Below are 125,197 nucleotides of genomic sequence, written 5' to 3' on the forward strand. Positions count from 1 at the left end.
TTTTTCTTTTCCTTTTCCTTTTCTTTTTATTCCTCTCTTCCCTCCGCCAGCCATAGTCGGGGCCACGGAGGTCGTCAGCCTCAAGTGGAGGCTGCCCTCACCTGGGTTGGGCTGGCGAGGGTCAACCGTCACCCGCCCAGCTCAGGCGAGGGCGACCCTGGCCCGACGCTGGCGAGGGCGACCTAGGGTCGGGCGAGGGTTGCCCTCGCCGGCGTTGGGCCAGGGTCCCCTCACTCGCCCTCGCCCGCCCAGCCTAGGCGAGGTGACCCTTGCCCGACGCCGGCCAGGGCAACCCTCGCCCAAGCCTAGGTTGCCCTCGACGGCATTGGGCGAGGGCAGCCTCCGCCGGTCTCGACTATGGCCGGCGAAGGGAAGAGAGGAAAAAAAAAGAAAAGGAAAAGAAAAAAAAAAGAAAAGGGAAAAAAGAAACAAAAAAAATTAAAAGGTAAAAGACAAAACTGCCCTTGTTCCGATTGCCGGAACAGTCACGTGCTTGCCGGCCGATGAGCATTTGACCGGCTAGTGAAGCCAGGCCCTTACTTGAGACTAATTGGGCATTTCGAGTCTTTATTTGAGACTGATTGAGCACTTCAAGTTCTTATTTGACATTATGTCCACTTTGGACCCCTTTTTGAGAAAGTGACTCAACTTTGGGTACTGATTTGAAATTTTCCCTTCTTTTTATTTTGCTTACTTGCATTTTTACTTATTCGCGTTACTCGCAATGTATATTATTATATCATGTAAATAAATCGAATTAATTTAAGAGGTTACGCCATATTGTTTCATTTTTTTGTATGTAATTTTACGAAAGAGTTCAGACTATCAAATTGTATCTATTCAAGATAGACGACGGATCATTCATAGTAGAAATAATTTAGTATTTAAAAATGATTTCACAACCCTCGTAATTGTATATGAATTTTCTTCAAACCATACTACTGTTCTTACAACAAGTTTTCAAGTAGTATTCTACTTCTCTCTCTCTCTCTCTCTCTCTCTCTCTCTCTCTCTCTCTCTCTCTCTCTGGTTTAGAGGTCTAAAGAAACACCGAAACGTCATCAATGACGATATCATCTCATGGTAAGGAGATCGCTTCCAATTTCTACTGCTCATCTCCATAATTGAAGCGTACGGACAATTGCGTCATCAAATACGACAACCACCAGGTGGTCCTCGGGTGCGTGGGGGACTCTGACATGAATTTGCAATTCATAAAAGTTTATTCTAAAAATTGGCTTCACCTTAGTAAAATAATTTTACCATATGTTATTATATTTTGTTATTTGACTGTAAGACACGTCGCAACGTGATTCCATACGATCTATTTCTCAAATCATACAAGTGCCCACGGCTTCAAACGGCAACTTCCAGATGAATTTATGGATTATGATTGAGCATGACGTATTTTTTAACATCATTTGGAAATATAGAAGAAGGGCTAAAATTTACAAGCATCAATCGTAGCAAATGAACATAGACTACAAGCATTATCATCCCGCCCGTGGATTTGGATTATGGTTGAGCATGAAGTCAGCACCAAAACGTAATCAATGACGATTATCATCTCGTGGTAGTGAGATCGCTTTTCAATCTCTTCTGCTCATCTCTAGAATTGAGGCGCGCGGACAATTGCGTCATCAAACGCGTCAACCACCAGGTGGTCCTTGAGAGGGGGCTTCTGACTTGAATTTGCAATTGATGAGAGTTTATTTTAAATATGGCTTCATTTTGACCAAAAAAAAATATATACGGCTTCACAAAAATTTCTAAGTACATTGATGTATGGAAAAATTTCAGATAAGGACATGAAATGTCATCATTTTCTCAAAGAAGCATATATAGTGGACCTTATATCAAATGAGAGCACTTACTCAAATAAGAGCATGAAGTACCCTCATTTTCTCAAATAAGGAATCTAAAGCAGATTTTGTTTCAAATAAGCGCCTCAAGTAGCTAAGGGCTTGACTTTCCGGCTGATAATGGCATTTTTGTCCTTTAACGGTTTTTTTTATTTTTTTCTTTCTTTTTTCCTATTTTTTGGTTTTTTCTTTTTACTTTGTCGGTGGTTGGTTGCCAACCACCAGCGAAGCCTAGAAAGAGCAAGATGACGGTTGCCCTTGCCCGATCTAGTGGGGGCCACCCTCGCTGGCAACAGGCAAGGGACAGCCTCGCTTAGGCCAGGCAACCCTCGCTAGCCATGGGTGAGGCCGGCCCTCACCGAGCCCTTTTTGGGCTTCACCGGTGGCCAGTTGTAAAGAACAAAGAGAAAACCAGAAAAAGGAAAAAGGAAAAGAAAGGAAAAAAGAAAAAATAATTTAAAATAAAAATTGTTTTCAGATGAAAATGCCATTTCGCCAACCGATGAGGTTAGACCTTTATTTGAAACTTATATGGCCATTTCATGCCCTTATTTGAGACTGACATATCACTTCAAGCCTTTATATGATACAATGTCAACTTCAAACCTTAATTTAAGAAAGTGAGGGCACTTCAAACCCTTATTTGGAATTTTCCCTTGATATATGGCACCACCTCATTTTTTGCAATTCTTTTACCTTAATTAGGAGTTACGACGAATCATTAGTACCATGTGTTACTATATTTTTGTGAGTGAGGGGGCTGATGTTAAATCCCCGCGTAGAACAAAAGTGAGATAGAGTAGTGCTGACATATAACAAGATACAAAAAAACAAAGTTTAATTTCGCGTTTCCACCTTGTGGGCCGCTTATTTACCATTTATAATGATCCGACCTTTTTTTCATATGTGTCAAGTCGTTGAAGTTAATATTACACGCAAGTTACTCGACAAATGTCTCAAACCATATAGGGCACGAGGGATGAACCTGGTAAAGAGCATTGTACAAAATTGAAGTCAAAATTTTCGCGATCCAAAAATAATGAACATGTAATTGATGCGATTATAATGATTAATCTTCAATTTTAATACTGAATATATCCAAATACTCCAATAGATTACGCAGACCACTTTTCCTTCGAGGCTTCCAGGAACGAGGATTTGGCCTCTGGTCTCTATAAATACATACATACAACACCCACATGTTGTCAAGAGCCTCCATCAGCAATTCGCAGCACGAAGCAAAGAAAAAACCATGGAAAACACAGTTCTGTATGCGAGCCTCCTCCCTGTCCTCTCTCTAGTTATGCTCTACTTCTTCCTAACAAGAGAACCCAAGAACCTCCCTCCATCCCCTCCTTCTCTCCCCATCGTTGGCCACCTCCACCACTTGAAATTGCCCCTTCACCGGATCCTCCACCGCCTCTCCACTAAGTATGGCCCCATCATGACCCTCCGCTTCGGGGTCCGCCGGTTCATGGTCGTGTCGTCGCTGCCGCTGGCCGAGGAATGCTTCACCAAGAACGACATCGTGCTCGCCAACCGCCCCAAGCTGTTCATCGGCAAGCACCTCGGCTATGACTACACTGATGTAGCTAGCAAGGATCACCTAGAGGGGGGTGAATAGGTGATCTAAAACAATTTTTAGTAATTTATGCGGAAACAAAATAAATCACAGAAGAGTCTGAATAAAATTCGATTCAAGACGTGATTATATAGATCGTGCTCTTGATGTGCAGAATGTAAAGTAAGAGATAAGGGATAGAGAATCGCACACAAGTTTATAGTGGTTCGGCTTATAGCAAGCCTACGTCCACTCTCCCACGCTTCATGACTCTACCGGGCTGGATTTCACTATGTAATCAAGAGGAGTTACAACTTCTGAGTGTTTACACTCTTGTGTATGATAGGACTCTCTATCTCACACAATCACTCTTACAAAGTGTTCCTCAAGATCTTAATATTTGGCTCAGAATGACAAGAGAAAAATGATTGGATTAAGCTCAGACTTTGGACTTGTTGATTCTTGATTCTGTACTTCCGCTCGCTCGTTGATCTCCTTAAATACTCCTCCGCTTCCAAACTAGCCGTTGGACGCCTTTGAGAGGATCATCTTCCAATCTTTACCTTGGACAGATTTGTATAGTAAGGATTGAGTAGCCGTTGGTTGACAGTTTTCGATCCCGCCGATTCCGATCGCCCATACAATCGAATCTTGGTTTCCATAAGTAGAACTTTGTCCGTTGTAATGCATTCTTGTCATGATGTTTGATTGTCAATCAGTTTGATTCAGATTGAGACAATCAGAACATTCCTTCTGTGAAATCCATGCCGGATCACTAGCTGTTGTGTTACGTTCGTCTCGCCTCGAAGATATTCTGCGTCCGCATCGAAGAACTCCCGCGTCGCGTCCGAAGAATTTCTGCGTCTCGAATAATTTCTTCGCGTCGACGAATTTCTTCGTCCGAATAATTTCTTCGTCTCGCATCCGCATCCGAATAACTTCGCCGAATCTCGAAGCTGCGATTATGTGGGTCTTCGAAATATACTTGATGATTGTAAAGCTCGAATAACTTTCTTCTGAGCTTCCAGAATATACAGACCTGGAATAGTTCAGAATAAGTATCAGATTTACAATAACATAGAAGGTTTTGTCAACTTCAAAATTAATAGGAGTTTTCCTCAACATACACCACCCTCGTCACGGCACCCTATGGCGACAGGTGGCGTAACCTCCGGAAGATCGCCACCATCGAGGTTCTCTCGTCGCACCGCCTCAACGTGCTCTCCCACGTCCGGAGGGACGAGATCCGGAGGCTGATGCTCCGGCTGGCCCGGGGCGGGTTCGTGTCCCACCACCAGGTCGAGCTCAAGACTCTCTTGTCGGAGCTGACGTTCAACATCATGATGAGGATGATCGCGGGGAAGCGGTACTACGGGGAGGGCGTGAACGTCGACGAGGCCAAGGCGAGGGAGGCGAGAGAGGTGATCAAGCAGATCGTCGGGAATGGCGGGATAAGTTACGCGGGCGATTTCCTGCCCATACTAAAGTTGGTCGATTACAATGGGGTCAAGAAGAGGGTGGTGGAGCTGAAGGAGAAGATCGACGCGTTCATCCAGGGCTTGATCGACGAGCACCGGAAGAAGAAGGGCGACCCAGAGCTCGCGGACAGCATGATCAGTCATCTTCTGCATCTACAGGAGTCTCAGCCGGAAGACTACTCGGACTTCATGATCAAAGGGCTCGTCTTAGTAAGTGTTGTTTCTTATTCCTATCTCTACATATGTTTTTTTCTTCTGGGCAAATCCTACCCTCCCGTGAGAATACTCACGGCAAAGTTGCCGTGTCTTCTCAGTCGTCCATTCTCGTCAACTTGATATGAGTTGTCAGTCGTTGAATTGAGTCGGGCAATTTTGTCGTGCCCAGAGTCACGGCCGCGTAGATTTGACCGCTTTATGTTGCTTCTGTTTCGAAGATTTAGAATGCACCTCCACCACAAATCACAGCGATAATACTACTTACAATGAATGGTGAGAAATCTTAGGTTTCGTTTTTCAATAAACAGAAATATATCGCGCTCTCTCTCAAATAATCTAAAATCTTAGATAGTACTAATTTACTGAACAAATGTGTAGCCCGTAGTTGCAGTCACTGTCGTTGTTTTTTCGCACATGTATTGTCAATTTTCCTCGAGACTGACATTTTGACTAGGCTGATGTTTGTGGTGCTGGGCAATTCACTCTCACTCTACCACTTGGAGCAATCCCATTCAGTGTTCTTCGTAGAAGATAATGATGTCTCACATAGATTTAGATGAAAGGTCCAAATTTTTCTGATTTTGGGAGTTCATAAAAGGAGCAGATATGGATGTGGGTTTCTGGGAATTGGCTTACCCACGAATCTGCTCAACCAGACTTTGCCTGAATTTTATTGACCCTACAAATCAAAACTTTGCTATTTCGCCTTTGGATTTGTGACTATAAAGGGGTCATTATCAAGTGAAGCGAAAGAAAAAGGAGAGAGTCACTACCGACGGAAGGCAAAAAATTGGTAAGAACGAATGATCGGGTTGGGTTGGGTTGGTTTGATTGCAGATAATCAAATTGGATTCGATTTCACTTTTTCAAATGCTTAATTGTTGATTGCATATTGAGCACCACGTTTAGGACTATTGGTACAAATATCAATCTTAATATCAAGTTGGGACACGACAACGACTTATTAAGATTTATACTCTTTCCTTTGAGCTTTTCTCCGTAATCACGTATATATTTGTGCACTTACACGATCATATACCAATTATAGGTAGTGATTATTTCAATTCTTAGTCGCAATATCAAAAGATGCCTTTTAGAACTGCGTTGATCCAAAGTAGTGTCATCTTGGAAAGACCTTAAGTAAAGTAACCGATTCTTAGGAAAAAATATTTGCATTACTGGTGGGCCTGTGGTAAATGACATGTCGTGTTTCATTTTTCTTTTCCGACTTAATATTATAAGTACAATGCCCTTTTCTTTTCTTTTAGATAGTCTTATTGTGAGTATTGTTATTGTCATTTGAAGTCTTATTATCTCCGAATCCTAAAGTTGATTTACACAATAACTTCTTACACATATGTGCAGGTTTTGTTAGCCGCCGGAACAGACACATCATCGCTTACATTAGAATGGATAATGGCAAACTTACTAAACAACCCTGAAAAGTTAAAGAAGGCCCAAGAAGAGATTGATTCTGTTATCGGCCACGACCGTCTAGTAGAAGAATCGGATGTTTCGAATCTACCTTACCTTCAGTGCATCATCTTTGAGACCCTTCGACTAAACCCGACAGCGCCACTTCTGGTCCCACACACGTCATCGGCTGATTGCACAATAGGAGGATACTTCGTTCCGCGCGACACTATTGTGACGGTGAATGCATGGGCCATTCACAGAGATCCTGAGTTGTGGGAGGACCCATTGAGCTTCAAGCCTGAAAGGTTCGAGGGCAGTGGCGGCGAAAAGCAACGTAAGTTGATATTGCCATTCGGGCTGGGACGGAGGGCGTGCCCTGGTGCACCCTTGGCTCAGCGGGTCATAGGGTGGACGTTGGGGTTGCTGATTCAGTGTTTTGATTGGAAAAGAGTGAGCGAAGAAGAGATCGACATGAGGGAAGGCTCCGGAACCACCATGCCAAAAGTAGTACCATTAGAATTAATGTGTAAAGTACGTCCTTCTATGGAGAAACTCGTCCCTAGAGATTAAGTTGGTCGACTAGTTTGTCGCGAAATAATTGGTGGACATGCTTTCATATTATATGTAGTAAGAGTCCACATATAATTTATGAGTTTCAACTTTTGTATATTTTCATTTTCCTATTTGCTTTGGAACTTTATAGAGGAGGTTCCTAGAGTTCAGAAGATATATGGTGCTAATGGTGGCTCTATGGATTTTCTTATATAAACCTAGTAGTACTTTTCTTGAATAAATGTAGCCGTTCGGAAAGTATAGATTTAGAGTTTTTTTTTGTAGTTTAATTTTCTATTGCTAATGCAAGGTCACATGCTTTTTTAATCTGCCTTCTTTTCGCAATTTTCTTTCTTTTCTTTCCTCCACGTTTCTACTTTCGTGCAAGTTACTCTTCTTGCATTATGTTTCTACATGTATAATGCAAGATTATGCTTCTTCTCATCTTTTATTGGAGATTAGTTACAGAGAGATCATTGTTTGCTAAATTAGTTACAAGCTGATGTTTTCAAAATTGAATGCCGTGCCCTTATTCAGGTACCGCACAAAAATTTACTACAACATCGAGTAAATTCATCAATTTTCCGGTCCTGCTCACTAGCTTATATTATGTATTATGGCAAGTAGCAATACTATTTGTGCCCAAAGATTCTCATGGTTGGTGTAATTGATAGAATGTCACTTGTTCAGATCACACCTATGGCATACAAACTGCTGTAAGTCAGGTGTCGACGCCCAAAATTTTTGCCCCAAAGATCAATATTGTGTATATGTATGTAATTGGAATTTATTTCCTACCAAAACGATTTTCCACCACACGTTGCATTTCATGTTTGAACATTTTAGTGGCATTTCATGCACACACCTAAATTAAAAGTGCATATCGTTCAATTTCTGAGTCCAAGGTTACTTTGGTCACTTTTCAAGTCTAGGGGTTCTCTGGTAATTTTATTTAGAAATCACATCTTTAGGCATTTTCAAATTTGCATTGATAGAGAGATTCATATTTAGGCATGTTTATATTGCATAATAGAATAGGATTTGCGTCTTGTATCATAAAATTGTTCTTTGAGATAAGTACATTAAAAGTCTTAAAACTTGTTATGAAAGTGCAAACGAGTCCTAATATTTTGAAAAAGTGCAATCAAGTCCCGAAACTTGTTACGAAAATGCAATAGAATTCTCAAACTTTCAAAAAGTGCATTAAAATGCTAAAACTTGTCAAATTACTCTTTAGGAATGCATTTAGACTAAGCTTCCATAATTACATTGTTTAAGGTAGATTTAATTTCCTTTAATTTAGCACTTTAGGAGAAAATGTTTTATTATTGCATAATATATAGTTGCCATTGTCTGCATTAGACTTAGGATTGCAAGACATATTGAAAATCCTAGCTGTGTTTTCTTTCCATGTTTATAATCACATCTTAGGAAAATATGAAGGCAGTGCTTTTGCATCTCACGTCGCATTCGCATATTTATTTTCCCTTTACGCACTATTGCACGTTAGAATTTTTTTTTTTTTGTCTGTCCTATCTCTATCTCTCTTCTCTCTCTAACTTTTACTCTGCCTCTTGCAGAGCATGTCAATCATTTTTTAGATGTTTTCTATATTGTTCAAGGAGGTCCAATCCCGAGATAGGGGCGTAATAATAATACCTAGGGAAAATTTTAAATAAAGGCCTTAAGTAAGGTCATTTTTTCAAAAGAGGTCCGGAAATGGCTCTTGTCTTAAATAAGGGTCTGAATTGGCCACTTAAACTCATATAATGAGGCCATTTTCTCAAAAGAAAGTCTGAAGTGGTCACTTAGACTCATATAATAAAGCCATTTTCAAAAATAAGGGCTGGTCATTTGGCCAAATTTTCGCTAGCCACCGAGCACATGCTCATTCCGGCGAAGGCCAAAGATCTCTTGAACCAGAACTAGCTTCCACGCCACAACCCACCCTACAAAATTGAAGACCCATAAAAAAAAAAAAAAACCTCACTAGAATAGCACAATTCCAACAATCATCTCGAGTACATCAAAATACATATAAAACCCCACACAACATTAACGAAAAAGCACAAGAAAAAACAAGAATTCGAAGACTTTGAAGAAATCAAAATTGAATTCAGAACGGCAGCGATTAGCAAACCGAGAAGAATGAAAGAGAAGACGAAGAAGATATCGGCTAATGGGCGGATAATAAACATGTTGAGGCAATCCCAGTAGGAAAGAGGATGCAGTGCGGTCGTTCAAGAAGAAGATGCATGGAGTCGTCATAGTAGAGGATTGTCAGGTAAAATTGCTATTCCTATGCAAATTTTGCCATTCGAGCTATTGCCGTCAGAGGTTGAACGTTAGGGATTGAAGGTGAAGAGGACAGCCATGGCTTGGACAAAGAAGGAGATGAACAGAGAAAGAAAAATGAAAAGAAAAAAAAAAGAAATATTTTCAGACGAAAAAGCTCCTTGCAGTGCTGTTGGCTTGAGCATGTGCTCACCGGCCAGCGAAATTTTGGTTGGCAAGCAAGCTTAAGGCCTAAGTTGTCACTTCATATCCCTTCTCTGAGACAACGTTAGAAAAGTAAATACCTGAGCTAAGAATTGGACTCTATCTTCATTCTTTTCCAATTAACCAGTTCTTCAAAAGATCCATAATACCTACGAATAGGAAGAATCCTCCTATTTTGACTTTCCCGGAGCCTCCGGTAGCACAGCTGCTTCGGGGCTTTTTTTTTTTTTTTTTTAAATAGCTTCACTTTAAATCCTTATTTAAAACTATCCCTAATACCTTGTTTAATGTTGCTCCAAAAAATCAAGATATTGAAAGTCATTTGCTCACGGCTGGCCTCAACGACGATGTTGGGGAACATTTCACCAAGATCTTCGCTCGTCTGACGGAGACAACGAGCCGGAGTTGTCGATGGGCTCCTCGAGGCGACGGTGGAGGCCGCTGCTTATTTGGTTGCAAAGAGAGCCATCGGCACTTTGGTTCCTTGAAATTCCTGAGAAAGAGGGGTCGTGAAGAGAGACGGAGAGAGAGAGAGGAGAGCATTCGCTTCGAGAAAGAGGGGAAAAACCCTAACCTGAGTCGGACACAGACGACAAAAAGGGGGGTCGAGCTTCGAGCGAAGGAGGCGAGGTCACGAAGAGGGATGGAACCACACTAGTTTATCCCCAAATAGGAGTATGTCGACTATCCATATGGAACCACATTTTAAGAGAAGCCTCCATAAGCTCTTCAAGGCACGAGCAATGTTCCAAATTACTAACTTCCTAAGCCCTAGACCTCATTCACACATAGGCATGCAAACGTCAACCCAAGAGACCTTGGCACCTTTAACAACATTAGGCTCTCCTTTCCAAAAGAAAGCCCTACATTTTTGTCCAATCATCTTTATGTCCTTTTCAAGGAGAATGACCATTTGGCACTGAAAGTTGGTAATGCCAAAGATAACTGCTTAATGAACTGAAATCGTCCAGCATATGAAAGGTATCTACCTATCTATGCTTGCATTCTTGAAGTAACGACATCAACCCAAGGTTTACAATCCTTATCACTTAGTTTACCTGACATTAAAGGAAAATCAAGATGTTTGACAAGCAAAACACCTCTTTGAAATCCACTCGACCTAACAAATTCAACACCTTGCGCATCATTATATCATGCTAAGAAGATTTTAGTCTTTTGAGAATTTAGATTTAACCCTGAGAGACTATAGAATTTGGGCTCTGATACCATGTTGAAAAATGACTAAGCACGGAATCATTGTTTTAATATCGATGATAGTTTATTGTTTTGTGTTAGCAAGTGATGTGCAAGTGCATGTGTGTGGGATATATTTGTTAGAGGAAGACAAGGGAACAAGCTAAGATAGTTCAAGGAGATGGGATATAATTTATCTATTTGATGGAAATGGGTAGTATAAGAAGTGTTGGTAATGGAAGAGTATTTAATAATATAAAAACTATCTTAGTTCCACTCACCACACATTACATAAGTGAGTACAAGCTCTATTTATGGAGCAATTTCACCGACATTCTTCTTTGACATGCCCTACGTGTCTTTTTTTTTTTTTAACACATATAGTCTTTGACTAGTATCCAAGATATTTTTACACATACTCTAAAGAACTCCACACTTTTCCTCTATTGCCTAAAGACTAGATACTTTATAGGATTCTTTTAGTTGCTCTTTGTTTGTCTTCGGTGAGCTCTACTTGAACTCTTCAACTTGGTGCTTGGTTCATACTTTGCTTTCTCACGTTCAAGACTTCAAGATTCAATGAAAAAATATTGAGTACCACTGGGATTCCAGCGTGGATTAATTCGAGTCACTCACGTCGCGTCACGTGTCGTGAGGACCCCACCACGTCGGGAGAGCTGAGATTTTGGAAAAAAAGCAAGGGCCTCTCTCTCTCCTCTCTCTCTCTCTCTACTTCGCACTCCCACTCATGCTTTCCATATCGGCATTCTCTCTGTCTCTGCACTCATGCTCCCTCACATCGCCGCCTCCAACGAGTGGACTCCGTCGCCTTCGACAAACCACACCAACGCCTCGCCCTAGCCGACGCCTTCGCCCTAGCTTCCGCTTCCACCCTAGCCAACACCGTCACCCTAACCCTAGCCAACTCATGCTCCGTCGTCTCCGACGAACGATGCCAACGCCGATGTCGATGCCCTAACCCTAGCCAACGCCGACGACGAAGCCTCAATGAAGCTCTGTACCTCTCGGCGTCGACTCTTTCACCCTAGCCAACGCCTTCGCCCTAGCCCTAACCGACGCCTCGACTCGCTTTATACCTCTTGACGCCTCCGCCTCGACGCTCTGCAGTTCTCGCTGTCTGCGCCATCCGACGAACCAAGCCGCCACCTCCGATGAAGACTCATGAGGTAAATTTTTACTCCAGATTTAGTGTAATTTTTGAAGTTTTTGCCTTTTCATCTCTGTTTTTAGGTGATAAGCTGGTGGAATTTTTACTACACCTTGAATGACTTATGCCATGGCAAAATGCCGATAAGAATCTTGATTTATTCTAGAGATGAATAATATGCTTATTTCGCTAGGAAAAGTAAAGAATCTGCTAGTAAGAAATTGTGTGGTTATTGATTTAGTTGTCCGCTTGCGTAACTTGATACATCAAAATGAATAGGATGCTTTACTTTATCTGGTGGTACTGCATTACATTTCAGCTCCTTGCCTTAAATCAATGCCACCTGCAAATCTTGCTAAGTACACTTTAGGCCAATCTTCTTTTTCACACTTCGTGCTTATTTTATCATGATGGTAGTACTTTCGGATATTGTCATCTCCAACTCTCCATATAAGGCAGTGACTTGCTCATGTACAAATTTTTTTCATGGATGACAACCTCCATTTGAAAAAAATAAGCTCAGCTTCCTTACATAGATGTATCGTCACATGCTTGCTTACAGAGCAAGAGCTTAAGTGTGCGCGCACAAGCAAGCATGCCTTTATAGCTACATGCTTCAGAATTTTATTTCAGTCGGTTACATTGCACAAAGTGGTTGATCAGCACACGAATACTAGCTTAAACATGAAAGAGTTACATTGTACAGAAAGGTTACAAATGTTTCGGTTTGTTTTGGATGTCTTTTCTGATAATGAACTCCACATTATAGTTTTGTGAGCATATACATGAATATGGACATCCATAACAATTGATATACATCTAATTCTCGTCAAGTAAGGTCATTATTGAACTTAAACCTGATGGAATTTTCAAACTCGCTGGTCGGGACTGTTTTGATGTCATTTTAACCTCGATTTGGTATCAATTTGGGTGCAAATTTATCGAATGGCTGAATCAGAGGTAATTCTTTACTCATACTATGTGAAATATATTTTGCTTGTAAAAGCACTACGTTGATAACTTTTTGTTCTTTTAGTTGCAGCATGAAAGTTCTCATCTTGCACATGTAATCAATGATATGGAAAAAGATTATGAGTTTGCAGTAGGAATGGTTTTTCAAATGAACTTGAAGCATACCATAAGTTTGTGGCCTATGCAATCGGCAAAGGACTTGGAGTGAGGAAGGGTAAATGTTTAAAAATAGTAAAGGAGAATTAACCCGATGGACTTTTGTGTGCAATTGTAAGGAGCATTGTGTCAGCTCATCTGATCAAGAAAAGAAATATGAGGGGTATGAAGTTAGATGTGGCTGTCATGCTCGTATCAAATTTAAAGTTGACAATGGTGTCTATGAAGTCATGGAGTATATTTCCAAGCATAATCATGCATTTATTTCGGAAGATCAAAAGCACTTAATTAGATGTAGAAGAATCATATCTAACACTTGCAAGGGTGTTTTGGTTGACATGAGTAAAGCCAACATTAGTGGGATTACGACATATAAGTTCTTAGCAAATGAAGCAAGAGGAAGCAAAAACTTGGGTTTCAACTTGCGTGATTGTCAAAATTATTTGCAGACGAAAAGATCCGATGGTATAAGTGGGGGAGATTGTCAAAGTGTTCTAAATTATTTTCATTTCATGCAAATGCAAAATATAATGTTTTCATACGTTGTACAGGTAGATCAAGATGGTAGATGACAAATTTATTTTGGAAAGATAGCATATCGAAATTAGATTACGACTGTTTTGGTGATGTGCTAGTGTTTGATACCACGTATCATATCAACAAATATAACATGATATGTGCACCATTTGTCGGGATTAATCACCATTGGAAGAATGTTCTGTTCGGTTTTGTATTTTTGTTAGACAAGACTGCAAAATCATTTATTTGGTTATTTGAGGCTTTTGTGAAGTCTATGGGAAATAATGCTCCTAAAACCATATTCACTTATCAAGACAAAGCCATGGCAAAAGCCATTAGAACGATGTTCCCGAATACACAATACGGTTTATGCACTTGGCAGATCAGGAAAAATGCCAACCAAAACATTCCACATCTTTACCACTACCCGGGTTTTAAGGATACATATTTCTTAGCACTTATGTATAAATGTAGATCGGAGGAAGAATTTGAATCTACTTTGAGGGAAATGGAAAAGAAGTAGGGTACTATGAATAACAATTGGCTGTGGAGATTATAAGACATTATACACAAATAGAGTTCAACTTTTGGTTGTAACACTTTTACATGTGGTATAAGATCCAACAAAATGAGTGAGAGCACCAATAATGTCTTCCAACATATGTTACAGAGACATTGACTCTTGTAGAGTTTGTCCACCACCATGAAGAACAAGTGAAGCACATGAGAGAAATTGAAAGTCAAGATAATTAAAGTTATAGAGGGAATCCCAACTTGATGATTTCGAATAATGACATCTTGATGCATGTTGCTTCAGTGTATACCTGTTCCATTTTTAAAAGGTTCAATGATGAAATCTTGTAAAGTGTCTCTTAACGTATTTCAAGTGAAGCATTTGATGGATTGGTTTATTTATTTACTCTCAAGTTTAAGGAGAGTGAATATGTTGTCAAATTTAACCCTGTAGACTCTTTCGTTTCTTGTGAGTGCAAATTCTTTGAATTAAAAGGGTGATTGTGTCGACATGCCTTGAAAGTGTTAAATGAGAAATCATCGGTTACGGGTATTCCATCTCCTTATATTTTGAAAAGATGGAACAAGGGAATGTGAATGAGGAATCTCATGAAATGGCACCGGATTCATCTAAATTTAATCGATTTTCCATGTTAATGCATTAATCCTTTAAACTGATGAGTTTGGGAGCCGAAAATGTAAATACTGTGAGAATAGTGATGAAGAGCATGGAAAAAGCAAAGGCTAAAGTTTTATCATACAATTCAAGTGTGGTTGTGACTGATGATGCTAGTGATGATGATGATAATAAGGCTACTTTATGCGAGATTTCGGTATTGGACCCCCTTTAAAGGAAAGCAAAGGGAATAAGTTATGAAAGGCTTAAAAGCTCAAGTGAGAAAAAGAAGAAAAAATCTAGGAAAGAAACACCTCCAACGCGAATAGAAAATCGATGTGAGTGACATATTATTCTTTTTAATATGATTAGTTAAATTTTTTGCTTATGTTACATGATGCCAATTAACAAATATATTACTTTGTAATGTAGAGTTGGTTGTTCAAGCAACACATGATGAAACTCATTTCCTAAATTATTCGAATAATTCAAATCGGTTTCAAAGTGCCTTTTATCCTAGCAACATTGATGGTCCTATAGTAAATCTAAAATTTCATAATTAGGTATGTCGCTCTTAGTCTTCCATTTGTATTATATTTTACTAATTTGGTCAATTTTTAATATGGATGCAGTAGCCACCATACATCATGCCGCCGGGGATTATGAGTGGATTTTGCCTATTCCCTAGTCAAATTTTTAAAGCTTGGTGTATTACCATATAATTGACTGAACCTATCAGATACATGAATGAGAGTAATCTTGGAAAGCAAATTAGTAGTGACAAATTTATTATATGTAGATGCAATAACTATACATCATGCCACCAGGATTATGTATTGAATTTCCCCATTTAAAAGTCAAGTGCTTATTATGAAATTATTTTAGATCCTAGTGTTATTGCATCTTATCATTACCATTGTAATATTTATTGTTAATGATTTTTTTCTGAATAGATGTTTGAGTATCATAATAGATCTCATGGAACCATTTTGAGTCAGGTACAACTTGCTTTTTTTACTCATGAGATTATTTGAGACATATTTATCTTGGTATTTGTTTAGTATAATGTAAATAAATTGGTTATTCCTTTGTGCAGGGGTCATCAAATTCTTTCCAACATCCTAGGGTGAATGAGTTGAACGATTCTGAAGGAACACATACCAATTGACCGAAGTAACACATAATTCTTGAATGGGACTAATCCTCATCAATTGCCACCTTGTCCATATTCTTGGGATACTCTGAAATAGTGACCTTGTAATTGTCTAATGGTCACAGTTCACTCATTCTTGAAGAAGAAATTCTTGGAACTTTTTTGTTTGGTGTTGGAAGATTTATAAAGACTTTCAGATCAAGCATTTGGTGGGATATAAGTTTTATTTTGAGTTTTCATAGCAAATCGTATACTTACAGTTTAGAGTTTTTTGTGACTTGGAATTATGTGATAAATTAGCCTATTACCAATGGCATTGATATTACTGAGTGGGACACTTTTATGGATGAGCATATTGCTTCCCATTACTCTATCAGTGATCTTTCTAGAAATGTGATAGCCTCTCAATTTGTGAATTGGGAATTTTGTTATACTGTAATGTTAACCAGCTTTTTCATGAACTCCAGGTGCAATGCAAGATAGCTTTGTAGAAAGGACTTGGTCTTCTTCCTATTTTGCCAGATTGTCCATTGGTGATACGTGGTTCTACCCATTGGTTAATCAGCTTTTTCATGAACTCCAAGTACTGCTTATCGTAAATGTTTCATGAATTATTTGTCAAGTAAGATGATTCGAGATACAATGGAGGAGTGAGCTATTGACTCTGTTGTTGGTCCCATTAGATCATGACATGTTCTTTTTCTATAACACGTGAAGGTGTGCAATTACTTTTTGGAAGTAGTGGAAAAGAAATAGTATGGTTTGTTCTGGGTTTGCCACAATGGTCGATTTCTTGTTTTGTTGTCATTCTTTTCTTGTGTTGGCACTGTGTGCTCATGTGCATTAGCATGGGTATCTGTTTTGTGTCGAATTGAAGATTGATATATTTTGAATGCTAATTTCGTGGATTTTTTCTGTACGCTTCTCAGCGGCCGCGAGCTATTCCTGTCCAATTCAAACTTATTTGTCGATGATGTCGAGGCATGTGAAAAATACTTGAGAGAGGAACAATCTCGCGTCATCAAAAAGCAGGTGGGGATTTTCATTTGAACCCATTTGATTAATGGAGTTTCCTAGAAAAGAGCATTAGATTGCATTTTTTTTTTTATCTAACTAGATTGCATTTGCTCTGTGGAAAGTTTTGGGTTTCTTCTCTATAGTTCACAACATAATCCTTTTATTTTCCCTGCATAAGTATGGATTTATAAATGGGGGTGGACATGGATCTAAACTTGGAAACGAGTTGCATTGTGCGACATAGCCCAAAGACTGTTCTCAGATCTCATTGACACAGTTAAGCACTGAAACGAGGAAAGAAAACCTAAAATATGCTCGTAAAGACGATTTGCTTATCCTTAATGAAGATTTCCATGAATCAACCATTTACTGCCATTCCTATAGTGTTCTTAAATGCATCCATGCTAAAATAGCTTACTACCATTCCTATAGTCTCCACAATATATGATCGTACATACTCATGGCGGTTTTAGTAGCATGTGAATGTTTGTCGAGTATGAGAACTTCACTATTTTGTCACCCGAAATGTTTGATACTTTGACCCTATCTCAGGAGTTGTGAATCAATTGAAGTCAAGAGGTTGTGACTAGATATGTACATTCTAGGAACAGAAGGGGAAATGACCAGGTTGACCCATACTTTATTGCTTAAATTTAAGTGATTTTACGGAATGAGAGGGATTAAATTTATATTAAGACAAGATTGCCAAGTTTCAGCCATGGCAAATTACAGCAATGAGTCATTAATGCATTTTACGGGTAGATTTTCTTATTAATAGTCTGACATTATTTAACGACACTCAGATGCAGATGATAATGAAACTGCACGAGATAAACATGATAATGAGTATTTTCTTGTGGACAGTCACAGTTGCTCGGAGTTGAGGTTCTCCATCAGTAGAAAAGTGGTCTTTCATCCTTACGAGAACGGAAGTAAAAAAAAATGTGAAGTGCTTATAAGTTTTGGAACAATCTTTCATCGTGAAATCAGACACACAATTACATCATCAGAATTGTACTAAACCGTTTCTTGGACCGCCCCTGGCATAGAAACTAACCCTCGAGATATTCTACAGGAGAAAAGTGAATTCATAAACAACAGTTTCTTATTCGCGAGTATCATATCTTTGTATTTCCTTCCCTCTTCTTCGCTTCCCCTACTGATTTGGCTTGGGTTTATTCTGCAAGCATATAAGTCTTGAAGGATATGGCATTATCAATGCCATTTCATTTCATGATTAGACCACAAATTTGTGAAAATGGCAGTGACATGGCCATGTTTCTTTTGAACTTCGCCCAAAATTTACTCTTGAAGGATCCTTAAACAAGTGCATTTATCGACCAAAATTTGAACAATAATAATGCAAACAAAAAGAAAGCATTTTCACAAAAAGATAATGTGATTATGTCCATTATAGTCATTACAACATAATGTTTCAACCATCTACTTGTCTCTAGACAAGTAGTAATGTTTCAACCATCTACTTGTCTCTAGACAAGTAGTCCTAATAAAATAACAAATAATAGATAAACAAAAAGTAGCAAGACATTCACCTTCTCATCAATGTTCTTGAGTTTATCTTTCAAATGCTTGAGCAAATACTTAACTTTTCCCATGTCATCTTCAAGTATTATAGGCGGAGCTTTCATGATAGAATAGGGCAAATACCAAGAAAAGAAATCACATGTTTTATCCTCACAATTATAGTAGAGCTTGTGTTTGTTTTTTGAAGATTCCGATATTCTCACGGCAGCACACTTATCACACTTGCCCAATTTATTTTGAAAGGTCAATTCGCTTCAGGTACTCTCATTCACACTCGATGAAGACATCATATACCTGCAAGATAACAATTTTATTTCTCAAACAAATGAAAATACTAAACAAGAAATAAGTCTAGCCACTCTAGTACCATATGTCCTGACAATATGAGTTTCCTCTTCAACAAGAGACCCAAAATGGGAATCCGAGTAAGGTACACAGTGAATGAGGCCAGCCAAATAGCAACATGTATTTTCTTTTTTATTACCAAATATCCTTTAAGGCAACAACCTAGTTTTAGCACCTTATGGGGGCATCAGAGCACTGAAACACTACCATTTTCAAGCTTGACTTGGGCTCTAATTTTGGCTCTAATTCTTGCTCAGGCTCCAGCTCTGGCTCTCATAGGCTCCTACTTTTGTTATGGCTCTATTGGCTCTTGCTCGGGCTCAGGCCTTGATTTTAGTCAAGGATGGTGCGGACAAACACCCAAAACTATCCGAATGTGCCTAGCTATGATACCATTTGTAAAATTAGGGCTTTAATATCATGTTGAAAATATGACTGAGCACGGAAGCATGGTGTTGATATTGATGATAGTTTGTTGTTTGGTATTAGCAAGTGATGTGCAGGTTTGGGTGATATATTTGGTAGAGGATAGACAATGGAACAAGATAAGATAGTTCCATGATATAAGACATGAGATATAATTTATCTATTTGATGAAAATGGGTAGTACAAGAAGTGTTAGTGATGGAGGAGTATGTAATGGTATAGAAACTATCTTAGTTCTACTCCCTGCATATTACATGAATGAGACAACCTCTATTTATAGAGCAATTTCATCGACATTCCCCTTTACAAGTAGTAAAAACATGTCCAATGTGTCTTTTTTTTTAACCCTTTGACTATTATCTAAGATATTTCTACACATACTATAGTGAACTCCACACTTTTCCTCTACCGCCTAAAGACTAGATACTTTATAAGATTCTTCTGGACTGTTCTTTGCTTGGCTTCACGTGAGAGTCTTTAAAATCTACTTGAACTCTTCAACTTGATACTTGGTTCACATTTTTATTTCTCACGTTCAAGACTTCATGATTCAACTAGTAGTTTCTAGATTTAGTTTAGAGAAATAAATCAATCAAAATTTCCAACAATCCCCCTTGATCTATTTTCACGATATTTCAAAAATGTCTCGAACGTATCTTGAAATTATATTTATGATGTCTCATGCCTTTTGTACAGTCTTCTCTTCGAGAACCCTTGCATCTTTCTATTGGAATACTTGCACTTGCCTTCGAATCTGCATGTCTTTCTCTTAACGATGTCCTATATGTTTCGAGCCATCAAAATGGTCCTAGTTGTAGTTGTTAGCTCTGCCTTTAGCTTGGGCTCTAGCTTTGGCTCTGGCTCCAGTTCTTATAAACTCTAACTTTGGCTTTTATTTTGGCACCATCTCTAGCTCTATTAGCTCTCACTCAGGCTTGAACCTTGATTTTAGTTAAGGATGGTGAGGACAAATGCCCAAAACTATCCGAGCGTGCCTAGCTCTAATACTATTTATATAATTTGGGCTCTGATACCATGCTAAAAATATGACTGAGCGCGGAAGTATGGTGTTGATATTGATAATAGTTCATTGTTTGATGTTAGCAAGTGATGTACAAGTGTGTATGTGTGTGGGATATATTTGGTAGAGAATAGACAAGGGAACAAGCTAAGATAGTTCAAAGATATATGACATGGATATAATTTATATATCTGATGGAAATATGTACTATAAGTAGTGTTGGTGATGGAGGAGTATTTCATGGTATAGAAACTATCTTAGTTCTACTCCCCACACATTACGTGAATGAGTACAAGCTCTATTTATAGAGCAATTTCACCGATATTCCCCTTTACAAGTGGTAAAGACATGCCCTACGTGTCTCTTTTGTTTAACCCATATAGTCTTTAACTATTATCAAAGATATTTCTACACATACTCTAGTGAACTCCATACTTTTCCTTTACCGCCTAAAGACTAGATACTTTATAAGATTCTTCTGGACCGCTCTCTGCTCGTCTTCACATGAGAGTTTTCAAGCACTACTTGGACTTTTCAGCTTGGTGCTTGGTTCACACTTTACTTTTTTACGTTCAAGACTTCAAGATTCAACTAATAGTTTTGAGATTTAGTTTAGAGAAAATGGATCCCAATTTCCAACTGAGACACTAAAATTGATGGAAAAGAACAACATATGCTGCAATGAATCCTTGTCTCCCTTAAAGAAAATCATCAAATCATATGAAAATTTTAGGCCCATAAGCTTTATTTTAGAACATAGAGGATGAAAATAAATCCTGACTCTAGCATCATCAAGCATACTAGAGAACACATCCCTTAGTATTAGAAACAAATAATGAGATAATGGATCCCTTTGCCTTGAAACCTTAGTACCCTCGAAAAAGCCTTAAAGGGCTCCATTAGGTTAGATAGAGAAATATGGAGATGTGATGCAAGTAGCACTTCACTGTAAAAAATGATAAGAACTTCAATAATAGTAAGTACTTCAACCAAAAAAATATCATCTTACTAAATCAAAAGCTTTCATCGGTCAACTTTGATCATGTATTGAGTAGAAATTCTAGTCATATGATAATTACCAATTCATGGGCTAAGAGCACATTATGAGAAAAATATCTACCGTCGACAGAAGCAGCCTGATTGTTACAACAAAGGAAGGTAGAAAATGATTTAATTTATTGGCAAGAGTCCTAATTAGGCATTTGTAAATTATATTGTAGCAAGAACTGGTTCTGAACTGAGATAGTTCTGCAGAATTCGAAACCCATGGAACCAAAGAAACAATTGTTGCATTAACCTTTTTCAGCTGCTTAGCACTCTTAAAAACATCAAAAATTGCTTTAGTGAAATCTTCACCAACCAGAGATCAAGCATTCTTCTGTGAAACCATCAAGGCCAAGAAATTTAGCATCTTCCACGAACCAAAGAGCCTGCTTAATTTTCAAGAATGTAACTTAATCGGTCATAAGAGCTTGCTGCTCCTCAATTAATCTGAAATCTAGATAGCAAGGAAAAGTCTTGACAGGGACTATTAGGGCTTCCCAAAAGACTGTAATATTTTTGTGACCTAAATCCTTTTTGCTTTTTGGAACGCAAAACTTTAAGTGATTTATGGAGATCCTAACCTTTATTGCTTTATGAAAATTTTAGAGTTTTGATCATCAAGTCTCAACTATTTAACCCTGGATTTTCGTTTAAAGAAAGCCTCCTTAGCTTCCTGAAACTTCCAAAGATGAGCTATAGCTTTCAAATTCCTCATATATAAGATGGTCTTTAGTGCAGTCTTTCATAACAAATTGGAGATAATGAACATGTTCCTTAGAATGTAATATCAAGAAGTTTGTGATTTCATGATTTCGATTTCACATCTAGAAACTAGGCATCGCAAGCATCCCAACGCAACAAAATCGAGCCAAATGAATGTTAGACGAGAGAGTAATCGCCAGTCAAACTTCGGTCAATCCTTCCAATACCCAAAAGAAAGTTCTTAGAGACCAAGACTCTAGCTAGAGGCTCGGAATCGAATAAAACTTTCCATTCACATAAGCAATGGTAAATAATGATTTTTTGAAAATGATAAATTACCGTAACAATGCCTATTTCATAGACTCGAGTCCTAGACTACAATGTGGGTTGAAATCTTGGGTCATTAACTTCATGATGTTACCTAACAATATTGGGCTCGTTCGAAAGCACTTGATGCAAGCGTTTCAATGGCGCAAAGATCACATGAATCGGACATCAAACGGAGGGCAATGCGTATGCCTTGACACACTTCTTGAGGCGAGCTGAAATTTCTATATAAACCCCTCATTTCTTCTTTTTTGAGTAGATGAGTTTTTTTTTTTCTCTTGTTCTTTAAGTTTCTCTCAAATTGAGACTAGTTTTCATGTTTCTCTTGTTTTCGCCTATCTTTCTATCAAATTAGGTATTGAAACTCTTGCGCTTTCATGGTAAGTCTCAACTCCCTCGTTTTCAAATATGATATAGAAATCCATGCAAGGATGTCCTGATGTATGTGTGAAATCATAGAATCAAGAGTATGTCGTCATGTTGCTTCTTTATATAGCCGGATTTGCATGTTCTTGGGCCGTCGTAATGCCGAAATAATATCACGACCTATTTGATACTAAAAATTATGCAAGATTTGTAAGCCGTCATAAAACATTTTAGATATAGATTAGGCTCTTACGATACTAATTATGATAAAAATCTAAAGGATGCATACCATTATTGTTGGTGACATATAAACTGTGTTTTAGTAGATATATAAGATGGCAGATGCATTGAAGTACTTCATTAGGACACCCCTTTATCTATGAACCAACCCATAAATCATGTATAGTAAAAGTGGGTTCGAGTACAGGATAGATTATGACAACGAGGCTTAAAGTCAAAAGTCAATAGCCATCGCGATTTTACTCATGAACTGAGGCCCCATGCATGCCGTTATTCCATTCATGATTTCGATTCAAAAAATGATTTCATGTTGACCTAGCCAAAAAGAAAAGGGCGCGTCTCTACATAAACACCACCATGTCCATGTAAAGCCACAAATTGAGTAAATAACTCCTCACATAATATAACTTGCACATCAAATTATTGTCATGTCGTCGTTATGTTTTACATCTGATTTGCCACGTCGAGCTGCAGATGATTATTGTCATGTCATTTCATTTCATTATTATATATTTTATTTTATTTGTCATGCATATTGCATGTGATTATTGGCATGTCATGTCTTCTATTGGTGTGTCTTGCATTCGATTTGCCATGTCTTACATCAGGTTTGTCGTATCTTGCTGCATGTGATTATTGTCATATCATGTCATATCATTGTCACGTCTTCTATCTAATTTGTCATGTCATATTTCATGTGATTATTGCCAGATTATATCATTTCATTATCCCGTTTTTCATATTATTTGCCATGTCTCGCTGCATGTGGTTATTGTCACGTTATCTCATTCTCACATGTCACGAATTAATTTTGCATTTTGATGGACATTTGCACACGCACAAATGGAGTCACATTATTGTACATGGCCTCGTTAACTAGTAGCAAAGTCAGGTAAGTGCTTTAGCGACTTTTCAAAATTTTAAAACCAAAATATTATGCATGCTTACGGAATTAATTGATGAATGTTTTAAGACTTAGCAAAACTAGCTACCAAAAGAGCGTATGTGATGCTAAACGCCCCACATTATTTGACCAGTTCCTCCACACGTGTACCTACTTAGTTTACCCATCAATAGCTCGGCCATTTGGGTGTCCAATTAACCTAGATTTATTTAAAATTGACTGGTGGCGACTCTGTTATGGTATTTAAGTTCATGATAATATCTTGATCTTGTAGATTGCCCAAACCTAATATTTGGGCGATACTAGATGTGGCAACCTCGAACCGTGAGATACGAGGCTCTACACCATGGTAAAAAATTATGTGTCAATAACCCTATCGACGAATTGTTCCGATTACATAAAGTGAAATTGACTCTCTTTCTTCTCTCATTTACTTTAGCTTCCAAAAGCTTGGTCTTACTTTAGAATCAAATTCAAAATCTTCTACATAAATTTGACTAAAACAAGACACATAATGAGCAGATCTCCTAACGTAAGAAAAAGTACTAAATCTTCCGTATTAAGATTGACAAGATAAATGACTCTAACCGCACATTTGAAAGGATAATAGCACAAGAAATGATCGAGGACCGTGATTCTATATTACCTCTGTACCAAAAGGAAGATTAGACCGTCAAGTTCATAAAAATTCAATAGGTTTAGGACTTGTTTGATAATCATTCCCTAAAAAGAATAGTTTGGTTGGGGGGGAGGGGGGCTACCGGTTCGATTGGCGTTAGGAAAGCGGTTCGGTTTGATCCCGTGGCCACGGGCGGTTCGGTTCGCTGGAGATCGATCTCTCCTCTTCCGTTTGAAAACCCAACCTTTCTGGTGGAACGCACAGTTGATGATTCTTCCCCCTCTCTCTCTCTCTCTTTCTGAAACTCGTGCCGTATGCATCCTCAGTAACAGCTCTCCGCGGCCATTGAATCCTCCGCACCGTCGCGAGCATGGCCTCCATCACCTCCGTCCAGCTGAATTACCTCGTCTTCCGCTACCTTCAAGAATCAGGTAAACCTCATCCTCTTCTACGTGACGGCCGCGCCCCGATTTGGCGTCGCTTCACGCTGATGACGGCTCTAGGGTTTCTGTCGATTCGGCTCGACGTGCGGTCGTTAGGGCACCTTCTTGCAGCTGGGAGCTTCGTTTGCTAAATTTGCTGTGACGGCTCGAATTGATTTTTCGCTTAGGGCAAAAGGGAATCTGAACGGGTGTTGGTTAGTGGCCCGTGGCGAGATCTCTTTGCTTTGAACTGGAATCCCAGTTGTTCTTGCCTCATAAAAAAAAAAGTTTAGATTTTGGCGTGGGGGTTTGTTCTAGGGTTTTGCAAGTGTTGCGTATTTGGCTGCCAAAGAGACTGGTGGACAGATTTTGTTGCTTGAGTTGAAGGAGGAAGAGTTTCTTGTGCGTAAATTTGGGTTTCCTTTAGCTACATCTAAGCGATACAAGAAGAAGCTTTATTGTTTGGGGGGTTAGCTCATGCTTAGTTTCCATGGTTGTGACCTTTGAGGAATGCAAAGCAAAGTGTCGAACTGCTTTGGCCTCTCGTTTGCAAAGTGGGGCACCAGTTCTCCACTGTCTTGTGGACTTTCTGGAGTCTGCAGAAGTTCTTTCTTACTCATTTTCCAACTAGAAGACAGCTCTGTTTGTGCCTCCCTATTCTGAACAATCTTTCCAGGGGAAAGAGGCTCGTATTCAGCTCTCCCCTACGTATGGATTTGGCAGAGAAATTTCCATCTTTTCTAGATATTTACTCTGTACAATTCATTTCACGGCAGCCATCATTGTGATATCGTCAACCTTGTCAATCAGTTATTGTGAATTTCTAGTTCCCGGTCTTCTGCATTCTGTAAAATAATGCATCAAGAAATTACCGTCTTGCTTTTTGGCATTTCCAGTGACAAGAGTGTGCTTCCACCTCATTGACCGAAAATAGTTTGGTAACCCTTATCTTGTTGATCTCACGAGATTTGTATTCCAAAGTTCATGAAGATCCGGTGCAGCCTGATGCTTGTAACTTTAATATCTTTCCATCCCATCTCCATGGGCTAATGCTGAGGCTGTCACTTTATTGTCTGTTAACCACCCATGTCAAATAGTGCCATGTTTATTTCAGCCCTTGTCCTCTCCTGTTTTCATGAATGTTCACAATCATTGAGTCAGCAGAGCTTCCTACAGTACCTGCACGGTCTAGTTCCTAGAACCTCTATCAGAAGGTTGCATGTCATGTTTTAATTCACTTGATCGTATGTAAAAGCTTCTCCTAGCTGTGGCACAGCAGGTTACGTTTTGAATATTCTTTATTATCTTTGCTATATGCAATCCTGGCCGGTTAATAGAGACACCACATAGTGCAGTTTTGGGAGGCAATCTTGGTTCCCTCATTCTGATAAAACTCTTGGATCCCATATCTTGCAGTGACGTAACTTCCTAGAGTTTTCCATTCTCCAAGTTTCATTAGGAAAGAAGTTCAAAGAAAGCCTTAGTATAAATTGGAGGCCAAAAGGTGCCGAACAACAAACTTCATAATGTTATATGGGTACAATTTGCAGGAGGATAGGGAACTTGAGGGGATGGTAACATCGAGGATTAGTCAAGTGGATAACGTGGAGAAACACATTTGCTATCTTGTACGAGCACAAAATATTGATTTTATTTTAGAGCGTAATCTAAGGAGAACAATGATGGAATATTGCATGGGAAGCTGGGTATGGAAAACACTGTTGCCACTTCAATTGAGAATAAAATGGGAGAAGCACGTTTAAAAATGTTTGGACTTGTGGAAATGCGAACTTTAGAAAATACAATGAGAAGATGTGACATTATGGTGGAAATGCAAGGCGAAAGGGGTTACAGAAGGTGGGGGCAGACATGATTAGGAACTTTAGAAAAGATCTTGAGTACTTCAATATTACCAAGGACGTGGTCGAAGTGAGAGTGCGATTGCTTGATCCATGTAGTCAATCCATCTTTGTTGTTGTAGGAGTATTAAATTGTGTATTGCCAAGGATGTGGTAGAAGCAAGAGTGCGATTGCTTGCTCCATGTATTAGTATAGTCCCTTTTTATTAGTTTCATTTACAAAGTTTTGATCTCGGTATGACTACTTTTCACAAAAATGCAAGTTTTTAATATCGAATACGATGTTGGACTGATGTTTCTGATACATGCTTGAAAATACATATGCAGGTTTTACACATTCCGCATTTGCCTTGGGATATGAGGCAGGCATTAACAAATGCACAATTGACGGGAATATGGTTCCCCCTAGTGCTCTTATTACATTGGTGCAGAAAGGACTTCAGTATCTGGAGATGGAAGCAAACTTGAATAGCGTGAGCATGCCCCAACCTATCATTAACTTGCATTTGTCAGCTTTTATTTAAATACTCTATTCTGGAAATTATGTTGATCAGTGTTCACTGTAAGCTTGTCAGAGTGACCCAGATGTGGATGAGGACTTCTCCTTCTTGGAACCGTTGGATCTTATTACAAAGGATGTCTATGAACTCAGGAAAATTATAAGAGAGAAAAAGAAAAATTTGCAAAAAGATAGAGATAAAGACAGAGAATCAGATAAGGACCATGAAGCTGAGCGTGGACGGGCAAGGGAGAAGGATAGACATGAAAAGGAGAAGGAACTTGAAAAAGATAGGGAACGGAAAGAGAAAGAGAAGGAGCAACCAAAACATCGGGAAGATCACTCTGAAAAGGAAATAATTGCGAATCAAGAGGTGGACAGGAACGATACAAAGCATGAAGAAAATGGACCTTCTGGTGAATATTCTTTCTTGCAAATTTTATTTGCCGTTTCAAACATGAACTTGTCTGTCACTGCAGTATCAATTTAGAGTTTCTAGTGTCACTATTACTCTTTGCGTAAACACATGAAAGCAACAAAAACTGACATGAAGTCGTGATCTGTCATGTGGCTGTTTGTAACTGAATTGAATTATACACGCTTTTTTTCTGTATGACTTGTTATGAAGGACATGGAAATATGAGTATGAAGCGACAGGAAATGAACAATTGAGGGTATCAAGCAAGAAAGAGGGGTTTAATTAAAGTTGAGAGAACATGCTCTTAAATTGTACTGCAACAGGTATATTGGGAAGCATAGATCTAGTGTAGTTCTGGGTTTTTTTTAGGTCAGATAGTTGTTTCTGGTTTAACAGGGCTTCATTGCATCCCAACAAATTGGGAGTTACTCATTCCTATGATGATGTAAATAAATTGAGAATTTGTCTCTGTTTTTTTGTAGATAAATAAAAATATGACTGCAAGGGAAGTATATGAAATTTTGGGGGTTCGGTGGGTTCTTGATGTTCAAAAATGTTAACTAGTGCATCAACTGTCAAATTCTAGACAATTTAGACATCGGACAGTGGTTAATGTTTGACAATAGCATATCTGGTCACCGGGGATGTAAGTAAAATTTCCTTTAAAGTCCATGAAAACGTGCATTGTGGTCACGCACGATGCTCATTTGCCCAGGTGAGAGAGAGAGAGAGAGAGAGTCTTATAAGCGTTAAAAGAGGAAAAGTATGGCATTATTGTTTGCTGACGAGTTGATAAAAAAATTAGTATTCAAAAGTGAATCTCCGAATCTCTTGATTGAAAGATCATGCAATTGCTCATGCAAAGATACTCACTAGGAGATTCTTTGTTTTGAGCGTTCTAGCGTAGTGGTGCTAAAATGATACTTGGGATTATGGATTGTTAATAGCTTGATGACATTCTTCATACAAGTTTTGAGTCAATAGCCTTGCCACCATTTACCTTGCTACTCAACCTTTTATTGCACCCAGTTGGCATCAACAAATTGGCTTTTCTTACTTGCTTTATTTGGCAATTTTTCTTTGGCATTTTGTCAGTTTGAATTTTTGAAGTAGGTAAGGGAAAAAGAAACAAAGTTATTCGGCATAATTAGTTGAAGTGATGACAGTTGGATCTGCAAACGCCAATCTATTATAATCGCTGACAAGAACTAATTCTCTTTTTTAGCCATTTTATGCTCAATAGCAACAACTGACTCTTCTAATTGTCACAACGAAAGAATGGATATTGCTAAATGAAAAACTGAGAAAGGATCAATTGAAGGAGATAATGAGAGCGATCGGGAGGGGATTAAAATAATCAATAGTTAATGGGGTACATAAACTCACAGAAAAGGTAAACTACTAGTATTTTGTCGATTTTCTCTCCTGGGAATTTGTGTGGTCATGTAGTCTCTTGTTATGTGCTATTCTTTATCCGGTGACCTAGGTCAGGAGAACAATGTTGTTATGGGACTTATAGTCCTTGCCATTTATATTGGGGCAATTCTCCGGCCTCAGAGGGAGGGAGGGAGGGATGTTGGACTCATCCTAGGATGGGAGAACAATGTTGTTATGGGACTTATAGTCCTTGCCATTTATATTGGGGCAATTCTCCAGCCTCAGAGGGAGGGAGGGAGGGAGGCAGGTTGGACTCATCCTAGGTCGGGAGAACAATGTTGTTATGGGACTTATAGTCCTTGCCATTTGTATTGGGGCATTTCTCCGGCCTCAGAGAGAGTAAGAGAGAGAGAGAGAGAGAGAGCGAGCTTGGACTCATCTTAGGCTGCGACTGACATTGGGTTATGTCTTTCCTTCTTGTTGAAGATTCTATCTCGCTCTACATGTCTTTTTCAAATAAGGTTTGTAACCTTTTATTGCATGTTCTTTTAGGACCTGAACCAATGGAAATTTCTACCACATCAACTTCTCAGCCATGTGAGATTCCTGGTACAGATGTGACAATATTAGAAGGACATACTTCTGAGGTTCGAATCTTTTTATATAGCATATCTTCGGAATACTTACCCTTATTCATTTTAAACTATTATTGATACTATTCTTGTACCTGAAATCTGTCATTCATATTTTGACAATGGACCTCTTTTCAATTCTTCACTGCAGGTTTGCGCCTGTGCATGGAGTCCTGCAGGTTCACTTCTTGCTTCAGGGTTGGTACTTTATCTGGTGGATAATTCTGACTGGTCTATTTTCTGCTATTCACATTGAGTTCTTACATTAACTAGATTCTTTGGAGTAAGTTTCTACACATTTACTGTTCACCCTTTGAAGCGTAGCCCTATAGGAAGTGGATTTTAGTCTGTCAAATCTGGACTTATAAAGATGATTATGTGAGCTGAGATGATGACAATTTCTTTACTTTACTTTTGGATTCCTTTTTTAAAATTCTTAAATGAGTTAATTTTCTGAAGAAAGCTACCCTGGAAATTGAATTGGATTTTGTTGTTTGCTTTTCCCTGTAAATCACAGTGATGCAAGGTGGTTGTATGTGGGACTTCACGAGGAATAGAATTGTACATGAAAGATTCAGTTATTCCATTGCATGGTCATGGTTTATTTGATTCTCTAAGACGTTCTGTATTCAAGATTCTTTCATATTTTGGCTGAACAACATCATTGTTCGGTTAACTAGTCATTGATACATATTCACTAGCAGGGGCTTCTGTTTGTGTTGGTTTAGAGCAAACTTTCTTGCACACCCACCCACCCACCCAAAAGGACTTGTTTGGAAGAATAATTTTTGAAAACAAACATTTCTCAAATGAAAGATGTCCAATATATTTTGTTTACAGCATTTCTTAAGCAAGTCCATTTGGATGTGATTTTCATTTGCAAAATGATCAATTTACTTTCTTTTGTCCAGTGGCACTTTTTCAAACGATAATTCTGTTCAGAGATTATTTTGTGTTTGGGTTTCATTTTGTTGATAGGATGTAAAACCAAAGTGCACACTTGGGGTAAGGAAAGTGATTCTGTAGAGAATATATGACTAGACTGGTTAGCTTGACGATTGCAGAATTCATTGATATCATTCTCCATGCAATTTTCCCTAATAACTTGCGTCAGCTTTTTCATTATTACAATTGACTTGTATGTTATAAATTGGTATACTGTATCTTTTTCCTTCATTCTGGAATTCATAGATTGTTCTAGATAATGACATTCTTCTCACCTATGTTACAGTTGAAAGACTTATGTCAAGATTTTATGTTTTCCAATTGACTGCAATGACCTGTTTCTTAGATCTGGAGATTCTACTGCTCGTATATGGACCATACCAGATGGGACCACTAAATCTAGTCTGCAAAATGGTACCCCAGACGTGCTGATATTGAAGCATGTAAAGGGTAGAACAAATGAAAAGAGCAAAGATGTCACGACTCTTGATTGGAATGTAAGTCTAGTGATGACTTGTGAGAGAAAATATAACTGGTTCTGTTCAAATCTTTTCCTTAGTCATTTTGCCTTCTTCCTGTTTTTTGTTTTTGTTTTTTCTGGAATGGCTTGTTTCTTAATTTCTTGAAGCTAGAAATTGCTTCTCTCAATTATATTTTAGGTGCCTTAAAACTTTCGTGAGTAAGCAGGTTCCATTTGCTTGTCCTTTTAAACTACAATTACCTCCGTGTCTCTCTGCAGGGGGATGGAACACTGCTTGCAACAGGTTCATACGACGGGCAAGCAAGAATTTGGACTACAAATGGTATGTTTTGAGATCATACTGCTTTGTAATTTAACCATATATTAACTACAAATGTCTAGCTCCAAACAAACATCTGTATCATCATTACTGGTATATCACTGTCCTTGTTTGAACTATGCAACCCAATCTTTTGTAGATTCTCGTGTTTTCAGAACCCAAATACTTGAACTTCTGAGAGTGCGGGTTATGCACTTCTAGTTTCCTACCATTAATGAGATCCAAAACCTCCTATCTTCTATGGCATAAACAACAACATAAGAAGATGTGGCACTTTATTTTCTTTTTTTAGGGTTTATCGGTTGATGCCTTTAAAAACACTCTGGTTTTAGGCATCATGTGTATGCATAAACGATGTGAATGAAACGGGAGAACTTGTAGGTGCACTTTCAGGATAAAACTGATACTAAATTTTGAGTGGAGTCTGTTGTTCCCATTCTCCAGAAACGATAGTTAAGCTCCCCCCATTGATAAGTCAACATGTGTGCCATTTTGGGTCCCCAACCTGTGTATTTACACACCAGAGGCTGTAGTGTTTTTTTAGCTCTATTTCCTGTTGGATATGTAGAGAAAATATATCATAGAGAGGAAGTTACAGTATTTTGTATTTGTGGAGTATACTGAAAATACTGTAATGTGGAAGAAAAGCCTGGAAAAGCAGATGAGAGAGGAACCTTAACAGAACGAAATAAGTTCCCGACTTTTGCATACTTTAGTAATAGCATCTTTCAACTTTTGTTTGTGCCTGTTTGGCATGCTTTTATTGTTGCTTTTGGACAATCGTGTATTGTGAGAGTTTTCTCTGTCAATATATGGCCATATACTACATTTTGGAATTTTTGCTGCTTACACTAGTGCTCTATCGTGATTAGGTGAACTGAAGACCACTTTGAGTAGACATAAAGGGCCCATATTCTCTCTAAAATGGAATAAGAAAGGAGACTATCTGCTCACAGGAAGCTGTGACAAAACTGCTATTGTGTGGGATGTCAAGGCAGAGGAAGGGAAACAGCAATTTGAATTTCATACAGGTTTGGGACATAAATTTGGTTTTAGGATAAAATTATAGGTCGGGCTACTGATTTTTTTACTTTTTTGTGGTTTTCTAGGTCCAACACTTGATGTTGACTGGCGCAACAATGTTTCATTTGCAACAAGCTCCACAGACAACATGATATATGTCTGCAAGATTGGAGAAAACCGCCCAATCAAAACTTTCGCAGGGCATCAGGTTTAGTTTTGGTTTCTATGTGCTTTGAGAGCCGCTTACATTGAAATCTCTCTGTGTGTGTGTGTGTTGTAATATATTTATTTTCTTCCATCCATTCTGTAAAAAATGATGTTAGGGATAGGATTGCAGATGCCTCATTGGCGGATTAGATTGGTTAACACAGAATTTTTGTGAAAAGATGTTACGTTGGGATTAATAGTAAGATCCAAAGAAGATGGGTGGCATGTAAGCCAAGGCAAGATCCATATGGGTATTGTTGAGCTTTAGGTTTGAGACGTGGGTTGAGCCTAATAAAATTTCAAAATGGCATCCACCCCCTAGATCGATAACAATACATAGAGCATGGTCTGAGAAAAGCCTTAGATGAGGCACTAGGGAGCACGAGGAGCTGGTCAAAAGCTTAAAAGCCTTGGTACCACTACACTACAACACACACAAAGTCCTCATCCCATGGTGGGATCCTCAAAAAGCCTCTGGTTAATGAAAAGAAAAATGAATATGAGAGAATGAGAGCAAAAATAGAAAACAGAAAGGGGAACATTGGAGAAAAGGTGGCTATTGTGTGGCCACCTGACAGTCAAAAAATGTAAAAACAGGGAAAAATCGGAAGCAACTTACAATGAGGGGACCCATTGGAAGAAAGCTTACGCATATCAGATCATTAAGAAAGGGGATAAAGTGGTTTATAAGCAAAGGCTTGTTGATCGATCTTTTTTCGCATTTTTGGAAGTAGTTCCATCCTAACATAATTACGCTAATGTCACTCAGACTTATGAATAATGTTGAATCTTGTGATTTCTAATTTGGTGGCCAGTCTTACCTCTTGCTTAATTAACTAGGTTGGTGAGGGGAGGGTGCTAGTTAGTTATATTCTTTAAATCATTCATTGCAAATCTTAAATTGTTGCACATTTCTTACCCTCTTGTAATCACATGATTTCGCATAGAGCGCATGTTTGCTTGCTGGTACTTATTGCCCTTGCGTGTTGTGAATAGAAAATCTTTTAGTCTTGATTTGAAGTTGGGACACTTTTGATTTAGACTTTTTTTGAGCGGCTGAAAAATGCAATAGAATGCCATGATGTTGTCTTCAAGTTAAGTAGCCTCGTTAAGATAATACTGTGAAAGGACCTGGAAAATATGAGCGTCAGTGATAATAATAGTTTGCGAGAAATAATGTCTAAGTTTGAAATCTAGGTGCTGTGATTTATTTGAGAGTTCATCAACCAAAATGTGTTACATTTTTTACCGATGTGTGAGAAAGTAGAAGATGGTGAGTAAACTACATTGCTTGCTTATAGCAGTATATTATACCCTTCTGCTGTAGTTAATTTATGTGTGATTTGGTTGCTTGATAATGGGAGCTTTGTCTTTGCTTAATCTTGTTGTGTACTAGCAGTGATTATCAACTTTTATTTTAACAGCTTGTAGCTCTAAAGGGTGTATTTTTTGGTGGATGTACGTCATTTAAATGGTTATTATTTTGTAGGTTCTTGAGACTGATTTGTGCTCTCTTTTTTTTTTTTTTTTTCAATTCTTTTGGATGTTATTGCAGGGTGAGGTGAATTGTGTCAAATGGGATCCAACTGGTTCATTGTTAGCATCTTGCTCTGATGACATTACTGCGAAGGTTGTAAAAATGACTTCTAGTTTATCTTGTTCACTGATACTCTATTTCTCAGCCAGTAATTGCTTTCCTGATATTACCTTTTTCGTTCTTAGGTTTTGGATGTAAAGTAATTCAATATGTGTCTTGCATTTATCCCATCCTGAGTCATTTCTGTCTTTGACCTGTCTGTTCTCTCAGTAATTCCATCTTTCTGGCCTCCTAACTTTTTAAGTGCTACAGATATGGAGCATGAAGCAGGACAAGTATGTTCATGACTTGAAGGAGCATTTGAAGGTACCTTGTGCTTTAGCAAGTTTTTTATTTATTTGTCCTGCATGTTTTTGTGCTAATTACTGTATTGCAGGAAATATACACTCTCAGGTGGAGCCCCACTGGATCTGGCACAAACAATCCTAACCAGCAGTTAGTGCTCGCCAGGTGAATTACTGCAACTTTTAACCAAGTTTATTTTTCCATTCAGGCTTGCGTGATTCGAATTTTCTTAATATGGGTGGTGGGACTTGTCATAGCATCTCTTCAAAAAGATGGGGTGTTAGCTATACTAAAACTTTCAGAGACAAATTGGTATTATCATCTGGATTGAGTTGGCCTAATTCTTGCAACATCTTTGAAATGTTTGGGATTTGGAGGATATCTTTAAAGCTGCTGCATGTACTGGAGAAGACTATTGTTTTAGAAATGGGATGTTCCATCATTTGGAAAAGTTTAAGACCTCTGTGCACAATTTGTAGATTTTTTTATGTCAAAGGTACATATTGCATGCTTTTTCAGTCTAGTGGGACGATGATTCTGGTAATGTAAGTACTTCAGGTGCTTTTGTGAAGGTTTTCTTATCTATATGTTCTTTGCATCTTACCTGTGTGTGAAGTTACATATTTTCTTTGGTTACAGTGTCGTGTCCAAAATCCATTTTGAATTTGCTCTTCTTATTTATTTTTACTTTTTTAACTTCTCATTATTGGTTTAGACTTTGGACTGCTCTCTTGGATAGTCTTATCTTTTCTTGATCATGCAGCATTCTCATCTTGAGCTCTCTTTTCATTTAACTATTGCTTTAACTGATAAAAATCTTCTGCTGGCTGTTCTTTGTTGGTTGTTGTAATATTGTTGTCTTGTCATGCAGTGCATCATTTGATTCAACAGTGAAATTGTGGGATGTTGAATTGGGGAAACTTATTTACAGCTTGAATGGTCACAGGTAAATTTTCTGTTGCTTCATTTGCACTTTGGAACAATAGAAAGATGCAAGCGCTAGTTAGTCACTAATGATTGTGAAGTTTGCTATCTGTGACAGTAGAAGGCTATTTGTGTGGAATGTTGAGAAGATTACTTTTGTGCTGTTGAACTTGTATTGGAAGCATGTTATTAGTTGTCATTCTTGTGACTTCACGAAGAATTGGTTTGATTGATTTGTGGACATGTTGATGCTTGATTGTTGTGGTCTCTGATTTTTGTTTTGTTTATTTCTTTTTGGAAAGGGACCCTGTATATTCTGTAGCATTTAGCCCCAATGGAGAATATTTGGCCAGTGGATCTCTTGATAAATCCGTTCACATCTGGTCACTGAAGGAAGGTAAGATCGTGAAGACATACACCGGAAATGGAGGAATCTTTGAAGTCTGTTGGAATAAGGAAGGTGACAAAATCGCCGCTTGTTTTGCAAACAATACAGTTTGTGTCTTGGATTTTAGAATGTGAAGTCTCAGGGCTTTTCAAGCATTAGAGCTCGGGCAATCACCAAGGAGACATGGCTTTACCTTCTTTGGTGGATGTGGCTGTGCTCTGCACTCTGCAGGTGTGTAGGTAGCTTTCTCTCACTGATTCTGACCTCTCGTCATATTTTCTTGGCAAATTGTCAGTTTTCGCTTCCAGCAAGATTGTTTTGTAGGAACCATGTACATATGTACTTTGCTAATTGTAACCTTCACATGGACGAATTCAATTGCAAATGCGTTTTAGATGTGGATGTTCCCAACTTGGTCGTCCTATCAGTGTGCAGCTCCATCGATAGTGCTGATGTATTTCAATTCTTCGTTCTTGTTTGTTTTTTCCTCAAAAGGAGTCTCATTGGAGGCATTTACATAGAAGGAATTATCTTGAAACAATCATAATTCTTAGGGTGCGCATGAATACCATTCTGTACCCGGGAACTATTTCTGAACAGAAATGATTTTTTTTTATTCTGTGCCCGGAAATAATTTCTGAGTATTTGGAGGCGTTTGATAAACTGACCAAAATTTCTATTCCTAAAGTAGAAAAGAACATAAATGCGTTTGGTAACTACACAAAATTTCTGTTTTCAAATAATATTTTAATAATATTTTGAATTGTTTAAATTTTTTTTTTCTTTCTACCCATTTTCTTCTTTGGCCATGGCCGGTCGCCGGCGACTGGCCACAGCCCAGGGCCGGCGAGGGCGAGGGCTGGACCTTCGCCGCCTGGGCGAGGCCGAGCCTCGTTGTCGAGACCCACGGTGAGGTTGGCTTCGCCGTGGGTCGCGACGGCGAGGCTCGGCCTCGCCGTCTCTGGGCAAGGCCGACCTCGTCGTCGCGACCGACGGCGAGGCTTGGCCTCGCCTGATCTGGGCGAGGCCGCCTCGTCGGCCTTGGGCTGTGGCCGGTCGCCGGCGGCCGGCCCAGCCCAGGGAAGAACAACACAAAAATAAGAAAAGAAAAAGAAGAAAAAAAATTGATTCTCAAAATTGTGTCGAGAAATAAGAAGCAATTTTTTTTTACTTTTTGTTTCTTTTCCAAAACTGTTTCTAGGTACAAATTTTTGCAAAAATGTGCCCGGAAATAAAAAGTTTACCAAACGCATTTCTGTTTTCAAATTATTTCTGAGAATAAAAGAACAGAAATTTTACTGTTTGGCACGTTGCCAAACGGGCCTTAGCTTTTTTCAGGTTCCTTGCATCCTCCAATCCTCCAATGTTGACTGCTTGTTGACTTGTCTGCTTGAGTGGGAAGGATAAGTTCTCATTAGACTATTATCCCGAGGAAATCGTGCTGAGCTTTGGCTACTATTTGAGCTCCAAAGCTGGCCATGTCATTTGATTGGACCTGTTTCTTTTTTTATCTATATAGTTAGTGAGACATGTGTCACTCAGAGAGGACCAACTATCAATCACTGATAGCTCTCTTGCTTTTGCATCAAAAAAAACATAGGGTGTTTTTGGTAACAATTCTGTTCTCGAAAATAATTTCTACTCATAAATTATTTTTTTTATTCTGTTTCTAAAAACAATTATTAAGCATTTGAAGGCATTTGGTAACTGCCCAAAATTTCTATTCATGGAATAAAAAAAGAACAGAAATGCGCTTGGTAACTGCACGAAATTTCTTTTTTATTAATAATATTTTTAAATATTTTAATTTTTCTTTTTTTTTTCTTTTTCTTCTTCTCCTTCTTGGCCATGGTCGGGTTGTCGGCCACAGTGTCTAGCCCTTGCTAGCCATAGGCGAGGGCGGCCCTCGCCCTAGCTGCGAGGGTCCAGCCCTCGCCTGTGGCCGGCGAGGGCCGCGATACCCTCGCCGGCCTTGACCTGTGGCCGGTCATCAGTTGCTGGCCACCGGCTAGGAAAGAAGAAAAAGGAAAAAAAAATCTCTTTTATTTCTTATTCTTGTTCCTAGAATCAACTATTTTTTTTTATTTTGTTCCAAAATTGATTCTGGGAACAAATTTGTGTCGGGGAACAAAAAATTTTCTACAACGGATTTCTGTTCTTTTTTTATTCTCAAGAACAAATGAATAAAATCAATCACTATTTGGCAAGTTACAAAACACACCCGTAGTGTCTTAAGATTAGATTAGATATGCAGGGACGAACATACCCCTATGGCTGAAAAAAGAAAGTTGTACAATTTTGAAATTCATACAACATAAAAGGAGAAAAGTACACTAACTTCTCCTCTGCGCTCAACCCTTAAATGTTTCAGCTTTTGCAATCACGTCCCAATTTGAGGAAAAGAAAATGTACCCTCCTTTAACAAAACTGCCATGTACGAATAATCGGATATGTTATGGTCAGATCGACTTGATTGCTCAAGATGTGATCATACATACACTCGATGGTAAGTCACAGACGAGGTTTGGATTTCAATTTTGAATATCAATACGGATTGATGTAGTTCCTATCCTCAGAGAGTCGCAGAAGGCAATGTTCTTAGGGCCAAAATTCACTTTATCAAGCGTGTTTCGGTTTTTAAAGACCAATGTTAATGAATTGCTAAAGATGCATTAAGCAAATCAGAAGTAGCAGAACATATAGCAGGTATCGAGGGCCTTACTTCTACCTGAAGAATTCTGACACGTTATTCTTACTAGTATCTGACAGGCAACTAGATCGTTACAGCTATATCTGACAAGCCAACAGTACAAGGTTAACAAACAAGAGGCTACCAGTAATCCCCACAAGAACAAGAACCATTTACAAAGTGGTGGAACCTGTTACGATCTCTCATCACTACTTTCCGCCCCGTCATCAGTGAAATAAGCTTAGTAACCGCATGGCAATCCGAGCATACTCGGAGATTCTTTACGATTCTGATTGTGGTTCCCGCTTCAGTACTGATGAGCCCGAAAGCGATGGCGAGCCTCTCGCTGTGAACTTCCAGGGATTGCTCCTTTTGCTCTTCCCCTAAATCATGCAGCACCGTATCCGTCTGTGCTCGGTAATTATAAGCCTTAAGCCAACTGTTGATCTCTTCCAACATTGAATAAATTTCTCTGCTCTTGGGATGTCTCTTATCTCCTGCAAGGAATTCGTGGACCCTGTTATTAACTTCAATCGAACTACAACCTTTCTCCTTTATCACCCCGCTGGACTTCATCAACGTCCTCACCTTTGCAACCGCATCCCAATCACCGGAAGCAGCATATATGTTGGACAGAAGGGTATAGGTTCCACAATTCTCTAGGCCTTTCCCAACAAGAAATTCCGCAATTTCCTCTGCCAGCGCCGTCTTACCGTGGAGCCTACAGGCCCCAAGTAAAGTTCCCCAGATGACAGCGTCCGGTTCTGTCTCCATTTCCTTGACAAGCTGATATGCCTCTTCTAAATTCCCGGCCCGGCTTAGGAGGTTTACCATACACCCATAGTGCTCTATCTTCGGCTGAATCCTGTATTTATCCTTCATCGAGTTGAAGAAATCCCAACCCTCTTTAATCAATCCCGTGTGGCTGCACGCGGTCAAGATGGCAATGAAGGTGACATCGTTAGGGTTCACACCCAATCTACACATTGTATTGAATGTCCCCAAAGCACACAGGCTAGACCCATGGATTGCACACCCCGATATCATCGAATTCCAAGCGACCACGTCCTTGTGATTCATACTTTCGAAGACCGAGAGTGCATCTTCCAAACTGCCACACTTGCTATACATATCAATCAATGCAGTGCCCACATGAGCATTCATCTGAATTCCATTATTCTCGATATGAGAATGGATCCACCTACCCAAGTCCAATGCTCCAAGTTGTCCACAAGCAGAGAGCACAGACAGTACAGTCACTTCGTTAGGCCTCGCACCAGCACTCAGCATTTGCCTGAACAAAACCAAAGCCTCATCCGGCTTCCCATGTTGCGCATACCCATCAATCATCACATTCCAACAAACCACATCCCTCTCCAACATTTCATCAAACACCGCCCGCGCCTCCTTGAGCTCCCCGTGCTTCGCGTAGCACGTGATCATTGCGGTCAAAGAAACCAAACTTCTCTCGGGCATGGAATCGAACAACCGGCGCGCGGACGCGATCTCTCCCCCTCTCGCGTAGACGTCGACGAGGCCCGTCCTCACGTACGCATCGGAGCAAAACCCGAGCTTGACGGCGTGACAGTGAAGGGCCTTCCCGCTTTCGAGCGGGCAAGACTTAAGGACGGAGGAGAACGTGAAGGCATTGGGCTCGATCCCATCGCCCATCATCTGGACGAAGTAGAGAAGCGCTTGCCGGTGAAGACCCAGGTGGGCATGGTCGTGGATGAGGGCGGTCCAGTTGAAGACGGTGGGGTTTGGGTCGCAGTTGAAGAGGGCGACGGAGCTGCGGAGGCGGCCGTGGGAGGAGTAGGAGCGCTGGAGCTTGAAGTTGAGGATGCGGTCGCGGTGGAGGCCGTGGCGGAGGAGAGCGGCGTGGATTTGGAGGAGGTGGCCGGGGGACGTGGAGTTGTCGATGAGGGACGCGAGCCTCTGTGGCCGAGCGGTGTCGGCGGCGGCGCTCGTGGGTGGTGGGACGGCGGAGGGGCTCTTGGCGGTGGCGGGTAGCGGTGGCGGTGTGGCGGAGACGATGGACATGGACATGGCTGAGATATACTCCTAGACTGCATTTGGTCGACCGTATAAAGCCAGGGTAGGATATGTTTTATCATATCCTGTGTTTGGTAGTGGTCCAGGATAGGATAAGGTCGGATATAGACCGGATATAGCCCGGATAAAAAAATCCGGGGGAAGGGGTAGGATAGACCCGGATAGGATTTTTAATGCCTATTTTTCCAGAAACTCTACGCTCCACTCACCGTCATCTTCATCCCCACACCTTGTGCGCTTTCACCAAAAAAATTTCTCGGCTTTTTTTTCTTCACTGACTCCTCCGAATCCGTGAATAGCAAAAAAAAAAAAAAATTATCATATCCGACTTTAAATCCGTAGTCCACCAAACAGTGGATAGGATATGAAGAAATCCCAGGATTTCTTATCCTATCCTATCCAGTCCTATCCTGTTTAGAAATCCGGACGACCAAACGCAGCCCTACTTGTTATTCAAAGTGTCCCATTCCATGGATAATATAATAATTTCAAATGCCATTTTCTTTCGTAATTTTTTTTTGTCATAATTTCCTTTCTTAATTTAAAAGCCTTAATTTTTAGGAAAAAGATTAGTCAATATTTATTCAAAAAAATAAGAAATTCTTAAAATTATTTGTGTATGGAAAAACATTCGACTATTCAAAGTGAGCTCGGCTTGAGTTCGAGTTCCTTTGTAAATTGATTATAATGAAGATAAATCATGCTTATGTATCTTGATTTTCTATTCGAGTTCAAATAGATTAATACCATTGAGCTCGAGCTGATTTTTTAGCATTGAATGAGTATATCGAGTCGAGATTGAGATTGAAATTATATGGGCTTGACTTGCATCGATTACACCCGTAGCCACGGTGCCCACTGGTGACTTTAAATCTAAGGTTGTTGACGACCTCGATATGAGGTTGTTGGGAGCCCATGACCTCGAATAAAGTTTGTGGAACACATAAACAAGGACAACTCCAATCAAGGTCATCATAGGAACATGGTGCTCCGATGCTGTTGGTAGGCGATAGACAATTGCTATACCTAATCATGAGCCTTGTGACTCGACGATCCACCCTACCCGGTCCATGACTCGACGATCCACCCTGCACGGTCCATGTCACAAGGGTTTGAAATCTTTGTGGGAGACTTAAGTAAGAACATTTAGTGAGAAAATGTGGCCTGGTTGAAGATTTGTACATAAGAATTTTATGATAATCAGGCTTGGATGAACATTCCGGCCTGACTGTAGCCTCGGTCTGGCCCAAGCCTACTGAATGATAACCTCTAACGATGACAAGTGACGGTGGACCGTGGAGAGATTAGGTTTTATGGGGAGAAAATTACTAAAACAATTATAAACTTATTGCAATTGTACAAATTTAGTCCTAAACTCTCTCTTTTTGTGCCAATTGAGTCATAAACCTTTTGCATTTGTGTCAATTAAGTCTGGCCGGTGCATTTTGGCCGGTCGGCGCTGACATGGACGCTAGCTGTCCTATGGGACGCCGTCGACTCTGACATAGATAATTTTTAATTGTGTTAAAACTTTCAAAAAATGAAATCAACAGAAAGACTTAATTGGACCAATTTAACAAGTTTTAAGACTTGATTATACTTTTTGAAAATTTTAAAACTCAATTGCACTTTCATGATAAGTTTTACAACTTAATTGTACTTTCGTGATAAGTTTTAAGACTTTTAATGCACTTTTCCCAAATAAAACTTGTACCGATTACTATAGCTTTCTTCTACTGCAATATGATTGTTGCAGCACAAGCATATTCTAATAAGTCAGAGCCAATTGCGCTTCTTGGCAATGGGTGATGGCCTTGCTCCGTCACCGGCTACACCCCCTGACCTCATCATGCGTGGCACAGGGTATATGCGATGTATCGGGGTAGAGGTGACGAAATAGGTCTAGAATGCATATTTTAAGTCATATTTAATTGTGTGGATCATAAATAAATTACCTTAAATTTTAAAAGAAGCTTAAATGGGTCATAAATTGGTTACCTAACAATTTGATCGATCTTAAATGGGTTTTAAATTAGTCATAAATAATTTACCTAATAAGCTTAAGTGAATCATAAACAAGTCATTTTTAAATTTTTTAAATTTTTTAATTTTTTATTCTTCTAAATTTTTTGAATTTTTTACAATTTTTTTTTCTTTTTGTTTCTTTGTTCTCCTTTTTCTTTTAACAAAATCCGACCGACCCTCATCGGTCGTAGGCGAGGGTCAGTCAACCCTTGCCCGCGGCGGGCAAAGGTCCCGGCTCTCATTGATAGTTGGTGACGGTTGCAGCCCTTACCCGGACCGTTTAAGCGAGGGTCCTTTGGCGACCCTCATCGAACTTAGAACAAAAAAAAGAAAAAAATATATAAGAAATTCATAATTTTTTAAAAAAATTGTCCACAGTGTTTTAGCAATAGAATTTTTTAAAAAAATTTTAAGAAACAAATTTCCTAGATTTGATTGAATATGGAAGTGTTTTAGTAATACGGGTTAGGTCGCGTATGGGTCGAGAATTTTGCATTACGAATAAACGGGTCAATTTGGATCGAACCATTTATGATCCGACTCGACCTACCCATTTAATAGGTCTACTCGGAGAGCGTCAACACAATTCACTTGACAAATGAATAACAAACGGGAGGAAATTCCAGCAACATGAACTTCTTTCTCCTTCCGAGCCTCGCCTTTCTTCTACTCTTTTACACTGGAATGCACAGCAAAATCCCCCTTCAAATATATATTGTCAGATTCATACTTCACATATATAGACGAAATAACATGGTCGTCCTCCTATCTATTGGACGTAGCATCATATACATATAACCAACATTAACATGTTTTCATACTATGTATCTTTCTATATCTGATGAAACAAGAAGTTAGTTAGAAACCACCCGCCTGGGTGGCGCTGCTGGAAAGGGCACTCTTCCTCTCGCAAAAGGTTGGGTGTTCGAATCCCGGGCGCCGCAGGGTGACTTAACCGGTGCACGTGTGTGGTGGCTAGCACGTGTCGCCCCCAGGGTTTACCTCCCGGCTGTCGGCCGTGCGGGGGTTCCCTGGGTTATCAAAAAAAAAAAAAAAAAGAAGTTAGTTAGAAGATCGGAGTTCTAAAGTCCACCAAAAATAATATATACATTTCCAATGACTAACTAACTCTACCCAAAGAATATCATTTCAAATATATATGCAACTATCTCAACTTATACCAAGGTCCAACTCCCAAAAATCTCCTGCCGATACAGCTCTCATCCTATTCATCGGTATCCATACAACCTCAAAAAGTATTGAGATGAATGGTACGAGCAAATCACCGCTCAGTGAGTAACATAAATCTCTTCTAAGTAAATTAAGCATCCATTATACACATTTGTAACGGTACCAGAAACACATTTAACAAAGCAATAATATAAAAGCAAACATTATTGGTCTAGTTCATAGAATAGTGCTTAATATGGGAAGGGGCCACTACAAGTACCACAACTTTTTTTTTTATCATTTAAGTATTATGACTTCTAAAAACTTTTTCATAAAAGTTATGACTTTTATGAAAAAAATTATTTACTTAAATGTCATAATTTACGATCAATCGCTTGAATGTTTTAAGAAATGTTCATCCCAAATGTCGTATCACGTTGAATTTCGGGCAGTTGCCTAGACTCGCTCATATTTGCCTTAGCACGGCCTTAGAGGCTGGAAGTGATATTCATAAGTGACAAATGTCGATATCCAACGAAATAGAGCAGCGGTAGGTTCTCCCGATTACCAAGGATATAAGACTAAGTTTGCCATGTGTAATACATGACGCATGTGAAACCACAAATTTAAGGTGGAGGACACTATAGTTGGGTGTCGTGTGTCTAATGTAGGAAAGAAAAGAAAAGGAAGAAAGACAGAAAATTCGGGTAAATTTTTAAAAAATGTAAAAATTGTCCATGTCAGCGCCCGTCGTGCCATATAGGATGGCCGGCGCTGACTAGATCACAACGTCAGCGATTTCCAGCCAAAATTGACCGAAAGAACTATATTGGCGAATCGTAAAAAAATTTAAGACTAAATTGATCAAATTGAAAAATTTAGGATCGAATTGGGGTCCGTACAATATGTTTAGGAATTTTTTGATAATTATCCCTGAAGATACATGCGAGGGTAGATGGAAAACCCACTAATATGAAGGGGAAGACTGATTCTAAATCTCATCACAAATCTCTACAACATCACACTATAGATGGTAATAGCATTGTGGCATTCTACGTCCCATCCCAAGGCAATCCCTCTGAATGCCATATCAATGTCTATTTGGATCGTCATCCTAAATTTGCTTCAGTTAAAAATGATAGAGAACAATGGTGCATCCAGTACAAAATGCTTTAGGTTATCATGTGTTCCGAGACTACATTGGCCGAATTGAAAACTACACAAGTTAAGGAGAACTAACTACTTTTCCAGCAAGTCTCACTCCACCTTTGATCGATTCGATACAAAGGAGATGCTATCACAATGAACTTCGAAAACCCCCACCCGTTGTATATATTAAAATGTATTGGAAGGGTTGTTATAGCTCACCACATCATGAATTGTTGTAGTGATGTGTTGTTCTATAAAAGCTGAAAACGAAAGACATGTATGGTACTCAAAACTCTAAATGGGAACATCATTTTCACATATATATATATATATATATATATATATATATATATATCACTATATATAAAGACTCTTACTGCACTACAATTATCTAAACACATAGCCAGTCAAAGGCTACAGAACTGGAATTAGAACTTGTGAGTTGTGAACCCTCCTCAACGGCAAATTGCTCTGATTAATGATAGAAATAGCAACATGGCATTACTCTATCTCCTATTCTTGAGCCAACAATGCTATCAGTAGATGAAACTTTCATCTCCAGATTAATAATATTCGTTTCAACTTCACTCGTTTGAGCCGGCAGCCAACAGCACATAACCACTACCACCACCACCATCACGACGGCCGATGTTTAGCAGACGTGGCAGACACAAAGGCCCCACATGTCTTGCCCTTTACAGCCATTCATTCTCGTCATGGGCCCCACCTGTCTCCTCTTCTCCCTCTAACTGCTAATAAAAAACACCATGCAAAGAGAAGGGAAAGGAGAACCACTGTCGTAACAAGACCTGCGAAGGCTCAGCCGGCTTCCTTCGCGAAGCCATCGTTGCCTCCATCATTTGCTATAAACAGCATATCGCTCTAAATGAATTTGAAAATTCACAAACAAGATGGAAAAAAATTTATCATAATTCACTGCTAAAGAAATTACAAATACACACATGAAAAATCAATTCATAATTATCGTACAATTTGCATCTTAAATAGAAAAATATCTCATTGCAGCGTTTCAGAGCCCCATGTTTGACAATGACAAGAAATGTAAATGGGTTACAGCAACATCGACAAGGTAGATTAGTCAGCAAACGTCAAATCTAGTAAAAGAGGGAAAATATGATTATTCACCTTTGTGATTCCGAAAAATATAATGCTTTGAATCTCTTGTCAATTTTGTGAAACTTTAACATGAACCACAAAGTTACGGAAAAGAGGAGTTTCAACTCTTTTGTTGCTTTTGTGGACTTTTAGTGATAAGAGAGCTACGAAGAAGAAGGACTAGGGAGCTACGAAGAAGAAGGACTAGGGAGCTATGAAGAAGAAGGGGCTTCGACTCTCTTTTCGTTTTCGTGAAGCTTCAACATGAATCAGAGATACGAATAAGAAGGAGACAGAGTGAATTAGAAAGATCCATTTTAAATTTGAATTTGTTCATTTGAAATCAGGGCTCTTTCACTTCATTTTTATTTACTTATTTTTTAATTATTTTCCTCTCCTGTTTTACTTCTTTTTTATTCGCTTGCATCATTCCTTAAAAAATTTATCAAAGAATAAACTATACTAATATACCTAAAATATGTAATAAATATAGAAACTAAGTGTATATATACAGAAAATATATATTATAGAGTATACAATCAAATATAGGAAAAGTGACAAAAGTTATCATGTGTTCCAACTTTTATCCTAGCCACCAAACATATTCTAAGGTTATCATGTGTTCCAAGAATACATTGGCCCACATGAAAACTACAAAAGTTTAAGGAGAAGAATTACTTTTTTGAGCAAGTTTCATTCCACCCTAATGGATGTAAAGGAGATGCTATCACATTGAACTTAGAAAATCCCGACCCATTGTATATATCTAAGGCTGCGTTTAGTCGTCTAGATTATTAGTCAAGATAGGATATAAAATCCAGGGATTTTGCTATATTCAATCCACTTTTTGGTGAATTACAGTAATAAAGCCGGATATTTTCACATCTTATCGTGTCCATTATTTTATATGAACGGCATATCAGTGCAAATGAATCTAAAAATTGCACAAACAGAGATGGTAAGAATCTCTCGTGACACCCTTGTGTACTTCATATTTATTAGCTTATTTTTATTATTTTTCCTCTCTTTTTTTGTTTCTTTTCTTTTTTATTTCTTTTTACCCCTTCATTCATTCTCTAGTAAAATTTATTAAGCAATAAAATATACTATTATACCTAAAACACCTAAATATGTAGTTAATATAAATACTAAATATATATTTATATATATTGAATTTTTATTATAAGATAGAAATAAATTCATATATTAAAAATAAAATAGGAATAAATAAAAACAAAGTTTCTGTTTTTTTTTTGGTTTTTTTAATTTTTTATATTGGAACTCAAATATTTTTTATATTCAAATATTTTTTAAATTTAATTAATTTAATAAGTTTTTTATTTGAGAAGAATAACTTTTATATTATAGATATTAAAAATCATATCTACCTTTATCCCATCTTCCTCATGGGATAATTTTATCTTGGTTATATCCCTCTTATATCGAACTTTATCCTAACTTGGGTAGAACCAAACATAGGAATGTACCTTAGGTATTGAAAGAGATGTTATAGCTCACCACGTCATGAATTGTTGTAGCAAGTTGTTGTTCTACAAGAGCAAAAAATGAAAAACAGGCAAGCTGCTCAAACTCTAAACGGGACGTTTATGTCATTTTCACCTATACATAGCTAAAGACTCCTACCGCACCAATGTCTGCAATTAGCTAGACATGTCGCCAGTCAGAAGGCCACGACTCTGGAATTTGAACTTGTGACCCGCCTCAATCAAGTAACAATCTTCATAAAATTGCTCCGATTAATGATAGAAATAGCAACATGGCATTGCTCTATCTCCTATTCTTGAGCCAACAATACCATCTGTAGATGAAACTTTCATTTCCAGATTGCTAATATCCGTTTCAACTTCACTCATTTCATTCAGCCGGCAGCCAAGAGCACATAACCACCACCATCACCACAACCACGACGGCTGACGTTTAGCTGACGTGGCAGACAGGTAGGCCCCACATGTCTAACTCTTTACAGCCACTCGTTCTTGCCATGGACCCCACCTGTCTCCTCTTCTCCCTCCAACTTCTAATAAAAAACATGCAAAGAGAAGGGCAAGGGGAACCACTGTCGTAACAAGACTCGCGAAGGCTCAGTCAGCTTCCTCCCCGAAGCCATCGTTGCTTCCAAAAGCCTGCCTCCACGTGTACACCAAAACGCGTGACGCACGTGACGTGGCACTTCTGTGCCTTCGCTGTATATATAGAGTGCATGCTCGTGGCATGGTCTCTTCACTATCGAGCTGCATAACTTTGAGCTTTTCACCATCTCTGAATCTCTGAGTTCAGAAACTATACAACATTCAAATCATGTCCGTCGAACCGGTCGTTTCATCTCCACTGGGCCGCCGTCGTCCCGCACACGAGAAGGACGTGGAGGCTCTCGAGTTCATCGAGGAGATGACCCGAAACTGCGACTCGGTTCAAGAGAGGGTTCTGGGCGAGATACTGAGTGGGAACTCGGACACTGAGTATCTCCAGCGATTCCAACTCGGTGGCAAAACCGATAGAGACACGTTCAAGGCCAAAGTGCCCGTTGTCACGTACGAGGATTTGAAGCCAGAGATTCAACGTATCGCCAATGGCGACCGCTCCAAAATCTTGTCCTCTCGCCTCATCTCTGAGTTCCTCACCAGGCAAGATAAATATTTGTTGATGACGTTCAGAATTACTAATTGGTTATTCTGTCAAAATTTAGGTTCCGTCGGTTGATTAAATTCGTTGGAAGATTAATGCTTGGCTATGCAATGCGAAATCCAGGACATGAGACATGTTATTCCAACAAAATAACTACGTGCGTTAGACTAAGATCTTTCGTCTAAATGTATGCAGTTGGCTCATCAAAAGGAAAATCTTGCCGATGGTGCAATCTAAGTTTTACACGTGAATTTGTGTCTAGTATCTCAAAATGATCAGCTCGCTATATTGCTAATCCCCGTTACTGGTTTCGGCAAACCATGCAGCATCCCGTGCAGAATCAAAGTGTCAATACATAAGCAGGACAGGAAACTTGATCTTGATTTTGGGTTTTTCATTGAATTTGTATTAATTCCATCATTAATAGTGAGCATTTTTTTTGCTCATGCCATATTCTTGCTGGAAAAGATTGCAGTGCGTGCTACTGAAGGTTATGACAGTTCATATACACACATTAAGTTTTTCGTGCTTCCAGTCAAGTTCAAGAATCCCAAATTTACAATTCATTATTATTTATAAATGCTTTTGACTAGAAATATTAACTAATAATTCTGCTTAACCGCTAATCTTATTCGACTTGATCCTACAACCACAATTAGTTTAGATAAATGGAGTACTGTACCAATTCTTATTATTACTAGGATTCAATTCAGAGCATGTGGGTTTCCCAACATTTCTAATGACAAATCTTAAAGAACAAGAATTGTTGGTGTATGAGGATTAATCCTGGAAATAACGCGTGATTCATACATGAAACTTTTCAGTTCTGGAACTTTAGCCGGAGAAAGAAAGCTCATGCCTACCATTGAAGAAGAGTGGAATCGTCGCCAGCTACTCTACAGCCTCCTCATGCCCGTAATGAACCTGTTAGTCTCTCTCTCTCTCTCTCTCTCTCTCTCTCTCTCTCTCTCTCTCTCTCTCTCTCTCTCTCTCTCTCTCTCTCTCTCTCTCTCTCTCTCTCTCTCTCTCTCAAGTCGTATGCAACATGACCATGTTGATAATTAATTAGACATTCATATGGACGTGTTGTCCAAAAGGGTATATTGACATATGACAGGTTCTTTGTCGGTTGATATATTTATGCAAGTAGGACAGATGGTCTCTCAAATAATGACTATGATGAGCTCATATTTTACCATTCAATAGTTAGAAATATTCCATTATATATATATACATACCCAGAATCCCCATACTAATTCGCATATACGAGCTAGTCTCTTCCTGTGATTTAAATCAAATAAACCGATCCTTTAATCACAAAATCCTCATGTTTCAAGGATCTAATGGCATCGAACCTATTGTGCTGATTAACCTTAATATCGAGAACAATTCTTTGACAAAAATTTAATCTAAACTTCTATTCCCTCTTGGAACAGTTATGTCCCAGACTTGGACAAAGGAAAGGCACTCTACTTCCTCTTCGTGAAAGCAGAGACGAAAACCCCAGGAGGACTCTTGGCGCGCCCCGTGCTCACGGGCTACTACAAAAGCGACCACTTTAAGACAAGGCCGTACGACCCCTTCAATGTCTACACGAGCCCGAACGAGGCGATCCTCTGTCCGGACACCTTTCAGAGCATGTACGCCCAAATGCTGTGTGGCCTGATCATGCACCACAAGGTCCTCCGTGTCGGCGCCGTGTTTGCCTCTGGCCTGATCCGGGCCATCCGATTCCTCCAGGTCAATTGGAAGCTCTTGGCTCACGACATTGAGACTGGGACCCTAAACCCTAGAATCACTGACCCTTCGATCCGCCGGTGCATGGAGGAGAGCCTGAGACCGGACCAAGGGCTCGCTGAGTTTATCCGGACGCAGTGCGAGGGAGAAGCTTGGGAGGGAATCATCACCAGGATTTGGCCAAATACCAAGTACTTAGATGTGATTGTGACTGGCGCTATGGCTCAATACATTCCCACGTTGGACTATTATAGTCGAGGTTTGCCTATAGCGTGCACAATGTATGCTTCTTCTGAGTGCTACTTTGGGCTCAACCTGAACCCAATTTGCAAGCCATCTGAGGTCTCTTATACGATCATGCCCAACATGGGCTACTTCGAGTTCACACCCCATGACCCGCACGTCCCGGCATACCCGTCCCTAGACTTGCCGCCAAGGATGGTCGACTTAGCTAATGTGGAAGTCGGGAAAGAGTACGAGCTCATTGTCACGACCTATTCGGGACTTTGCCGTTACAGGGTAGGGGATATCCTCAGGGTCACTGGGTTCCACAACTCAGCCCCGCAGTTCCGCTTTGTAAGGAGGAGGAACGTGCTGCTCAGCATCGACTCCGACAAGACCGACGAGGCAGAGCTGCAGGGTGCTGTCGAGAGGGCATTAAGGTTGCTGCGTGAGTCCAACACGAGTGTGGTCGAGTACACAAGCTATGCGGATACCGCGACGATACCAGGGCACTATGTGATTTATTGGGAATTGCTGGGGAAAGATAAAGAAAATGGGCCAAGCCATGAAGTACTTGATCAATGTTGCCTCGCAATGGAAGAGTCACTCAACTCAGTGTATCGACAGTGCCGGGTCACGGACAACTCGGTCGGACCGCTGGAGATTCGGGTAGTCAAGAACGGCTCGTTCGAGGAACTTATGGACCATGCCATCTCTAGGGGTGCATCCATTAATCAATATAAGGTTCCAAGGTGCGTGAGTCTCGGACCGATTGTTGAGCTTCTTGATTCTAGGGTGGTTTCAGCGCATTTTAGCCCGAGGGCACCGAGTTGGACCCCAGAGAGACGCCATTGATTTGACGGTGGCAAGCTAAGAAAAATCAAGTTCTATTGCACTAGCTTACTTCCATGCATTAAGGTCTATGGATTGTCTGTGTAACTTCTCTTTGTCCATGTAAAAGTGTGTCAATTCGGATTTCTTGTCTTCATAAACCTCAATATCTGTGCTCCTATTAAACGATCAAACATGCTATCGTCTTTGAATTTTCAATTTATTGCTAGGATTGAGATCTTTCAAGCTGCGCGTATATTTATTTCACTTTGTGTGTGTGCGCCCGTGCGAAAGGTGGCAGTGTGATGGCAGCGGGAAGGCGCAAGGGCAGGACTGGCAAGACAACTATGTCTGATGCAGAGGAGGTGAGTGAGAGGGAGAAACTTGTGTTTATGGTTTTCTTTTTTTCTTTTAAATATGAAGTACATTTCACTAAAGTTCATGGTGTTATGGTCTATTAAAATAACTGTTGAATATGAGGTCCAGTCCGCCTACGATGAGTCGATTCAAAGCCTGATCCATGTTCTTTGAGGTTTCTTTTGGAAGGAACGGGTAAATTTGGATAAGCACTCCTCTCCTTGAAACAAGTCATCATGAGTTTACATAGGAGGTGGTTGGATATAAGAGATAACAATCTCCTACTTGCACATTAATCTTAAGAAAAGAACAAATTACTTCTTTGTTTCTCAAAGAACTGTATACCTTATCTCCATCAAAGCACTACTACATGCAAGAGTAAGATATTTTGGATCAAGTGGCATAATTGGCTATGGAACTTGGGCATTTTCCGATAAGTAATTGCATCTTCGGCCACTAGTGGTACACGCATTAGTGAAACTATCATTGATCGTGGATGTAACAGGTATGATTATGAATTAGTTCAAGCCGTCCGCACAAGATAAGTGAAAACTCTAGAAATTAAGTTAAATTTTTCTAGCGATAAGTAAACTAGAAGTCTTGAAACTTATCTCGAAATTGTAATTGAGTTATAAAACTTTTAAAAAGTGCAACCATGTCCTAAAACTCGTCAAATTGGTGCAATTGAGTCTTTCCATTAACACTGTCCATTTGTCTAACGGAAAATACTGATGTGACATTTTTTAATTAATTTAAATTATTTTTAGATTAAAAAACTAAAAAAGGCTAAAATTTTATTTTAAAAAAACAAAACTAGAAAAAAAAAAAAAGAATGGTAGGGCCTCGCCTAGGGCGCTGTTGCCGCACCCCAACATCGAAGTGGCCGACGAGGGTGGCCGGCCCTTAACAACCTAGGCGAGGCCTCAACGACCCCGAGCAAGAACCGGCGACCCTCGCCAGCCCCGGGCGAGGGCCAGCATCGCCCAGATCTAGGCGAGCCTCACCACCCCAAGTGAGGCCTTGCGAGGACTCGGTCAAGCCTAATGAGGGTCGACGTCACCCATATCGGGGCAAGCCAGCCAGCTCTTGCCTGGGCCTAGGAGGCCTCGCCTAGGGCTAGCCAAGACTGGCCACCCTTATTGCCGACCCCTCCAGCGATAGGCGGCGACACCCCCATCGGCAAGGCCCTGCCATTCTTTTTTTTTTTTTTTTTTGTTCAGTGTTGTTTTTCTTAAAATTAAATTTTATCATTTTTTAGTTTTTTTATCTAATTTAAATAAGACTTGAAGAAGAAAATAATGAAAAAAATGCCAAGTAGGAAAGAGAAATTAATTTTAAAAGGCCACATCAACATTTTATGGTGGACAAATTGATAGTGTTAATGAAAAGACTTGATTCTACCAATTTTACAAGTTTTAGGACTTAATTGCATTTTTTGAAAGTTTTAGGATTTAATTGCACTTTCATGACAAGATTTAGGACTTCTACTGCACTTATCTCATTTATCTACTTCTCATTCTTAAACTTGGTTGTTTAATGTTTGTTCGAGTTTGGAGATTAAGTTTATTTGGCCTTTAAAAATGGCATGATGTACATCTCGTTATATTGAACTAGTGTGATCTCGTGGCTTAATTTGAAAAGTTTCCCAGATGCCTAAAAATGTATTTATGTGTTAACAAAAAGGTTTTGTTGCAACTTGCATGGGAAAATGTGAAAATGATAAAATTAGGCCCAAAAGTAGCATTTTAGTAACTTTGACATGTCTTGGTGTAATTTTGTAAAATTTGCTGAAATGAGATGGCTATTGCAATAGTGTTATTTTATGGTTTTAAGTATTAATTAGTAGGTTATTAAGTTAGATAATTAAAGTAAATCAAACTGCTTCAAAATAACAAGTTTAGAAACTTTAGGGGCAAATTTGTAATTTCGCACAGCTAGGGGACTAATTTGCTAAAACTGGAACCTAGGGCCTGATTATAGAATCAGGAACCTTGTGATGACAAGTAACTAATTTTATTTTTTAATTAATTGATTAATCTAGGCAATTAATCTAACTACCCAAAATTTGGACTTTATCGCATAATTAATTTAAAAGCGGGTCGTTTTGATAATTTTATAAAACTTGTGACATTTCTATAGGTAAATAAAATATTCTTATGTCTTATATAGAAAATGAGTGGCCTAAGGTATTTATTTTAATTAGTTTGGCTTGATTCAGAAAAGATTGGAAGTTAAGAGTGAAAAAAAAAATGTGAACTGAATAACTTCATTGGAGCAATTACGAAATTCTGGAAATTTGGAACTAGAGGCAATTAGTTTAATTTTGATGATTGAGGTGAGTTTAAGCATGACTGTCTTAGTAATGAATTTATATGAGTTAACTAAAGTTAAGGCCTAATATTAACTTCAGGACACAAGTGCATGAAGTATATATGTTTTAGGACTATGCATTGAAATTTTCTCGCTTTTTTAATAACTAACCAACTTTTGTTTTCCTTGATTATGAATTGTCCGAATTTCTGGGCTATCATGGAAAATGACCACCTAAAATTCGAATGACTTACCAATTTTTCTCTTCTGAAATTAGCTAGTACATATAAATTGACCAACTGGCAAATCAACAAACTTTCTAGCGGCAAAACAAGTTTTCCCTACTTAGTTAGCAGCTATGTTTAATTTATCAACTCTTATGTAAGTTCATTTCGAACTTATATTGGTGTGTTTATAAACTTTTCCCACAATGATTAAGAATCAAGGATGGTTGTGGCTTATAGGTTGGCTCTCATCCCCATCCCCATCAATAACCCTTTTACAGGACAAAACTGTGAGTCCCGCGGTCAAAGTGGACAATACCTCGTAATGGAACACGGACAAATTCCAGGATCAAAGAGAAATTTTCGATCTTCCATAAGAAATTAACCTATTAGGAGCTCCAATTTGAATCTGTCTACACGAGAAAATTATCAAATTCATCTCATTTGATGGCTTTCGTGGTCGGTTGACAACGAAATTGACAACTTTCCTTGGAAACATTTCATCCACAGAGACAAGGAAAAAACTATTACCGCAGAACATGGAATCGCACGCCTTTGCAAGGCAAAGAGTAGAGAACAGAAGTCCTGGTTTGAATGTGAATAGGAAAGCAAGCATCATCTGTTATTTTAAGTACACCTAACTCGCACTTTGACACTATCAATCATCATCACTTATCATTCTGGCTGTAAAGATTAGGTCGCAAGAGATATTATATTGACTGGCTACTTTGGATAAAAAGCAGTCTGAAATGGAGCCAGAGACAATAACATTCACCGATATCTCTTGACAAATGTGAGAGCTCGTGTTTTCCCCTGATAGACCCAAAATCACAGGACCAAGTGCATGATAAGCGTCGATCTCGTGGGATCCATAAAATCGATGGTTAGGACCATCTCGATCGATCGAATCTAGGTCCGGATCAGAAACTCCAGTGCTTTATCCTGCACATGCACATTTTGCTGTGGCTAATCATGATTCTGCACCGATATGATGACCCATTTCGCTCCAGCACGATCGCGGGCCGGGAATTTACACGAACTGGTCGGTCTTGTCTTGGCGTCAGCCTAAGCTAAGAATACCCAAGTGGTCGGTTTGGGCAGGCGAAGACAAATACTTGTGATGCCGACACAATCAATTTTGTGGAGAACATGTCTAAACGACTAGCTAGCAAATCTGATTTTGTTTCTTAACTAAAAGAGCTGGGAACTTGTGGGAATGAACCCACCATATGCAGCAGCATCTCTTTTATGGCCCACATGACAGAGGACCAGCATTTGCAAGAACAGTTGAAGAACTTTATTTTGGTGACGCCAAACATGTGTAGGGTGACTAAAAAATAGCTGTAACATCCCAATTATTGCACGGGGCACGCGGATGCGCATACCCATTTCATTATACGATGTTCGAAATATTATTACACGGATCGATTTACGCACTACTCGAATTCTTTCGAACTGTTAAATTAAGCACGTCGCAATTGTAAGTCCGATAAATCTTACCAGATGAAATGGTTCGGATGCATGCGATTATAATATATTGTCCCGCATGGATATTATAATATAACCTCAATAACTTTGGTCCCCATGCTTGTACTAAACCTACCATTCAAGAACCAGAAACTTAGGGACAACCTTCGATTCCGTTACCCGCCAAACCCTCAAAGGCTGTCTGGTAGTTGAGCACCAGAACTCAAGTAAAGAAGCCATCAACTACCTTTCCATTCTCCATGAAAGAAATCAACCCTTTTCCTTTCCTTCTTCTGGGTCTTCCAGAATCGCGCACTCGCCAATCAGAAAGCTTTTCTTCAACTTCCTCTTCTTCTTCGACTTCTTATTATCATTCTCAAAGGCACGCTTTTCGTTTCCAAAAGTTCTCTCGCACTCTGTTCATTCCCAGAGTCACGGACATTGGTCAAATCTTGGGCTCATTTGGGCACTCAAGAAGCAAGCTTTCGGTTACTTTTCTCCGTTTCTTGAATCAATTCTAACTTATCAGAAGCAACGCCGGGTCTGCAATCGCGAATTTTCTGAATCAGCAATCTTCGAATGAGACACGCTTGAGATGGTGAACATTGTCATTGTGAGTGGGCTCTCCGAGAAAGATTGAGCGAGCTTGATGGCTATATGTGAGGCGCTCTGAAGCAATGCAGGTAGCTTTTCTGCTTTAGCTCTCTGTGTTTCATTTCTGGATCTGCTTTGAAAACTACCAAACACAAAAAAGATGGCACGAACTAGGGCTCTAGACGAAGGAAACTATATTGTTCGACTCATGCTCTTGCACCCACGTTGATGTAAAATGCTAATTGATCAGGAGATTTGCTACATTTCACTTTACTAACTTCTCTGTTCAATACACAGAATTCTGTGTAGCACCATTATATAATGATATGATGTTTGCTTCCATTTTGGAAGTTCGTTTTTCAGGTCCGGAGTTGAACTTCGAGGAAAATAGAGAACGGACAGCCGCGAAGGCTAGAGGAAAGATAGAATGTGTTCCACGGTAGGTGGATCGAGCTAATCTAAACTTAGAGTTCAGTTTACCTTCAAAAAGCCTTCAAATATAAAGCCCAAGGAGGAGCAATTGCCTCTCTCTGTCTGTCTGTCTCTCTCTCTCTCTCTCTCTCTCTCTCTCTCTGCTCGTTCGGGAGTTCTGACAGCCGATATTCAACAATTCTTTACAGTGCTTATGTCAATTATGTCTAGTTTAGCGGGCGCGACATTTTGATTTCTGATTTGTTCCTTGCCGGTGTCAGGATGATAAGCTGGCTGAATTGTGCTTTGCATTTACGTTCTTGGCTCGGTTGGTCGCTTACATCGCAGTATTGGGTGAGTTTTCTCACAAAATTGTTACTCTCTAGATGTGTTTGATTCGAATCTCGTTAAAGGAAAGAGAGAAACATCAAAAGAGTGTAACTGGAGAGTTCATATTACCCCTTACTCAAATTCTTCCTTCTTTCTTTTCATAATTTTTGTGCGGTAACTCAACGTCTCGAAATCTCACAGCGTTGCTCGTGTTCATCGTTTTCGCGATCTTGAGATACCTGGACAACTCGGAGGATGAAAGTCCAGCAGAACGAGAGCCAGTAGTGACAGAGACAACCCCGATACAATTATTCAAGCCACCACAGTCGACGTACGGGACATGTGAGGAGGACATAGAAACCGGCAGCTGTGGCAGCAGCTCCTCGGAGGAGTTGTATGATGGGAAGATTTGTGTGATTTGCTACGACGAGGAAAGGAATTGCTACTTCGTCCCTTGTGGCCATTGTGCTACCTGCTATGACTGTGCTCAGAGGTAATAAAACATTGATTTATCATGGATGATTTCTTTTTCTTTAACTTTCCTTCTCACGTTTATGGATTCGCTTAATGGTTAAAGAATGAACATGTATTTACCCGGCAAAAGTATGAATGGACATATGTGCAAAGATTAGGCGCACAGAACAGATTCGATTCCCCAATCCCCACAAGATCGCTGCTTAGTTCACGAGATTATTGGGTTTCTTACGATTAGGCGACATGGATTTCCTCGTCATTTAGAAAAATGACAAAAAAAAAAGAAAAAGACATTGATTTAGCATCACTATCTGTAATTTAGAACTTGAAAAGTGCATATCACTCCAGCTCTGCGTTTTAATGCTTGTCCAAGTACAAAACTTCCAACCGGATTGGACAATATATGATCAAAAAAGCGAGTGAAAGTCACCTTTCCTTATGATTAATCTGTCCCCACAAAATTCTTGCGTGTCAGGTGAGAAAATCAACTTTTTAATTTGAAATTTTGGAAAAAATCTCATGTCTAACATTAGGTTCTAAGGACCTAGTCAATTTGCTGGTGTGGTTGCTACTTCTGTTTCTCATGACAACTTTGGGTTTCTGCAGGATCTTTGATGGAGAAACCAGGGCATGCCCTGTTTGCAGGAGACCCGTCAGGAAAGTGAGGAAGTGGTTCACCTCATGAGATAAACACACCGTTTTGTTACGGTTTAAAGATTTTCTTGGGTTTTATAGCGATGATTTCAGTGGAAATTTTTGGTCCTTGGCTCGAGTTATTAGGATTAAAATTGATGATTGCGCTCACCACTTCATGTTCATGGTCACATGAGAGTTGTCTGTCACCGTGAGAGGTCAAACTGATTGTGGGAACTTCAAGCGTACAGATGGTCCCTAAGGCCCAAAGCAAACGTTGTAAAGCAGCCCATAAGTCAGAAGGTGACAGGAAAATATGACTAAACGAAGTGTAAGCCTCAGCTCAATTGAGACACACTCTTCACTTCTTTCGGCTGTCCATAGATATGTACATTGCATGTGACTTTTCTGGGGTTAATACGTATGCATTCTCTTCAAATTTTTGGTGCTGAAGAGGGGAAGCTACACAAAGTCCTCGCGAATTTTTAGGGGGTGGCATGCGTTTTCTAGTCAAACTTTTGATCACTGGACGCCTCTTATGAGCTGCATACATGTCGAAACTGAAAACTTTTAAGTACTGAATGTTAAGTGTGGAACGATATAAGTGCTGAATTATATAAGTCAAATATCTTTGATGCAGTCTGATTTTTAAACTCTAAATTTACTCGAACTATTTAATTAAGAATTCATTAATAATTCAGATCAGAGGATGACTCATAATCCAAACAAGTGGTCTATTCGGAAGACTTCTACTTTTGATCTTTTACTGGCACCTTTCGAAAATACACTAATACACGCCAACAAAGTATTCTAACTTGTGCCTCAGCGAGGTCATTTTTGACTTGTTGCAAGACTGGGCCATGGCTCTCGTCCTATATATATATAATGTGTCATAATATTTGTAAATCTAAACCAGTACTTTTACTTTAAAGTTTTAGAGGAATATTCATGACCAATAATTAGGAGTAGAGAATAAGTATGTGGAGCCAGCCAACCATCGAATGAAAGGCGAGTTGAGGACTTGAAACGATGTCACTCTTGAATCACACTCAATCTCCCAAGAAATATCTGGTGCATACCTATCAGATGAACTGGTGCTTGAAGGGGAAGGAAAGCGAAACAGAAAGGAGACCCGCACGCGCATTGAAGTGCTACAGAACAAGATCTGTTTGGTCATCTGTTCTCTCATCAATGTGACCCCACGACGAAGTGGGGATGCCTTCTCTTCATTTCAAGGAACGCAACACGAGAGACGTTTCAAATTGAACGACTTGTGCCTTGGATTTTTTCTTCTTTTTTCCTTTTTGGCCTTTTTTGTTTCCCCTTTTCTTTAATGATTCTTTCAAATGGGTCATGATGTGTTCAGGCCGCAAAATCGAATGGTGGTGGACAATGGAGAGCGACAGGGAGCACCAGATGCGGTCAAGGAGGGAATGCAAACCAAAGCTTGTTCAAGAAGCTCGAGGCACTTAAATGAAGTTAAAAGGAGAATGTAAAAATACAGTGCTTTGTGTGCTTTGGGACCCTTTATATTTAGGGCGTTTGGCGGTGGCCGATGACCGGCTAGAGGCGAGGGTCGGCGAGGTCGGCCCGCTAGCCTCGGGCTTGAGGCTCAGACTTGCCATGGCTGAGTGAGGTCGGGCCTCGCCATGGCTCCAAAAGATTAAAATATTATTAAATTTTATCCACGTCAGCGTCGGTCACGCCATGTAGGACAGCGGGTGTCCGCATCAGAAATTTGAACTCAATTGGTAAAAGGTGAAAAGGTGAAAAGATTCATGATTTAATTGGCAAAATTGAAAGATTTACGACCGAATTGACAATAATGTAATAGGTTTAGGACTTTTTGGATAATTTTTCGCTTTTTTTCTCACTCACTACAAGAGGAAGACAGAAACCAGTAAGAAAGATTCCGTCCACACCAACTGCGAAGTTGCCACACATCGACAAAAGCACTAAAGCACAAGATGTCTGCTCGTGACTACGTGGGATTCGAACAACAATGTGCCAATGTGCCAATGTGCCAAAAATTGAATAGGGAAAGGAAAAAAGAAATAACAAGAGCTCACATGATGACCATAGAAAGTAGCAATCAGAGCTGTTTGCTTTTGACCCATCAACAAAATCATTTTAGATCAGAAGCCAACTATGTCTAGACTGCAAAGCGCCATTGCTTCTGCTCGGATAACATTTGTTTTTAGGGCAATAAAGTTGAATGTTCACGGAACTTTGGATCACAACTTGTCTTTTCTTATAATTGTTAAGGAATCTTTGCAGGAGTTGGGGAGAAAGATGCACCATCCACTGCCCACTTTGGAATTTGAGTTCACCAACCTGCTATTTGGACAGGTTGAGTTTGTATTAGATATTCAAGGATTTTTCTTTTTCGGATGTAGGTTACGTTTATTTCGTCGAAAAATATGACATTTTTTTGGAAAATATTTTTCGAAAAGTTATTTCCACTGAGAGTAACAGTATTCATCGGTGTTTGACTGAAATCTGAAAATGAATAGGAAAATAATTTCCGTTGCTTGGTAAGGAAAATCGAGACATATATTATTCGGGCATTAGCGACTTATGCACGAACAACTGGGGAACTGGGTGTGAGCACCGAGGTCTCGGGTTCGGCCTTGATGAACCTTGACCCAAGCGACAAGGACCCAGGCACGGCAATTGATCCCTAATGCACATAAGTTAGGGGGGCGAGAACCTGATGCCTATGCCTAGGTCCTTGGCACCCCGCTCAGCTCGGGTCCACAGAGGCCAAGCCCGAGGCCTCTGTGACCATGCTCGGATCCCTGATACTCGAACCTAAGTCTATCGAGACTGGGTCCAGGTTCACAGAGGTTGAGCCTGGGAACATATTTTCTGTTTTTCCTCAATATTTTTTGTTTTGCCTTTTTAAGATTAAAAATACACTAGCCAAAACCTCTACATTGTTATATAATTTCCTTAATTGAAATATGTTCACCTTATTGTTTTATGATATGTGAGCCATGACTACACGCAGGAGAGTCCTATAATTGACATGAATATGCTTCTTATATTAAGGGGCACCACGAATTGTTAATTATCAATCCTATAGTTACATACCGGTGTTCGGGTAAAAGATAACTTCACCAAGAAAATGGAACTTAGCTCCTACGAAAGCTTTCATAACCTGTCCTCATTCTATGGGGCGGGCTCCACGAATGCGCTACTTATTTTAATGTGCTGGTGTACACACGCCTCACACTCCTAATTTCTCTGTATCTTTGACTTTCCTAAGGAGATGGGATACCCCGCGAAAGTTTTACAAGCAGGTGATATTTAGATCCGAACGAAAATCGAGATGAAGCCTTTTTCCCTTATCTTTAAATTTGATATTGTTTGGTCCTCAATTAATGGGTTTCGGAACCACTCACTTCAATGCGCGCGGCCCCACATGGGAGAGTGTGGCAAAATCGAAGAGAGCAGGCGCGTGTGACTTACGCTCCAGCGAGTGCGCGTGGGAACCGCAAAAATCGGGTACCCCTAGCGCGGAATTTTCAAACGGGGGAAAAACATCTGTCGTCACTAGAGGCACGGAGGAGCCCGTGCAACCACGTGCCAGGCACGGTCGATGCGCACGCGCGCACGCGCGCACGTGTCCCGCTCCTACTCGTCCTCGCTCGCGCCCCTCTTCCTTCGGGTCACGGTCATCCAAAGGACCCCAACGCAACTTAGGCCTAATTAAAAAAAAAAAAAACATCAATTTTAGATCGAGTGGCAATTTCGGTCCCAACTTTTTTTTTGTCTTGTAAAAAAACATCAACTTTAGAATGAGTAACAATTCTTGCCCTAATTTTTTTTTGTCTTATAAAAAATTACTAATTTTTACTTAAATCCCAAATCCGACTTTGATTTAGAACCATTGATTATTCGATTTGACTATTTCACCTCAGCAATAAATTCACATGGCTTGCTGGCTGGATTTAAAATACTATTCATTATCTCATTCTCTGAGCCACAGCTTGAAAAATAACGATGAAACTGTTGATCTCTTTCACTTCACTGACAAGTCGAAAAGTTCTCCTTATTGAATCTCTTTGGTCAGACTATACTTTAAAGCTGTAGACCACCGCCTACCGACAGACGCCATGGACGAGATCCGTCGAGCTCACGACTATGACCTTTTTTTTTTCAAACGAGGGTGACTTCTGACATAAAGCCAAAGGGGGAAGCCAGATTTGGGATAAGGGTGAAAGTTGATAATTTTTTATGAGATAAAAAAATTTGGGCCGAAATAAAAAAAATATTTAGATCAAAATTGTCGCTCAATTTAAAGCTTGTGCATGTTTTTTGGAATTAGCCCCGCGACTAACCGTCCGTCGCCGTCAAATTCGTCGAAAAAAGAGGAAAAACGGCACCGCCCGCCACGTCGTTTTTGCCAGCTCGCACCCCCACCTCCTTTAGCCGTGCCGGATATTTTTCTACGACTTTATACGGCCTCGGTTCTGCGGGAAGCGGGTCGATTCGACGTCGCTGCGCAGTTCATACTCAATCCAAGAAAATATTCGACCCCCAAAAAAAAGTCAAGAAAGTAAGAGCCATCGTGGCCCGTGGGGCCCCACTGACTAAGACGCGCGTGATGTCATGTGATGGATAATGACTAATCAAACCCCGAAAAAGGGCAGCAAAGTGGGGTTAATTTCGGAAATGCAGATGGGTTTTGACTTTCCTTTTTTTTTTCTTTTTTTTGGGGGGGGGGGGGGAAGCTTGTGAGTTTTGAAACTGTGAAGCAATTATTGGGGGCTTGGTTTCAAGCTTTTTTTGCGGTGCCCGATGTGGACAGCTCAACAGTCACTTCTGAATTCCTGATCTGATTTTCAGCAGTCATTTTTTTACTCAGCATGTTTTATTTTGGGAAAAAACCACCAAAAACCCCAAACTTTGCCATCCGTGACACATTTACCCCGAATTTTTTTTTGTGACACCAAAAACCCGAACTTTCTTTTTGTGACACATTTACCCCAATGTATTTAGTCCATGGGCATTTTCGTCTTTTGCTTTTTCTTTTTTTTCCTTCCGTGAGGGGGCCTCGCGTCCGGCCTCGCCGGATCCGGCGAGGGTCGCCTCGCCCGGGCGAGCGAGGGCCGCCTCGCCCGACTCGGGCGAGGTCGGCCCTCGCCGGCGTCGGGCGAGGTTCGCCTCGCCGGGCGAGCGAGGGCGGCCCTCGCCCGGACTCAGCGAGGTCGACCCTCGCCGACGCCGGCGAGGGTCGACCTCGCTCGAGTCTGGCGAGGGCGGCCCTCGCTCGCCTGTGCGAGGGCGACCCTCGGCGGCGTCGGCGAGGTTCGCCCTCGCACGGGCGGCGAGGCCGCCTCGCACGGGCAAGCGGGCGTCCTCGCCCGACTCAGCGAGGTCGACCCTCGCCGCATCGGCGAGGGTCGACCTCGCCCGAGTCGGCGAGGGCCGCCCTCGCTCGCCCAGTGCAGGGCGAACCTCGCCCGACGCCGGCGAGGGGGCCCTCGCCGGATCGGCGAGGGCCGCCCTCGCTCGACGCCGGCGAGGGCCCCCCTCGCCGGATCCTGCGAGGCCGACGCCGGCGAGGCCCCCCCTCGCCGGAAAGGGCAAAAAAAAAGAAAAAAAAAAAAAAAAAAAAAGCAGAAAAGACGAAAATGCCCATGGACTAAATACATTGGGGTAAATGTGTCACAAAAAGCAAAGTTCAGGGTTTTTGGTGTCACAAAAAAAAGTTCGGGGTAAATGTGTCACAGATGGCAAAGTTTGGGGTTTTTGGTGGTTTTTTCCCTTTTATTTTTAGTAAGAATTTTACAATTTTTTCCTGCCAAATTACCGCTTGTTCTACCTCTCGGGACTATTTTATCGTATTGTCATGCTAGCGATTTTTTTTGTCAAGATTGGCCGGAAGGGCTGTAATTGGTAATTCTCAGAAGATGTAGGACCGAACTGATCAAATTGAAATATTTAGAACTGAATTGACCGCCGGACGATAAATCTGAGGCTTTTTAGATAGTTTTTTTTTCTTGTATTATGCATTCTTGTACTTTGAATGAAGAAGAAAAGATACTTACGGAAGCACTTTACAGATATCTCCATCAAAATAAAACCCCTTACTTCTCGAGAAGACTCGCGAAATTTCATAAAGCTAGGCCAGTTTTTCAACATGGGCTGTAATTGTATGCGGATGTCATTGACATAAAGTCACCTTAGCCAAAAGAAAAATTTACAAGTACTTGGCGGACCTAATCCCATATTACTCTAGTTCTGATCACTAGGCGACGTCCCTTTGAAGCAATCTCACATCATACTGATTCAGCGTATTCGTCCTTGTCTTATTATATGTTTTCGATACATGTGCATCAATATCTGTAACAGGATATGAAACAATATTGTATAGTGGTGGATGAGATGACAAACATTAACAACCATTACTGTGTACTTTGAGGATTTAATTGCACAAAATAAGAGAGGTCAAGGACACGATTGAATAATTTGAAAAAATTTTAGGGACCTGTGTTTGCATGCGAAATACAAAAAGCAACCTTATTGTACATCCCTTGATAAATGAAGAGTTAAGCGAATTGGAAGTCCTAAAATTTATCGCGAAAGTGAAATTGGATTCTAAAACTTTCAAAAAGTGCAATCAAGTCCTAAAACTTGCCAAATTTGTCTAATCAAGTCATTCTGTTAATTACACTTTTTGAAAATTTTAAGACTCGATTGCACTTTCATGACATGTTTGAGGACTTGATTGCACTTTTTAAAAGTTTATGGATTCGATTGCACTTTCGTGATAAATTTTAGGACTTCTAGTATGCTTATCCCATAAAAAACGGGGTTAATGCCATAAAGAAACAAATTTACCCAAAACTAATTTTTTAACCACCAAAAACCCCTTCGTTTATTTCCGTTAAATTTTATCGTCGAATTCTTGAGTTGGATGACACGTGACAGTTGACGGATACCAGTACGTGGTTTTACCCCGCGTTTGTCGCATATGTATCGGTTTAACGGAGGGTAAATTTGTAATATGTATATTGATTTAGAGTTTTTGATAATCAAAAAAATTAATTCGAAGTAAAATTTACCATCATTATACTATTTTGGGGCTTTTAGTTATATTAACTTTAAAAAAAATTAAAAAAGGAAACAACGTAAACGAAATAGCTAGTGAGTGTGGGGGGGAGGGGGGAGGAGGATAGTGGCAGTTTTCTCAGCTTCCCTTGTCTCGTAACGATAAAGCCAAGAAAGAGAGAGAGAGAGAGAAACGGAGAAGCAAAACCTTAACTTCCTCAACACCAACCTCCCTCCCTCCCTCTCTGTGGCCATGGGACCTCAAGACGAGCGCCGGCAGCCCCTCCTGCACTCCTCCTCCGACACGGAAGAGGAGGCCGCCTACGACGCCGCCGAGAAGGTCCAGATCGTCTCCGGCGGCGGCGGCGGCGACGACCCCTCCTCCGCCTCGTCCGGCCGCCCGTCCTCCTCCGGCGGCGCGCCGCCGTTCTCGTGGCGGAAGCTGTGGCTCTTCACCGGCCCGGGGTTCCTGATGAGCATCGCCTTCCTCGACCCCGGGAACCTGGAGGGCGACCTCCAGGCCGGCGCCATCGCCGGCTACTCCCTGTTGTGGCTCCTCATGTGGGCCACCGCCATGGGGCTCCTGGTCCAGCTCCTTTCCGCCCGGCTCGGCGTCGCGACGGGGCGGCACCTGGCCGAGCTGTGCCGGGAGGAGTACCCGCCGTGGGCGAGGATGGTGCTGTGGGTGATGGCCGAGCTGGCCCTCATCGGCGCGGACATACAGGAGGTCATCGGCAGCGCCATCGCCATCAAGATTCTCAGCAATGGGGTCTTGCCCCTCTGGTCCGGCGTCGTCATCACTGCCGCTGATTGGTGAGCTTCTCGATTCGATTGAAGTGGAATCTTGATTTCGATCCTTGCTATTTGTTTCTTTGTGGTGACTTCATAGTTGTTTTTTTCTGGAATTTTTTGGCAAGATGGAAATTTTTTTTAATTAATTTGTGTTAGCTTTTGCCTTTGCCTTGTGAATTTGCAGGGGTCTTGGTGTCGGTGCGGAATTTCGGTCTTTGTGGTGTTTTCTTGATAAAATTTTGTTCTGTTTTTGTTTCGTCCAGCTTTCTCTTTGTCGTGGGGTTTGAGGCTCGTTGTTGGCTTTAATCTGAGTTGTGTGCCGGAGGCCTTTTGGATTTTCTTTGCCTTTTCTCTGCAGGAGAGGATAGTTATCCGTGGGTTGATTTTTACTTTTCTTTTTCATGTTTTGAGGATTGTCTCTGTTGGGTTAATTGCAGTTTTTCTAATGACATGCCAAAGTTTTTGAAAGGAATTATACTGAGTATTTTCTCGGGCCTTTTAGAAGTTGTCAGATTTTGAATTTACTATTTTGCTCGGTCAGGCCAATTCATAGAGTAAATAGAGTCGCTGAATAATGACAATAGTAGATTGAGTTGAAGTTTCCTAAGTTGCTGTCTGAAAGCAAATGCAGCCCATCTAGAAAAGTGACAAGCTTCTGATAGGGGTGATTTATGCTATCTATTCGTAGAATGCTTCCTGAATCTGAAATCTCCATTTCTGTTGCTGCAGCTTTATCTTTCTGTTACTTGAGAACTATGGAGTGAGGAAACTTGAAGCATTTTTTGCCTTCCTTATTGCAACGATGGCAATGGCATTTGCCTGGATGTTTGCTGATGCAAAGCCAAGTGGAACCGAGCTGCTTTTGGGTAATTATAAATAGTTTCTTATAATTGTTCTTCTCAGATTGTGCTTAACTGAGATCCACAATAGTAACCTTGGGGATAGATGGTAAACCGAATTCTCTTTGCAGGCATGTTGATCCCGAAACTTAGCTCCAGAACAATAAAGCAAGCCGTGGGAGTCGTGGGTTGCATTATTATGCCTCACAATGTGTTCTTGCACTCGGCCCTCGTGCAATCGAGGGAGATTGACCATAACCAAAAGGGCAGGGTCCAAGAAGCCCTGAGGTATTACTCAATAGAATCCACTGCAGCCCTCGTGATCTCCTTCATCATCAATCTCTTTGTCACGACTGTTTTTGCGAAGGGTTTCTACGGCACTCCGGCTGCCAACAGCATTGGTCTTGTAAATGCCGGGCAGTATCTCCAAGAGAAATATGGGGGAGGCCTTTTCCCTATACTGTACATATGGGGAATAGGGTTGTTAGCTGCGGGGCAGAGCAGCACCATCACAGGCACTTATGCCGGGCAATTTATAATGGGGGGTTTTCTTAACCTGCGTTTGAAGAAATGGTTGAGGGCGTTGATCACGCGGAGCTGTGCAATCGTGCCGACTATGATAGTGGCTCTTGTTTTCGATACTGAGGAGACGCTAGATGTTCTGAACGAGTGGCTTAACGTGCTCCAATCAATACAGATCCCTTTCGCACTTATCCCTCTTCTCTATCTGGTCTCCAGGGAGCAGATCATGGGCTCTTTTAAGATTGGTCCTGTTCTTAAGGTATGCTGCAATTTCATTTTTCTGCTGTGTACCCTGATCGTTTCGATGTTGATTGATGCACTATTCTTTGTTCGCTTTCTTTTATTGCCTTTCAAGTAGCAGCTAAATGAAGGCCAAATATGCGAGTGTATACCTCAGAAAGAACATAAAGGCGTGAATGTTAGTTGTAAGAAGGACAAGAAAATGATTGCCTACGTGGATAGTAGCCCCATCGATAGTGGATCAAAGAAATTGAGTTTTTGATGTGTGAACTGCTTGCCTCTAAAAAGCCTCCCTCTTATTTTGTTGTGATTATAATGGCAGATTGTGATTGTGAGTTCAGTTTTACCAACGCTATTCTGTCTTCTTCTGCATTACTGGCGGCGGATAATTTTTTATGCTTTAGCGTGCGATTCTTTCTAGTTACTTCCATTCTTATGCTGTATACACGTACATTTATATGCCTGTATGTGCAGTAAAGTAGGGTTTAACCTACAGGGACGCTGGTGCAACTCATTCTAGATACCTTGATTTCGTCTGTGAAATACTTAAATCATAACTCTTTGGTGATCGAGTGGATTTGGTTGCAAACTTTTCATGAAGTCTCATCATCTTAACAATTGTCAGTTCTCCGCATTCTTTGTGGAGAATTATTGTAATGCCATCTGCTTTCACAAGCTTCTGATGTTGTATGAAGGAACTGTGGAGTACCGTAGCTAGTTGGGCATGATGAGATTTCACTAGTAAATCAGAAAAGCACTTGTAGCTTGCAAGAAAGCATTTGGTTTTCTCATGCTCTGGCTCGATAAACATTAGTAAACATCTCTTAATGAACTGTTTGAATCGGCATTCATCGTACTCATGGTAATAACCCTGAAACTATCGTCCTTTCTTGTTTCTAGATCATCTCTTGGCTCGTGGCTGCTCTGGTGATCGTGATCAACGGCTATCTTTTGCTGGATTTCTTCTCCAATGAAGTAACCGGCATTATGTTCGGCACCGTCGTGTCTGGTTTCACGGCTGCCTACGTCGCATTCATACTGTACCTTGTGTCTCGGGGCCTAACGTTTTCATCGTGGCGCAACCTCGTACAATCTAAGACAGTCACTGCCACAGAGAGTTAAAAGCGGGCCAATCTATGGAGTCTGGCGTACATTAACAGACACTGCTTCAATCCGGCAGCCTTTTATTTGTGAAGTCATTCAAGGGCTCCTCATCATATTGGCAATATCTACAGTGTCGTTTCGGATGAAGCGTGTACTTTTACACTTAGACGCACTCACAGGGACCTGTGTAGAGAGAATTGAATCCGAGCCATTGGACTAAAACGAGAGAAAGGTTCAAAGAAACCAGCTAAATGTACAATTAGGCTATTCGATATTTCAGCTGGAGACAGGTTACTGAAATGGAAAACATTGCAGTGGTATGATGTTAATATCTTTGGCTTGGATACTTGTGGACATGTTACTGCCTTACATGTATGATATATAGCTCATAAAACTCCTAATGTTGAAAACAGAAGTGCAAAGAAACAACAACACAAAAAAGTTGAAGTCCGCCTATGAATTTTTTTTTTTTTTTGGTCAAGTCCGCCTATGGATTCAAGCCTTTTAAATGTTTGCCATCCGTTTGTGTATGTTGTCAGGTGTCAACAGTCCGATTGAGATTTGCCGAATGAAGCGTTAGTAGGATAATAAATGGGGTCATGTCATCATATTAGGGTCATTACCAAAGTATTTCAACATAATTATGTGTCCGTTATAAGTTAGTCGTGTCAGTATTCGTCTTTCTTTCAAATGAGTTCTCATTATGTTTATATCGTGTTCTGGGACGGTGTTGGAAGTGCGGTTCACTGGAGTTGGAGTTGTGCTTTATAAGTGCATATCATAAGTCCATTTGCCACATTCATCTCTAGATGCTCAAATCCTTATTCTTTCTCCATCTGTATCCGTAGTTTCGTTCTTTACCATTGCTTTGCCGGAAGTTGATCAGTATCATCAGCTTCCTACTTATGCGAATCTGACTGATAATGGTCTCATGCTGCCACAAAGTAGCGAGTCGAAATCAAACCTTATTGGAAGTTAAACTTCTTTGAGGAAAATTCCAAAAAACACCCTGAAGAAGTGCCAAATTTGCAAATAGCAACATAACATGGATTTGGTCTCAATTAACACCCCGAAGTAGTAACCTGTGTCACAATCGACCCCTCAACTCGCCGCAGCCAAATTTCATACCGGACAGCGAGCAGGTGATTTTCATGTGCCATATCTGCGCCTGATGAAAGGGTATTATTGTATGAGAATCATAATATTTGACTAAAATGCACGGGATCATCAAAATCCTTAATTGGTGCCGAAAAGCTCCAATTGACGACCCCAAACGAGCAAACACAAAGAAAGGATGAAATTGAAGGTGAAAGAACAATGCAGGCGTGACAAAGGGACTGTAATGTGAACAACATGGATTGATGCTAGGGATGTCAACAGTTCAGTTCTGTTCGGGTTTACATGATACCGAACCGAAACGGAAGACTGCATATAACCCAAGTCCTTGGGTCGGGCCGGGTCAAGTTTCGAGTTTTTTTTTTTGGAACCGCAAATAACAGAGTAAAGTCAAACATGTTGCTGAAAACCATTGTTATTCTTCCTCTAGTTTTGATACTGATGTAACCTGAACTAAATTTGCTTTGGAAAGGCGTATGAACCATTGGTGTTCTTCCTCTGGTTTTGATACAGTCACAGAAGCTTATGTATCATCACCATCAACCTCCGGTTTCACAAAGAACTCAACATAAGCAATTCGATTGGATTGCAGATAACCAGATGTGTTGTGTTGGTGCATAGCAGAAGATCTTGCAACTGAAACCAAGTGCTGAACTTTCAACATTCCACCTCTCCCAATTGTTAGCTTGCTTCCTCTGTTGGACACCTGATCTTCTGGTGAGTGTGGCGCTGCTCATTTGATTTTGTTGCTCCTCCACCTCCAGCCATTTTCTCTTCTCACTATTCACTGCTTCTTGGAAAAAGCCCTGTCCTTCTTGATCAATACAAAGAAAGAAGCCCCCCCCTCAATCAATCAAAGAGACAAAGCAACTAGCTCAGCACAAATCTAAGCAAAAGCTATCTCAGAGCATACCCAAACGCCCCCAAATAGGATGCGCCAGACCCAAAAACACAAAACATAAAATTGACAAAATGCAAATCCATATACCACATTGTCGTGACCTTCCCTGGCTTCACCACTAGAGGTTGGCTAATGGATTACTAAGCCTAAATCTAGCTTGGGCTCTCCCAAGTTTAAACCAATTCGCAACTAGGTTCTTCTTTTCCCTTTCTTCGTATCGTCTTCTTCCTTGCTTTTTCTTCACCGAGACTTCCTGCACCAAGAGTGACGTCTCCAACATCGACTGACCTTCGCCGGTGAACTAAAATCAAGCCTACATTGGCGCCGACAACCGACGGTCAACACCGACGACCAACATGCTTTGTCGAACTGCAACATCGGCCGTCGATTCCAGCCAACTTAAAAACATCGTTGGCAACCACCTTTCCACCGAATGAAATACTCAAAACAACAACCATTCCAGCATATTAAAAACACAAATGCGCATTAAAACAAAGAAGAATGGACCGACTATGGCGGCCTCTAACCGCGAGCATCGTTGACAAGGAATGGATTCACCGACAAGTTTGTTTTTTTTTGGTAAGGATTCACCGGCAAGTTTGTTCATCCATGGCCGACTCGAAAATGTAAAGACATGCCATAATATCAAAGGAAATCACTGGGTCGGACATAATTATTCAAAACAACGAAGTAACTGTGCATCAATTCAAGCTGTAAACTCCGATTATGCTAAACTTTTTTCAGCACTTCACTCAGGCAATCTATCAAACAGGTGATATGCGTTTTGAATACAAGTTTCAAATTCAAATCTCACCTGTTTAATGTGCAAAACCAAGGCTCTGAGTGTTGATTATATCAACTACAGACGCTTCAATGATCTATGCTCAAAACATAACTCGGCAAATGCAGGTATTCAGTCCCCTTGGTGCCCCTTGTAGGACTATCAAAACTCAACAAATGCAGGCATTCAATCCCTTTGGTGCCTCTTACGAGACACATAACTTAGCGAATGCAAGTATTCAGTCCCCTATGGTGCCTTCATAGGACTTACCTTGTCGGGACAGATTTTTAGCATTCAGCTAAATTCTTGTCTATTAGGACCGACTTTTAGCATCTAGCTAAATTCTTACTTGTCAGGACCGGCTCTTAGTATCAAGCTAAATTCTTATTCTGAACATAAGGCCTTATAGCCTCATTACCAGGATAAGGTGTTATCTTATCATTTTAAGATTCCTAATACCGTACAGGAATTTAAAGAGAAGGAGAGAGAGCATTTAGCCTTGCATGATTCGCAAAAACACTACACAGGTTTTATTATTAAGGGAACTCTGTCCTTCAACGATACAACCATGCCTTTATATAGGCATGGGAGAAAGATAAAACAAACAACGCGGCCAATTATTGCTATCATGTGACCAATTATTGGCACACACTAATAATACATCGACACAACCAATTATTGGTGTCATGTGATTAATTATTGGCACACACACTAATAATACAACAACGCGATCAATTATTGGTGCACATTTTATTAGTTACTATCTGATGATAACGAAGAGCAACATGTCTCCATCTCCTTTTCTGAACGGCTTATAACACCTTCCTATCTCCATCTTCTTCTCCTTGCTTATACGCTTTCCTTCATAAATCCAGGAGGGAGAATCTCAAAAGTAGGTCCAGTTCACGACTTTTTGAGAGGAGACTGATAAGAACTTGATGGGACATCATTTGATTCTAATGGAATGTTTGTTGGGTCCAAGTTCATTATAGAATCTTGCACATTGAGGGATAGATGTGTTTCGGGCATTACTGGCCATGGCCAATTGTCCACATTCATCAATGATGAGGTGTTTCTTGAGCTTGATGACAGTCCACAATCAAAAGGATCTTGAGAGAGTGGTCCACCCCCGAGGCCTTTGATGATGATAGCTAGTCTAGATTATTTTTTTTGAATTCCGCCAAGGCAGCTTTAATCAGGGGCTTTGTATTTAGATAATCCCATGGTACATCAGTATTGTCATTAGGCCAAACTACTAGAAGAATGTTGCAATTAGTCTCACAGAGGACTTGCTAAATTTTCCTGTATTCTTGTGGATTGACTCTAATATAGTATGAGAGCGTCTTATAAAGTTTGACAGGGACTACTTGAGCTTTATAGGTCATGATTCCTATATCTGCTAGATACTTGGAAATGTTGTTGTCTAGCTTGACAAACATCCATGGCTTGCATGCTCTTAGTTGTTCCGTGAAAAAGACTTTCCATACTCTTAGGCTACGTTTGGTAGTTGGGATAAAATTTGGGATAGGATAGATTTTATCCTATATCGTGTTTGGTGTTTGCCCAAGACAGGATAAAGTCGGATATAGAGGGATATGACTCGGATAAAATTATCCCATGGAGGAGGTGAGATAAATATGGATAGGATTTCTAATATCCATAATATAAAAGTTATTTTTGCCAACAAAGAAAGACCCCAACACAAGTGGATTACTCGAATATAGAAGTCGAAATGCCCCAATTAGACTGGATTCTTCTGTTTCGCGGGTTGTCTTGGATTGGCCTCGAATAACAAACTTGTTAAATTAATAAAATTAAAATTATATTTGAATAAAAATAATATTTGAGTTTTAATATAAAAAATTCAAAATAAATATATAACAATAAATTCGTTTTTATTTATTCTTATTTTTATTTATATATTCATTTTTCTTTCTATCTTATGATATAAATTTCATCTATATATTTATAAATACATTTAGTATTTATATTTATTACATATTTTAGGCATATTTTTATAGTTTACTATTTAATAAAATTTTATTAGAGAATGATGGAAGGGAAAAAAAAGAAATAAAAAAGAAAATAATTTAAAGAGAGAGGGAAAAATACTAAAAAAAATAAGCAAATAAAAATGAAGTAGGTAAGAGTATCGTGAGAAATTTTTATCATCTCCGTTTATGCAATTTTCATGTTCATTTACACTGATACGATTTTCATAGCAAATATTGGGCATGGTAATATATGAAAAAATCCAGCTTTATTACTGCGATTCACCAATTAGTAGATAAGATATAGCAAATCCCTTGAATTTTATATCCTATCCTATCCAATCATATATTCGCTAAAAGTTTAGACAAACGCAGCCTTAAGGGTTTAAACCAACAAAGTATTTCCGCAAAATGATGGTATTTTCTGCCACCAATTTCTCAGATTACTTGGTCGATAATTCTTGACATCTTTTCGGTTGGAAACTGAATGACAAAAGTATAACAATTAAATGCATACTAGTAAAACCATTTGAGTTCTTTCGGAAATTCATTATCTGGAGAGAACGACAAATGATGAATGAACGAATAATCCGAATGCATGCCACTTGGTTGTATATTTAGCGCACCATACTTTCTGAAGATCTTATACTGATATCCCTACATGAGGTTTGTGAAATTATCAAAAAGAATGTTGGATTTGATCAAGTCTGGAACTTCAGGATGATACAATCTACTAAGGAATATGGGCTTCATGTCTTGTGTTCGAAATCCACCGGTCGGACTTTTGGAAAAGAATATAAACAATGAAGAATCTTCTTTGGGTCTGGAAAGGAGATCCGCAAGGACATTATTGTCTCCTTTAATATGCTTGGACTCATAGGAATATTTTGAGAACCATTCAGCTCATCTAAACAGGATCTCCATCCTTGGATTCTGGGATTTCCCCTTTTCTTTTTGAGTCTCGAACACGATCTCGTAAAGTTCTAATAACAGGGCGTCGAGTTCCCAAGTCTTGCCTAGCTGAGATTTCTGCAAATATGTTTTTAGTAGAGCTTAAAAGACAACTACTAAATTGTAGAGTTGGAGTAGCAATTGGGGCAAAAAGATCAGCTAGTTGTCTCAGATTCTGAGGAAGACCATGCTCTTTGAGTTCAGCTATCTGCTGTTTTACTTTTACAATATCTTCCATCGGGTTATCCAAATAGAATGCCTTTTTTCAGGGTTTCTAATCATGCCCTCTATTTTGATGGAAGTTTCTACACATTGGTTAGCTCTTTGGTGCACATGATCAAGTCGTTCATGCATGGTTCCAAGAGTGGTGCCAATTTGCTAAAGAGCAGTAGTATGATAAACAAGCACCTTATTTTGAAGAAGAGCATTTTTAGTTTGCCAATTAAGAACAGCTTCTCTTGCAAAAATATTCTTAGGATTTCCACTAGCATTAACCCGTGAAGGATTTGGTACTTTTGCAACATGCTTAAATCTCTAGCCGGAACTAGTTATCTCGAACTCTTGTTCTAGTTGAGGTATAGGTGTCAAAGGGGGAAACTCAACGGGAGAGAACATACAGACAGTAGGAAGTTGGGTTCCCATATCTTGTTCAAGCTTTTGGATTTTTTTTTGCCATTTGGTATCGGATCAATAGGAGGATAAGCTCCTAGGTTGAGTAAGTATGGTTTTCAAGAGGAATTTTTTCTAATCCACTTGTAAAAGGGTTTGAAAAATGGGGAAATGGGTTTTTATTTTGGCTCTATTTTCTGAGGCTTTGGTTTTGGTGATTCATTAGGCTCATTATCAGGAGGTGGTGAAGAGACCGAAGGTAATAAAGGAGTGAGATTAGGCACTACGTAGGATACCATAAACTGGTACCTTACACAATCTTCATCAAGAGGTCCTATGAAAGAATCTCCATCTAAGTATTTCTAGTAATAAGGATCTCGGGCCTTTTTCTTTTCTTCTTCACCGAAGGGCGATCATCTTCTTCTTCTAGAGGGACTGTTCAAAGTTTACACTGACAGTTCACCTCCCAGTAATAGTGTCTTGTAATCGGGTCTTTGAAATAATAAATAGGAATACCACTTGCATCAAACGAATGAACCGGAGGACCTTTCTAAATTTTGAGGTTAGGTCCACCTTCTTCATCTTCTTGGTGGTGCTAAACAGGTTGGACCATAAGAAGAGTGTAGAAAATAAAGCTGGACACTTCTGTCTTCTGCTCTGCATGGTCATATTTAATATCCACATTGCCATCATTTTTCTTGGTAAAATTTGACACAGTGGACTAGACCGAACAAACATCCTTGTGGAGTTTTTCATGGTTGATTGCGCAGGTTACTCATCTCTGGAAATTTGTCTTGGGACATGAATGTCGAATATCTAAATTCGATCCTATCAACGATGCAAGAAAGTAATGGAAATTCGCACAACACAAGAATTTACGTGGTTCAGCAGGGGAGATGTTTCACCTACCTACGTCCACGGGGAGAAGGGATCCGTTTCACTAATAACGTAGAAAAGTGTACAGCCACTCTTTCTCACCCCCTGCCTCTGTTCTAGAGACCCGTTTCGCCCTAAATATATAAAGCGAAACCCTACATGGCACAAATTACAAAGTTGCCCACGTAGCCTAAAATATTTAGCTTTCCCATATAAATCCTTTTATGACTGAACATAAAACGCCTTTGGCGGCTCGAGGGCGCTGCCCCCGCGACCCCCGCCGGGGCGGCCCCCCCGGACCCTCGCCCGCTCACCAGGGAGCGGGACCCCCGTGCTGTCTAGTCGTCAGGGGGCCTTTCGGAACCGGCTCATAATCTCTTGGATAACAGAATACAAGACATCAACCTCAACAATGAATACAAGATGTTGTGTGGTTATTATCCACGGAGATCATTAAGGCTTCTTCTGATGCTGGGAGTGATAGATTTATGGCATGGTTTTGGACCCTATACACCATTTGCTAGTGTAAGGTAGCAACACCAGAATTTGATACTTGGGGAGCTCCAACAATTTGGAGTTGGACTTTTAGGGTAGTAAGGAGTCGAGGGTTTGAAAATGCCATATTGAAATTTGGAAACAAGGTGACAAACACCATTCCAGCATTCAAAGTAGTCTCGGCTATCCCAATATAGGCGTGTCAGTAGTCAAGAAAGCTTCTATCTAGAAGAGTTATACGAAAAACAACAGGAAGACCTTGTCGACAATGGAATGATAAAGCAAGACGAATTGCACCATAGTGCATATGAGTGTATCATTACTGGATCCATTGTCGAAGGAAATCAGGAGGAATTTTAAGAGTAACAAATTATTCCTACTGGATAGTGGGAACATGATGTTGATCAAACCGAGTAGATTGTACATATTCCTTCACCTATTTTTGGAGTGTGACGGATTAACTATCTTATAGAGCATATGGGAGAAAAGGAGGATGTGTGTTTAGCAAAAGCAACATTGGGATTTACAAAAGGAAGAGTAGTAGGTGAGATTTTCTCATCTTCATTGAGGTAAGATACCTCATAGAGCAAGTTGATGTCGGAGGCTTTAGACTACAAAAAGAATTTGATGGAGTTAAGGTAACTGGAACATCTACTAAGTGATGTGAACGTCTTTCGGATGCGGTACCTTCGCTTCAAACTCTATGGAATTATGAATCTTAGAAGGATACTATGGCACATAATCCATGGCTCTAATACCCTAAACTGCTACTTTCCACAACCTTCACCAAGAGGTCCTATAGAAGAATCTTTATTTAAGTATCTCTGGTAGTAAGAATCTCGAGCCTTTTTCTTTATTTTCTACACCGAAGAGCGATCATCATCTTCTTTTGAAGGCGCCGTACAAAGTTTATACAAGATTTAACTTGGTTGGGATCCTCGACTCAATACTCTCCATTGTAAAGGCAAAACAGAACATGATTGGTATTTCTTGAAGATGAGCTCGGCGGCGACGACGACGAACGGCAGCGAGCGGACGGCGTTCTGGTGGTGGAAGACAATGTCGATCAGCTGTGACATCGAGGTTTTGTGCGAAGTTTTAAAGGTGATCGAGCCGAGAGAGAAAGGGTCCGGCAGAGAGGCCCAGTAAGAGAATTTTCTACTGTGCTCTCTTTCTGTTATCTCCACTTCTCTAATTTGCGTGTGCAAGCGATTATAGAACTGATTCCCTCTGCCTATAGCTATGTATTTTTCCCTTATTTGAGACTCCTCCGGCCCAGTTCATATCCTTATTCGAAACGAAATTCATTTTAAATCATTTTTTGAGAAAAATGATTCAACTTTTTATATCCTTGTTTGAAATTTTCCCGTGGTTATGACAGCTCGCTTTAACAATACCTGCCTACTCAGGACACTCGTAAAGGCGTTGGGCCATTCACTTCAGTCGGCACCCTCACCGGAACAGAGCCGACGGAGCTCCGCCGCCGCGCTAGCGACGGAATGATTCGCCGCGGGATGTGAAGCGGCCGTCGTCTCCGGTCGACCCCCAGCTCAGTTTTCGGGGGGAATCCGACTCTCCGACCATCTTCTGCAACCCAATTTGTAGGGTTTCAGCTTGCTCCCAATTGCATTTCCAGGTACGCAGTTTCTCTCCTCTCGAACAAGAAGCCTTCAATTTGTGATTTCGCTGTTTCACCCATTGCGCTCCGTCGTCTTCCTCGGCCTACTGCGATAAGGAATTTTCCGTATGTTTGCTTTCCCAAGAAATCAGCGAGAAAAAAAACTCTGCTTTTGGTTCGTGATTGGGTTTTTGCAAGAATTGGGAATAGAAGATATGGTTCCTGTTGCAGGTCACGCCCCTGAAGATGTTGGGTACAGCAATGAGTCAGTCTGTCGGACTCAATGTACTATATTTTCAGATGATTGCAGTTCGTTGAAGTTGCGCCTGTATTGTGCGAGTGAAACTGTGGTGATAAGTATTGTTATTGTATCCAAAAGATGCAAGGAAACCTAACTACGACCTGTCTTGGTCTTTAAGATCGATTTGCAGCGATCCTTCGGGATTTCGGGAAATGTTGAATGGGACAAATTGGCCCTTTCATGAATGTTTAGCCAATCTTTTCGCTGTCGAGGCGTGGAAAGAAAAAGAAAATTTCTTTTTTTTCGTGCTTTTGGATTGAGAGGGAGGAAGAAACCCTAGAAAGCGATCTCTGCTGGCTCAATTGTTGGTTGAAGTTGAACCACCCAAGCGCCCGTCACATTTTAAATGCCTGAAGTTAGAGATGATTAAACCTATTTGAAATGGCTAGCATCTTTAGGTTATGCCCTTCTGATTCTTGTGACAAGTTGGTTTGCTTATGTGTTACTAAGCTTATTTTCCCCGTGTGATTCTCCAAGTTCGCTTTTCATGTCTTTGGAATGTAAGTCGTCAAAGGATTGCATGTAACTGCATCTGTGATGCTAGAAATGATGATGAAAAGCTTTAAGTTCAGAGGCCTTCCATTGAAATCTTGCTTCAGAGACTGCCTTTTGTCTATATCATGATTGAAATGCGACTCCATGATGTACTATCATTGTGATCTTTTATTTACTTACATACAATTTTAATTGGTCTAGAATAGTTGGAGCTAATTTTGAGCTTAGAAGAGCATTGGATTTGGATTTTAAACCCATTCCTGAAGACCAGGAAAAATCCTGTCTTCTGCACAAGGGATTATGAGTTTGGTTCGAGACCTTTATATGTTATGGTGGTCTGGCCATCGGACAGGCTTCCTCTCCTTCAGCTTGAGGATAAAGCCCACACCTTATACGCATCTTTTAACAAGAAAACCGCCTCTGCAATCCCCTCCTCTCCCCCTCTTGGGGTTTGTTATCAGGGTGTAACTGGCAGAATACAGTACCTGGAAATAACTATTTTGGTATGATACATTAAGATCCCTTCAACTATCAATCTGAAAAACATCGTTCAGCTCATCTTTTGATTGTAAAGGCCTACCATCCATCATTAATTTTAACTATTGGCTTTCTAGACGGTCCCCTCCTCTTTGGCTAAGTCAGCAACTCCATTGCTAAACCTTTTGTTTTTATTTAGATTCCTGATTTGCCACACATTTATGTACTTTCTCATTACCCATGATTTCATATCTCTTACCTACACATTTTGTGGTGCAAGAAATATTTTCTCTTTTTAATTGGCAACAGTCGATCAACAAAGCTAGTTTATGTGTATATTCCAGATCAACAAGCATATTTAGCATGTTTTGAGGAAATGGATGTTCTCCTTCAATTTGTGTTTGCCATTCTGCATCTTCCATGATGAAAACAACAGTCTGGCACGTTTCAACATTGTGTGTGGGGGTGTGTGTGTGTGTGTGTGTGTGTGTGTCTCTCTCTCTCTCTCTCATTTTAACCATCAGCCTGCTTATCGATGGTATACATTGTATAATTTTTTGATTTCAGATATGTTCTATTAGCTATTAGGAAAAGAAAGCTCTATACCATTATCATCCGGTGGTTATCCATCGATGTGGTTATCTAATCTTTACAGTTTACATGAAGTTACATAAGCCCGTATATAGTTGAATTGATTTTCTTTTTCAGTAGCACTTGGAGTTTTTGCTGAAGGCTAGGTCAATCATAGTGGTGTGGTTGAAACAATGAACATTTGGATGACAAATATAAGGGGAAGAAGTTTTAGTTTATAGAACCTTACCATGCTGTCCAGATTGTGTAGCGTCGGTCGTACTTCAATGGGACCTTGTTTTTAATGTCTTTTGGCTAGTGTCGCCAAAAATAATCAACTTGCAGTTGCAAAGTAGCTTAGCAAAAACGAATGATTTGGAGAAGGAATTTTAGTGAGAAATTGATGGATAATTGTCTTTAAATGGAGTTACAAATGCCATTGGAAGAAAATCTTGACCCAATCAATAGGGGAAAATGGGTACTCCAGAGAAACAAATCTTGACCTAACCATAGCATGCACTCTAGGTTGTGTAGATTAAGAACTTAATAATTCATAATTGATACAGTAAGGGGTGAACTTGTTGAGACTGCATATTTTAAAGAATTTTACTTATTATGTCTTGTTAAAGTAAATGGTTTAATTGATGTGCAAGATTAACTAGTTTTTGCATTTGTATTCCAACTGTGGATGTGAAGTCATGGCTTGCGAGATAATTGCTGTCATTTCTCTGGAACTGTTGGTCTTTGAGCTTGTAAAATATGAAATTTGAGAGGATATAGTTATGTTGTTAACTCAAGTTAGCAAGACACCACCAGAACTTACAAATACTTGCAGCATGAGCAGAAATGTTTGTTTGCCTGTTTAGTTTGCGGGGTTCAGGATATCTTCTACTTTGAGGAATGACCTTACGTTCTTATTTTAAATGTCAAAGACAATTCTAGGTAAGAAAAGGAAACCCTTTTCCAACTTTGGTTCAACAATTTAAGGAGGTTTGCATGTATAGAGTGAGAGAATCAAACTCAAGTAGGCTACCTGACTTTTAATATGAACCTGTTATTAATTTCAACCAGAACTTGTTGCTCATAATCTTACATTAAATAGGGTAAATTAGTGGATAGTTCTCCAGAAATTGATAAAGGAAGGAGTTTGGAGATTTGACTCAGTTACTGGTGAAAAGATTTTCCAACTTTGCCTTCTGAAGATATTGTGTAGTGCTTGGCTTTGTCGTGGCAGTGCTAAAGCATCATAGGATCAAAATTTCAAAGGTTGAGCAGTGGCGTAGCTTAAGACCCCACTGCTCCTATTTGTTTTGTCACCAAGATGTATTAGTTGTGTTCTGAAGTGAAAAGTATGTTGATTATCTGCTTTGAATTTGTAGAGTTGCCCTCAATGGCAGAAACCGAACCAGTTTCTGGAGATGATACTGTAACTTCCTTGATAGATCAGCTGAGCAAGGCACTTCTTGAACTGGAAGCCTGTAAGCGCGTTTCTGAGGAGAAAGTTGCATGGAATGAAATTGAGGAGCACTTCCGCAACCTTGACGCTATGTTCAGAAAAAAGTTTGATGAGCTTGAGGTTAAAGAGAGAGAAATTGCGGCGAAAACAGTTGAGACTGAGGCAAGTTTGGCAGAGAGAGAGGCGGCTATTGCGGCAAAGGAACAGGAAATGTTAGATCGAGTGCAGGAGCTAAAAAATGCTGCAGTTGCTGCTATCATAAATTCACGCATGAATCACCGAGAATCTAACGCTGAGGCAGCTGATGATGGCAATATCAAAGATGGCAAGGTAAGTGGCCCTCTTAGCGATGCAAGTACAAAAGAGGATATTTGTCCTAGTAACATTGATGAAGCTGAAGGCTTGACTGATGTCAAGCCTTGTATAGAGCTGATACAATTTTGTGAGCAGATGGATGCAAAAGGGCTTCTGAATTTTACTTTGAAGAAGCAAAATAACTTAAATGCTATTTTTCGGGAACTTTCTGTTGCTCTACGATGTGCAACAGATCCGGCCCGTTTGGTGCTGGACTCACTGGGGGGTTTTTACTCTCAAGATGAGACAGACCAACCAGAAAATAGGGGGGATGCTGCCCTTCAGGGCATGCAAAAATCCTGTATTACCTTTATGGAAGCCATGGCCACCTTTTTGGCGGGGGTTGAATCAGGTGCTGATCACCTTCTGAACCCTGAAATAAAGCAGCAAGCCAAGGCAATTGCTGATGAGTGGAAGTTTAAGTTGTTTAGTGATGGCACTAATGCTGTCGATGGGAATGCATTAGAAGCAGAAGCATTTTTGCAGCTCCTCTCGACTTTTAATATTGCTTCAGAGTTTGATGAAGCTGAACTCTGCAAGCTTGTTCCCGCAGTTGCTCACCTCAGGCAAGCTCCTGAGCTTTGCCGTTCTCTTGGGTTAACTGAAAAAGTTCCAGGTTGGTTTTCTCACAACTGACAGACCTTATGGGGTCTGGAAAATGGATTGTCTGTAAGATATCCCTCATTTCCCGTTTAGGGAACAGTTGATAGAAATTACGCATATGAGACAACCAGATTCATCTATATGCTCAGAGAGCTGTTCCATCTTTGCACTCCTAAGACAATCTTCTGGTGCAGGTGTTGTTGAGTCTCTTATCAATAGTGGGCGGCAAATCGATGCCGTACATCTTATACATGCTTTTCAGCTTACTGAAAGATTTCACCCAGTGCCCCTCTTGAAGACATACTTGAAGGACTTGAGGAGAAATTCGCAGGGGGCAGGTGCAAAGTCGGAAGGTGCTGCTATTGCATCGGTACTTGTTCTGTCCCCGAGTAGTACATACTGCAAGCAATATTTTTATCTGTTGGTAATTTATCTATCTTAATACATACAGAGTCAAGCAAATGCACAAGAACTTGAGGCGCTCAAGGCTGTGATCAAGTGTGTCAAAGATTATGGACTTGAGGCTAGTTACCAACTAGATCCCCTCGAGAGAAGAGTCGCTCAATTAGAGAAAGCAAAATCCGACAAGAAAAGGGCTGGAGAGCACGGGGGGAATCAAAAATCCAAAAAGCCAAAGCCAAATGGAGGATTTTATAAATCTCGTGCTCCAGGAGCCAATGCTATTGGTAGGCAAGTTCCCGCCTTCAGCCAAAATGCGCCGTACTTGGGGCCAGCGGTGAGGTTTGCACCAAATTATCAACTTCCGGGGCAGTCTGAGTATGCTTATCAAGCTAGTGATCAAGGACTACAGCACACCCATCATGACAGGTTTGCAGCACCCTCTTACAACTCCACTGTGCCAAAATATGGTGCTCATATCCGTGGTGGTTTGCCGTCTTCACACCAGCCATACTCGTGATTACCGGATTTAGCACCTGTTTGGTAGGTCTGGTGTTACTTATGGTTTGACGGTCAGAGCTAACTTTGTATTTGCGACGACACGAAAGTGTCTTTGAAAGCTCCTTTTGTAATGCACATGTGATGGACCTCTGTAAAAGAAGGGAAATCTATCTTCTTTTTCTGGATATTACTCACATTGAGAGGCAAGACTAGGCAATCATGGGAAAGAAACTCTGGGTTACACAGGCTGCTTGTCTCTCTTTACTGATGATCAGATCGTTTTTAGCAATGACATTGTCGACTAGAAACCTATGGGATGGCCTTCTGCTTGTGCCTAAACATGTATTCAATGGAAGAGGCTTATCTTCTTCTTTTGATGTACTGCTGACTTGGAAAGTGGCGGTGGAGTTACAGAAGGTGGAGCTTGTGTACCTCCAGTGTTAAAAAACAGGAAAATGTTTTCCGTTTGATGAGTTAAACATAGTTGTCAGTAGTTACTGATTCTTGGTATGTAACTTCTCGCATCTAACCATGAAGATGAAATCCTAACACAAATTTGAGCATTGATTCGATTCGTTTTATAACAAAATAAATCACAATTTGTTACGGTTCTAGTCGAGTCCAGATATTATGTCGCAAAAAAAATTTAAAAATATCATATTGAGCGTGATGCTTATAATAATAATAAATATTTATATCCTCACATTGCGAGCATTCACGACTGGTATATATAATAACGAATTCTTCCAAAAGGGTGCGGAATATTTTGCCATGTGTACTCATTAGGTTTTTAATTACTTAAGGTGCGTTTGTTTCCCTAAAAATTTTATGATAAAGGGAAATATGTTATGTTTCGTGAAAGTTATTTTCAAGTAAAATTGTTAGTTTTCATTTATTTTGTAATTTATTAGAATAGATGTCATTTTCCCCCAATCTAAGCTTATTGTTTTCAATTCATGGAAAACTTTTTCTGTAGATGAGTTAGATTTTCGTCATCCAAATACAGGAAAGTCAAAAAATAATTTGCTGAAAACAATTTTTCTTCGTACAAACGTACCCTTAGCATATCTTGCAAGGTACTATTTTTTATCCTCTCTTCTAGGAACTTTGAGGGGGGTACTAAGCATCGTGGTGATATTCTTCATGCACTAATTCTTAATAAAGTATATAGATTATACTAGTTTGATATGCAAAAGAAAAAAGAAGGTTCTTATCTATTAAATAACATGGAGAAAGTCCTTCATGGCATTAGGAGCTTCTAATTAGTTTGATATGCAAAAGGTCCTTATCAGTTAAATTACAAGGTGAACTTCCTTGATGACTTTAGAAGTTTCGAATTACTCATAATCCTTCTTAAATAATCAAGAATCATATGCTGATGTGGAATTCTTTGACCCTTTCTATCTATCAACTTTGATTCGCAAAACAGCATGACAATTATGAACATATTTTTTGTTTTAAAGGGATGACTCGGGGGTGTTTTCTTATATAGAAATTAGTAAAAATATGAAAATTAAATAATTTGTACATGGAAAGTCAATGCTTATTTTTTTATAATAGCTAACTCCAATTTTTCGCGCAGATCAATAAAAAAGAGTTATATACTGAAAAACGTTAAATTACAATAAAAAAAAGGCAACATAATATCATTAGGAATCATGGAACAAACAAAAAATTGAAGCTGTATCGACAATAGCATCGTTTTACTTTTGCCCTAAAAGGTAAAACGCACATGTCCTTGCACTTGTTTTTTTTTTTCATTTTTTTTTTGTAAGAACTTGTTTTTTTTTTTTCATTTTTATTTATATAGAGATCCGTCCACGTGAAAATAAGAAGGTGAAAAGTAAGGTCACTATTTCGATTTTGGTGTTATAAGATTCTCATTAAATTGAAAATTGTCAATTAGATACCTAGTTGGAAACTTTAAATCTTAAATTTTTGGTACATACTGAATTATAAGATCGAGCTACTTTTAAGAACTCTCATATATGTCTAATTAGTGGAAACTTGAGCTTTGCGGTGGGTATCGTTTTATCAGAAATTTCGACGGATATTTACTAATTTAAGTATAATAGCCAAGCCAATCGTATTCTTTCATATGTTTATCATTGCAATAGAAGAATGTGATGTTAAATCAAGTAAACGAATTATTACTAATTAACAATTTAAGTTTGTCCTACGGATCAAAGGCAAAAAAAAAAGATTAAAGAAATACGTAAAAAAATAATTTTAGAGAAAAATAAAAGTTATGTTAAAGAAAAGGGGAAGGAAAATGGCATAAAAGAAATAAAGAAAAGGGAAAATAAGAAAATTCAAAACCTAATCCCCGATTTTGGACTTTTGGCCCAACAAGCATTTCATGGCGTGGACAATTGTCAACACGGTGCAACTTTAAAACTCTCTTTCTTTTTCTTTTTTTCTGAAAAAGTAAGATAGCAGCGAACAAGAATAAAATAAAATAAAATAAAAGTATAATAAATATCTAAATAAATTATATTAAAGCATGGAGTCGACTATTGTGGCAGCTGCGTGAGAAATGTGAACGGGTCGACCCAAACAAAAAAAAAAAGTCTTCAACGTGATTTCTCTTCAAAATCGCACCAATCACTTTATTTGGTAAACCCGCTATTTTGGCGGTTACTTAGGCTGCGAACGATAATTTTTCTCTTTTTTTTTTCTATTCCAGAAACAAGTTTGAAACAGAAATCCTTTTAGTAACGCAATTTCATTTTTCATTTTTTGGAACAAATTTTGATTTCAGAAATATGTTTGGAACATGAATGAGAAGTAAAAATTTTCTACTTTTTTTTATTTATTTCTGGAACAAAAATGAGAAATTCTTCTAATCGCTTGCCTTCACTACTAGCTGGTCGCCCACCCATTGCTCATTGCCGCCCACTTGCCGGCCGCCGCCTCCCGCCGTTCGCAGTCTCTCGCTGCCAGCCGCCGTGGGCCGCTGGCCACCGTCTCCGGCCGGAGGCCACCCTCCTCCTGCTGCTGCCCATCGTCCGCCAGCGGCCCCCTCCCGCCGCCGATCGTCACCCGCCTCTTGCCCCTGCCCGACGCCGGCCGCCTCCAGTCGCTGTCTTTCGCACTGGCCACGTCGCCGTCATCTCCCCCCATCGTCTGCCGCCCGCCGTTCGCTGCCACCGTCCATCCTCCTCCCATTGCCGCCCCCCTCCCGCCGCTAGCCGTCGCCTGCCTCCCGTCGCTGCCCGACGTCGGCCGCCTCTAGCCGGCGTCCTCCGCATTGGCCGCGTTGTCGTTCGCTGCCGCCTCCCCTCGCCGTTCGCCGCCGACCGTCTGTCACCACCATCCGCTTGCCATCCACTAGCCGGTCACCCGAGAGGGAGGAAGTTTGTGTCGTTATTAAATAAATTTTTGTTTCGGAAACATAAATTTTGTGCCGTGTTATCAAATGTGTTTTTTTGCTTAGAAACTCGTCCAGGAACAGAAATATCCGGAAATTGATTTCTGAAACAGAATGATTGTCATTCGCAGCCTTAATTAACAACCTCGATATTTAAATTTTCAATACTTTATATCGCATCAAAATATCAACATATCTTTACCAGGAGAAATAGAAGCGAAGAACGTTCAAACATGTACAAACGGTAATATCATATTTTCAAGATAAATAAAAGAAAAATTCCACACAAAAAAAAAAACTAAAAAAGGATGCACCCCTTCCTACGCGAGCCCATGAAATATAATTTCAAATTAAAAGCAAATTCGCGAAAAAAAAAAAAAGATACAAGGACAATGCATACTATAATTTAAAACGAGCCATACATACACATGATCACAAAATGCTTATCGAATAAATTAAATTCGAAATAATTCGACAGAAGAGCCATAAAATGAGGAAAAAAACGTGAACTTTTTTTAATCGGTTATTCAACAACAAACCTTCGTCGAATTTAATTTTGCAAAAAAATCGACGTGCCCCAGTGACGCTAAAATGTCACTACCAAAAACATGAAACACGATTCGCATATTTAAGTATTCTATTTCGGGCACGACCTCGATCAATCTCAACAATAAACATGAATGACAAAATTTTTGATTTTTTTTTTGGGTCGAGATAATATAAATAAATTAAAAAAGAGAATATGCGAGGAGAACTTTGGACTGGGAAAAAGCGAAACCGGGGGAAAGAGAAATCGGGTGCTCCCAGAGAGAAAAGAGAGAGAGAGAAGAGGGAGAAGGGAGAGGTCAAAGGAGGAGCTCGAATCCGCCAATTCCGAGCTCGGGTTCCCCCCTTCGCGTTCGTCTCGTCCCGGCAATCCGTTTCAAGGTACGCGCTTCTTCCCTTGATTTTGATCTGCGATGGAGGGAGCTCCCTTCCTTCCTTCCTTGCTTGTCCTCTTTCCGTTTTGAGTTTCTTGTTTTGATCTTCTTTTTTTTTTTTTTTGCGGAATTCGATTTGGTTGCGGCGGACGGGCGGCGAAGATGGTGCTTCGTTCCTCGTTGCTTTGAGCTGCTCTTGGTTGTGGTTTTGCTTTTGGGAGCGAATTTTGTTCTGTTTAGGATTGGACTCTTTGGTGGGTAGGCGGGCTTACGTGCTGCGGTGCGTTGGTGGGGGGAGGGGTGGTGGATTGGGTCTTCCTCCCGCGCGTGGAGTGGTGTTGCGAGGGGGGGGGGATGGAACGTTGAGAAATGATTGCTGCCTTTCGAGGCGGGTTTGGATTCGCGCGGCGGACCGCCTTCGTCCGTCCTTTTCTTGCTTCTGTTGGAAGGAAATCTTGAGACTCTAGGCTGGGGTAGTGATGATGTGGCATTGGAGAGTTTATGCGCGTTGCCATGTTCCGGTGTCGATCTTGGCGTGTGGGCTGGCCTTTGCTGGTGATGGGTAGTGGTGGTTTCGCCGTATGATCTTAGAGATGTTTGAGAAGGCTTGGTATGCCGGGTGGTGGATGAGATCAGAGGTTGTATGATGTAGATATTTTAGGGCACGGGTTGTGAAATGGGTTCGGACGCTTTGAACGTAGTCTATGCTGGAGAGCCGTGAAATGTCTACCTTCAGCTCTCATAGATTGTCTTGGATAATATTTCTCGTGATTTTTTTTTTGTCTTTGTAATCTTTCTTTTGAAATTGTTGCTCCTTGAGAGAAGTAAATTGAAGAATAATTCTCCCTAGATTGAATGTTTAGAGAGAGCTGGCTATGTAGGTTGCATCATTTGTTGCTCGCATGATGTATGGTGCGCAAGTCCACTGCGAGATTCGTCTTGCTCAAAATATGTATGTTTTGTTCTAGTACCTCGGGTTGCTTCAATTTACTCTTCTGGTAAAACTGTATTTAGTTTGAAGAAGGTATACACAATATGCAAGTACTGCTATACTTTGGTCAGCGCTGACATGGGGATGAGGAAGTGATCTTGGACACTTCTGTGTGGATTTGATATTTCGAAGTGTAGCCATGACGAAATTTTCCTTGAAATTAGACCTAAATGAATGGTTTAGGAGCGGGCTCTTGTGATCATATATGGTTCGGATTGGATTTTATCAAATTGACGAGTGGATTAGAGTCTCAAATATACCAAAATTGTCAGTACATGATTATATCATGACTTGAATGCAAAATAGGGGTTAATTCATCTAAAGGAGCAGACCACTAGCTCTTTGTGTCAAAATGAGTTCTATTAAGATGAAAATGCGGTAGTGGATTAATGGCAAACAACAATAGGTATGATTACCAATGAGCATACTCGAGATAAAGTGGTTTTTGCACCATGCAAGAATATGACAAGACTGATCCATCTGAGGTGTTTTCAGAATGTTAAACAGCAACATTCAATAACTTCAATAAGATAATGCAAGTTGATGAACTATAATGAATAGCATAAAGAAATCAGGTCTCAGAATACGGTTAAGTGCATTGGTGGTGCAAAATAGCAAGAAATTGCTAGTAGTTGGAATGTTAAGAACTTTGGGTGAATTTGTTCTTGTGAAGGAGAAGTCTAGATGTTTCTTCTTCTACCAACTTGATAGGGTGCCAAATTCTTATTCTGGCTTGTAAATTAATGGAATCCTTTTAGAAACACACAGTTGATTAGAAAATTATCGGTCTTGCGAGTCCTTGACTGGGTAAAATTATTAGCTTCCTAGCTCTTAACTGAGTGATAAATGGTTAATTTGATCCTCGGTATAAATACATGTTAGCTGCCCCTGCCAACCTAACAGATAATCTCTAGTTTAATTAAAAGCTGATTTGCATCAGAGGTTGAAGGCTGGTGGGCGTAGTTAGGGATATGGATGAGTTTTTTGGTACTTAATTGTAAGACAAAAACTTACTATTCTATAACGTAGTTGACTGTGGGATTTAATTTTAGATTTACATTATAAGTTTACCAATTGGAAACTTGAGGCTAAAGGATATGCTTTTGCCCAGGTAGCAGCTGGAGAACTTGGAGTCAGAGTGAATATAGAAATGGTTTTGTGGGCGGTTGATACCAGAGTTCTCTTTTAATCACGCCTCTGATCTTTAAAGTGCTATGTGACTAAGTTTACTTCATTATTTGAATCCGTTGGAGTCTGGAGAAAGGTACATATCATTTTTTGTGTACTAGAATCAATTTCTCTCTAATTGCTTAACATACTTGCAATTACGTCTATTGTCAATAATCAGAAAGAAGTCATCATGTGTGGCAGCACTTGTTAGTTACGAATTAGCTGATGCTGAAGCTCAAATCAAGCTGAACTATATAAAAGCTATTCATAGCTCAACTTAGGTTGTTTTTTAAGGTCTGAAATACTAATAACTGCATGGTCTTTTTCATGATACTATATGAACTTAAAGTATTCCAGTCAAAGGCTTCTTTAAATGTTATATCTCACATCGTGCTTTCCTTTCTATTTTACTAGAAGCCTTTATTAGGAGATTGCTTAGGTAATTTTTATTTCTAGACTGTCTTTTGAGATTCATGATCAAGTAACATGAAACTATTCTTATATGAAAGTTGTCGATTTAAGCATCTGATCTTAGATCAATATATTTTGAAAAATAAATTGTTGATAGCATTTTGAGAAGGAGGTAGGTAAGAGATCACTTGCGATATATAGTAAAAAGTAAATTCCAATAGTTTTTGGCTATTTACACAATAAATATTCATACAACAAGAACATTCAAATAAGCAATGTAACAATCAATACTCATGTTTTTGTTACTTTGTTGATTAATAGATAAACTCGTATGTGTACAATTATACAAAACTTTTATCCATGTTATATTGCTTTACCGTAACATATATATGTTATTATATCAAATTCAATCCTTACGACTTATGGGTCTTCCACAATTTCTAACAAAGAAAAAGCTCATGTCTTTTTTTGGAAAAAGAACAAGCAATTTGCTTTAAAAATCCTAAAACAGAAGACCTCAAATATGTGATGTACCCGTCTTCTTCCTTCAGCTTCAGCTCTAGGGTTTCAAATCGGTTTCTTTCATCTCTTCCTTCGCACCTCTTCTTCTCTTTCTTTCAACAATAGACATCTGGAGATCCTTGATGTGCAACGTGCAATTGAGATAGCAAACTGCAGGCCGCCAACAATGAGTTTTAGTAACCCTGCCGACTAGATTGTCTCCTTTAATCTGCAGTGAATTTTCATGGTGGTATTTGTAATTTCTTTCTTATTTTCATTCTTTGTGCCATTTCCAGGCATGAGTCGATTTAATTGTTCTACTTCTTTCATTGTGGGCATATCTCAGTGTCATCATGGTGAATGGACTTGATTGTGCCTAGAAATTGGTCAGGCATGGTTTATAAAATAGCATATTTGCAGCAGATTTGCTTAGCTTGTGACCAAAAGGAGTTAAAAGTTGTGACCATTCAATGTCCTTCACTTATTGACATGAGATTAATTCAGAATCTGTTTGGATACAAGAGATAAAGAGAGGGTTAGCTTCTGAATTTAACTGGTTGAAAGAATTTATGATTGATAAAGTTCTTTATATATACTGTTTGCTGCTAAATTGCTCTTCTTCTTTTTTTTTTTCTAATGTAATTGGTCCTTGTGTGACTGTTTTCTGTCTCAGGTGTTATGGAGATATCCCTGTTGAAGGCACTACTAAGTAATATCTCCTTATATTTTCATCTATCATCTTCTGATAGCATAAACTTGGAACCAGCTCAGAAATATTATAAAAAGGCAGAGGAAATATTGAAGCTGGTGAAGCCAATTCTTGATGTCATTGTTGGCTCTGAAGTAGCTTCTAACGAGTCACTTAATAAGGCTTTTGGAGAGATTCATCAATCTGTGGAGGATTTAAGGGAGCTCTTTGAAAGCTGGCAGCCATTGTCGAGTAAAGTTGATTTTGTAAGCGCCAATTTTCTTGCTTCTATTTTGATGATGCTGGAATTATGATTTCATTTGGCTAATGTTTATTCTCCGTTATTCTGTGCCTCTTGTTGCTTCCCCAAGCATTTTGTTTCTATTTTCTTTATAGGCACAGCATTTTGGGCGAACCAAGCTACAGTTTTTTTGGGTTGGTATCATGAGTTTTATTTTTGGTTTCCTGATGATAATTTCATGCATTTTCTTGCTTCTTTTGAGCCCAACGATTGCGATCAACCATCAAATGTGGTTCACTTCAGTAAAAGCATCTGATGGAAATGATGGTAAAATTAGTACTGATAAGAAGACTCGTTATGGTTATAACCGTAAAGGGACAGAACAGAGTAACGTTTATGTAAATAGAAATTGTTTGATTTTTTAAGAAACATGCAGGATCTGTTCTTGGGAAGAAAAAGGGTTTGTCATGCGAGGTGTGATGTGAGGCATGCTATTGCTAGTGCGTTGTGTATTTCCATGAGAGAGATTGAGAGAGTTCAATACTTTGGTATGTGTCACTGCAAGATCTTGTTTAACATTTAGAGAATGACAGGATCTTACCTGACTCATGTGAATTGATCTAAAGGGACTTAGCATGACCAGCACACTTGTTGCCTGCTAATCCTTTTTATTCTTCCAAAGCTCATTGGAGCTGCACCTAGCTTGTTGTGCTGGCTCCACTCCATCATCGTTATTTTACTTGAGTTTAGTCATCTCAGTTTAAGATGCCATCTGTTTGATTAATTGGGGCATAAGAAGCTTGGTGGTGGGGCAAACTGAACCTCTGTTCTGTTGCCTGTTCAAAATAGCTCAAATTCTCTCTAATTCACATGTTTAGACACTAGTGTCTGTAAGGTTTAGGCTTCAGGGCAGAGATTATTTTTGCTTGTGGATTGTGTTGATTTCCTGATTCAGCTGGAAGTGCTTTTGGTCCTTTGTAATGCCAACACCTTGGTTTCTCTATTGATATCTCTGAACTGTCAAGCAGTGTTAGCTTATGAAGGCTTTTGTGCTTTCTCTTCCCCTGTGAAGTCCTCCAGTTTGAACTAGTTATGTAAAAAAATTAGCTTTCCTGTTGTAATGATCAAATCATACCTCCTGGTGACCGGATATTGCCTGCTTTTTATGGAATGGAGATGGAAAGCTGTTGGGGTTTCTTTTCTTTACTGGAAATTCTGAAATTCCTGACCTGTAAAGTACTGATATAGGAGGTGGGTTCTCTCCTTTCTCATTCTTCTTCTTTTTATGTTTGTAGATTCTTCGAGTAGAGGTCTTGATATCAAAAATTCGAAGTGCTGGCCTTGATACTTTCCAGCTGCTGAAGTCTGCTGATCAAAACCTCCCTGATGAGTTGAGTTCAGGGTCACTGGAGGTAATACTCTGTAGAGTTGCTGTGGTTAAGTTTTCATGTTTTCTACACGACTTTCGAGATAGAAATTGTATCTACATAGTTAATTACCCATGAGTTGGACTCGAGTGCCAATCTTCCGGATGTAGCACTGTATATACCAGATTTGTCAGACCTGTTAATTAATAGCTAATGTTTATTGGTCTCGGCTAATCAGTTCTTTTCCTTTTTGGATGGTTGTAGCACTGCGTGCAGAAGATCAAGCATATAGAATATGATCAAGCATGTTCGGTCATTACAGAAGCCATAAAGGATCAAGCAGAGGGTGTTGGTCCCAGCTCTGCAGACCTTGTGAAAATTGCAGAAATTTTTAGTTTAAAGTCAAACCAGGAGATCTTGATTGAGGCTGTTGCCCTTGAAAAATTGAAGGAGAATGCAGAGCAATCTGAGAACACCAGTGAGGTGGATTATTTTGACCAATTGATCACTATTATCACACGGATGCATGATCGTCTTGTCTTGATAAAGCAGTCTGAGATCTCCAGCCCCATCCCAATACCTGCAGATTTTTGCTGTCCTCTCTCTCTTGAGCTGATGACAGATCCAGTTATTGTGGCATCAGGGCAAACGTATGAAAGGGCATTCATCAGGAAATGGCTGGACCTTGGGCTCACGGTTTGTCCAAAGACACGGCAAACATTGGGTCACACAAATCTAATACCTAATTATACTGTAAAGGCACTAATTGCTAATTGGTGTGAATCCAACCATGTGAAGTTGCCTGATCCTATGAAATCTGTGAGCTCAAACCAACCTTCGCCACTGCTTAGCCATGCAGAGTCTGGTACAATCAGGGAGCCACATATCAGGGGGAACCCCCCAATGTCACCTGAGTCTGTCCGACACATGGGTTCGCCAGTTAAGAACTTTGTTGCATCTAGTGGTGTTCCCCAGGATGCGAATTCTCCGTCACATCCTCGTTCTAGGTCAGATGCTTTGTTGTCAACTGTTGCTGGAGATGGACGGGGCTTGGATATTGGAAGATTATCTATAGCAGCCTCTGAAGAAAGTTCGGTTAACTTTGAAGAAGGTGCTATTGATTCATCTCTCCAAGTGTCTACGTCCCCAAACAGGAGTGAATTCTCCAATGGCATTGGTGCTGATGAGCGGATGTTGAACCACAAGAGAACTGTTTCAGCATCTGGCACACATTCTGGTGCAAGTAGGCCTCTAGGATCATCTGGAGATGCAAATGGATCTACTAATCTGACAGGCTACAGTAGTGACGCTTCTGGGGAGATGAAACCTGAACTACATTCTCCTAACAACGTGACTACTACTCAGCGAGAACCGGAGTTTCCTCCTCGAATGGTAGAGACAAGGTCAAGAAGCCAGACGATATGGCGTCGGCAGCCAGATAGGTTTGGTCCAAGGATCATATCTTCTCCTGCTGTTGAAGCAAGAGCTGATCTCTCTGAAATTGAAACTAAAGTCCGAAAGCTTGTTGATGCCTTGAAAAGTGATTCAGCTGAAACTCAAGGAGAAGCAACAGCTGAAATTCGACTTTTGGCTAAGCACAACATGGACAACCGCATTGTAATAGCAAACTGTGGTGCCATTAACTTGTTGGTGAGTTTGCTTAGATCTCCAGACATCAAGATTCAGGAAGATGCTGTCACAGCACTTCTTAATCTGTCAATCAATGATAACAACAAGATTGCAATTGCTAATGCTGATGCAATTGATCCTTTGATCCACGTTCTCCGGACTGGCAGTCCTGAGGCCAAGGAGAACTCAGCTGCCACTCTTTTTAGTCTCTCTGTGATCGAAGACAATAAAGTCAAAATTGGAAGGTCGGGGGCGATTGAACCTCTGGTTGATTTGCTTGGCAATGGTACTCCAAGAGGCAAAAAGGATGCAGCCACAGCTTTGTTCAACTTATCCATCTTTCATGAGAACAAGGCACGTATTGTGCAAGCTGGTGCTGTAAAGTACCTCGTGGAGTTGATGGACCCGGCTGCTGGGATGGTTGATAAGGCAGTAGCTGTGTTGGCAAATCTTGCCACAATTCAAGAGGGAAGGACTGCTATTGGACAGGAAGGTGGAATTCCGGTTCTAGTTGAAGTTGTTGAGTTAGGTTCTGCAAGAGGAAAGGAAAATGCTGCTGCTGCTCTTCTGCAGCTTTGTACCAATAGCAACAGATACTGTAGTAGGGTGCTCCAAGAGGGAGCTGTCCCACCATTGGTGGCTTTGTCTCAGTCCGGCACCCCAAGGGCTAAAGAAAAGGTAAGTCTGTATGACATCTCTTACTTCCCGTTGCTCATCTTATTAATGAGAGTGCTTGTATACTGATTCCCTAAACTTGGCTCCAACTTTAGTTTTACCACCTCTGAAGGCATTTTGGTCCATTGCAGGCGCAGGCACTTCTCACCTATTTCAGAAATCAACGACATGGCAATGCTGGGAGGGGCTGATCCTGATTGTACCTTTGCCCTAGATTTTGAGGCAAGTTCACGAGTGTAGAATGTATATTTGATTATGCAAATAATGCATGTGAGAATTGGTGTTTGGATTAAAGCATGATCTGTAAAGAGATTGTCCGTGGAGGATATTAGTTTGTCCTCTAATACGTCCTTTGTGAATGTGGATTGAAAATTTGTAATGTGATCCTCATCTTGGCAGTGACTTGGGCTACTCAATGACTTATAAGTGACCAATTTTCTTGTTGATGGAAGTATGAGTCTTGTGATTTCTTGTCCTCTCAAGGTGCCTTGCATCTTTTTGAACTAGGAAGATGATAGAACTGTAGTCTTTCCAAGTTCACATTTTGCAGGGTTTTAGTCTCTTGTAACTTTGCTTCTTCATTCATGATCTGCCTTATGCTTTCAGTGGTGTCCGATGTGAAATTATGATAATTATACTAATAATTAGGATACTATTGTGACATCGGTTCCCTCTGAGCCTCTGAGCTTTTTTGTATAGTGGTTGTTTTAGTGGACTGGTAATGGTATTCGGTGGGTTCACTGATGACATCGTGAAAGGGATCCTTTGACCCTATATTCTGCTTCTCAGTTTGATTGTTATTACAGCAAATGCATTTCAGTATAACAGTTAGTATACATCTGATTAGTTAGGGTGTAACAGAGGTTCGTTGCTCGTGTGTGCTTGATGCCAGAACCATTTGAGTAGTATTTGATAAGCTGGGTGGTCTCAGAAAGTGGCTGACATCACACCAGACCATGGACACCGCAGACAAATCCTGAAAGTGGACCGTCCTATTGATACTCCAATCCAGGTACCCTTGTGTGGAGCCTATGAAGTCTTTCTTCTTAAAGCATCAAATTTCTCTCAAACGATGCATTGCGCTGCATTAACTTCGGAATCACAAGACCTGTGCTGCCCTTGTTATCTGATTATAATTTGATGTCGATGTACAGATTATACGTAAGTCAGTGCCCAAAATCTTATGTCAACTTATGTATTCTTACTTTATATACCACCGATTCCCTGATCTGATATCACCCTGGTTCCGATTCCCTGATCTGATATCACCCTGGTTCTTGGCGTTGTCAAATTCCTTGTGCTCTCTAAGCATTTTCTCACACGCTTATGATGTTGTGAACATACTTCTCGGATGACTAAGTTACGTATATCAGTCTTATCTATATAACCATCATCTTCTGCGCCATTTTTGAATCAACAGTGATTTATTTTAAATGTAAAAGGTGGTGGTGGTGGTAGTAGATGATACAGGCGATTTAAGGTTGTTGTAGATGCGTGGTCGACCACTCGCTGCGTTGCATAGGGAGAAATTACATCGGCTTAAAAAGCGAAGAGATAGAGAGAGGTTGAACTCGGGGCTTGGCTAAGTATTTTCATGAATTTGTAAGGCCGTGGTCAAAACTCCAGGAGTGCTAGATGACATTTTGTAGGGGAAGCCAATTAATAATCCATTAGTGTTAAACTGCATGAATTTAGGAGTGAAGTGGAAGTGATACTCAGCGCATATGAATAACAGATCTCTTCAAGACTTCAACCAATTTGCAATTGAACGGAGAGTCCTAGAGTCCGCACATGCATGTCATTCATACTGTAAGGCTCCGTTTGTTTCGCGAAATATGAATGATTTGGAAAATATTTACCTGAAAATGATCACTTGTAGTATTTGACATATTTCATACGCACATGTCATTCATACTATAAGGCTCACGTGTTTGTCTGTATAGGTCTAATGTATAATAAGTATACAGGGAGAATTTTTTTATCAAAGTTTCTAATTTGTGCTTTTGAAGATAACCTACGACAGATTAGTTAATTCACCCCACGAAGCTAGTATCTTCCTTAGGGCCAGAAATCGGAGCAAACAGGCCTTACCCGACCAATTCCAGGCCGATTTTGGGAAGAACTGGTCTATTTCCCAGGTCCTAAACCCCGGAATCGACCTCTAACCGGCTCGGTTTTTGATTCTTATGTCAAAAATTGCCGGTTTGACTTGAGAAATAACCAAGCAAGTCGGTTCCAAGGTTGAACCGGTTTTATACCTAACTTAAAAATAGTGAGATGCAACTAGGGAGAATGTAATCCACGACCTCCAACTTGAAGTAAGCCCACGAGACCATTCAACCAACAAAACTTTACGAGTCATAGACCAAAATGTACTATGTAAAACCAACTATGTGCTTTTTACAAAAGAAGCCGAGTTCTGGATAAAACCGGGAATCGGCCTATTCCAAGCTCGTTTCAAGTATCTATAGGGTAGTTTCTTGGTTCTATTCTCAGAATCGATCACCCCTACCTCTTCTCTCTCTCTTTAAAACAGCCTTTGGTAAAAGCAGATGCCACCGAGCCACGGCCACCGAGACAACCATTTCAACTGTCGTTGTCCACTGAGTCACAGCCCGTCATCTACCATCGTTCAGCTAGCCATGGCTAACTCGAGCTCCCTTCTATTTCTCACTAGCTATCGTTGTCCACCGAGTCATGGCCACGACGACCACCACCTCCCCAACCACCATCTTCTATCGATTTGAGGCCATGAAGGTCATCGGCGATCACCAGAGGCCTCGGATTTGAGGTCGCTGGTTGCCTTCGAGCATAGTCAAGGTTCACAACCCCAACTCCTCGTGTCACGGACCTTGCTCTCTACTGCGACCGAAGGAAAGAGAGAGATTGAGAGGCAGTGGTAAGCGACAGCGATTGACCACTAGATAGGGACGACCGACGATCACATGCGACGGAAGCGGTGAGCTTGGTGGCGGCCTTTTGAGCTGCTCAAATTAACAAAAATAGGGAGAGCATTAAATTGAATAAGGATCTTTCCATATGAATGGTATGAATATTACACGATGTGGCTGGATTCACCTCTGCTCAATACACAAAACCTATCAATAATTACCGGAAAAATTACCAAAACAGTCATAAACTTTTTGCAATTGTGTCAATTCAGTCATAAACCCTTTTCTTTTGGCAAATTCAGTCTTAAAACCTTTTACATTTGTTCCAATTCAGTCCATCTAACTAATTTTGGCCGGCCGGCGCTGACGTGAACGCCAGCCATCTGGCCGACACTGACGTGGTAATTTTTAATTTTTATTAATTTTTAATTGAATTTTTTTGATTTTTTCCCTTTTTTTTCCGGTGACCGACCAGGAGCTAGGGTCGGCAAGGTTTGGCGAGGGTGGCAAGCTTGCCCAGCCATGGCGAGGGCGACAACCTCGCCCTCGCCCGCAACGGCCATGGCCGTGGGTGAGGTCGGCCATGGCAAGGCTCGACCTCACCAGCACTGGTGAGGCAAGTTCGCCCAGCCATGGCGAGGGTGACAACCTTGCCGTCGCAAGTGAGGTCGGCCATGGTGAGGGCGAGCTCGACCTCGCCTAGATCTGACGAGGTTGACGGCGAGGTCAAGCCTCGCCATGGCCGACCTCGCCCAAATCTGGCCATGGCAGAGCGACCTCGCCCTTGCCAGTGCCGACGAGGCCCACGGCCATGGCGAGGCTCGACCTCGCCGGCGAGGTCGTCGCCGTTGCCATGGCCAACCTCACCGGCCCTAGCCCCTAGCCGGTCGCCAAGGGGAAGAAGGAAAGCAAAAAAACAAAAAAGGAAAAAAGGGAATAAACAAAAAAAAATTCAAAAAAAATCTTTAAAAATATTAAAAATTACCACGTCACCATCGTCCGGGTGGCTAGCGTCCACGTCAACACCGACCGGCCAAAATTGGCACAAATGCAAAATGTTTAATACTGAATTAGCAAAAAAAAAAGGTTTAGGATTGAATTGGCATAATTACAATAGGTTTAGGATTGTTTTGGTAATTTTCCCAATAATTACCACCTAGTGGACAGTATCCAATGGCTGCTCGGCCAGTAGCTAATTCAAGCCATTTTCTTATAAATCAACAGTAAATTCAGGGATGTGGACTATAGTAAGCAAAAATGGTCATGGGTTCCTGTAGTGGTAACCACAAGTTTCAAGTAGAAACGGGAACCGGATCGAACCGACCATGGGAACTAGTATGGTTTCAGGTTTCAATAGCAATGGTTTTGATTTCCTGTTCCAAACTTTTGGAACCTTAAATATGCGGTTCGGTTCCCAGTTCCTGTGCAGGAACCGAACCAATTTGGATCGGGAATCGAAGAATTGAACCTCAACGGTCCAATACTTAGGGGGGAGTACATCTTTATACATTTAGAGATGTTTTTCTAAAACTGTAATAGTAGAAGCATGCATAGGTCATGCAAATTCTGGTTCTGCATTACATTGATTGTGTAAAAGTGAAATCATGTGTATGTACATAACACCTGCAAGTTTTGAGAGGAATGAGAGTTGTCTTCATACAAAAAAAGAGATTGTCGGAAAATGTGTCCGAGTAATTTGATGATAACGAAATTTAGATCAAAATATTTAGTAAGTGGACTTAAGTACTGCAGAAGCTGAGATAATCACAGAAGATGCTTTTAGGTTCTGTGATTGTCCACATTTTTCATGGGTGAAATTTGCTAAGTATGGAAAATCGTAAAAACAAGCTTAACTAAGTATAAGTTATGTGGTTATCTGAACAGTAAGAATGTGAACTTTCTAATTACATATTCGTTCTTGACCAAAAGATATTTACATATTTGTCGTGTATAAAATTCCTAAAAATGAAACAAAAAAGAAGAAGAATTGGTCGTTTTCCTGGTAGAACCTAAAACCGACTATGGATTCGATTTCAAGATACACAGAATAGGTTCCAAGTTCCAAATAAACTTGTCTTGGAACCACTTATCCCTAGGTTCTTATGTTAGTTGACTTGATTTTCTTAATAAATTTATCATATGTAAGTCGACTCTCTCTCTATATATATATTTTAAAACGTGATCTTTGGTGAGGGACGTAGAAATCCAACATAGGAAATGAAAACCAATCAAATATTTCTTATTATTGAGGGAGAAAATGATCCAAGAAGCATCCAATATTACAGAATCAAGGAATCATATGAAATAAACTTTCATCATGTACAAAGGAATGGAATGAATCAAGGGCATTTGGCAGTGCCCTTGGAGTTCTTCATGTCATCGTAACAAGGACACTCCGATTTGTTCCCATACGTCCCCGACGGCACGCACTGACACTTCCCACAGCAGATTCCGCAGTACTTGAGGCACCGGTCCTTCTCCTTCACGTCCTTGCATCTCGCGTCGCACTTGATGTCGCACGAACCTGTTGGACGAAACAAAAGAAAACGCATGATTTGGAATCCACGCCAACGTGTGCATCAAATCAATCATTGTATCTAAGACTCATCGCATGCTCCCATTGTACATTACTAGCACTAGGTAGTTCATTTCTTTTTTCTTTCTTTTACATGAATTCGACTTATCCAAGAGCCAGTCATTAAAAGTGGCACTCGGAGTCGAAAGTGAATAAAAAAACACAATCATGCCAATTTCATGAATAAGAATGTTACGAACACGTAAATATGTGTGTTTATGTCTTACTTGGAGAGGGTTGCGGACTCAGATCGTCGGCCATGGCGTTCAAAGAGGAGCTGAGAACAAGAGAAACAAGGAGAAGGGTTGCAAGAGAAAGCTTCATATTTCTTAGTTATGACAACTGGGAGAGCTAAAGAGGAAAAAGGGGGGGAGAGAGAGAGATAAGGCTAATGAAGAGATGATGGACAGAGCTAAGGCTTTCTCAGTAGGCGATGCCATTGTGAAGAGCTCTACGAGGGTTCTTATAGTAGTTCTTGCAAGATTTTTTTAATAATTTTTTATCTTAGATAGAGAGTGGACTGCAAAAAGGGGCTGACCCAGAAAGACCTGTGGAAAATGCTTTTCAAAATGGAGTGAGAAACCAAGGAAGAAGGATTCTAGTGAAAGAAGAAATGCAATAGAAAACAAAACAAGGATTAAATCTTTAATTAAGGGTACAGCTATAAACAGACTGGAAGCAAGTTGTAATAAGTAGAGTGGAGGGAACATGCAAATGCAATGCATGCATGCATGGGTTTACTGGTATATCATGGTCTTCTTGAGTCTCATTCTTTATTTTTCTTGACCATGTTATCACGAGTCAAGGAAGCTCCCCGTGCAGCTTCCCCATGGAGGTCTGCCACAAGCAATTAGCATGCATTTGCTCTGTTTTTTTTTTTTCCTTTTTTTCTGGTCAAATACATATTAATGCAAATTATTCATTACCAATTCAGTCGTAATCCTTTCGATTATGCTAATTGTGAATTACCGATAAGCTCGACGGGTAAGCATACTTAAATATCTATCTTTTCTTCTCCGCACTTAACGCTATCCAAAATGGTGTAAAAATGTTCGTAAGGTTCCAATAAATTAGAGGCCCTCGGATTTGAGGTTGCTGGTTGCCTTCGAGCATAGTCAAGGTTAACACCCCGAACTCCTCAGGTCATGGACCTCGCTCTCTACAACGACGGAAGGAAAGAGAGAGATCGAGAAGCATTGGTAAGTGGGGAAAATTGTCCAAAACGTCACAAACCTATTTTATTGAAGCCAATTCAGTCGTAAATCTTTTAATTATGTCAATTTGGTCATAAACCTTTTAGTGAATTACCAATTAATTTAGTCATAAACGTTTTGACCATTTGTTAATGTAGTCCTTCCAACCAAATATCTAAATAATATGTTTAGCACTAAATTGGCAAATATTTAAAAATTTTAGTTCTCAATTGACACAAAGAAAGATTTAGGACTAAATTAGTTCGTCAAAATGTTTAGACTAAATTGATACTGTTTATGACTAAATTGGCTGCTTTACAATAAGTTTATGACTTTTTGTATAATCATCTTAAGGTAAGTGACAATGAGTGACCACTAGATAGTGACGACTGACGATTATCACATGCGACGGAGGCGGCGAGCTTGGTGGAGGCCTTTGAACTGCTCAAATTAACAAAAAAAGAGAGAGCGTTAAATTGAAATAATTGGATCTTTCTATTTGAATGGTGGGAATATTACAAGATGTGGCTGGATTCACCTCTGCTCCTATCAATGGTTACCACCTAGCTGACAGTATCTAATGGCCGCTCGGCCTGTAGCTAATTCAAGCCATTTTCTTATAAATCAACAGTAAATTTAGGGATGTGGACTATAGTAGGCAAAAATGGTCAATGGTTCTTGTAGGGGTGAGTAGAACTAGAAACTGGAATGAACCAGCCGTGAGAACCGGTCCGGTTCCAAGTTTCAATGGGAATGGATCTGATTGCTTGTTCAAAATTTTTGGAACCTTAATTGTGTGGTTCGGTTCTTGGTTCCTATGCAGGAACCGAACCAAACCAAACTGGAATGGGAATTGGAGAACCGAATCTAAACGCTCCAATACTTAAGGGGAGTACATCTTTATATGTTTAGAGATATTTTTCTAAAACTGTAATAGTAGAAGCATACATAGGTCTTCCAAATTCTGGTTCTGCATTAGATCGATTGTGCATCAGTGAAATCATGTGTACTGGAGAGGCATGGGAGTTGTCCTTCATAAAAAAAGGAGATTGTCGGAAAATGTGTCTAAGTAATTTAATGATAACAACATTTAAAATAAAAAATATTTACTGAGTGGACTAAAGTATTGCAGAAGTTGAGATGATTGTCCACATTTTTCATGGGTGAAATTTGCTAAGTATAGAAAATCGTAAAAACAAGCTCGTAGAATTAAGTGTAAATTATGTGATTGTCCGAACAGTAAGAATGTGAACTTTTTAACTACATATTTGTTGTGTGTGAGCTTTCTAAAAATGAAACAAAAAGGAAGGAATTGGTCGTTTTCTGGGTAAACCATGAAACTAACCTTGTATTCGATTTCAAGGTATACATGATAGGTTCCAAGTTTCAAATGAACTTGCCTTGGAACCACTTATCCCTAGGTTCATATGTTAGTTGACCTGATTTTATTAATAAATTATCATATGTAATTTTACTCCCTCTCTATATATTTTAAAACGTGGTCATTGACAAGTGACGTATAAATCCAACTTAGGAAATGAGAACCAACCAAATATTTCTTATTATTGAGTGAGAAAATGATCCAAGAAGCTCTTAAAACGCAATATTACATAATCAAAAGAATAATATGAAATGAACTTTCATCAGATACAAAGGAATAAAATGAATCAAGGGCATTTGGAAGTTCCCTTGGAGTCCTTCATGTCATTGTAACAAGGGCACTCCGATTTGTTCCCATACGTCCCTGATGGCACACACTGGCACTTATTGCAGCAGATTCCACAGTACTTGAGGCACCGTTCCTTCTCCTTTGCGTCCTTGCACCTCGCGTCGCACTTGGTGTCGCATGAACCTGTAAGATGAAACAAAAGAAAATGCATGATTTGGAATCCGCTCCAACGTGTGCATCGAATCAATCACTGTATCTAAGACTCGTCGCATACTCCCATTGCACATTACTAGCACTAGGAAGTTCATTTTGTTTTCTTCCTTTTACATGAATTCGACTTATCCAAGAGCCAGTAATTGAGAGAGGCACTCTGAGTCGAAAGTGAATAAAAAAAAATAGTCACGTCAATTTATTGAATAAGAATGTTATGAACAAGTAAATATGCATGTTTATGTCTTACTTGGAGCGGGCTTCGGAATGAGATCGTCGGCCATGGCATGCAAAGAGGAGCTAAGAACAAGGGAAACAAGGAGGAGGGTTGCAAGAGCAAGCTTCATATTTCTTAGTTACGACAACAACTGCGAGAGCTAAACAGGAAAAGGGGAAAAGATTAGAGGGAAAGAGAGAGGGCTGATGAAGAGATGACGGAGAGAGCAAAGGCTTTCTTAGTAGGGATGCTATTGTGAAGAGCTCTACGAGGGTTCTTATAGTACTTCTTGCTAGATTTTTTTAACAATTTTTTATCTTAGATAGAGAGTGGACTGCAAAAAGGGGCTGACCCAGAAAGACCTGTGGAAAATGCTTTTCAAAATGGAGTAAGAAACCAAGGAAGAAGGATCCTAGTGAAAGAAGAAATGCAATAGAAAACAAAACAAGGATTAAATCTTTAATTAAGGGTACAGCTTTAAACAGACTGGAAGCAAGTTGTAATAAGTAGAGTGGAGGGAACATGCAAATGCAAATGCAATGCATGCATGCATGCATGCATGGGTTTATTGGTATATAATGGTCTTCTTGACACTCGGTCTTAATTTTTCTTCACCATGTTTTCGCGAGTCAAGGAAGCTCCCCATGCAGCTTCCCCGCGGAGGTCTGCCACAAGCAATTAGCATGCACGGATTTCTTTCTTTATTTTCTGGTCAAACATATATTAATGCAAACTGTTCATGGCACAATATTCTATTTGGACACTCAGATTTGAACTCTACTGGACTCAACTGGATCGATAAAAAAATCAAGGGAGCAAAGGTCGAGCTCAAGTTTCGAAATCACGATAAACATTTCAATCTTTTTGATATTTTGTACAAATCTAATTACGCATAAATAAAAAAATTTCGACTTCGAGCACATATTAACGAATTCTTTTATTTATAAACATAAAATCTCACATTTAGGCTCTTGAGCTACTCAAACTTCCAAAGAATTGAGCTTAAATTTTTCTTTTTTTCCTTGGATAGCGTAAAGAGAGGATGAGAGAAGACAGATATTTTAGTACGTTCACTAGTTGAGCTTAAACAGCAATTCACAATTAGCCCGAATCTTTTATCGTTTAGTACAAATTATTCCTTTCCTTTTCTTATGAAAAAAGTTATGGGACAATTAGCTGGTCGTACTTGCTCACAAGATAGTCCCACACGGCTTCCTCTGTTCTACCTAAGTTTGCCCTCGACGTGAAGACATGTTGTTGCCAGTTGTCCAAGTCATTATTAAGAGTCGAGGTGGATTCCTGCGAAGATCCGTGCTGCATTTCCACTCAAATTTTGAAACAAACTCCACTTGTCCAGAAGCAAAAATGAATCTTTCTTGTCGTGTTACTTACGCACATTGTTAACACACAAAAAAATGGTCAACTCTTTATTATCAACGGGTAGTAAGCTCGGTCGACAAAAATAATAGTAAAAGCATGCATAGGTCATGCAAATTCTGGTTCTGCATTACATTGACTGTGCAAAAGTGAAATCATGTGTATGTACATAACACCTGCAAGTTTGGGGAGGCATGGGAGCTGTCTTCATGAAAAAAAAGGAGATCGTCGGAAAACGTGTCTGGGTAATTTGATGATAACAAAATTTAAATAAAAAAATATAGTGAGTGGACTAAAGCACTGCAAAAGCTGAGATAATCACAGAAGATGTATTTAGGTCCTGTGATTGTCCACTTTTTTCATGGGTGAAATTTGCTAGGTATGGAAAATCATAAAAACATGCTCGTAGAAATAAGTACAAGTTATGTGATTGTCTGAAGTCTGAACTGTAAGAACATGAAGTTTCTAACTGCATATTCGTTGTATGTGGTAATGAAAAGAAAAAAGAAAAGAATTTGACTGTTTTCGTGTAGACCCTAGATTCGATTCTAAGGTATAAATGATACGTTCCAAGTTCCAAAACTTGAGAACTGATTTCGACAAGATATGTTCCAGGTTCAAAATGAATTTGCTCAGGAACTCTTGGAGCCGCTCTCCTTTAGGTTCTTGTTATTTGACCTGATTTCATTAATAAATATATAAGCATTTAAGGCGAAATTGTTCAATTAGTCCATGTTTGTTCAATTTTAAACTTTTCAATTTTTCTAATTTAATCCTAGACCTTAATGCAAAACTTCAATATAATCTTTCCGGCCAATTTTGGCGGGAAATTACCGATGCGGTGGTGTGCCACATCTGCAATGATTGGAACGCCAAGTTAGCAATTTGTGGCGAATATTGACCGGAATGATTAAATTGGAATTTCTCGCAAAGGTTAGGATTAAATTGGTAAGATTGAAAAATTTAGGAGACATTATATAGATTCTCCATTTTTGCTTAATCTTTTTAGTCTCTTCACATGGTCGGTTCTTTAGCTTAATTAAAGTGATCAATAGCTGCTGTGCAGAACTTTCCTAACCCTCATTTTTTTTTCAACTTTCCCATTTTCCTTTGACTTAAGTCAACGACCAAAACGAAAAAAAAATCGTCTCTTCGTGCTGGATCTTTGACAGCTATCGACCTTTCTACACTTCGTCCTACTCTTTGACACGTAATTCGACCGCCCTTGACTATCATCAAACCCTGTTACAACTTTTTGGCGATCCCTAATCATATGTAATTCGACTCCCTCTATATATTTTAAAACGTGGTTATTGACAAGGGACGTATAAATCCAACATAAGAAGTGAAAACCAACCAAATATTTCTTATTATTGAGGGAGGAAATGACCCAAGAAGCTTTTACAAGGCAATATTACAGAATAAAAGGAATAAATAGGAAATGAATTTTCATCAGATACAAAGGAATGGAATGAATCAAGGGCATTTGGCAGTGCCCTTGGAGTTCTTCATGTCATTGTAACAAGGGCACTCCGATTTGTTCCCGTACGTCCCCGACGGGACGCACTGGCACTTCTGGCAGCAGATTCCACAGTACTTGAGGCACCGGTCCTTCTCCCCCGCGTCCTTGCACCTTGCACCGCACTTGGTGTCGCACGAACCTGTTGGACAAAACAAAACAAAACGCATGACTTGGAATCCAGTCCAACGTGTGCATTGAATCAATCATTGTATCTAGCACTCAACCCGTGCTCCCATTGTACATTACTAGCACTACGTAGTTCATTTCTTTTTTCTTCCTTTTACATGAATTCGACTTATCCAAGAGCCAGACATTGAGAGTGGCACTCGAAATCGAAAGTGAATAAAAAAAAACAATCATGTTAATTTCATGAATAAGGATGTGATGAACACATAAATATGTGTGTTTATGTCTTACTCGGAGAAGGTTGTGGGCTCAAACCGCCGGCCATGGCGTGCAAAGAGGAGCTGAGAACAAGAGAAACAAGGAGGAGGGCTGCAAGAGCAAGCTTCATATTTCTTAGTTACGACAACAACTGCGAGAGCTGAACAGGAAAAAAGGGCAAAGAGAGAGAGAGAGAGAGAGAGAGAAGGCTAATGAAGAGATGATGGAGAGCAAAGGCTTTCTGAGTTGGTGAAGATGCTATTGTGAAGAGCTCTACTAGGGTTCTTATAGTAGTTCTTACAAGACTTTTTAAAAAGGGGCTGACCCACAGGGCCTGTGTAAAATGCTTTTCAAAATGGAGGCAGGAACCAAGGAAGAAGAATCCAAGGGAAAGAAGAAATGCCAAAAAAAAAAAAAACAAGGATCAAATCATTAATTAATGGTACAGCTTTAAACAGATCGGAAGCAGGTTGTACGTAGAGTGGAAGGAGCATGCAAATGCAATTGCAATGCATGTATTGTTTTCACCTAAATTTGGGAAAATTTTATTTTGGTACCCAAAGTGGGGCCTTTTTCTCAATTTGGTACCCAAAGTGGACATAGTCTCAAATTGATACCCAAAGTGCCCATTCAGTCTCAATTTGGTACCTGAGTTCGCCGGCCGGTCAAATACTCACCGGCTGGTAAGAAATTTACTATTCCGGCTACCGGAACAGTATTTTTTTTACTTTTTTATTTTTTTTTTCCTTTTTTTGTTTTTTTTCTTTTCCTTTTCCTTTTCTTTTTTTTTTTCCTTCTTCCCTCCGCCGGCCACAGCCATGGCCGGCGTGAGGTCGCCCAGCTGTCGGCCCTCGCCTGGGCGGGCGAGGGCCGACCCTCGCTGGATCTGGCGAGGGTCGCCCTCGCCCGACGTCGGCGAGGGTCGCCCGACGCCGGCGAGGGTGACCCTCGCCAGATCCTGCGAGGGCAATCCTCGTCCTCGCCGGATCTGGTGAGGGTCGGCCCTCGCCCGCCCAGGCGAGGGTGGCCCTCGCCCGATGCAGGCGAGGGCGACCCTCGCCAGCCCAAGCGAGGGCTGCCCTCGCTCGACGCCGGCAACCTCCGTCGGCCATGGCTGTGGCCGGCGGAGGGAAGAGAGGAAAAAAAAAGAAAAGGAAAAGGAAAAGAAAAAAATAGAAAAAGGAAAAAGAAAAAGAAAAAAAGTAAAAAATCTTGTTCCGTAGAGTGGAAAAGAAATTTCTTGCCGGCCAAATGAGCATTTGACCGGCCGGCAAACTCAGGTACCAAATTGAGACTGAATAGGCACTTTGGGTATCAAATTGAGACTGAATGGGCACTTTGGGTACCAATTTAGGACTATGTCCACTTTGGGTACCAAATTGAGAAAAAGGCCCCACTTTGGGTACCAAAATGAAATTTTCCCCTAAATTTTACCGATCCATTATAGAAAATTAGAAATCGATCACAGCCCCCAAACAAAAAAATATTAGTTTAAAGTGGGTATAAATATTAGGAGCATTTGCATAGTTAATTAAGGTCATACATTTGCATATTTATCGGACCGGTGGTAGGTGTGCTTAAATAAATGGTTTCTTAAGCCTATGGGAGCATGTAATTTTGGCCAAACCCATTTAAAATCTTTATGACCGAAATTTGCATTATAAAATGCCAAGTCGAAAAATTGGTTTATTGTGAGCAAACTTGGTGAGTAATTGAAGAATTTATTGTCAGATTCAAATCATAAAGAAATAAAAGAATAGTTTCCCACTTTACTTAGATGTCTAATCGACCTACCAATAACTTATTAGCGATGACTCCCAAATGAAATAATTTGAATGTTTAAATTGATTAAATCGAATATCAAGTTGCGATTGGTAGGACTTGAGAGGGTCCGTGCTAAATTTTTGGGCTAAGTAATTCATTAGCCATTCCTCGAGCGGTTCACCGACATGCATGCATGCATTGGTTTATTGGTATATTATGGTCTTCTTGACTCTTATTTTTTATTTTTCTTGACCATGTTTTCGCGAGTCAAGGAAGCTCCCTATGTTTTTGACCAAAAAATAAATGAAAAAAGGAAGCTCCCCATGCAGCTTCCCCATGGAGTTCTGCCACAAGCAATTAGCATGCATGGATTTAAAACAACTTAACTTGATCGATAAAAAAATTAATGGAGCAATGATCGAGCTCGAGTTTCGAAAGCGCGATAAACATTACAATCATTTTGATATTTTATATAAATCTAATTACACAAATAAAACTTTTCGACTTCCAACACATATTAACGAATTCTTTTACTTATAAACATAATCGCGCGTTTAGGCTTTTGAGCTACTCAAACTTCGAAAGAATTGAGCTCAAATTTTTTTCTCTCACGGATAGTGTAAAGTGAAGACGAGAGAAGATAATTATTCAAGTAAAAGTCGAGCTTAAACAGTAATTCACAATTAGCGCGAATCTTTTATCGTTTAGTACAAATTATTTCTTTCATTTTCTTATAAAAAAAAAGTTATGGGACAATTAGGCTGCGCATGGAAACCATTCTGTACCCAGGAACAGATTCTGTTCAGAAATGATTCTTTTTTATTCTGTACTCGGAAACAATTACTAGGCATTTGAAGGTATTTGGTAACTGCCCAAAATTTCTATTCTTAGAATAGAAAAAGAACATAAATGCGTTTGGTAACTACACAAAATTTCATTTTATTAATAATATTTTAATAATATTTTGATTTTTTAAATATTTCTTTCTTTTTTTTCTTTTTTTTTTCTTTCTTTCCCTTCCCTTCCTTGGCCATGGCCGGCGAGGGCATCGCGGCCCTCGCCGCCGGCCTCGCCGGTCGCGACAGCGAGGTCGGCCTCGCCCAGGCGGCTAGGGGGACCCTCGCCGGCTACCGACGAGGACCATCGAGGGCATTGCCGGCCCTGGCCTGTGGCCGATCGCCACAGCTGGCGGTCGGCGGCGGTGGCCGGTGGGTGGCGAGCGGCAGGCTGAAGAACAAAAAAATAAAATTAAGAAGAATCATAAATGGAAAAATTGTTCCATAATCAAGAAGCTACTTTTTTTTGCTTCTCGATTCTGTTCAAAAACTGATTCTGGGAATAACTTTTCGCAAAATTGTGTCCGGGCACAAAAAATTTAACAAATGGATTTCTTTTCTCAAACTGATTCTGTGAACAAAAAACATAAATTTTCACTATTTGGCAACGTTGCCAAATAGGCCCTTAGCTGGTCGTACCTGCTCCCAAGATAAGTCCCACACGGCTTCCTCGGTTCTACCTAAGTTTGCCCTCGACGCGAAGACATGTTGTTTGCCAGTTGTCCAAAGTCATTATTAAGAGTCGAGGTGGATTCCTGCGAAGATCCGTGCTGGATTTCCACCCAAATTTAAAACAACTCCACTTGTCCGGAAGCAAACATGAATCTTTCTTTCTCGTGATACTTACGCACTTGTTTCTTGTTAACACAAAAAAAATGACCATCTCTTTATTATTAACTGGTAGTGAGCTCGGTCGACAAAAGTAAAGTTTGGTCAAATTAGAATTTATCAGTGAACAAGAACAATCGGCAAATTACAAACTTGTCGACCGTAGAGGAAATCGACAAACTATAGTGTGGGAAGTTGACGATAAGAGCCTTAATTAGAACTTGAGAAAAATTGATGGAAGCGATCCCGGATTTTGATTAAGTGTTGAGGCAGCACAATTAATGAACATAATGATTAACTACCAATAGTCGAAGATAGAGATGGTGGAATGACACGAGCACGTAACTATTGAGTGATTACGCTGGTATTCTTGGGAGCTGCAATTTCTTGTAGATAGTAGTCATTACTAAGTAATAGGAGATCTTGTCAAGAGCTTGTGACTGCTTATTAACAATTGCAAATAGGATTAAGAGGTTATTTATGAATTCACAATCTGAAAATGTTTGTCATGCATGCTATTAGTAAGATATGAAAAGCCCATGCTATAATCTTTGGGAAAAAACACACACACACACAATCAATGACAGCACAATTTATGCATTTTTATCTTTAATGTCTTCTTAAATTTACATTTCCAGTAAAAGTTTCAAGTACCATTAACATTCTTGCAACCTTTCATTTACTTCTTGTTCAAAAAAAAAAAAAAACCTTTCGTATACTGTACATGCACTTTAAATTCCTTTAATTTCCAACCATTAACTTTTCCGTCCAAAACCACCAAAAGCCATTTCATAACAATTCAATTCGGTTTATCATATTTTAAATGATATTCCCCCTTTTTTTTAGCGAAACACACATACACAGATATATATGTACATTCTATTTTATAAAACAAATAGAGTCTCCTATTTTTAGGGTATTACACCTTGATCGGTTATTTTGTAAATATTCTATTAATAAACAAAAGCGTTCATGAATAATTCCCTTTCATTTCTCATGTATTTCAATTCTTCAAATTTTAATATTTTTTAACTCATGAGTAATCTTGTAGAAGAAAGCTCTTTTTTATTTTTTTGGTCGAAGAAGAAAGTTCAAATCTTAATTTATTTTTCTCTTTCCACGTATATATGTACAATTTCCTTATATCGGATCAACGGTTTATATCTACAATTAATGATTCGAATGTTTCGTAACAACGCGATTTTGTACGATCTGTTAAACGTTAGGCCCGATCTTCGAGCCCGTCGAATGATCATCTCTAATGGAGGTGCCTCCAGTTCCAAACACCTCAATCTCGTGCTGCCGGGCATTTCTTCTCAGGCACGGGCCAAAGTCCCTGTTGATGGACCTCAGTCTATTCCATTAGTGGCCTGGACGCACAGGTACATGGATCTGTCTGAGGTTATGGCTTTTGGACATTTAATGGGCATGAAATCTTACCCGAGGCCCTATTTTTGCTATACCAAGATGGTTCACATCATAACCAAATTATATAGAAATATATCTTGTACAAACCCCACGAAGAATTACCAATAAAAAATGGAGTATTGTTAGATCAATCGCTGACGTCATATTAAAAACTTACAAGTTCACCGATGGATGAGTGACACGTGTATTTGGAGTTATTTTATGGGAGAATTATCAAAAAAGTCTTAACCTATTGCAATTGTTCCAATTCAGTCATAAACGTTTCTTTTTTCCAATTGAGTACTAATCCTTTTCCATTTGTGTCAATTCAGTCTATTCGGGCAATTTTGGCTGGAAATCGCTGACATGGACGCCGGCCGTCCTACATGGCGCGGCCGACACTGGATGAGGTGACAGCGAGGACGACCTTGTTGGCTAGAGGAAGATAAAAAGAAAAAAAAAAGAAAGAGAAAGAAAAGAGAAAAAAGGAAAAAAAAATGAAAATCTTGAAAAATATTTTACAAATTGTCCACGTCAACGCCGACTGCGCCAAGTAAGACGGCTGTCGTTCATATCAGCGATTTTCGGCTAAAATTGGTCAGATTGACTGAATCGGCGCATATGCAAAATATTTAGAACTTAATTGGCAAAAAATGTTTAAGACTAGATTGGCACAATTGCAATAGATTTATAATTTTTTTGATAATTTTCTCATCATTTTATGACCCAATCGCTTCACGTGTCAACAATTTAACGGGAATGTATAAATTATTTATTGCATCGACAATGGACCTAATAAAAATCCATAAATAAGACACCGTATATATTTTGTCCCGAAGAGTAAAAAATATACTCCAATCCCTTCTGTTTCTTATATGCTAGAGTTGCCGGTTTTGTCCAAAATGTTGAGTGAGTGGTTAAGTACTTGGTTCGGACCCAGCAGATTCTATATTCAAATCAATGAGTCATTCATATTGACCTTAATGGCCACGTCCGCCACCTTGCGGATGAAACCTTATCCAATACACTTGGATATTATAATGTGCATGTATGTATAGAGATTAATTGAGCTGTGAAATTTGGATACCCTAGTTATAAAAAAAAAAAGAATAAGTCTAAGGGGGTAGATGGCTTATTAGACGACTTAACTTGGATGCGATAAATCTTGTATTCGAATAACATCTCTCACTTAAAGTACTTTGGGCGGCCATGGTCTTTGCCCTATGAGTAGAGCCTTACTTGATACACATAAATGAGGCTGCTTGCATGTATTCATGTGAACTGGTCAATTTGAAGAAAAAAAAATGATACCTCATGTAGTAGTTATGTGACATGTTAATGACGTGGAGAGACAAATCAATCAGAGTTCAGTCATTTGTCACGTGGGTGTTAGAATCAGTCGATTACGTCACGTCAATCATTCAATGGTAACCTAAAATACTTTCTCGAGTAAAATGGTTAGGATGTCCCATGCCATGAGAAAAACAAACATCGAGCCTTCTATGTTATTAATATATGCTTTCATTGTGTCATACGTGATTATATTTGTTGATAATGAAAGCGGAAGGAGGATGCCGCAGATTGCATTTATTGTATTGTACAGATGATGGCCACAAGACACCTAAATTTGACGTGACGTGAAGTAGTTGCAACGGGATTTTTTTGGGGGGGTAAAGCGGGTTATATGATGTACATGCCAATTTTCGTGTGCATCGACCGGTCCACCCCATGCGATCTTAAGAGTACATTCTTCCACATGGATCTAATGCATTCGTGATTTTACTCTCGGAATGGTTCTAACAAAACTTGAACAAAGAATCATAAGGAGAGAAGTAAACTCCGTCGGTGTTGCAAAAGGAATCGGCAACATAGGAAAAATTGCTGTGTCAATCACAGATTTCCATGTACGCTGTAGTCGCTGTCCCAGCCACTCAAGCCTTATCAATCCAATTCAACACGTCCCACCAATTCCAGCATTGTTTTCTGAACGAGCAATTACGACCCTCTTAAACTCCTCCATCCACTCCCCTCGGTCCCGAATCATCCGTACTTGGAGTCGGGTCGCTTTCTTTAATTTTACAGTCTCGTGGTCACCTTAAGACGTTAGGTAAAGCCCGATCTTACAAAAAACATGAGCTCACCAGACGATGCGATAAGCTCTAAACGGGGCCATCGGAAGCCACATCCCGACGCCCGATGCACGACAAACAAGGCCAAACCTCATCCGTTTCCGAATCGATTCACAAATCCATCTCGACCGAAAGAAACTACTCGATCACTGTACGGGCCCAGAGATGCAGAACAGCAAGATATGAGCAAAGTGTAGAACAAGGAGGAGGCACTCAGATGACATTATAATAATCAAATAATTGTAGAATGTGAGGGCCAATCTTCATATCATACACAGCAACATCAGATCAGCAACATAATAATAAATCAAATGTGAAAATGGCCAACGTCTCTAGAGAACCAATCCAAGCGCAGCCCATCCCAGCGCCAACCCCGACGCCAACGCCTTCACGCTCCTCGCAGTTTCTGCTCCACTCTGCCATGCCATACCATACCATACCATACCATACCATACGGTCCAAATTCCAAAAAATTAGTGTCGTGTGAAAGTGGGTATATTTCGACCAAAAAAAGAAAAGAAAATGGGTATATCGAAATACAGAAATATGGGAGAAAAAATATATTTTTCAGGGATTTTATCGCAAATTTTTTTTTTAAAAAAAAGGGTTGAAAATATGGTTCGGACAAGTGCCGACTGCTGTCATCGTGCTTCTGATGAAAAAGACGAAAGTTTCAGCGTCGGCACGAAGCACAAGAAGCCAGTTCACCTCCGTCCTTTTAGATTCCAACCATAATTGGAAACCGACACATCAGGGTAAAAATTATTTTGACATAATTATGGTTATTTGTGATGCGTGTTATTAATATTTGAAAAATGGAATATATAATAATAAGATATGCTAAATCAGTTTTCCGAAAATATTGGGGAACGAGATTTTTTTATTTCGAATTTCATGATCAAGTGATATGGAAATAATTAAGAAAATTTGGTAATTCTGCATATTTTATCATTTTTTTAAGTTACATTGTGATAAATGTTTCGAAAATTTAACTAATTTATATTAAACATGTCTAATAATTGAAGGCAATCGTGCACATTATCTAGACTGCGTAGATCAAGCCTAGCAAATGACACTTCGCAAAGACCTACAGTATTCCAAGAAAAATTTCTATTTCTGCCTTGATAATCGCTATATAACTTTACTGTTCGTAAAATAATTTTTACAAAATGCCTCTTGCGAATATGCACGCTAATGTAATGCCTAGATATGTTGGCCTAAGAATTTCCAAACATTAATTTGTAAACGATTTCTAATATCGATAGATGGAACGATTTTAATTACGAAATTGCTTGCAGAATGCGGCAACTCAAATATTTCTTACATAAATAGGCCCTAACAAGAAGCTGTCAACGCTATATATTCCATAAATTAATTAATTAATGGCAAAGATCTAATTAGTGGCAACAAAACTTATAATATGCATAAAATCATTAAAAAAAAATAAAGGAATAGGAAAATTTAGCAGGAAAAAAAGACCTCAAAATAGAAACAGAGAAGTGAACAGTACGAGCGCTACACGAGAACGGCAAGATCGTTACCTTATCGGGCAATGACGGTGCCGGGCCGGACGCGTCGGGGCTCATCCCGGGGGCTTCCGCCGGCGGCGCGGGCGGACTGAGCAATGCCGGCGCCGGAGCGGGCGAGACGTGCTTCTTGGGCTTCTTCTTGCTCGGAGCCGGTGCGGGAACCTCCACAGGGGCCGGAGGAGAGCTCTCCGGAGCCGGAGGAGAGCTCTCCGGAGCCGGAGGAGAGCTTTCCGGAGCAGCCGTCGGCGAGGACGCGGCCGGCGATATGACCGGAGAAGGCAATGGCGGGGAGCTGACCGGCGCAGCAGCCGGAGGAGAGCTAGCCGGAGCTTCCACCGTCGGCGGGGAAGCCGGGGTGGCGACGGGAGCCGGCGCCGCGGCGACCTTCTTCGGGGAGGGAGCAGCCGCCGTCGGAGTTGAAGCCGGCGGCGAAGCCACGGGGGCGGGCGACGTGGCCTTCACGGGCGACTTAGCCGCTGGGGCCGAGACCGGCGCCGCCGCGGGCGCGGGCGACGTGGCCTTCGCAGGCGACTTAGCCGGCGGGGCGGAGACCGGCGCGGCCGCGGGCGCGGGGGTCGCCGGAGACTTCGTCGGTGCCGACGCCGGAGACTGGCCACCGACGCCGGCGAGGACGACGCAGAGCAAGGCGAGTGTGATAACGCTTTTCTGATCCATTGCTTGAGAGAGAGAGAGAGAGAGAGGGATGAGATGGGAGTGAGAGAGTGTGTTTGGTTACAGAGCATAAATAGGCCGAAAGCGGTGATTTGATGGGCAAGTGAAATCTGGGCCGTTGGTGGGGGCGTGTGGGGCCCAAATGCGTGTGGGGCCGATCGCAGCCGTTGGATCGAAGAGGGGCAAGAAGGTTCCAATAAATTAGAGGGGGCCCCGCAACGGGACAAAATTTTGAGAGGGCAAAAAATGGGGCGGGCGGGCGGGCGACACGGTCTGGCCGGGGCCCACTCGGCGTAGGAGGTGCATGTGATGTCGGGTGGCTAATTGACACAAATATGTATGTATGTACGTCGTGCAATTAAAAAAATGACTAATAAATCTATTTTTCTTAAAATTAACACCACGAAAATCTTCAATGACTAATAAATTTATTTTTTTGGGTTAATACAACGAAAAATCTCAAACTGGTACGACAAATTTACTTCCAAATTAATTTTTTGACCACTAAAAACCCTAATATGATATACTTGTGATAATTATACCCTCCGTTAAACTGGATCAATGCCATGAAAACCATAAACTAATAAACCCGTTACAAATAAAGGGGTAAAATCCTAAACTGGTACACCCATTAACAATCATGTATCATCAAACTCAGCAATTGACTGCAAAATTTAATGAAAACTAACAAAGGGTAAATTTGTCGTACCAGTTTGGGGGTTTTGGTGATCAAAAAGTTAGTTTTGAATAAATTTATCATAAGTGTACTAGTTTGAGGTTTTTTGTAGTATTAACCATTTTTCTTATTAGATGGCTAATAAATCTTGTCATAAAATATCGATTGGCGAAAATTTTCTAGCCCTGTTAATGCAATGGTCCAAGGCTCCTATGATATTTCGCAATGTGGATCATAGGACTGCTTGATTTTTTCTGTAATTTATTCAACGAAGAATTATCATCGACGAAGATGATACATTGCTCGATGGAGAATAAAGATGTCACCCGATCGTTTTTGCCAAACGAGTTTGCCTTCTCAGCAACGAGCATTTTTGCAATCTCACTTGATGTATAAGAAAATGGAGATGGTGATACTTTTTGACATGATAAAAGAACATGTCTCTATAAGGTGTTTCCTTCTTTCTAAAGAGAACAAGCCATAAAAGGCCCTAAATTATGGTTGTGACATATTTAGCCTTAACCTTTAATTGTGAAATAAAAAACTCTAAAGTTATACTCGCGTGACACATGTACCTTCTGTCAAGATTCTGTCAGATAATTGTTCGGTTAAAACGATGTCTTTTTTATTTCGCTTAAATCATGTGGGTGCTATATCAACACCGTTTGTCCTCTCTCGTCTATGTAGGCAGATTTTTTAACGGTGTCAATTGATAGATCCATAAAAGAGAGTAAATGTGTAGCACAAGTACAAGTTTAGAATTTTTGATGTCACAATAAAAAAAATTTATGACAAATATGTCATAATAAACATAATTTGGAATTTTTTTTTATGATTTTGTCTCTTTTCTAAAAGGTGTTTCCTTCTTTTGATTTACTTTATAGCAATAGATGGTTATTTCTTGCTTTACTCGCTGTGCATTTTCATCATCATTCACACGCGCGACTTTTTCTTTTCCACGGTCGATGCTTCCATTGTCTTACTTTAAATTTGCCCTAACGGAAAGTTAAGCTTCAATCTCACAACACAGTATGATGGATCTCGGCCTGGCACAGTCACCATTCATAAGTAATCGGTTTTCGAAACTCAAGGGACAGCGATCGAAATCGAAAGATACCATTCAGTTTGCTCATACATCAAAGCGATAATGGCATAAATAGTCTCTGAACTTTGATTAAATGTGCAATTTGGTCCTTGAACTTTAGTCATTGAACATTTTTATATAGTTCGGGGACTAAATTGAATATGTACCACAAGTCCAGAGACCACATTGAACAAATTAAAAGTTCAAGGACCACATTGAATATTAGGCTAAAGTTCAAGGACTATATTGAATAAATTAAAAGTTTATGGAATAAATTGCATATTTGGCTAATGTTCAGGGACTGTTTGTGTTATTTTCCCTACATCAAATGACCGAATTTGAGAGGTGATGTTAAAGAACTAATGCAATGCCGTCGATCGCTTGTACTAACCCTATATGATGAGCTTATAAGGGACGCTAGGGCAAGTATCTGACTAGATGGTGCTTGTTCAACAGGATGACCTTGCGTTTCTTACTTTGGTTTCCCATCTTCAACGAGAAGGAAAAGGAATGATTTGGTGAACGGCGTCCCACGGGAGCAATCAATCTCCTACTTTAGCTGTGGGGGAGACTTGATTTGCGTGTTAGCGCTAGCTTTTTCGTATGTGCTGGCAGTTTTGATTTGTTCCTTTTGGCGTAATAGGGACATTTGATACAGCTGGTGCCTTTTCTGGCGGGGCCTCTCGGCCATAAAAGCTACGAGATCACGGTGGTGGTGGTGGTGATGATGATTTTGGAATTTAGCTTAATCGTGGGTCGCGCGGCTAGACTTTATTGAACATCATGCTCTCTCTCTCGGCACCGCCACATCCTGACCTGTTCAAGTGCAAAAAATATAACAGGAAAGAGAGAACCCTAGTTCTATTAGGAAACGATGATTGGTTTAGGTGGGGGGCGCTAGGTTCTGGCTCCTCTGAAAGTACCTAGCGCTCCTCGTGTTTAGCCCGGTAAATTTCACGGATCGAGATGGCACGAACCCTGCGGATTCGCGACATGGATGGATTACCGTCTCTTTTGACTCTGTTTCGCACTCTCGCTCGGAGTACAATCCAAGAACCGGACCGTGCCTGTATATTGCAACCTAAGAGGCCTGTGATTTTGCGTAGAAACGGTGGAAGCAACAATCTCCGACAGCTTTTCTCTCCACCCTTGCAGGTGTTGATGGTTTAGAGTTCGAGAAGAAATAACAACAAAGTGTTAATGGTAGCTCAATCCCAATTAGGGTGGTATGATATGTATTTATAAGAGTGATTAAGTACAGTCGGGGTACAAATAAAAACATAATTACGGAAAGACCCCATAATACATATAAATTACATGTTAATAGCAAGTAATATCTGCATTTTCAACATGGGTGGAAAATTATGTCATTTTGGGGTAAATGTGCAGTAGAGGATCGATCCATATCCTTTTATTCACTCGTACATATGAGATTAACTTTATTTTAATTCCTTCACCGTGTGTTGGAGTCGCATGTTCCTTGGGTGGTGGTGGCTTTTGTTTGGAATTCTTTCAAATCCTCGGGGATCTAATCCCCACCAATCGATAGTATTGGATCAAAGAAAGAGTAAACTTCTGTGTTGTGTATCTCCATATATTGTATAGAAGTTACGTTGAAATGCACCTAAATGATCGACTTATATATGTTGCGGTGTGGTTCATACTCTCCATCGACAGAAAGGCACGGGGGTCGAGGGGGTTGTAGGAAGCAGTGCTGCTGGCCACCAAAGAGCTTTTATAGTTTTGATTAATATTTTATTAATAGTTTGGACTTCAGCCCATGAATAGCTACTGAGTGATCTCGGGCTTTCTCGGCTAATTAAATATGTCCACGTCTATACGAATGGTGAGGGGGAGTTATAAAATAATTAAGCCAAGCCTTCAATTAATAGATTAAGCTTTTAGAATAGTTGGCACTGATCCCACAAAATCTTACTTGATATCAGAGCAGAAGGTCCCAAGTTCGAATCTTTTTAGGCCTCATTTGCCTCCCCAATTAAATATGTCTACTCTTAGTACTGGTCAAAAAGACTAGATTTAGCTTATAATGTTATCCTAAGTTTGAATGATAGGAATAAATGATCTATATTGGGATTGTTAACAGTTTGACATTATATGGTGTCAATAGTGGGACTACTACCTATTCTTGTGATATCAATGACATTCGTTACTTAATGTTGGCACCAAAAAATGATCAAATCTTTTAAAAACAACAGGATGTTGATACGAGTCAGTGTTGTGGGTATATAATTGATGAGTTATTGATAGCGGAGACGCTAGTCGACGACCTTGTCTCGATGACCGTGATACTGGTTGGCATACAATGGCTATTGGTCAATGATCGACACTTAACAAATTTAGGTGAATGTTGAACATAAAAACTAAAGACAATGAAGATGTCATGGTGAAATGCCTATTGACAGTTATATCCATTGTCAATTGGGGAGTTGTAACCTGTTGTCATGGAGCCTATAAGTTGTGAAAGTATGGTTACAACCATGGTGAGGATACCGATTGACAGTTATATTCGACGATAATTGAGGAGTTATAACTGCTTGTAGATAAAGTCAATGTGCAATCATGCAGCCTAAAGTCGCAGAGATGCGTTTATAAATGTTAATTTGAATACCGACCGCTTATATGTAGTTACACTTTATAGTAGACTATATAAAGCTATATTAAAGTGTTATAAAAGGATTCATGATAATCAACAAAAACACTTACGTAGTTCTTCAGTTTATCAATATATCTTTCCAGTACTTGCATTTATTTTCCTTTAGTTTAAATTAGTTCTTGTTACACGATCCACTTCTTGTCCTAACTGCCACTGAACCCGATTCAATAAAAACCAAAGATAAACCTTTGGTGAAAGGTATTTCGCTACGTGGGTCAATTTCCGGCGAAACACTAACAAGAACAGAAATCTAGTCTCCTTTACACATGCATCATATAATTATTATGCTTTCAGGAGAATCTTGTCAGCTATAGCTATAACTTGAGTTAACTTTTGCTCAAGAATTGATGTTCTATGAACTAGGGGATAATAGTAGAATTAAATTCAATACATTTGGGAGATCTAATGTTCTTGATATACTTTATTAAGGGTGCGCATGACAATGTTTCTATGCCGGGGAACTATTTCTACTCAGAAATGGTTCTTTTTTATTCTGTGCTCGGAAACAATTTCTAAGCATTTGAAGGCGTTTGGTAACTGTCCAAAATTTCTATTCCTGGGATAAAAAAGAACAGAAATACTTTTGGTAACTACACAAAATTTCTTTTTATTAATAATATTTTAATAATATTTTAAATTGTTTAATATTTTTTTTCTTTTTTTTTCTTTCTATCCTTCCTTCTTTGGCCATGGCCGGTCGCCGGCTACCGGCGACCGACCACGAGGCCGGGCGTCGCGGCCCTCGCCGCCGCCGTCAGCCGCTGCCTCGCTGGCCGGCCTCGCCAGATTTGGCGAGGCCGAGCCTCGCCGTCGCGACCCACGGCGAGGCTCGGCCTCGCCCAACTGGGCGGCGGGCCGACCTCGCCATGACCGATTGCGAGCCGCCTCGCCCGAGCGGCGAGGGTCCACCTCGCCCTCGCCAGGCAAGGGGACCCTCGCCTTCGCCGCCGGCCGGCGAGGGCCGTGACTCCCTCGCCGACCCTGGGCTGTAGCCGGTCGCTGGCCGCCGGCCGCCAGCGGTCGGAGATCGGCCACAGCCCAAGAAGAGCAACACAAAAAGAAGAAAACAAAAAAAGAAGAAAAAACTGATTCTCAAAATTGTGCTGAGAAACAAGAAGAAACTTTTTTTACTTCTTGTTTCTCTTCCAAAACTGTTTCGGGCATAAATTTTTGCAAAAATGTGCCCGGGAACAAAAAGTTTACCAAACGCATTTCTGTTCCCAAACTATTTCTGGGAACAAAAGAATAGAAATTTTTACTGTTTGGCACGTTACTAAACGGGCCCTAAGAATCATTACTTAATAAAAAAGTTTTAGGGAGATTTCTCAATATACTTGGCATTACTCATGTGGTAAAGGAGATCATGAACATAGGTACTAAATTCTACTGCTCTAAGCAAACTAATCATTCAATGTACTAGTCACACTTACTTTTACACCCGACAAAAAACATCTTCGCATCACTTAGTAAAAGAGTCACGGTTAGATTTCTTAGTACAAATATCATTTCGCGTTCGAATAGCATGCTTTAAGCAGTAATGTATATCTATAAGAGGATGCTATCAATATCAGTAAAAATAGCAACAAAACATAGAGGTAGACATCTAAGATTTCTGTGGAAAATTGCTCCGAAGAATATTACAGTGCATCAAATCAACCAATAATGTGTTGGTTTCGATAGAAAGGGAGTTTCCACTTTTTGTGGCGTTGGGTTTCAAACCTTGTTGGTAGCACTTCTAGAATAAAATTCTGAATGTACTAGCTCAATGTGGAGGAGTATGCCCTTAATATTGCCCGGGGAGGAGAACCAGTCAAGATACACAAAAGTTGGCCCAAACAGCACCTGACTCACTGTACCGGAAAAAAAGAAAGTGCATCGAATTGAAAGAATTACAAATCTTAGTGTATCAACCGATGAAAATTGAAATAATGTATAGGAATCACAAACAAAATTTACCCCATCTAGCCGGAGCTTAGTTTATGAGAACTCGATACATCTGAACCATCAGATCAGTGGTAGACTGATGATGTGTATATTTGACTTATATTTTGATTATATTTGGTGGTATTTTGGGCAAATATTCGAATAAATAGAGTGTAATTTATTTGTTTTTATGCATTGTGGTCAGGTGATGGTGAATGATGCAATCGTGAAGATTTTGGACGCTTTTGATGTGTTTTGAGCTGTTGGTTGGGATTCTGCATGTAAAAGATCCATTTTCCAGAGATCTGTGCTCACGGTTTAAGGTCGCACGGATGTAAAGCTGGCGCAGAATTTGAGGACGTGATTTGGCCATTAATTTCCATATTTTCCAGATCTGATTGAGGAGGATTTTTGTACTTAAATAGAACTCTTAATTAGGGACATTAGGGAGAAGTTTTTGCCTTTTATTTTCTCTTTCCATGTTGGATAGAATTTCTTTTTCTAGACTTTCTCTTTTTTTTATTTAAGAGGTTGAACGCAAGAGAGGAGGAGAGACTTGACTCCAGAAAATTCAGAAACATGTTATTTTCTCTTTTGCGCATTTTGTAGCCATGTGTGGCTAACTCCTTTTTAATCTAGCAAAGGATTATCAAAGTTCAAGTTCATTCAAGTTGTGAGATCTAAACTTAATCCTCCTTCTTAATTTCTGCAGTATTTATATATTCTCTGTTTTATTGTTTACCATTGCTTTGTTGGTTGTTACAATAAGAGCTCGTTGTGCAATTGACAGGGTGATAGTTTGCCAATTGAAATACCCAAACCCGTAATTGTTTAGGTGTTTTAATAATAATGGCAAATAATATGACTTGATTAAAACCAGATTTTCAAGTTGTATTATGAGAATATATGATCTAGCTTGAATAAGTTACGCATGTGATTTATTGGCTAGGGTTGGGTTTTTCTCGTTTTTCATGCTATTAGCGAATTGAATCCTTGGCGCGTGTCGGGGTTATTCGTTAATAAGGGATTAATCACAGGCGCGTGTCCGGTTAATCTAATATTAAGGAAAGATTAGGTTGTTAGAAGCGTTTCAATAACCATAACCAGTCTATTGCAGTGTTTGAGATTATTCGTTTAACTCAATGATCAACTTCCGAACTTCAATGAGATTACCTTTGCTAGATGTTGCATAATCTGATTTTCTTTAATTTATGTTTGCTTATTTTATTTAAGTCTATTATGCATAAACCCCCCTTTTTAGTTTCGCTTTTATTGTTTACTTGGTTTTCAAAGAATTAACAATTTGTCAGTCTCTGTGGATTCGACTCTGCTCACCCTAAGTACAATTTATTTGTGATTTAGAGAGTAGGAATTATTTTTGGTGAATTCGACCACCACCATAGACCAATGTAAGGCTCGATGCTTTTCAATTTTCAGATGGACCAAGCCAATGAAGCCAATTCTATTCTTCAATAGATCGGACAGACCATCCTTGTCCTAGGCGCTAAGCATGGATTCATTTCTGCCACCATTGCCCTTCCCCACCTCATTTAAAGCCGAAACCTCTCGAAAGTGACCATACTTTCTTGCTATATACACTTCTCCTATCATTCCTATAATAACTTGCATCTATTGAGCAGCAAAAAACTAAGAAAATTCTGCGACTTAAAGAGGAAGGCCAATGCGTAAAGCAAGGAACTGGGAGAGCTTTGATTAGCTAAAAGTTGAACGGAATGAAGTAAAGTGTTGGCACGTACGTGATTCCCTTTGGGAGAATGAGACAACATTAGTTAGCTTGGTCGGTCAAGAATCATTACAAACTTAGGAAAATAATAAGGCTCTGTGCCGAAAATGAATAATATCGCTTACAAAAATAAATAAACGAAAAAAAGATCATCATTGTTCACGAAAATATTTAGACATAAATTGTTGTTAATAATGAAAATAATTTTCATTGACTTAATTACTTCAAGCGTAATAAGCGATTATTTTTAAGAAAACGTTTTCCAAATCATTCATTTTCCGTGAAATAAACAGAGCCTAAGATTGAGAAATCATACTATCTAACCAAGCTATTCCAACTAAAGAGGTCGGTTTGGTTGACAGTTAAGTTAAATCTCAGTCTCATTTTTCCAGTGAATGAGCTTTAAACCAAACCAACCCTTCATTAATTGATTTACATGGTGCATGTGTTTAACGTAATAGAACCATTAAACATTTGCTTAGATGGGCACTAAAATTACCAAACTACGAGATTAAACTTGATAAATCTAGTATGCAAAATGTCAATTATTCGAGAACCGAACTAAGCCGATCCAGCTTTTCCCCAAAGTTCGATTGTGGATCGCGTGAACTCAAAGCAAATCGAAGTTGGGTGGCC

At 39.9% G+C, this 125,197-nt stretch overlaps 12 protein-coding genes and 1 long non-coding RNA gene across 19 annotated transcripts; 7 read left to right on the forward strand and 6 right to left on the reverse strand.

The window, feature by feature from the left end:
• Positions 1 to 3,114: 3,114 nt before the first annotated feature.
• LOC115676877 (cytochrome P450 81E8-like) lies at positions 3,115 to 7,412 on the forward strand. The gene is made up of 3 exons (XM_056307878.1): positions 3,115 to 3,440; positions 4,547 to 5,111; positions 6,483 to 7,412. The coding sequence occupies exons 1-3, from the start codon at positions 3,115 to 3,117 to the stop codon at positions 7,101 to 7,103; spliced, it is 1,512 nt and encodes a 503-aa protein (XP_056163853.1). The 3' UTR covers positions 7,104 to 7,412.
• Positions 7,413 to 24,679: 17,267 nt separating this feature from the next.
• LOC115676891 (WD40 repeat-containing protein HOS15) lies at positions 24,680 to 36,209 on the forward strand. The gene is made up of 14 exons (XM_030599919.2): positions 24,680 to 24,862; positions 27,040 to 27,185; positions 27,288 to 27,627; positions 29,559 to 29,653; positions 29,790 to 29,836; positions 30,930 to 31,080; positions 31,323 to 31,386; positions 32,256 to 32,414; positions 32,493 to 32,614; positions 34,169 to 34,243; positions 34,463 to 34,516; positions 34,587 to 34,660; positions 35,367 to 35,441; positions 35,722 to 36,209. The coding sequence occupies exons 1-14, from the start codon at positions 24,802 to 24,804 to the stop codon at positions 35,939 to 35,941; spliced, it is 1,683 nt and encodes a 560-aa protein (XP_030455779.1). The 5' UTR covers positions 24,680 to 24,801; the 3' UTR covers positions 35,942 to 36,209.
• A 2,286-nt stretch (positions 36,210 to 38,495) lies between these two features.
• On the reverse strand, positions 38,496 to 40,549 carry LOC115676797 (pentatricopeptide repeat-containing protein ELI1, chloroplastic). Its single transcript, XM_030599800.2, has one exon. It carries the CDS (start codon positions 40,540 to 40,542, stop codon positions 38,638 to 38,640), a length of 1,905 nt encoding a protein of 634 aa, XP_030455660.2. The 5' UTR covers positions 40,543 to 40,549; the 3' UTR covers positions 38,496 to 38,637.
• Positions 40,550 to 48,301: 7,752 nt separating this feature from the next.
• LOC115676983 (probable indole-3-acetic acid-amido synthetase GH3.1) lies at positions 48,302 to 51,533 on the forward strand. The gene is made up of 3 exons (XM_030600036.2): positions 48,302 to 48,653; positions 49,479 to 49,580; positions 50,091 to 51,533. Exons 1-3 carry the CDS (start codon positions 48,328 to 48,330, stop codon positions 51,466 to 51,468), a joined length of 1,806 nt encoding a protein of 601 aa, XP_030455896.2. The 5' UTR covers positions 48,302 to 48,327; the 3' UTR covers positions 51,469 to 51,533.
• A 4,555-nt stretch (positions 51,534 to 56,088) lies between these two features.
• LOC115676895 (E3 ubiquitin-protein ligase APD2-like) lies at positions 56,089 to 58,415 on the forward strand. 5 transcript variants are annotated; one of them, XM_030599923.2, is made up of 5 exons: positions 56,089 to 56,485; positions 56,760 to 56,835; positions 57,089 to 57,161; positions 57,339 to 57,630; positions 58,218 to 58,415. In XM_030599923.2, the coding sequence occupies exons 2-5, from the start codon at positions 56,824 to 56,826 to the stop codon at positions 58,294 to 58,296; spliced, it is 456 nt and encodes a 151-aa protein (XP_030455783.1). In that variant the 5' UTR covers positions 56,089 to 56,485; positions 56,760 to 56,823; the 3' UTR covers positions 58,297 to 58,415. The 5 variants fall into 5 exon arrangements, with proteins under 5 accessions (XP_030455783.1, XP_056163857.1, XP_056163858.1 ...); XM_056307882.1 differs by having other exon boundaries at positions 56,089 to 56,415; positions 56,748 to 56,835; XM_056307883.1 differs by having other exon boundaries at positions 56,089 to 56,400.
• A 7,075-nt stretch (positions 58,416 to 65,490) lies between these two features.
• Positions 65,491 to 69,201, forward strand: LOC115676893 (metal transporter Nramp3.2-like). The gene is made up of 4 exons (XM_030599920.2): positions 65,491 to 66,116; positions 66,825 to 66,961; positions 67,066 to 67,715; positions 68,597 to 69,201. The coding sequence occupies exons 1-4, from the start codon at positions 65,557 to 65,559 to the stop codon at positions 68,816 to 68,818; spliced, it is 1,569 nt and encodes a 522-aa protein (XP_030455780.2). The 5' UTR covers positions 65,491 to 65,556; the 3' UTR covers positions 68,819 to 69,201.
• A 937-nt stretch (positions 69,202 to 70,138) lies between these two features.
• Positions 70,139 to 72,124, reverse strand: LOC130137124 (uncharacterized). The gene is made up of 2 exons (XR_008815760.1): positions 71,632 to 72,124; positions 70,139 to 70,730 (listed from the first exon to the last, which is right to left on the reverse strand). It is a non-coding gene; the product is annotated as an uncharacterized LOC130137124 (long non-coding RNA).
• Positions 72,125 to 77,898: 5,774 nt separating this feature from the next.
• On the forward strand, positions 77,899 to 83,537 carry LOC115676918 (FRIGIDA-like protein 3). Its single transcript, XM_030599953.2, has 4 exons — positions 77,899 to 78,156; positions 81,361 to 82,407; positions 82,589 to 82,764; positions 82,846 to 83,537. Exons 2-4 carry the CDS (start codon positions 81,372 to 81,374, stop codon positions 83,311 to 83,313), a joined length of 1,680 nt encoding a protein of 559 aa, XP_030455813.2. The 5' UTR covers positions 77,899 to 78,156; positions 81,361 to 81,371; the 3' UTR covers positions 83,314 to 83,537.
• A 3,935-nt stretch (positions 83,538 to 87,472) lies between these two features.
• Positions 87,473 to 95,708, forward strand: LOC130134418 (U-box domain-containing protein 4-like). 2 transcript variants are annotated; one of them, XM_056307868.1, is made up of 6 exons: positions 87,473 to 87,591; positions 89,687 to 89,839; positions 91,331 to 91,611; positions 92,882 to 92,998; positions 93,218 to 95,260; positions 95,389 to 95,708. In XM_056307868.1, exons 3-6 carry the CDS (start codon positions 91,336 to 91,338, stop codon positions 95,446 to 95,448), a joined length of 2,496 nt encoding a protein of 831 aa, XP_056163843.1. In that variant the 5' UTR covers positions 87,473 to 87,591; positions 89,687 to 89,839; positions 91,331 to 91,335; the 3' UTR covers positions 95,449 to 95,708. The 2 variants fall into 2 exon arrangements, with proteins under 2 accessions (XP_056163843.1, XP_056163844.1); XM_056307869.1 differs by lacking the exons at positions 87,473 to 87,591; positions 89,687 to 89,839 and adding an exon at positions 90,773 to 90,904.
• Positions 95,709 to 100,487: 4,779 nt separating this feature from the next.
• On the reverse strand, positions 100,488 to 101,047 carry LOC115668247 (peamaclein-like). Its single transcript, XM_030589726.2, has 2 exons — positions 100,951 to 101,047; positions 100,488 to 100,672 (listed from the first exon to the last, which is right to left on the reverse strand). Exons 1-2 carry the CDS (start codon positions 101,045 to 101,047, stop codon positions 100,488 to 100,490), a joined length of 282 nt encoding a protein of 93 aa, XP_030445586.1.
• Positions 101,048 to 103,583: 2,536 nt separating this feature from the next.
• Positions 103,584 to 104,142, reverse strand: LOC130137133 (peamaclein-like). Its single transcript, XM_056307895.1, has 2 exons — positions 104,046 to 104,142; positions 103,584 to 103,768 (listed from the first exon to the last, which is right to left on the reverse strand). The coding sequence occupies exons 1-2, from the start codon at positions 104,140 to 104,142 to the stop codon at positions 103,584 to 103,586; spliced, it is 282 nt and encodes a 93-aa protein (XP_056163870.1).
• Positions 104,143 to 106,762: 2,620 nt separating this feature from the next.
• LOC130137131 (peamaclein-like) lies at positions 106,763 to 107,513 on the reverse strand. Its single transcript, XM_056307892.1, has 2 exons — positions 107,329 to 107,513; positions 106,763 to 107,050 (listed from the first exon to the last, which is right to left on the reverse strand). Exons 1-2 carry the CDS (start codon positions 107,423 to 107,425, stop codon positions 106,866 to 106,868), a joined length of 282 nt encoding a protein of 93 aa, XP_056163867.1. The 5' UTR covers positions 107,426 to 107,513; the 3' UTR covers positions 106,763 to 106,865.
• Positions 107,514 to 114,453: 6,940 nt separating this feature from the next.
• LOC130137110 (lysine-rich arabinogalactan protein 18-like) lies at positions 114,454 to 116,505 on the reverse strand. Of its 2 annotated transcripts, XM_056307854.1 has the most exons (3): positions 116,308 to 116,505; positions 115,801 to 116,244; positions 114,454 to 114,675 (listed from the first exon to the last, which is right to left on the reverse strand). In XM_056307854.1, exons 1-3 carry the CDS (start codon positions 116,461 to 116,463, stop codon positions 114,592 to 114,594), a joined length of 684 nt encoding a protein of 227 aa, XP_056163829.1. In that variant the 5' UTR covers positions 116,464 to 116,505; the 3' UTR covers positions 114,454 to 114,591. The 2 variants fall into 2 exon arrangements, with proteins under 2 accessions (XP_056163829.1, XP_056163828.1); XM_056307853.1 differs by having other exon boundaries at positions 115,801 to 116,505.
• Positions 116,506 to 125,197: the final 8,692 nt, after the last annotated feature.

Source organism: Syzygium oleosum, unplaced genomic scaffold, assembly GCF_021117445.2.
Source record: "Syzygium oleosum isolate NSW1041296 unplaced genomic scaffold, Sole_v2.1 Sole_v2.61, whole genome shotgun sequence".
Classification (NCBI taxonomy): domain Eukaryota; kingdom Viridiplantae; phylum Streptophyta; class Magnoliopsida; order Myrtales; family Myrtaceae; genus Syzygium; species Syzygium oleosum.

Coding starts and splice junctions, on each gene's coding strand:
- LOC115676877 (XM_056307878.1), top strand. CDS start 3,115: ATGGAAAACACAGTTCTGTATGCGAGCCTCCTCCCTGTCCTCTCTCTA. Junction 3,441..4,546: donor GGCAAGCACCTCGGCTATGA/CTACACTGATGT, acceptor GTTTTCCTCAAC/ATACACCACCCTCGTCACGG. Junction 5,112..6,482: donor TGATCAAAGGGCTCGTCTTA/GTAAGTGTTGTT, acceptor ACATATGTGCAG/GTTTTGTTAGCCGCCGGAAC.
- LOC115676891 (XM_030599919.2), top strand. CDS start 24,802: ATGGCCTCCATCACCTCCGTCCAGCTGAATTACCTCGTCTTCCGCTAC. Junction 31,387..32,255: donor AAGAATTTGGACTACAAATG/GTATGTTTTGAG, acceptor TATCGTGATTAG/GTGAACTGAAGACCACTTTG. Junction 32,615..34,168: donor AAACTTTCGCAGGGCATCAG/GTTTAGTTTTGG, acceptor ATGTTATTGCAG/GGTGAGGTGAATTGTGTCAA.
- LOC115676797 (XM_030599800.2), bottom strand. CDS start 40,542: ATGTCCATGTCCATCGTCTCCGCCACACCGCCACCGCTACCCGCCACC.
- LOC115676983 (XM_030600036.2), top strand. CDS start 48,328: ATGTCCGTCGAACCGGTCGTTTCATCTCCACTGGGCCGCCGTCGTCCC. Junction 48,654..49,478: donor ATCTCTGAGTTCCTCACCAG/GCAAGATAAATA, acceptor GAAACTTTTCAG/TTCTGGAACTTTAGCCGGAG. Junction 49,581..50,090: donor CTCATGCCCGTAATGAACCT/GTTAGTCTCTCT, acceptor CTCTTGGAACAG/TTATGTCCCAGACTTGGACA.
- LOC115676895 (XM_030599923.2), top strand. Junction 57,162..57,338: donor CGCTTACATCGCAGTATTGG/GTGAGTTTTCTC, acceptor GAAATCTCACAG/CGTTGCTCGTGTTCATCGTT. Junction 57,631..58,217: donor TGCTATGACTGTGCTCAGAG/GTAATAAAACAT, acceptor GGGTTTCTGCAG/GATCTTTGATGGAGAAACCA.
- LOC115676893 (XM_030599920.2), top strand. CDS start 65,557: ATGGGACCTCAAGACGAGCGCCGGCAGCCCCTCCTGCACTCCTCCTCC. Junction 66,117..66,824: donor GTCATCACTGCCGCTGATTG/GTGAGCTTCTCG, acceptor CTGTTGCTGCAG/CTTTATCTTTCTGTTACTTG. Junction 66,962..67,065: donor TGGAACCGAGCTGCTTTTGG/GTAATTATAAAT, acceptor TTCTCTTTGCAG/GCATGTTGATCCCGAAACTT.
- LOC115676918 (XM_030599953.2), top strand. CDS start 81,372: ATGGCAGAAACCGAACCAGTTTCTGGAGATGATACTGTAACTTCCTTG. Junction 82,408..82,588: donor GTTAACTGAAAAAGTTCCAG/GTTGGTTTTCTC, acceptor CTTCTGGTGCAG/GTGTTGTTGAGTCTCTTATC. Junction 82,765..82,845: donor AAGGTGCTGCTATTGCATCG/GTACTTGTTCTG, acceptor TAATACATACAG/AGTCAAGCAAATGCACAAGA.
- LOC130134418 (XM_056307868.1), top strand. CDS start 91,336: ATGGAGATATCCCTGTTGAAGGCACTACTAAGTAATATCTCCTTATAT. Junction 91,612..92,881: donor TGTCGAGTAAAGTTGATTTT/GTAAGCGCCAAT, acceptor TTATGTTTGTAG/ATTCTTCGAGTAGAGGTCTT. Junction 92,999..93,217: donor TGAGTTCAGGGTCACTGGAG/GTAATACTCTGT, acceptor GGATGGTTGTAG/CACTGCGTGCAGAAGATCAA.
- LOC115668247 (XM_030589726.2), bottom strand. CDS start 101,047: ATGAAGCTTTCTCTTGCAACCCTTCTCCTTGTTTCTCTTGTTCTCAGC. Junction 100,673..100,950: donor GAGTCCGCAACCCTCTCCAA/GTAAGACATAAA, acceptor TTCGTCCAACAG/GTTCGTGCGACATCAAGTGC.
- LOC130137133 (XM_056307895.1), bottom strand. CDS start 104,142: ATGAAGCTTGCTCTTGCAACCCTCCTCCTTGTTTCCCTTGTTCTTAGC. Junction 103,769..104,045: donor CATTCCGAAGCCCGCTCCAA/GTAAGACATAAA, acceptor TTCATCTTACAG/GTTCATGCGACACCAAGTGC.
- LOC130137131 (XM_056307892.1), bottom strand. CDS start 107,425: ATGAAGCTTGCTCTTGCAGCCCTCCTCCTTGTTTCTCTTGTTCTCAGC. Junction 107,051..107,328: donor GAGCCCACAACCTTCTCCGA/GTAAGACATAAA, acceptor TTTGTCCAACAG/GTTCGTGCGACACCAAGTGC.
- LOC130137110 (XM_056307853.1), bottom strand. CDS start 116,463: ATGGATCAGAAAAGCGTTATCACACTCGCCTTGCTCTGCGTCGTCCTC. Junction 114,676..115,800: donor CACCGTCATTGCCCGATAAG/GTAACGATCTTG, acceptor ATGGCATGGCAG/AGTGGAGCAGAAACTGCGAG.